This window comes from Watersipora subatra, chromosome 4 (assembly GCF_963576615.1).
Source record: "Watersipora subatra chromosome 4, tzWatSuba1.1, whole genome shotgun sequence".
Lineage (NCBI taxonomy): Eukaryota > Metazoa > Bryozoa > Gymnolaemata > Cheilostomatida > Watersiporidae > Watersipora > Watersipora subatra.
Genome location: NC_088711.1, coordinates 40,833,260 through 40,977,438, shown reverse-complemented (window position 1 = coordinate 40,977,438; position 144,179 = coordinate 40,833,260). Strand labels below are relative to the sequence as shown.

At 36.2% G+C, this 144,179-nt stretch overlaps 9 protein-coding genes across 12 annotated transcripts in view; 6 read left to right on the top strand and 3 right to left on the bottom strand.

Moving 5' to 3' along the window:
* Positions 1 to 2,914, bottom strand: part of LOC137393151 (small ribosomal subunit protein uS12) — a 4,625-nt gene extending 1,711 nt beyond the window's left edge. The window contains exons 1-3 of the mRNA XM_068079578.1: positions 2,872 to 2,914; positions 2,476 to 2,635; positions 1,507 to 1,627 (exon numbers count right to left, since the gene is read on the bottom strand). Coding sequence (XP_067935679.1) covers positions 1,507 to 1,627; positions 2,476 to 2,635; positions 2,872 to 2,875 — 285 coding nt within the window. The 5' untranslated portion in view covers positions 2,876 to 2,914. The remainder of the gene's footprint in view (positions 1 to 1,506; positions 1,628 to 2,475; positions 2,636 to 2,871) is intronic.
* A 42-nt stretch (positions 2,915 to 2,956) lies between these two features.
* Positions 2,957 to 19,182, top strand: LOC137392978 (V-type proton ATPase subunit S1-like). The gene is made up of 9 exons (XM_068079355.1): positions 2,957 to 3,140; positions 10,747 to 10,864; positions 11,330 to 11,398; positions 12,328 to 12,550; positions 13,594 to 13,676; positions 14,909 to 15,117; positions 16,048 to 16,083; positions 16,453 to 16,633; positions 18,808 to 19,182. The coding sequence occupies exons 1-9, from the start codon at positions 3,043 to 3,045 to the stop codon at positions 19,018 to 19,020; spliced, it is 1,230 nt and encodes a 409-aa protein (XP_067935456.1). The 5' UTR covers positions 2,957 to 3,042; the 3' UTR covers positions 19,021 to 19,182.
* Positions 19,183 to 36,658: 17,476 nt separating this feature from the next.
* LOC137393372 (transcription initiation factor TFIID subunit 4-like) lies at positions 36,659 to 58,409 on the top strand. Of its 2 annotated transcripts, none has more exons than XM_068079898.1 (14): positions 36,659 to 36,734; positions 37,731 to 38,204; positions 42,648 to 42,755; positions 43,380 to 43,500; positions 43,880 to 44,043; positions 44,729 to 44,818; positions 46,386 to 46,511; positions 48,847 to 49,037; positions 51,408 to 51,574; positions 53,314 to 53,444; positions 54,955 to 55,137; positions 55,765 to 55,863; positions 55,981 to 56,055; positions 57,670 to 58,409. In XM_068079898.1, the coding sequence occupies exons 2-14, from the start codon at positions 37,791 to 37,793 to the stop codon at positions 57,781 to 57,783; spliced, it is 1,983 nt and encodes a 660-aa protein (XP_067935999.1). In that variant the 5' UTR covers positions 36,659 to 36,734; positions 37,731 to 37,790; the 3' UTR covers positions 57,784 to 58,409. The 2 variants fall into 2 exon arrangements, with proteins under 2 accessions (XP_067935999.1, XP_067935998.1); XM_068079897.1 differs by having other exon boundaries at positions 43,206 to 43,500.
* A 488-nt stretch (positions 58,410 to 58,897) lies between these two features.
* LOC137394251 (nuclear protein MDM1-like) lies at positions 58,898 to 74,818 on the top strand. Its single transcript, XM_068080972.1, has 15 exons — positions 58,898 to 58,958; positions 60,475 to 60,586; positions 62,697 to 62,866; positions 63,255 to 63,333; positions 63,784 to 64,028; positions 65,560 to 65,697; positions 66,495 to 66,731; positions 67,378 to 67,589; positions 67,726 to 67,849; positions 68,041 to 68,150; positions 68,241 to 68,501; positions 69,079 to 69,289; positions 69,667 to 69,853; positions 70,439 to 70,507; positions 73,912 to 74,818. Exons 2-15 carry the CDS (start codon positions 60,487 to 60,489, stop codon positions 74,088 to 74,090), a joined length of 2,322 nt encoding a protein of 773 aa, XP_067937073.1. The 5' UTR covers positions 58,898 to 58,958; positions 60,475 to 60,486; the 3' UTR covers positions 74,091 to 74,818.
* A 102-nt stretch (positions 74,819 to 74,920) lies between these two features.
* On the bottom strand, positions 74,921 to 76,045 carry LOC137393380 (peptidyl-prolyl cis-trans isomerase NIMA-interacting 4-like). The gene is made up of 3 exons (XM_068079912.1): positions 75,986 to 76,045; positions 75,789 to 75,902; positions 74,921 to 75,149 (listed from the first exon to the last, which is right to left on the bottom strand). The coding sequence occupies exons 1-3, from the start codon at positions 76,032 to 76,034 to the stop codon at positions 74,935 to 74,937; spliced, it is 378 nt and encodes a 125-aa protein (XP_067936013.1). The 5' UTR covers positions 76,035 to 76,045; the 3' UTR covers positions 74,921 to 74,934.
* A 1,886-nt stretch (positions 76,046 to 77,931) lies between these two features.
* On the top strand, positions 77,932 to 90,745 carry LOC137393466 (suppressor of SWI4 1 homolog). The gene is made up of 11 exons (XM_068080037.1): positions 77,932 to 78,069; positions 79,331 to 79,504; positions 79,826 to 80,008; positions 80,134 to 80,274; positions 80,865 to 80,941; positions 82,617 to 82,724; positions 83,475 to 83,588; positions 84,677 to 84,820; positions 88,354 to 88,460; positions 89,355 to 89,462; positions 90,147 to 90,745. The coding sequence occupies exons 1-11, from the start codon at positions 78,055 to 78,057 to the stop codon at positions 90,410 to 90,412; spliced, it is 1,437 nt and encodes a 478-aa protein (XP_067936138.1). The 5' UTR covers positions 77,932 to 78,054; the 3' UTR covers positions 90,413 to 90,745.
* Positions 90,746 to 91,458: 713 nt separating this feature from the next.
* LOC137394249 (axoneme-associated protein mst101(2)-like) lies at positions 91,459 to 98,145 on the bottom strand. The gene is made up of 5 exons (XM_068080971.1): positions 98,037 to 98,145; positions 96,787 to 96,918; positions 95,029 to 96,160; positions 93,819 to 94,224; positions 91,459 to 91,665 (listed from the first exon to the last, which is right to left on the bottom strand). Exons 1-5 carry the CDS (start codon positions 98,143 to 98,145, stop codon positions 91,459 to 91,461), a joined length of 1,986 nt encoding a protein of 661 aa, XP_067937072.1.
* A 1,377-nt stretch (positions 98,146 to 99,522) lies between these two features.
* On the top strand, positions 99,523 to 101,374 carry LOC137394743 (testis-expressed protein 52-like). Its single transcript, XM_068081504.1, has 2 exons — positions 99,523 to 100,072; positions 101,052 to 101,374. The coding sequence occupies exons 1-2, from the start codon at positions 99,523 to 99,525 to the stop codon at positions 101,372 to 101,374; spliced, it is 873 nt and encodes a 290-aa protein (XP_067937605.1).
* A 739-nt stretch (positions 101,375 to 102,113) lies between these two features.
* On the top strand, positions 102,114 to 122,452 carry LOC137393388 (bromodomain-containing protein 7-like). 3 transcript variants are annotated; one of them, XM_068079922.1, is made up of 8 exons: positions 102,114 to 102,187; positions 107,107 to 107,346; positions 108,196 to 108,398; positions 109,376 to 109,522; positions 112,293 to 112,541; positions 114,787 to 114,970; positions 119,647 to 119,930; positions 121,592 to 122,452. In XM_068079922.1, exons 2-8 carry the CDS (start codon positions 107,121 to 107,123, stop codon positions 122,192 to 122,194), a joined length of 1,896 nt encoding a protein of 631 aa, XP_067936023.1. In that variant the 5' UTR covers positions 102,114 to 102,187; positions 107,107 to 107,120; the 3' UTR covers positions 122,195 to 122,452. The 3 variants fall into 3 exon arrangements, with proteins under 3 accessions (XP_067936023.1, XP_067936025.1, XP_067936024.1); XM_068079924.1 differs by having other exon boundaries at positions 107,107 to 107,350; positions 108,209 to 108,398; XM_068079923.1 differs by lacking the exon at positions 102,114 to 102,187 and adding an exon at positions 105,030 to 105,062.
* The last annotated feature ends 21,727 nt before the right edge of the window (positions 122,453 to 144,179 follow it).

The window sequence follows — 144,179 nt, the reverse complement described above, 5'->3', positions numbered from 1 at the left end:
TGAAACATGTTTATGACAGTTTATTTTAGTTATATTGGCATGCATGTAAACTAGCTATGTTTTGGTTTCAAAGATGATATTCGTGAGGAAAAGTTCGAAATTAGAGCTTCATTATTTTCATGATCATGACTAACTGTATATGTTTAAGCCATAACTGTCACAAACAACTTTTATCGTATTTACTAGGTAAATCAGACACACTAATTCCGATTTTGTACTCAAAATAAAGATTAGTCCACTAATCTTCCAAGTCATTTAGGCTTTTTTAAAGCGTTTCAATATTCGTTTTGAAAACAACACAGTCGGCGTTACAAGCTCCGCCCATAAATATGTGACGAAACCTATCTTTTTCAGGAACGGAAGTTAGGAATGTTTAGTCCGATTTAGAATAATAGAGATGGGTGTCTTAAAACCAATTATTATCTAAATCCAGCCTGTAAAATAATTTCAGTTTTTTATGAAAGGTATATAAACTATTTAAAATTGCTCGTAGCTTGTTACATGACGTTTAAATGGGCTGAACGTGGAGAAAAATGAGCTCAAAAAGCGCGGTTTATCACAAGCTAGCGTTGTTATCGCGCTTTTTTAAATATGCAATGTTAAATAGCTCATCTACCTTGCAGAAAAGACTGATATTATTTGTAAGACTGAATTTAGATATTAATGGATTTTAAAACACCCATCTCTATTACTCTAAATCGGTCTAAACATCCCTACGTAACTGCTGTTCCTAAAAAGCTAGGTTGCATCACGTATTTATGAGCGGAGCTTGTTATGCCGATTGTGCTGTTTTCGAGACCGATATTAAAACGCTGTAAAACAGCCGTCATTACCCTGAAAGTTAGTGGACTAATCTTTATTTTGATTACAAAATTAGAATCAGCGTGTCTGATTTACCTAGTAAATACGATAAAAGTTGTTCATGACAGTTATGGTTTAAATAATATTCATAACTGTTTTGCATGTAATAAATAAGTAATTTTAGTCAAACTTTGTATATTTTGGAATTTTTATAGTGCGAGTCTAACTTTGTTTCAGCAAATAACAATCTTTTTAAAATCAGTAATTTTCTGAAACTACCTTCTTTGAGACACAGATCTGCATGAAAGGAATACGAGTTGTCTAAATGAATGTAATATCATTTGAAAGAGGAGACTTGGCTGGTTCTTGTGAAACTTGAATGAGTAAATTATCTCAAGTCTGTCTCTTGTAGTAATTTGAATTATTGGCAACTTTCTGAAAAACGAGTGGTATTTGGGGCAAATCGCCTAGAAATTAATAGGGTGCGAAAGCTAATAAAATCGCTAATAATTTTTTAGCCAACTAAAAGCGATTTCGGTGTGCTTGCACAACTCTGACAATTCGGTGTTTTGGCCAATAATTCTGTGTTTGTGATTCATTTCGTGATTTCGGTCAGAACCAACGAAAAAAATCTGCACGTGTGGCCATACCTTAGGATACTACTGTAACAGGCTACAATTGAATGAATAAGTAATCTGTACTAACCTCAACATAGTTAAGACAACCATCATTAGGTACAAAAGCTGTTATCTTTTTTCCATTTTTGATCAACTGTACTCTCACACACTTTCTGATGGCAGAGTTAGGCTGCTTGGCTTCAACACCACTGCAAATATAAAATAAGAGAAAACATAAAATTTATTACACATCCAAAAAATGGAGTATGGCACTTGAAAAAAGAGAAACACACAATTTAGTAGTTGGGCCTATCAAGCGAATGTCGACACCACACTAACGATTTACTTCCAGTACACATCCATCAATTAATTGGAAGATGATCTAACTTAGCAATGAATCTCTTATGTTGTCAAAAAAGGCAAATGATGTATTAACCAAAGGGCTGAAAAAAAATTGTTACTGACCTAACTTCAATGTCCATATTACGATATGTTAAAAACATCTGGAATACATTAATAAATCTACACAATTACTGTAAATATTAGGACCAAATACAATGATGAAGAACTGTACCAATTTTAAATGACTTCCAAAAACATGAAATTGCTGTGAGCGGCAATGAGAATTGCTAAAAAAAGGAAGGAAATGACTAAGAGTAATAGGCGCCACTCCTCTGAAAACTTGAGTATTTGAAATACTTGGCGATTCTATAAGAAACTTCGCAACAATTTGGAAAAATCTATCCTTGCAAACGTGACACATTGTTTAGTAAACTTTAGGACACGACTTTGTTGTTCCCATCGACATTGTTTTTTTCAGTTCTTCCAGTAAACGCACTAGAATTAGCATCAACAGGTTAAACAACGAACAAATGTGGTTACACTGGCGGACAAAAAGGGTGCAAGTTTCATGACCATTTAAAGATACTATCAATACGAGTATGATGCAAAGAAAAAATACGAGTATGATGCAAAGAAAAAGTATTACGCACATTTAACTAGAGTGGGCCCAGAAATCTACACCTAAATTAAAGTGAGCACCACTAAAAATACTTACACTTTTTCTAGAACAATACCCTTAGCGTGAGAAGCTCCACCAAAAGGATTTGCTTTCCATCTTGTTCCGAGATGAGCTTTCTTATAATCCTTATCGTGCCATTTCTGGTCACGCCTGTGGTTTCTCTGTTTACGAGCTGTTCGAATTCCGCGGGGCTTTCCTGAAGAAGAATATTAAATATAAATAGCATGAAAACTGTCATAAGGCAGAATGTGAAGTTATAATATGTAAGATTTGTAGCTAACAGTGGGTTAATGGAAGAGCAAATTTGAATCAAAAAGCTATATGAACAGCCAAAATAAATACTTCTTTTAAAATCTTAGTTGCAAATAGGCTTATAAAACGAATACATGGATTGATATATAAAAAATGGAATCGAGCAACGAACATGCTTACCCATGATGGCGGCTTCCAGGCAAAAAGGGATGTCACGTGACAGGATACGGATACAGTAAACTAGATCACATGACATTTCGCTCGGTGTTAGAAGCTGCATCGATATTTTGGAAGGAAGACGTAGAAAAGTTTTATTTTCAGCTTGCAGAAACGCTTTACCATCGTTTCAAAATGAGTCTTAGATTGGTTTTTTGTGTAGTTGCAGCTCTATTTCCATGCCTTGCCATAGCAAATGTTGGCCCGCCTGTTTACATGTTTCGAGACGAAAGGTAAGAATTTATAAATTGATCTATCTATCTATCTCTGTAAAATATTTCAAGTGGCCGCTAGGCCTGTAGAAATAAAATGGTGCATTAGGCATAAAAATAAGATCACAAATAAGCATAGACTTATTTATCTAAGTCTGAAGGATAAAAGTATAAGATCGCTTGGTCTAGTTATAAGAGAATCAGATGTTAAAATTTCATCGCACGGTTAAAAAAAGAGTGTTTCATTGCACTTGTATTGATTGTGTGTCTGATATTGGAGCCTCGAGTAAAATAGGATGAGTTCTTAATTACAAATCTATTAAAATCGACCATTAGGTCTTGGCTTAAAATTTTTTGCAGTGTGCTTTCGTCCTTGATGCGTCTTCTCTCTGCAAGTGTTTGCCATCCCATTTTCACCATTTCTGATGATATACTATCAAATTTTCTTAAATTGTTGGCCCACCTAAAAGCTTTTCGGTTAATGGATTCTAAATCTTGTATACTATAATCAAAATGTGGACTCCAGATTTCCGAAGCGTACTCTAGCAGTGGACGACACACACTATAGTATGCTGTCCTTTTGACATTAGGAGATGTTTTCTTAAGGGTCCGCATAAGCATAAAAAGAGTGCCGTTAGCCTTACGTATGATGCGATTTATGTGTTCATTAAAATTGAGGGTGCTAGAAACAAGTATACCCAAGTATAAAAAGGATTGCGAGGATATAAGAGATGTACCGCAATAGTTGTATATATGTGAAAATCTAACTGGTTCCACAGATGTAGATGTGCATTTATTAGCATTAAATCTCAACTGCCACGACTCAGCCCATGCAGCCACTCTGCACAGTTGGTCCTGTAGCAGAAGGCTGTCGGACGCACATTCTATTGGTCTAAAAAGTATGGCATCATCCGCAAATAAACGTATGGATGTCTTTGGACAGTTCAGAGACTCTGGAAGGTCATTGATATATAAAAGAAAAAGCAAGGGTCCAAGCACCGACCCCTGGGGCACACCTGATGTTACCTGGGTAGGTGGAGATGTTTTACCGTTAACTATGACACAGAATGTGCGGTCCAGGAGCCAGTGCTGTATCCAAGTCACTACATTTGCATTTAGGCCATAACTTCTAAGTTTGTGGATCAATTTGTCATGCGAAACTGTATCAAACGCTTTACTAAAATCCAAAACAAGTACATCCACTTGAGTGTTAAGATTATTAAAATTTGCCAAGTCTGATATGGTGTGTATAAGTTGAGATTCACAGCTGTGCTTTTTTCTAAAACCATGCTGTGTTTCACTTAGGATGTTATTCTGATCGAGATAATCTCTTATGTTATGAGCAATAATATGTTCTATAACCTTAGATGATACGCTAGTGAGTGATATTGGCCTATAGTTAAGTGGGGCCTTCTTGTCACCTTTCTTGAATACAGGGACTACATTGGCATGTTTCCAATCAAGTGGCACACACCCTGTGTTGAGGGAGTGTTTAAAAATCAGCGTTAAAATGGGAGCAATGTCAACAGCCAAAAACTTGAGCAAGGCAGGACTAAGGTTGTCTGGGCCCATACCCTTACGATGGTTAAGATTATTAAGAAGGGCCAAAACTCCCTCTTCACTGACAGCAATGTCCATTTGGGGTACATGTTCTGCACTAGATTGAGTGAATGATACTTGTGGGACGTGTCCATCGTCTACAGTAAATACGGACTTAAAATTGTTAGCAAAACTTATGGCCATATCGTTGTCATTCACACAGTTATGTAATTGCATAATGTTTGAACAGTTTCCCCCTTTTGAAGATTTAGATATAAGCTGGAAAAGAGGTTTGGAATCGCCATTCTTAAGGCTTTCAGTAATATGGGACTCTAAAAATTTATTATAATCTCTTTTAATAAGGCGTTTAGATAGATTACCAATGGACTTTAGTTGTTCTAAATTGTGGCTAGTAGGGTAAGCTTTATAGGTATGAAAAAACCTTCTCTTTTTTCGGCAAACTGTTTTGGCTTCCCTTGACAACCAGAATTTTTTACCTTTGGGTTTACGTACTGGGATGCATGAGTTAGCTATGTTTAAAATAGTGTACTTGAATGTGTTCCATAAAAAATCTGTCGTATTTGAAGCTTCAATAAACTGGAGATGTTTGTAAAGGTGGGCTGTCTGTTCGCTTATGTCAGACATCCGAGCCTTACCAAAGTCAAAAAGAGTTTTAGTAGTGCGAGAAACTGGGGGATCAACCTGTGGAAAAAAACTAAAAAGTTCAAAGCACAGTGCTGTGTGATCCGACATTCCAACATCAGCGTTTTTAAAAATAGGGCAGGGATCAAAATTTGTAAAAATAAGATCAAGTGTGTTGCCTTTAGAGTGGGTAGGGAAGTTTACATGCTGCGAAAAGTTATTTTTCAAAATAAAAGACAAAAAGCTCTTAGCAAGTCCACGACCCCCTGGAGAGACGGCCGGCGTGTCAAGGGTCCACTGGATTTCAGGAAAGTTAAAATCTCCAAGTAAGACAAAATTGCTGACCAGGCTGTCCTCAAAAAAATCAAAAAGTGCACTCATCTTAGCTGAGCTCGGAGGACGGTAGTAAGTTACTACACAAACACGAAACCCGTGAACAGACAAATTGATCACAAGCATCTCCTCATTAGGATCCACAAAAGAATCAAATATCTGAACCCCTTTCAATGATTTAATAGCGACTAAGATGCCTCCGCCTTTAGTGGGGCGGTCTCTGCGGAAAATTTCGTAGTTTGGCAGTTTTAGTTCATTGCTCGAAACCTGAGGGTCTAAATGGGTTTCGGTGAGAACTATAAAAATAGGATCATACTCATGTACAATGGTTTCCAGATACTGGACTTTGTTCCTAATACTGTTGCTGTTCCATAAAATCAGAGTCATGATTGTAAATCTCTGACGGCTTCCCTACTTGTCAATTTTTTGAGTATTTGGTTAAAAAAGGGGCAGTCACTATGGCTCGTTGCATCGTGACCCCTCGAGCCACAGTTACAGCACTTGGGGGGTTTACTACAATCTTTGTGGTCAGCACCTGCTGTGATATTCTCACTGCAATGTCTGCAGATTTTGCTAGCAGTGCAGTTTGATGCTACATGGCTATACCCCCAGCACTGATAGCACTGAAGGGGCCTAGGCCTTGGTGGCTTTGCTTTTTCCACATTTAGTTTTAAGCACAGTTGCTGGATGTATATGCCTTTATCAATGGCTTCAATTAGGTCATTTGGTACTTTAAAAATTAGTTTCACAGTACCAGTAGTTGTTTTATCTTTGGTCAGAAATCTGATCACCTTTTCACAGGAAGGGTACTCTTGCCTAACATATCCCAACAACTCGTCTTCGCTAATGTTTTTAGGGACCCCAAAACAAATTCCATCTGATCTTGGGGATGGCCTTTGGGGCCTTCTAACTTTGCAGTTTTCAGTGGTGGGATTCCACTTTTCCAGTAATTGGTCTACTGAAGAAGATTTTTCAAATTGTATCATGAGCTTTGGGTCGTTTTTGTCATGTTCGAATTTTTTCAAAAACATAATTATTGGCTTATTTAGTATGCTGCTGATGCTGTGTCTGATGGCTATATGATTGAGAGCCAGAGATTTGTTTTCAAAGCTATGAACTACTACACATTTATTGGGATCAAAATCCACCCGATTATTGTGGGGTTTGATTGACGGTGGTGGGTTGCCTGATAAGGTTGTTTCAGAATGAATAGGTGATTTCAATAAAGAGCTGAATGTTTTCAATTGATCAGTTTCAACCTGGGGGCCGTAGGCCTTTTGTTCAGGTATGTCCCTGTTGGTGTGTTGGCTGGACTTTTTCAACCTGTCTATGTTTTCGTTTGCTACCATTATTTGTGATCTAAGCTCGGTCAGTGAGGTGGTAAGCTTGTTCTCGAGTGTTTCTGTTATTTGTGACCTGAATTCTGATAATGATTTACTAATATTGTCCTCAAGAGTTTTCAGCCCACCCATATTCATTGTTAGAGGTGCTTGTTGGTGGGAGTCAGTAACCAACTTCTCTAGTCTAGATTCAATTGTTTTAACATTGGGGTGGTCACATTTGTGGCAGTACCAATGCACTCCGGGGATTGCCAAGAATTTAATTGCCTCTTTTTTAAACTTGCTGCATGGATAGTGAAACCATGTTGTACAAATTTCACATTCAATTCCTTCATCCAATACTAACTTCTCGCATTTCCCACATGTGTGAGCATTAACTTTATTACTGCTAGAGCCAGATCTAGATCTATCTCCCTTTTGGCTGCTAGTACTAGAATTTCTTCCTAAACTTTTTGGAGTTGACATTACAAAAGAATGTACTGGCCAGCACCAACTCAATTAACCAAAAAAGAAAAAAAAAAATCAGCAATACACCAGGCATCAACACACAAACAATGCAAGCACTCCAACCGAACGAACTAGCCACAGCAGCGCCTGAGGCGGCCGAGCTGCTTAAATACCTGCTGTTGTGTTATGTTAGTGTATAGAAATTAGAAATGTACAAATATAAAAGAAAGAAAGAAGAAAGGTATATAGAAAATTGGACTCTTTTGTGGATTTATCATCAAGATTTGAAGAGAGGAATTTTTTGCGCCTAGCTCATTCAAAACCGGAAACCGGAACCGCTACGTTTTCAACATTACCTATCAGAGCGAGCGTACAGACTTTACATTTATGAGAGTTTGATTACAGTACCAAAGTTGTGATTTTGGTTAGCTGTTTCGCTTATTCTGAAATGTCTTTGATGAGGTCGTGTGGCCTTTCTATTCTGACCGAACAATGATCAAATCGACTGTTCCAAGCAGCTATGCTAGATCCATGTCTGCTGTGGTAGTGTTACAAGGGGGTCTGAGGTTGAAAACGGCACTTTGATACTAGCAGCTCATCATAACGTATGTCTGGATGCTAACAGCCGTGTTTTCTACTTGATAAGTTGTCATCTCAGTTTGGTACAGTCGCATATGTTATATTAAAGCTAGTGATGAAGTTAGTTACAAGGGTTCGGTTGTTTCGCTTTTATAGGCAGATTTTGGATAATATTTGTTTTATTGTAAGCTTATTTTGTGCCATACTTGTTCGAGTTTTTCAGTATTTTGACACCACTTTTTTTGATTGATAAATTATCAAGAGCTACAAATAGATCTCATCTCTACAAATAGTCTCCATAAATTCATATACATTATTTTGGAGTTAACTTCAGTAAGCTTTCGTATCATTACATGTGTATACAATAATGACAAAATCTATTGATTATTTAAAGTCAAAGAGTGCATACGATAAAACCTTTATTTGAAGCCATGACGCTCTATTTTTTAACCTTTCCTTTAGAGTTTAGAGTGATGCTTTATTAGAGGTGCTGTTTAAATAAAGGCTATTGTTGTATTTTTCCAACACGGCAAAATACTGAAGATAAATTTGACCCTTTCACAGGCGAATTGAATGTTGCCTATATTTTAAGTTGAATGTTGCACAGCCTTTGGGCGGTGCAACATTCAATTTATAAATTGAACATAAAATAAATATAACATTGAAATTTATAAAATTTCAAAAACCAAAAGTAACATTTTAAAACAAAAATATTAGTATTGTTTGCACGGCCAGTTGCGTTCGGATTGTTGCTTTCGTTTGGAACCATTTCATATTCTTCTGGCTGCTCAATACCTTCCACAGTGTCTTTTGACCTCAGCTTTTTTTCTGCACAACTGAGCTAGTTGATGTTAGCGTCCAAACATTCTTTTAGCTGAGTAAAAATTTAACGATATGCCATTTTGAATAAACACTTCTAGCGCAAATAAAGAGAAACCACGTGGAATCAAATTAACCTCAACATTTCTACCTCATAATGCATAGAAGCACAGATTCCATTGTAAATGTGAAAACTTTTTTCACACACATCGAAGTATTACGACTGCTTTAAAAAATGGAACTACTATTAGCCTGATACAGTTGCTGATTATTTCTATAGTGTTGCATTCGAAGTTTTAATGAAAAAAACGTAAAGACTTGGAGTTGGAAAACGGACTTCAATACGAACAACAACGATGAATAAGTTGTTATTGATGTGATCGTGTCATGATTCCTGCAGTTTTTGGACACTACTAATCACCAGTATGTTTCGTAAAGACCAAGAAAGTCAAATAGTGGCGGTCAAATAGAAGTGGCGTTCAAATAGAAGTGGTGTTCAAATAGAAGTGGTGTTCAAATAGAAGTGGCGTTCAAATAGAAGTGGCGTTCAAATAGAAGTGGCGTTCAAATAGAAGTGGCGTTCAAATAGAAGTGGCGTTCAAATAGAAGTGGCGTTCAAATAGAAGTGGCGTTCAAATAGAAGTGGCGTTCAAATAGAAGTGGCGTTCAAATAGAAGTGGCGTTCAAATAGAAGTGGCGTTCAAATAGAAGTGGCGTTCAAATAGAAGTGGCGTTCAAATAGAAGTGGCGTTCAAATAGAAGTGGTGTTCAAATAGAAGTGGCGTTCAAATAGAAGTGGCGTTCAAATAGAAGTGGCGTTCAAATAGAAGTGGCGTTCAAATAGAAGTGGCGTTCAAATAGAAGTGGCGTTCAATTAAAGGGTGGCGCTCAAATAAAGGTGACGTTCAAATACAACTTTTACGATATATTATTTTGGGACCATCCAGTGCACGAGGAAAAAATTTTCAGTGTGAAAAGAACATCCTATGATTCTTATAGGTATCTATGATCCGTGAAATACTGATGTGTGTTGGGGTGTTTCGGTGAAACTCTAGCATTAAGCTTCTTAAAACTTCAGCTTTATTTTCACATTTCCAGAATCGCTAGTTTCCATGCTTTGAATGGATTTGGGTTGGCCTTTGCCCATGAATTCACCCCTACCGTTTCAACGATTTGAGTTTGTACTTAATTGATTTTTCCAAGACTGGCGATGTACTCCTCATAACAGAACTTGTTAAAGTAGACTCGCTTTTGGATCGCAGTCGATTTTCACTTCACTCTTCGTATACTTGTTGCACTAACTCAGCCAGGATATCTGATCAGAATTTTTGTTTATTATTAATAACATTGGTCTCCCTCTTTATTACAAAGCAGCCACAGACTATACTACTTGCTATACAATATTTACTTCAAAGGTCGCATGAACAGCAATCGTTTTTAGTAAAAAAAATGTGACACAAGAATTCCGCATTTGCATCAGCGAATACTCCGCTGCATAGTGTTCTCATTTTTCTTTTTAATTTTTTTAAGGAACCTCTTTGTTGCCGTGTGCACACGAATCAAATACTAGTCTCGCAGCAACTATCATAAATGGAACTAAATAGATCACGCTATCCCTGACAGTGAATCACAATCGTCAAAGTGGTGCACATTGCATAGGCTGTTGGTGATGCTCGGCGAACTATCAGGAAGGTTTGACAGCTGCACACTTTCCCGATGCATCTGCGTTGCTCCGTCGATGCCATCGGTTTATGGTGCACATTGTCGGCCATGAATATTGGAAGGACAACTCCGACATACGGCGATATGGTGTGAACCAGCCTTAAAAATGCAACATTAGCAGAACATATGAGGATATTTTAAATGTTGCTTAAAGTTTAATAAACGACGATGCTGTTTTCTTACTCACACTCCAACTCATGTTTCAGGGTTGAATTGTCTATTGCTAAACCATTGGCTGGACAAACTATTCAAAATAGCGAGTTTTCTTCTCAGTTATCGACGATAAAGTCTTCTGATCTGATGATAACCTTCCTGCAAGACGAGGTAAGAACAGTCTTCATCACAGTAATGATTTCTGCATTTATGTTACAGGTTTCAAAGTCCTGCGTGAACCATTCCAATAATATTTGTATTTATCCTTCCATACATATGACAAACATTGTTTTTCATTTCTTGTCACCTACATACTGCATCCACCATTGTATGTGTTAGTTTAAGAACTTTCCGTTACTACACACTTCAGTTCACTATCTCGACTCTTCCGCAATACTATTACATTATCAACTTGTGAAACACTTTTTCTCAAACTCACTCAATATTTTCTGATTTCTGTCTTTTTATAATTTTTTTGGTCATGTAATGAAAAATGTGAAAAACGTCATTTTGTTTACAATTATTTATGCCAATAAAAAGTTATACATGCATCACATGACCTACTGAGTCTCGATTATAGAACTAACACTTTTGGATGTTGGCATTCTTAACCTTGAATGCGTTCTCTGTTTTCAGCTGAGCAATGAAGACTTTCTACGATTAGACAACAGAATGCGAAAAGGGCAATTGTTTAAGAATGTACAGGTAAATATCATGATATGACTGTCTTAGTAGTCATAATTATAGATTACATCATAGCGAGCATATGTATCAGATGACTCTTGCATGTTGTACAAGCAAGTAAAGGTGTCTATGTAAGTAAGCATAGATGTATCACCTTGTTCATAAATATATGTCTAAGGGAGCATAGATGTATCACCTTATTCATGAGTATATGTCTAAGGGAGCATAGATGTATAACCTTATTCAAGAATATATGTCTAATGGAGCATAGATGTATAACCTTATTCAAGAATATATGTGCTAGTCACTAATTTCCTGTGACTGCTACTTGCCAGCCCAAGCTATAGCCTATGGAACAGTGCATAATGCTAAGTTAGTTGGGAATCTCTACAACTTTGTTCACTGTTTAGTATCAACCGTGAGACTTGATAGAAGTATAAAGACTTGCTTTGAAGTTATTAACCAATGATACATATAGAACATAGATACTGCTGAATAACATTTCAGTTTCAGTAAATGTTTATAATTCATGAATGTCAAAAATACAGAAATTTGCATGTTAAATGTAATTTGGCTCGTCTTAAATGTTCTCTTGACCCATATTTAGGTGAAACAATCTGTTAACAAAGCGTATTTAAACAGGTTCTATGTAGAGTAATACATTTTTAGGGTATTTGAAGCATCCATTTTCTTTTGTTTGGCTGAGGGGTACATGCATATTTGGTCTGAGTTTAAAAAACAACAATGGTTTTGACCAGTCATTTAGGAACATCTAGAAAGAAATGCATATCGTTTACAACTAACTCTTTGTATCTTCCCCATCCCTAGAATGCTCCTAACTGCTTCATTAAGTCCCATGACCTCTTTAATGTATGAGATGCAAGGATAAGCTACCTGCTCAACTGGATGATCAACTAGGCGCTCAACTAGATGTTAATGAATGCTTGTAGAGGTACTCAGACCTCAAGACCTCCATTTACTGGCCGGCAGTGAAGGCCCCCGCACAGAGTTTAGGAAAGATGTCTAGCGGTTATGTTGAGAAGGTAGAGGTGAGCGATGGCAGGAAAGCGGCTGAGTACTTTGACAAGACGGGTCTCTCTAGCGGCACATTTATAGTCATCTCCCTCTTACCTACATCGGGTGAAAATAGCTCGGCTGCCATCAAAGCCAATGGTGAGATGTGTCTTTAGCTTGTCTAAATAGTCTGAAGATTGGTCTGTCTGAAGAGTAGTCTCTGTTTGGCTATGATAGTCCCTGAGTTACGGTTAGCCATTACAATTTCACACCAGTTTGTCATGCACCACAGCCAGGCTATGTGCAAAAGGGTTTTTGGAAAGATGTTCGTTAACACCAGCAGGTCATTTTCATTTAAAATCATGAATCAAGGATCAGGTTTCCTGTTAATAAAGAAATACTATTTTATTAATAATTTTACATCATTGCGATAGAAAACAAACCGATGTTGAACCTTTATGAGAGAGAATCGCTCTATGAGAGAGAATCGCTCTACGTAACAGTAATCCTTCAGTACATCGCGGTTTAGCTTTCAGGGCTTCAGGACTTGGTGGGGTGAAAATAATCATTAAAAAGTAATAAAAATTAAAAATAATTACCAATCAAAAACTAAAATACTTAAATAACTTCCTATCATACTTTGGCCTGAGATCGCGTCGCGATTGTCACCGCTGTTTGCTGTCTATCTTGCTACGCTATTGAAAGTGTACTTACACTCTTTATCCTGTCCCTTACTTACACTCTTATCCTGTCCCTTAACTACCAACCTTCAAAATTGTCCAATATACCTAAAAACAGAGGATGATGCTTACGATTAATGAAATAGTCACTTTAGTATATTTAAGAGTTAATTAGTTTCTATTTCACATAGTTTCAAGTGAAACTATCAGGACGGGGGGGGGGGGTCTCCCGATTAACCTTGAAAAGAGAGAGTTTACGGTATAAAAACTACTTGTTGCAAATTTAATATTTGCTGCACCATATGAAATTTCCCATGTGTACAGCTTGGGTAAATTCCTATGGTTTATTGGATGTGCTCAAATAGTGTGCTGGCTGCGCCGCTTTCGCTAAAGCAAATGATCCGTTGTTCTTAGATACAGGCCTGCTAACCATCTTACTCTTATGAGTCTTGTACAAAAATGGTATTGCTTATTAATGCGAATATATAGGGTCATTGTTTAATCTCCGTATTGCATTTTTAGATGAAATCATTGGGGAGGTGATGAACATTGTGGAAAAATCAGGCCTGACCTATACTGCCTTCTTCACTGCCATCAACCATAGGGTGAGTTGAATTGATATCTCTACCCTATCTGTTCACGGCTGAGACTCTCCATTCTCATTATTTACAAGTATTTATATTATCATAAAAGACCTACTTAATTTTACTATAATAATAATCTTTACTATAATAATAATCTTTACTATAACAAAAGTCGTGCCTGTCTGAAGCCAGGGGTGGAGGTTGGAAAAAAGATTGCAATGTTCAGGATTTGAACCCGTGACAATAAGCTTCACCGCCTGGTGCCCTACCACCAGTTTTAAAATAGTTGTGCAAATACTTCTATGTGCTTTATCAACACACCTGACATCTCACAGCACGCTAGAGTCATTGTTTAATCTCCGCTATGGTACTAGTATTCCAAGTTTACTGCAGGTTTACCACAGTAATTATAAAGTTACAGCCACATGTGATGATTTTATTGTTGGTTCTGACCAAAATCACGAAATGAACGAAAAACACAGAAATATTCGGCCGAAATTCACAGAATTCTCAGAGCTGTGCATGCACACCGAAATTGGCGACAAAACACTTTGAATTGGCTATACAAATTATTAGCGAGCATGATTCTAGCAGCTTTCGCAATTTATATAGTTCAAGACACATAACGACACACAATAAAAGTACCAGCGCAATAAAACATAGTACATATTATGCAACTGCTTAAATTGCGCTATTGTTGATTCTTTATCGTTTGGACAGCATGTCTACAAATCATTTCTTCATAATAATAACTTATTTTTAGCAGCAAAAGTGTCGTGGTAAAAAGAGTTGCCATCTTTAGCGCAATCATTTCAGTTGCATCATGTTTACTATGGGAAATTGCGTTAGTGTTTTTCTTGTGTGTTGCATTATGTGCCTGGGACTATATAAATGGCAAAAGCTGCTAGAATGGTGCTCGCTAATAATTTGTTTAGCCAATTAAAAGCGTTTCGTTGACGATTTCGGTGTGCATGCACAGCTCTGACAATTCTGTTAATTTCGGCCGAATAATTCTGTGTTTTTCGTTCATTTCGGGATTTTTGTCAGATCCAACGATACAATCGTTATGTGTGGCCGTACCTTAACAGTATGTTAGCTCAATTATAGGTGAGCTAATTGTCTGTTAATGTAGTGGTTCTTTTTGTACCCAAACTTATCATTTGCATCATGCTGCCACTGATGTCAGTACTATACTGCCTCCTTCATTTCTGACCTGTCAATAATTAACGCGTTTCTGGCGACTTTTTTTGTAGAGATTACATGAGACAGCCGTGGTTCAGGGAGTCGGCAGACATCTTTTGGCTGAGACGACGACTCCGTCTCCACCAGCAGACGTCGGTGTGTTCTTTTACTCTAATGAAGACTGTATGGTCTACATATCTCAAATGAAATTGGACAAAGTCGTAGTGGAGAAAGCGCCAGTCATTAGCTGTACCGTGGAAAAGGACCCTGGCACCTTAGAGTGAGTTGCACTTGCCGATAATCTCTTTCCGCGTGAATGGCTTAACTTGCTTGGCAGGAGAACTGCCTGCTTCAATTTGATTGCAATTTGAAAGCGTATGACACATACGGACATGTTTGAGCAAACTAAATCTTGCCATGTGTATTGACCAATGGCGACCAGTGTGAACTAGTTTGAGTAATCTGATTGGCCAATAGAACCTGCCAAACTTGTTAATAAACAACAATATATGTCACTTTTCGGTTTTAGTATGTCTCGCTTTGTCTTTTTTTCGTCTGTTGTTCAGTATTATACACAATCGCTGAAGTTTCTTACGCAACATCTCGTATGCACTTGAGCAAACCAGGCAAACAGTTTGTAATATATCATAGTTGTTAACCAATCAAAGTATAGCGGTGTCTTGCACCATATTGGGTATGACGCCATATTAGGTATAATGCGGCGTTAATGACATTGCTTTGCTGGGGAACTAATACATTACCTGAACCGCATCATATCATTGGCTGGCAGTTACGTTTGCTACTGTTGATTATATGATTGCAGTGCCACACGTTGTGGCACTGCAATCATATAATGACTGTTTGCCGTTATTTCCGAGGTTAGTTACAAAATAGGGTTTGTGTTTGTTTTATTTAGTATTCTTGTTGGATTTTATTTTGTGTGCAGTCTATGTTTGCTGCGCGTGGATAACTCGAGAGTAGTGGGCAATTTCGCAAGTGCATACCTTGGAGAGAAAATTGAGTGCATGCACACGCGGGTGATAGTAAATCAAGATTTGTATGTAATTTTAAGCAAATATATCTGCCAGTTAGGGGTAGTATGCGGTCAATAAAGAATATTATAATAATCTGTTCTTTTTTTGCCATACTCCTGCTTTGCACATCGTGTCATGGTCAAAATATTATCACTTGAATATTTTGTGTATTTTAGGACGGTCACAATTACAGCTGATAACATCAATATCGTGTGAGTATTGTTTGGACTGTCTTGTTTGCAACCTTTGCGCCACCTTACAGGTGATATGTAAAAGTGCAGTGTGCGGAAGTCTTTTGCTTTTAGATAGGTAGAATATGGAAATACGTTTGCTATGAAGAATTGACCTTTTAAAGGTTCTACAAACTTTTGGAAGTGAACTATCGACTAGGAACAAGCACTTCATTCAGTGAACGTAGACTTATTTTCTAGATTGTCCTGTCATGAAAATAGTTTTGAGCTCAATGAATAATTGTTCCGCGTCGCATAAAATAAAGCTGTTGTTTGGAACAAAAGAACACAACTGCTCATCAAGGTATTTCTCAGCGCTATCTTATGTTGACTATTGCCAGTGTCTTGTAGAATGACATTCGTAGAGGATGGACTAGGAGGATGGATGATGAATGGAACGACTGTGAATGATGCGTCTACTTCAGTTCCGAGAATCAGTGCTCCTCTCCAGTTCTCTTACCATTGCAGTACGGAACTAACCTGGGCGAAGATCAGTAACTCCAGCGCTACCTTAACCATCCAAACTCTACAGGTAATACTCAGGGAGTTGTCTGTAGCTGCACTGGCAAAATTTGGGTTTTAATATGTACATTGAAATGTGTGTGCTGGGACAAGTTTGTTATAGATGTTTGGTCCACGATGCCTTGCTGTGCTGGGGCAAGTTTGTTATAGATGATTGGCCCACGATGCCTTGCTGTGCTGGGGCAAGTTTTCTATAAAAGTTTGCCTCACCCTGTCTTGTTGTGCTAGGGCAATTTCGTTATAGAAGATTGGCCCATGGTGCCTTGCTGGGGCAATTTCGTTATAGAAGATTGACCCATGGTGCCTTGTTGTGCTGGGGCAAGTTTGTGATAGAAGTTTGGCCCATGGTGCCTTGCGGTGCTGGGGCAAGTTTGTTATAGAAATTTGGCCCACCATGTCTTGTTGTGCTGTGGCAATTTCGTTATAGAAGATTGGCCCATGGTGCCTTGCTGTGCTGGGGCAAGTTTGTGATAGAAGTTTGGCTTACCGTGTCTTGTCGCACTGGGGCAAATTTGTTATAGAAGATTGGGCCACCATGTTTTCTTATGCTGGGGCAAGCTTGCTTTAGAAGATTGGCCTACGCTCCAGTCATGCCCTGATGTGTATGCACAAATTTATTTGATAAATGCAGCTGTCTTGCTTTGTTTGATATGGATCAAGTTTGTTGTAGAAAATTGGCCGACCATACATTGCTGTGGTAGGGCCAAGTTATAAAGTTATAGTCTTGGCCCCATAACTCCAAAATTGGTTTTCCTTGTTAAACATAGGCTAGGTAATACTTATACATGATGCTATTTTTATGGTACATATTTTTAATGCACATGGAAATGAAGCTATGGGATGGAAAAGTACAGTTTTTATAAACATACTTGCCATGCGCATTTTCATTATCATAAATAATTACGATTAGGAGTTGCTTTCTCTCATCACTGCTAGCTAGTCAGTTAAACTTGAAGAAAAAGACAACTTCTATTTCATTGAAAATTTAGAATTTTCTTTCTTTATGAAGGATGCCTAAATCAATACAGTATTTGGTTATATATATTATTTCACTCAAATATTTTTTATACAAATAGCATGTCATTTATATAAGACGGCTACCTACAGTCATCTGACAATCTAGTAGAGATACAAATAGCTGACTCTCCTCAACTATGCTCAAGGCCTTTTGTTGCAATCCGTTTGGGAAGTTGATACAGATGCGTCTCGAATAGCTTAGCAGCGACACAGCATCTCGTTAAAAAGTTTCTGTATTAGAATTATCTCCACTCTGTAGCACAAATGGTGATGTCGAGTTATTTAATAACTAATCAGAATGGTGAAAGCTCCCTATCATTGGGCCAACCAAAGTGTTATACGCTATCCAGTGATCTCTCACTTTGCACGGTAATGGTGACCAACATCTCCCTCGATAAGTGAAAATACTAAAATAGAAACTAATTTTTAAAGTACGAAACAAATTTTTACTGCAGAAAACTTAAACTCCTAACTTTATCAACAAATTGTATTTATTTCATATATAATAAGTAAATTGAAGTTATCTTGATTGACTTTCAGTTTGTATTTCAACTTCTGTTGTGATATTTTAAGCCAGAGAATATACTTATGTAGTACCGGTGTAGTACGGACTTCATCTGGTCTGAATATTTGTACTTGTGATTAACAGAGTTCCTTGTGAGAAAGTCGCGTGTTCATTAATATATTTTATAGATTGTTATTTTTTTAATGTTTGTTAAATAATTTTTTTTAATTTTTAATGAACATTTTTAACTGCACAAGGTGAGCCGGGTGATAGCGAAAGATTACTGTATCATTGGATTTACATAGACTAGATATACTCGACCAAGTGGTGGGTTGACCTTTGAAGTCACCTATTGCTTTTCATGTTTTGCATATAGAATCAGGAGGGTGTCTTGTGTGGAATGAATATATAGCTCTCTGAGTTGTAACTGCTCTGTTGTCTGATACACTTCGAGTAATTCAGGATTTGTTCAAAACTTTTCCATTTTATTGGCAACTTTGTTTCATCTTGCGGTAAAAATGGTCTTGATGATTTTCATACGTAACCGACTGAGTCTGTCTTGCCTTTCCCTAGTATTTGATATCTGTAATGTATGTTACATAATTGAGATCATTATTTTACGGTACAAGCTAGTTTAAGCATGCTAAAATCGTTTTTTGCAGATCCAAGTGTTCGACTTCAAGGTTGCAGCCAAATTTGGACTTCCTTATGACTGTGTCGGATTTTTCACAATTCCCATCTGGACAGGGTTAATCGCAAGCTTCCTGTTGATAGCTGTTACAACTTATGGCTTGTACATGCTGTCTAGTATTCAGACCTTTGACAGATATGATGACCCTAAGAGCAAACCGCTGACGGTTACTATTTCAGAGTGAGAACTTGTAGGCTTCGAAAGTTGACTTATTTGAAGATATGATTCACCCATGAACTGCAAGGAATCGTAATAAATGTCACGTTATTTTATTCATTTTTTAAGTTGCTGTAGAATTCTTGTAATGAACATAATTCACCATATACAGTAAATGCTCAATATTGTATCAACCAGTCTCTAACCAAATAGTGTACGTTCATCTATTTTGAGCCTTGAGAGATTACAGCCAAAAGCTATAACATTGTTCAATATGTTTTAATATTTAACCCGAAACAGTTGATATATGGATCAATATATGGATACATAATCAGCAATGACAATTGATAATATCAGTATATGAATAAATAGTTAGCAATGACCATAGATATAATGAACCATAGATACGCGAATAATGAAAATAAGTGAGGCCAATAAATAGCATGACGCAACGTCATGGTGATGTGTAGAGTGAATCAGCTGATCTATGAATTCCTATTGACAGCACTAAAAACTGCACAATTCTGCCATAGATTGTGCATCTGAGACTGCACATTTTATTGAAAATATATAAAACTGACTTTGGTTGAGAAAGGTAAGAATCTTACACACATGGTATTGGACAACACCAATGGCATAAAAGCTTCTATATCATCAATGATACCAAACCCCCCACATAGGGGGGGGGGGGTTGGTATCATTGATGTTATGTTTCTGCACAGAAGCAATCAAATAGAGTATTAAATTAGAGAAATGTGGTTTATTGCACTCTCCAGAGACAACTGATTTGATAACAGAAAACCCAAGTATTTATATGTTTGGTCATAGGAAAGCTTTGTAAAAAGCTACAAGCATTATTAATAGCTATAATGAGACAGTACTATATAATATTAGCTTGTATAAAGCTTTAGCTAATAAGCATAATGTTTGTTTGCAAAGTACCAATAATACTTGGCACTTGCATGACACCTCCTCACTAAGCTAAAGGTTCTTTCTGGTTCTCTTAGACCTTCGGGGTTTGTCTCTGCTATACTCATCTCCATCAGGTAGACGAGGGTTGCGTGGTCTTCTTCTAGACGGAGGTTGCTCTGTTACAGTTGTAGGGGCTGGTAGTTGCAGTTTTGTCTCCTCTGTTATATCAGGTTTATCTCCAGGGTCTTGATCTTCTTCTGTTGAGTATCTTGGTCTGAGTTGTTCAACATGTCTTCTCCAAGTAGGTCCCTTTGGTACCACTTTGACATTGAGACTACGAGTTCCATATATCTTAGTAACAATGGCTGGAACCCATCTAGGTTGTCTGTTGCGTCTAGGTCCATGATACAAGGCATAGCATGGTGCTCCAAGATTGTAGCTGTGTATCTTGCTAACTGTCTTTTCTGCAGATCGGTTGACTTCTCTGGATTGATGAAACTGTGCTATGTGTGCGGGTGATGGCAATAGGGTGTCAATCTTGCATCTCATCTGTCTTCCATTCAGCAGCTGACTGGGAGAGTATCCTGTAGGAAGTGGTGTCCTTCTATAGTGCATCAGGAACTGTTGTAGTGCAGATTTAGGTGGGAGTGACGATTTCTTCATGGCTTGTTTGAAGGATTGTACTAGTCTTTCAGCTGCGCCATTTGTAGCTGGATGGTAGGGTGCTCCAGTGAGGTGAACAATGCTTCTCTCTTGACACCACTGCTGAAACTCTCCTGAGGTGAAGCTGGTAGCATTGTCAGTGACTATGGCGTGAGGGTATCCAAAGTGTGCGAATATCTCCTCTAAGATGTCTGTGGTAGCTCTGGTAGAAGTAGATGAAGTCCTGTGTATGCATGGATACTTTGAGTAGGCATCTATCATCACTAGCCATTGGCTGCCCATGAAGTTTACTGCATGATCTACGTGAAGACGACTCCATGGCTTCTCAGGTAGCATCCAGGGATGTATAGGATACTTCTGTGGAAGCTTCTGGTGTTCCGCACAGGCAGTGCACTGTCGGCTTGTCTCCTCTATATCAGAGTCAATGCGAGGCCAATAGACAGCAGTTCGAGCTAGCTTCTTCATTCTTTCCATTCCAAAGTGTCCAAGGTGAAGGATCTTTAATACTTCCTGTTGTAACTTGACAGGAATGACTACTCTGTTGCCATATAGAAGACAACCTTCAGTGATAGAAAGTGAATCAGAGATCTTGTGGAAGAGTGACAGCTGAGTCTCCTTCATCTCTTTGTTACCAGGCCATCCTTCTGCTGTGTAGCGCATTACTGTGGCTAGTGTTGGGTCTTTCTTTGTCTCCTTTGCTAGAACATTGTAGTCTGTAGCGTTGAGCTGTTGTCCAATAGTGTGAATAGTGCATACAGTATCAACATCATCCTCATCTTCTCTTGCATCAAACTCTTTATCAGGTCCAACTGGCAGTCTTGAGAGGACATCTGCATTTTGATGATGCTGGGTAGATCTGTATTCTATGGTGTAGTCATACTGATTTAGTACCAGTGCCCATCTTGCTAGTCTGTTGGCTGCTAGAGCTGGAACTCCTTTGGTAGGTCCTAGAAGTGTGAGAAGAGGTCTGTGGTCAGTTACCAAGATAAACCGTCGACCATACAGGTACTGGTGATACTTCTTTAGAGCAAATATGATTGAGAGAGCTTCTTTTTGTATTTGTCCATATTTCCTCTGTGTGCTGGTCAGTGTTTTTGAAACATTGGCTATTGGTCTCTCACTTCCATCAGGATAACGATGAAATAGTACAGCTCCCAGTCCAGTTTCTGAAGCATCACATGAGATTCCAATGTCAAGATCTGCATTGAAGTGTGCTAAGACACTATCAGTTGATAGCATATCTTTCAGTTTGTTGAAGCTCTTTTCTTGTTCAGTGCCCCACTTCCAGGTCTCTCCTTTGCGTGTCAGTTTATGCAATGGTCCTGTGAGTTGTGACAGATTGGGTATGAACTTGCTGTAGAATTGTGTAGCTCCTAAGAAAGATCTTAGCTGAGTTAAGTCTGTTGGGACTGGCATCTGTTGTACTGCGTCTGCCTTCTTTCCTTTAGTGATTCCCTTTTAAGTGAGTTTGTGTCCCAGATACTCTACTGTCGGTTGAGCAAAACAGCACTTGTCTTTTCTACATCTGAGCCCTCTTTCTTCTAATCTTTGAAGAAGTCGACGTAAGTTTTGTAGATGGCTCTCTGCATTGGCTCCACTCACTAGTATATCATCTAGGTATACTGCTACTCCTGGGAGGTCTTGTGTCAGTTGCTCCATGATTTCTTGAAAATACCCTGGTGCTGAGCTTATGCCAAAGGGCAACCTCTTCTGTAGTAGTACTCCTCGGTGTGTTGATAGTGCTAGTCGTCGTTGACTTTCTGGTGCCAACAATATTTGATTGTAGGCATCTGCTAAATCAATCTTTGTGTAGCAATAGCCTCCACCTAGTTTTCTGATTAGATCTTCTGGTAGTGGGATAGGTTTCCTATGTGTTTCTAGCTGATTATTGATAGTTTTGGAGTAGTCTCCACATACTCTGATCTTCCCTGCAGCTTGACCTGTTGTAGATTTGCGTACAGGTACAACTGGTGTTCCATACTGGTTGAATTGAGTTGGTTCCCATATGCCTTTAGCTACACCTGCTTCGTATGCTTGGTTGAGCTCTTCTGTCAAGGCAATAGGAACTGGTCTGGGTCGGCAGAAGACTGGCTTTGTTGAAGGTTCGAAGTTTATCTCTAGTTCAAAGTTCTTGAGACATCCTAGCTCGTCTTTGAATATTTCTGGAAATTCTTTGCACATCTCCTTACACTTGATTTGTAACCTCCCATCTGGCTGGTTCTCTGTGATTGTTGATACAAGGTTCTGTTGTAGCTTGTCATCAATAGAGATGCCTAGTTGCTGTATAGCAGTTCTTCCTAGTAGGTTGAGATCTTGTACAGCACTAATCACAAATGGTAGTCTGACTTCTTTCTGTGCATCCAATTGGGCAGTTAGCTCACATCTGCCAAGCGTCTCTATGAGATGTCCTGAGGCTGATTTGTAGTTAACTGTAGTAGGTTTTAGGTTTGGCTTTCCTAGCTTCTCCCATATTGATTTACAGATGAAGTTGTCACAAGCTCCAGTGTCCAGTTCAAGTGTGAAGTTGTCTCCCTCCAGTTTGATGTTTTCAGCAAGTTTCACCATCTTGGTTGATGTGCATTCTATTATCTTTACTGGTTTTCCTGCTGCAGATGATTTCTTTTTCTTGCATGCTCTTTCTATGTGACCTTGTTTAGAACAAAAGTTGCAGGTGGCTGCTTTGAATCTGCAGTCATCCGCTGTATGGTTAGTTCGGTCACATCTGTAGCATAGCTTTCCTTCCTTCTGCTTGTCAGGTGTAGAGTTGTTTTTCTGGAGTGGTTTGTATCTTGATTTCTGTTGAGCAACCTTGTTGACTTTAGACGAGTTTCCATAAACTGTCTCTTTGGCAACTTTAGCTGCTTCTTCTGTTTCCTGTGCTACCTGTATAGCTTTGTTGAAGTTGAGTTCATTGTCCTTGACCTTGAAGAGAGATTTGAGAACTGCTTCATTGTTTACAGAGCATATAAATCTTGTTCTGAGAGCCTCATCTAATGGATCTGTAATGTCTATGAAGGCACATGTAGTTGCATCTTGACGAATTCTGGCAGCTAACTCTTGAATAGTTTCTCCAGGTTTCCTCTGCATGTCACTCCAATACTTGTAACGCTCTTTAACAATGAAGCGCTTAGGGTCATACTGGTCTTTGAGAAATTCCAGTATTTCATCCATGTTGAGGTCGTTGATCTGCTTGGGTGTTGAAAGCTGAGCTGCCATATTACTAAGCTGCTTGTAGAGTGTAGGCTGTTGGTTGGTGAGAAAAGTGCCAGCAATCTTGTCTTGCTGAATAGAATTTGCTGCAATGAAGGTGTTGAATCTGTCTATGTAATCTGTTAGTAGCTCTGCTGTTGGGTCAAAACCTGGGAAGGCTGGAACAGCGGTTGCAGCTGTTTCTTGTTTCCGTTGTAGGTTTTGTAGTAGTAGCTCCATCAGTTTCTTATTCTCCTCCATTCTTTCATCTTGCTGACGTCTGTATCCCATCCTTGTTGCCAATTAGCTTCTGTTATGTTTCTGCCCAGAAGCAATCAAATGAGTATTAAATTAGAGAAATGTGGTTTATTGCACTCTCCAGAGACAACTGATTTGATAACAGAAAACCCAAGTATTTATATGTTTGGTCATAGAAAAGCTTTGTAAAAAGCTACAAGCATTATTAATAGCTATAATGAGACAGTACTATATAATATTAGCTTGTATAAAGCTTTAGCTAATAAGCATAATGTTTGTTTGCAAAGTACCAATAATACTTGGCACTTGCATGACAATTGATAATACAAAGAGGGACCCAACAGAAATTAAGCTCATCACAAACTAATGAATCAAGTGAGATTTAGAAGCAGTTACGCTGGACCACTGTGTTAAACACCCGTTACACATCACTGAAAACATTTAGACGAGATAGTTTTTGTCTAAGGTTGGTTAAACTAAATTCCTACTTTGAAGTGGCAGTAGTATCACCAGGTGTAGCATCTTCAGGGTAAGATGTTATGGTGCTGGCTGCTGTCTCAGATTTTCTTCCACATTTCGGTAGGCTTTCTGTTCGTATGGTTGCGGTCTGTCTTTTCACAGCTTTTGGCTAAAGGTAGGTTGGATAAGCTGTAAATATTGTAGGTATTGCATCAGATTTTAGCATTGGTTTTTTTCCAATACCTGGTGGAACCTTGTAGCAGTCTTTCTCAAAATGTCCACTGCATAATACAGAGCTTGATGTTGGAGTCCAATCCTGTCTTCGCACCGGGTTTACCCAAGCAAGGGTTTCAGCTCATTTCTCGTTTAGAAATCAGTGAAACATCAGATCTGGGAACTTTTCAGGATTTTTTGAAAATCCATAAGCACAGCACCAGCTGCGGCTTGACATTTTCTTAGCCTAAACACTAACAATACATACATGTACTAGAATGAATACCATTAAATTACTTGGACTGAGACAAAAAAGGCATTTGATCAATCATGTCAGGCTAGATTACAACCCTATCAGCTGAGAGACAAGTTTGATAATATGTGTTGTGGGAATCAGTCTAGACATTCTTTCTTTTGATAGTCCCAAGCATTTTACTTTCAAATCAGAATAATCATAGATGTTCGTTGTTATGAGACCATGATAAGACAAGTAAGTTCAATTGAGTTAGTAGTTAGTTTGTTTCCAGTAGTGTCTTACCAGTAAACCAATGATATAGTACATGCGCAAAGATTAGGTTTACCAAGTATTTGAAATTTTTATTGTGGGTTCACATACCTGGGGTGTTGTAGTCTCCTCTGATGACATTTCACCAAAAATTTGGTCTTATTGTAACATTTATGACTTGAAAACGAGTTGAACAAGCATGCTTTCACTACTAAACTCATTGCTCAGCTGAAGGCTCTGTTGCAATGATGCACATCACTGCGATGTAACGTTGTGAGAACAACAGCCAATTATAGGCCTCACTTTTGCTCCATTGTAATGATAGCTATTCCCCAATCTAGGGTTTATTATATCGTTGGCAATGACAGTTGATAACATCAGTATATAAATAAATAGTTAGCAATGACAGTTGATAACAACAGTATTATATGGATAAATAGTTAGCTATGACAGTTGATAACATCAGTATATGGATAAATAGTTAGCAATGACAGTTGATAACATCAGTATATGAATAAATAGTTAGCAATGACAGTTGATAACATCAGTATATGAATAAATAGTTAGCAATGACAGTTGATAACATCAGTATATGAATAAATAGTTAGCAATGACAGTTGATAACATCAGTATATGGATAAATAGTTAGTAATGACAGTTGATAACATCAGTATATGGATAAATAGTTAGCAATGACAGTTGATAATATCAGTATATGAATAAATAGTTAGCAATGACAGTTGATAACATCAGTATATGAATAAATAGTTAGCAATGACAGTTGATAACATCAGTATATGGATAAATAGTTAGCAATGACAGCTGATAACATCAATACATGGATAAGCCATTTAACCATGACAGCTGCATGTAACACCGTATGGCTGTTGTTTCCCACTGGCCTGGTAACACCAGCATACAAACTGCAGCGCAACCATCACAGTTGCTAAATGAATCAAAGAAGAGTCTAGCAGTGAGAATTGGAGCAACAACCAATGAACAGATAGATGGTTCAACCTTCAGTTTGTAGATTCATGTTTAGTTTAACACATAGTTGTTACTCTTTAAATTACGTAGTATTGGTAACTAAGATTATTGACAACTAAATCTGTCAATTTTGATACCTGATGTCAGTAATATTACTAATATCAGAATATTAGTTTGCATGCTTTTCCTATGAATACCAATATCATATGCACCTATATTCTGTTTAAGTTTTCAACCTGTTTAAAACATTCAAGTTATTACCTGATACCAACAACTGCCACTTTGCTAATTGTTTCTCAGTCTCAGTGTGTAAGGTAATTCCAGCAATTTATATTATTTAGCCACAGAGATACAGTGAGCTTAATAACCTGCAATGGCTTCTCCGTAAGTCATTGCAAAACAAAATGAACAGATTACCACTTTTAGCTTTATATTTGTATTTTTACAGTTCTGTACACTTTACACTTTATGAATAATACTAAAAACATGAGATTACAAATTAAAAAAATATACTCTCTATACATAGCTGTAGAGGTTGAGAATGTGATTTTCTGATAACTACCACATCCATTAACTGCTGCCGAATGTCAGCCATAGATACACATAAATAAATAAAGCCTGCTGTTCAACAGCTCCTGATTCTAGTCCAACATTCTTTCCTTCACAATCCAACAATCACAATTTCTTTGTACTTGAATGCAACCCTCAGAGCTGGTAGACCTTTCTACAAGAAATAAGAGAATATGTTTATAAACTTCCCTACAGTTACCTCAAAAGAACAAATGTGAGAATTTCTCACACTCCAAATCTTCTGTTGCCCTTTGGTTTATCGAATCTCACAATCTCATAATTTTCACTTATTGTACACGAAAGCTTTGAATGGTCATATGAGCTTGATATGCAAATTTGAACGTGAGGTCGCCTTATTAATGAGAGAGCTTTGTTTCTGAACAAATTTCAGTAAAACAAGCCATCAGTTTCAAGCCTGTGAGCAAGATGCCTCATCAACGAGTTGAGATTTTCAAAAGATTTCGTAGAAAAGCCAACGCAAGACAAATTCAAATCAGGACTAGAGTTTTTATACATTGTATGTTCAAAGCCCAAATGTCTGTTTTTACCCTCACGGGTAATGCTGCCGATTGCACTCTGTATGATAAGGATTACATCATCTCCCTCATAAGCACAACCTCTGCTAAAGTGGGAATTGTTTTTTTACTAAGCTATTGGTTGCTTCAAATTTTTTAGCTGTGTATATTGTTATCTTATTAACAGGTAACCATGTAATTCCAAATCATCTTTAAAGATGTTTTCGTGGCAGAGGTGAATTCTGTCAGTAAATATAAATGTGAGCAACTTCTGCTATTACTGGCCATTGCAGCAATTTATTAATCCCGCTGCAGCTACATATGGATCAGTAGGTACGCAGTTCAAAACCAGCACAATGTTGTAAACAAAACTGTAGTGTTTTTCTTTAGCTGATAGCACTGCCTTCACTGACTGGCATTAAAGGTAGTCCATCATGTATTGCTTCAAAACCTGGATGCATCAATTACTGTGCAATGATGCATAATTGCACTCAAATTTTATGGCAAGACAAACAAGCTTCTGCCATCAGCCATAAAAGCAACTACAATCACTGAGTAAAACTCAGGAAAAAATGGTTTTAGATCAGGAATCCCCAAAATTCCTCCAGAGATACTTTTACAATTCAAGTGATTGCAACTCCAAATTTGGCTAATTTTTTAAAACTTAGGCAAAATGTCTTTAGTACCACTAATGTCCATTGGTCATGTCCAAGCAACATTATTGATGTCCATTGTAATAAATGTAGACCAATGGTCATCATAATAGACATTACTGATGTCTATTAGTGGTTTTCAAAAATATATGCTAAAAGTAGGACTTTATTTGAACGAATCTTGTTTTGCATAAGGACACACTTGTGTTAGTTGTTGCAGAGTTGAAAGCTGAAAAAATCTTGTTTTTATTGCCTCAGGAGAAACAAAACGCCTGGCCTACAGATAAACTTTGTTTGAAACAAAAACTATTTTCACTTTTTAAAACAATTTGGTATGTCATGATTAGAATACAAATACTGGTAAAGATTGTTTGGCCAAATTATAAGAAACTTATACTTCACATATTTACAAATTTCATCATTTTTTCTGTTTCTGAAAAATACCTGGAAGTATGGCATAATAAAAAAATAAAACCACATTTAAGTTTGGAGTTGGTAATTCTGCTAAAGTGAATTCTGGCTCAAACCAAAGTCTTTGACATTTAATATAAATAGTATGGCTCTAGACCAACTAAGACCAAATGGCAAATTTAGACACAAATGCAAATCTTTGTAGTTTTTTTTGTGGATCTTTCAAGCTGGCTGTCAAAAAATATTTTTGAAGTTTTTTTATAATTTAACTAAAAAAAATTTTTTGTAAATTTTTCTCAGAATTTTTGTAAATTCATTTGTTTTTAGCAATGGATTTTGTGAAAAACAATCATAAAACACGACTCACAAGTACTCCGCTTCATGAATTTTCAGAGTCTCTGTAAATAGCAGGAACATTTTTCTCACTGATATCAAACATTTATTACAGCACAATCATTCAGTGATTTTTAGTCACATTATGTATTTAAACAAAGTTTTTTCATAATCTTATTTGATGCTTTGTCTTAAGATTAACACAAATAATTGCATGTTTATATATGGTAAAAAGAAAAATGCACATCTTTAGCTAGTTATAGATCTTTGATTTGTCAGATTTGGCTGTAGCGGAACATGACCAAAATCATTTGGTCATCCATGCTCTAGACAGTGTCAGAGAGCAGCATCTGATTGGTCAAAGCTTACCGTAAGTATGGCAGGTACCAGAGGGTTAGTTCTCTCTATTAGATGCTGATGGATATAATCTATAAACCGTCCCACTGACAATCTTTCTGCCTAAAAACAACCAAATATACTTAGCGTAACATAGCTAAGGGCCTGTAAGTAGAGTTATAGCGTTCTTGACAACAGTAGGAAATGATGACACAACACCATAAACACACCACCTTTGCAGTATCTCCAATGATGCAATAACAATTTGTATTTTAGTTAAAGACTAATGTAATTTTTATAGGTTGTGCAAACAAGGTGCGAGTAGTTTTAAGCTAAATGAATGATTAGTCGAATCGTACTCGACTAGTCGAATCGTACTCGACTAGTCGAATCGTACTCGACTAGTCGAATCGTACTCGACTAGTCGAATCGTACTCGACTAGTCGAATCGTACTCGACTAGTCGAATCGTACTCGACTAGTCGAATCGTACTCGACTAGTCGAATCGTACTCGACTAGTCGAATCGTACTCGACTAGTCGAATCGTACTCGACTCTAGATGCAACTCGACGTAATATCTAACTCGACGTAATATCTAACTCGACGTAATATCTAACTCGACGTAATATCTAACTCGACGGAATATCTAACTCGACGGAATATCTAACTCGACGGAATATCTAACTCGACGGAATATCTAACTCGACGGAATATCTAACTCGACGGAATATCTAACTCGACAGAATATCTAACTCGACAGAATATCTAACTCGACAGAATATCTAACTCGACAGAATATCTAACTCGACAGAATATCTAACTCGACAGAATATCTAACTCGACAGAATATCTAACTCGACAGAATATCTAACTCGACAGAATATCTAACTCGACAGAATATCTAACTCGACAGAATATCTAACTCGACAGAATATCTAACTTGCCAAAAGGTGATGAATGTTGAGTCGGGTGTAGACAGCGACTTGGGCACATTGATGCATTCTAGCGACTTTAATAATATCCTCCAACAGTACCTTGCATGCACACACTATGGTTTTGCCATCCATGTTATCAGAAGTGTCATTGTTCATTCTTGGAACAGCTGACATGTTGTTACTAAAATCTACAAAATGGTTTCAAGCGAATGGTTGCCGGGTCCTCAAAACTTAACTGTTAAGGGATATGTATACTCTTAACTGTCAAGGGATATGTATACTCTTAACTGGTAAAGCAATCAAGTAGAAAGGAGCATTCTGGCGTTTCCCATATATAGTCGTAGCAATACTATTGATATCGAAGAGATCCAATTTAGCTCTTTGACAACACTTTAGAAGGAAACAAGAGCTATATAGATTGCTTCGGTCATGTGTTCAACGTTACCCATTTTTAAAGGTCGTGTAGCCTAATTTCCGTGATTATTCATGTATTGAAAATTGGTGTTAGCTCACCATTTTTATATTTTGATACTTGGTTTGTTATACAGTTTAGATATGAGGCACAGCGTAAAGGCTGGCATATAACAGAAGCAAGTACAGAAAAGCTATTAATTATTTCAGTGCCAGTTGTTCAAATCCAACTCTTCTTAAAGTATGTGAAAGCTGAAAGTGAGTCTTTTAACAAGTATTTGTCTAAAACTGTTAAACTTTATACTTACTTATAATTGCAACCAAGAATTCAAAAGGCTTTGTATAAAACATCGAAATTTCTTATGACAATATTGAAATAAATAATTTCAGAGTACTCATATATATTACATAGAGCAATGTATGAGAGACTGTTTCCCGTCACGGCTACCAAATGCGCTAATAATTTACACTTTAGTTACTATGACCTGTCAACCTGTGTCGCCGCATCCCTTGGTGTCGCCAAGTGTCACTAAATATCCCCTCATCCAACTCAAGCCTTACTGTTTTGCTCACTGATATCTCGCCTTTATAACTACTATGAACGAAGTGTTAACAAATTATAGCAAATATTAATACTTTGAAGCCTGGGCCTGGGATAATTTGGGGAAATAATCTTCCCATGTTTTCTGCTTCGTAGTTTCACTTTGTTTTTTGGTACTTTCAATTTATGTAAGATGACAAAACTTTGTTCAATTTTTGAAGTTTTCAGTATAATTTCAATTTCAGGTTTCATTTCTTTTCAGTATAATTTAAAAATTTCAAAATGATTGGACAATTATATCTTGAAATATTGCCCAAATATGAATGGCATTTTTAGCTGACCTAGAAAGTGAAAATAGCTGCTGACAGAACATTAGTTTCCAAAAACACACTGAGACCAGTAGTAATGGAGGCTCATAAATATACAAAACAAAAAAGGTTCTCATCAACAACAAAAGCTTTACACTAAAACTATTTGTTTTTCTATTCATAAGAAATATGTAAACTCTATTAGAAATATGTAAACTCTATTAGAAATATGTAAACTCTATTAGAGATATGTAAACTCTATTAGAAATATGTAAACTCTATTAGAAATATGTAAACTCTATTAGAAACATGTAAACTCTATTAGAAATATGTAAACTCTATTAGAAATATGTAAACTCTATTAGAAATATGTAAACTCTATTAGAAATATGTAAACTCTATCAGAAATATGTAAACTCTATCAGAAATATGTAAACTCTATTAGACTAGGTGTATATTTAACATTGTTTTTTCAGTTATTTCTAAAACACCATACCCTTGAGAAAGTCTTAAACAACAATTTATTAAATTTGATTTTAGTTTTTTTCATTCGAGTTCTACAAGTTTGAAGCTTCAACGTGATATTTAGTTTATGAGTGACTTCGAAGTGACTTCACAATCAATAGAAATTTGTTAATACGGTCTAGGATCAGGGAACCTGCTTGTGTACACAAAAACAGGTTTCAAGGTGTTACGACTGATACTAATTATAAGTTTGTTATTTTTTAATAAGTATACCATTTTAAATCTATTTATAGTAATTTAGGATCAGGGAACTTGCTTGTATAAACAAGATTAGTCTTTAAAGTCCGGGTTTTGGGCCACTGAATGATATCGAGTTCAGTACAATTCATTTTAAATGTTTGTTTGGTTCATCAATATTTTGATACATTTTAAACTTCATTGATATTGCTCATAATATATTGCACAAATTTAATAGTTCTTTGGAACTTTGATTTAGATACATTAATTTCAATAAAATTTACTAAAGATATCATAAAAAATTTCAATAAATAGGCCTACTTTAATGCTATTAGAATTAATTGAAATTTTAATGGCTGCTGGAAAATAAAGCTAGTTAATGGTGAAGCCTTTATTTAAATCAATTGGTTTCCAATTCAAAATTTCAGTTAATTAAATTTCAATTTATTTAGAGTTTGCATTTTTCTAATGCTAGTCCTACTCCAAAATATGAAAATAAATTTTTTTGCTGTACTAAGAGCATAATCTGCTTCAATTTTTTTACTATGCAGGCAGCAGGGATTGATTTTAACCATAGCGGCAGCGCGCTAATTTTGAAAAAAATTTTTTATGGCTGCATGTATATATTTTTATTTTGCTCACCCCACCAAAGTCTACTGCTCTTCCCCTCACTACTTGGAACATTTTTGGAAACAAAACCTTAACTGGATGTTCACAGAGCAGACACTCCACAGCAATAACCATGACAGTTAGAGAAAGGCAATGGTAACACCTAACAGTTTGCTAACTGTCAATTATTGTTCCAATATGAAGGCAGAAAAACAATTGCTTACCTTATTTGGAAATAAGGCCGAAATTTGAACAAGTTCATATTCCTAGGGAGACAAATCAAAATATTTTCTCATTATTTCATCATGTTTAAACTTTGGATCGGAAGCCTCATTTGCTTGCAGAAAAAAACCATGTACTTCCAATTGAGAATCATCTAATCGTTTTAAAGGTTCGATTAAAAACATTGTTATTTGAAAAGAGTTTGATAACCTAAAAAAATCATAAGTCTTCTATATTTTCTCACATCAACATTGGTCCTACTAAAACTACTAGTAATTAATGTTACTTACAGTAAATAAATAGCAACGAATGTTCTCTACACAATGCATTCAATAAAGATCATACAAAAGTTGAATTTACTTACTTTTAGACTAAAAAATTCTTGAAGACTAAGATGAGAAGTCGGTTTGAGCACGACCTAGTAGCTTCTGGTAGCTCACTGAATACGTCGAAGGTGTCAGGAGCAATAAGGCTGACATGACAAAGATAGCCTCAAATTTCACTAATCCTTTTTAATCCAAAAGCTATTAGCGATTATCAAAGCTGAGAATGTATGCCAAGCCAACCTACTGAAAGAAAACAGAAAAATTTGTTACCTCAACCTATTTCCACCATAAACAGCTGTTGACATATTTCTATCGCATGCAGCTGTTGCAAGCAATTTGAACAAGCTTTTCTAGAACATTCTGGTGAATTATGTGAATTATGTAAACATTGCAAAAACATATATTCCACAGTTGACAAAATTTTTCCTAACGTGGTAGTACCTCGCATGTATATTTAGTAACAACAAATACTTCCTAAGTTGAACGGCTTTTAAAGAGACAAAGAGCTCAAGTCAACCCTGGCCGTAAAAGCAAACGATGTATTTCACCATAATAATAGCAATGCTGAGGAGTGAGAGGATTATATTACTTATTTTGTATTGCAGTAAATTGAACTATTTGACAATTGCGTGAAAGCATAACACCACATTGAGTCACATTCTAGAGCCTTAATGCTATTTGAGTGAGTAAATTAGTTTTTGTTTAATGTTAGAGGCAACATTGAAAGATGCAGATGAGAATATAATTTTTCTCGTCATTTTCTCTCAAAATCCTTTTGTTAAAAGGAAAGACAGTTGTGGCGCAGAGCTAGTAAATGGCAGGGTTGTAACCATTACAAAAAATCATAACTACGCATTGATAAGTACCCACTGATGCCCAGATGTAAAATGCATAACAATTGCAGTATATTTTTGCTTGAAAATCTATGTAGTTGCATTAGCAGTACAGTAGTAAACATACCTCAGCCATGCAATATGCAATATAATTGCATTGCCCACTTTCACTACTGCCCAATATGCAGCATGCATGCACTACAACTATTTTCTAGTGCACAGTAAGCAGAATTGCTGTAGTGGTGGCATTACCTACTGCACAGTGCTGTATGTAGCGGAAGTGTTGCCATTGCATAGTGCTAAATGCAGTAGAAACCTTTGCATTACACTGTACATTGTTCTACTATTGTTGTATGGCCTAATTTTAAAAACATTTCTATTTGTGAAATGAAATTATTGCCAATAAAGTTCTATATATACATGTATATACACATATATACATACATACATGCATAGGACATTTTCACAAAAACTCACCACAACAAACTCAAGTATGGAGTTGACATCAACCCAACTACAACACAATTGTAAGATGTGAATGCTGCTCAAACTCGAGTATGAGTGGACAAACCAGTTTATGATAATGAGCATGTTGGAAATGATGGATCATGCATGTTGGAAATGATGGATGATGAGAGTCTATTCAGGTTTTAATATATAATGTTAATGGTAATACAATACTAAGACCCAAACTTTATTAGAATGGTGATGACGTGTGACTCCCTTTTCTGAAATGACAAGGGCATAGTAACCTGAGGACACATTATATTAATTGATAATTTAGCGTGTGCAATCGCGAAAAAGATATACAGTATATGGTAAGGGTGATAGGTGTGATAAGAATGTTTTAGCCTTGTGGTTACGCTTGCTGGTTGATAGACTTGCTATTTGAATTTTGGGAGTTCAAAACCAGCATGAAGATGATTTTTGTTCCTAAAATTTTATCGCTATAACCGAACAGATGAATGACAGACAGACGACAGACAAACAGACAGACGACAGACAGACATTGAGATTAATAGAGATGGAAGTTAGAGCACAAGTTGATGAGCTTATTAAAGATAGCATCTAACAATTTAGTACAATGCAGTACGGACACCTGGAGAGTTAGCAGTGTCAGCTGATCCGCAGTATCAACTTCATATTAATGCAGTTTTAAGTTTTTAAGAATACTTATTCGCATCATGCCTGATTTTGCTCGGCTTTAGGTAATGCAACTCCGAATTAAATGTGCAGTAGATCGTTTTGGACAATTTGCCGTAGGAATGCAGTTGCAGTAGCAGCAAAGTCTATTGCGCATTTGAAAATTGTTATTCACTGCAAACTTTCCGCTTACAGCATTGATGTTCTAATGCGTTGGTAAATGGTAGGATGACTCCCTAAAGATCCGGTAGAAAAGAGGACGGTATAGCTTGTCGACTTTATCTGGAACTGGTACATCTTTATGCAAATGGGAACATGAAATGAGGTGTGATATGGGAATTTTAACCGCTTTGAAGGGTAACAACTACTTCATGCGTGTCGTTACTGGTAAGTAAAAATCAGTGCTGGAGTTGCCTCCCTTGGCCAACAAGGGACTGAGGCTGAGCTGTTAAGACGCTGATTACATTAGTACTAAATACCCCTTATACAAAAAACTGTTGTTGAAAATTTATTTTTCAAATTGAAAATGAAAAAATTATAGAAGTTTTTAATGTGCTGTTTTGTAATATGCTGGATAAACACAAAATAGCATTTGCAAAATGTGAAATTTGGCTGACATTTGAACAATTGTAATAGTGGTATAATATTGCTTGTATTGATGGAGACGCATAGCATTTTTACGGACTAACGCAGACACGCACACAATGATTAAGTGGGACCTAATAATATAGAGGATAGCTACCATTTAGAGGTTTATATATTTATTTTCATAATGCGGATTAGACTATTTTAGATAAAATTCTTCGGAAGCCTTCGACATCAGAAAATGAAACAGAAATAATGGGTACTCTGGAACATTAAACTTTTTAATTGGTTGGGTAAATAGTTGGCTGCACAACTACAATAATATGACTTAGAATTTGTCATTGATCGCATTGTAATTGTTATAAATTGTTTCTATGAGATTCATTTCAATCTTTAAATTCATAAAACCTCTGTATGTGTTTACTTAAGAGTGCAAAATATATTGCTGGTTACCAAACCATACAAACTATATGATAAATACAATAGGGGGTAGCGAAATACTAAATTGTTCAAAACAACCACAATTCTACGTGTAATTACTCGAGTTTCAGTCAGTGCTAACTACAGTTCATATTTCAAGAGAGACAAATCAGAATATTTTTTCATTGTTTCATTAAATTCAAAGTTCAGTTCAGATCGGAAACCTCCTTTACATGTACATTCTATTACAGTACATGTACATTCTATTACAGTACATGTACTTGCAATGCCTGCAGCGAAACGACCACATACTTCCAATCGAGACTTATTTTAACATCTCATTTGTACGATCCGAAATATTGAAATCAATTAACTTGAACAAATTAAAAAAATACAAAGTGTTTTATTGATTATTTAAAAACCATATAGAGTGCATTAAATTGTAACTTTAAGTTTAATGCGCAGCCTGACGGCTTTTTTGAAATGTAGCTTGCGCGTTATAAATAGTTTTTATCCGGGCCCCGACCGACAATGTCACTAAGTTCTCGTGAACGATAAGGCATTTCGCCACTGCGCATGATCCAAACGGATCTAAAAATCAAAATGGCAGCGGCAGTAGCGCAATTTCCCCGCCTCTATAAGATTTTCATGGTTATTACCTAAAATAATGCAATATAGCTCTATTATCAGCCTTTTTGGTTAAGTATGTGCAGCTAATATACTACTATACATATCGAATGTTAATATTATGTCATTTTTACAACTACCATTTGCCTTACTTGCAGACAAATTACCCAAGTAACCTCATCTGTCATTAAAGAACCAAAGAAATTTGGTTACTTAAATATTGCAAGATGGTTTTTCTTATCAAAATTGGAATAACATTACTTACTAGTATTAATCGGACAAAGCTAATAATTCTCTTAAAAAGCACATTTAGCATTTGTTAGTTACTTAATCATCAACCCGCCACTTTTGAAAGTGCATTCAGCGTTTCAACCCACATACACACATATTTTAGTTGAAATATTAAGGCTTTATTGTGAATTTGATAGATTTCCTTGTCGTCGTATGTAATTAAATTCCACTGCTAAGCTTGGTTGGCAACAACGCTTTTGTTTTCATATTACTCTCTTGAAACACTGCTTAATTTTTATGTCGCTCAGATGTTTCGACCAGTCACTCACGAATGATGAGCAGTTACAATATTTGTGTTTAGAGATATATTGAATGGTAAGCATGTGTCGTTGCCTGCCAACTTTATAAATTTGTCATATGTCAGCATGTGTTACAGGTCTATACAATACTGGAACTGTAACACGTGTTACTTGAGCCTTCCCCAAATCAAGTTTTGCCAATAGCTTATTGGAAAAAATTTAAACAGATAATTTAGACAAAATATTCTGCAAGAATTTATAATTGGTTTGACAGTCATATTTTAAAACAAGAAAGTACAAATAAGTACACTTATTTGTGAAGTTGTGTTTGAGATCACACTTGAAATAGCCGGCGTTAGATTCATGGCCTAATATGGTTAATCTTGTTGGAGGTTCATTCTGTAAAGCAGTTACTCTCAGTACTATCATGTGACACATGGTTTTATATTTACGATGAGTCGATGAAAGGCTCCACTTCATTATAAAGTTGCTGACACAATGTTGGTAAAACTATTTTAGTGAATGTTATGTTTTGATTTTAGTTGGAGTTATTTACAATGCGAAATAACTGAAGATATACATGTATCTATATTGATAACGGAATGTCCACAACACCAGTACAGATAGTGAGAAATGGTGACAAAGTCAATGCCATTGATTCCAATGGACCAAGTACAACGTCGAATGGCGTGGTAATGACCGTAAATGTTTCGTCATCGGCTACTGTTAATGGAAATGGACAGCTCGGAGCAAGTGGAGCCATGTTCAACTTGGCTAAAATCGCTTCATCAGAACAAAAACAGCAACCGATAAACATAAACACAACTACAGCTCCTACCACAGCTGTTCTAGGATCTTCTTCGCATAGCGTTGTCTGTACAGGAACTACAGTGAACCCAGTTATTACCCAACAGGTTATAAATGTGAATGCTCAGCCACGTGCTACTTTGGCTCAGCCAAATGTGGCTACAACTCGTCCCACTATGTCTCAACCTCTCATTATACCTCGCGGCACAGTAAGTAATCATATTAAAAGTCCACTTCCACTCATTTGTTGTAACTTAGTGTGACCAATGGATAAAATCAGCTTACATTTGGTATGTGTTACTTGTCATTCTTTGTAGCTGTCCTTAGGGGAAGAGTCAGTTGTGCTAGTCCAAATATAGGTACTTGGAAGCAAATGGCAGGTTTGACTGGCAAACATGAGCTTTTGAATGTAAATAATTTTCTTTCAAACAAAATGGGATTTTCGCAGATTTAACCTCTTTGCACCCTCTATGTGCTGAGAGTTCACTTGGTATCACCTCTTTGATGTCTAATGTTTGCCTACATCAAACTTGTTAAACAGTTTATCAGAATACTGACTTTATCAGATGTTATAATATTGCTTTTGTTTTATATAGTTTTAAGCATCCTAACAAATATGTATGAAAAATTAATCAACTTTTTGAGTTTCTGTACTTGAGAAACATTCAAATAATTGTAATTACTAATATGTGAATTGTGGTCTCTGAAGCTCTTAAGAATGGCGGCAATAGAAGAACTCCCTTGTAAAATGATAATTCTAAATAATCCATTTTACAAGCAATTCTAAACAATGTTGTCCGTTATTGGAAAAAGGTAGCTTCAATAAGAGGAATAAAAATCTGTTTTTGTTTCCGTTTTGTCCTAATAAATTATAATAATTGGATGATATCTCTGAGCGACTTGCTAAGAAGCTAGCACTTGAAGGTGTTTAAACAAACTTGTTGTGACCTTGAAGTTTGCTGTTCACCTCTGATTGTAATAACCTACAAAAAATATCACAAGTCTCAGTTTAAAGTTTTAGTTTACTATTTTAATTTTGTATAAATTAGACAACAATAAGACTTGTTTGGAAGCATTTGATGACAGGGTGGCATATCCTAACCAAATTATTTATATTTTGTTTTTATGTATTTGTCAATTGACTGTTTATATTTTAGTAGTAGATTTCTATTATTCTCAAATACTGCTTTGATTTAATGACACTCATATGCCCCTTAGTATTATTGACTATTATGTCATTGTCGTTTGTGACACCAGAGGGTTCAACTTTCACCTGCCATTGGTTCATAAGTAGCTGGTAATACTTATAAATTTAGTAGAATGTGCGTAGAATGTACCACAACATTTATAGGTTGATTGACAGTTTAAAATTACACTTATCTGTAACAATATAATTATAATATTTTGTTTTTCATCAGATATCAACTTTATTTACATTAGTCAACGCCATTTAAAGCAAATTAGACAATGAGACAAAAGAAATGGTCAAGTAAATTATGTGCATTGAAAGAAATAGCTCTTTTTATATAATAATGTTCTATAATGTAAATTAGCAAGGTGTTGGTGTCTGGTATAAGGCGCAGTGTTTTTTGAGGAAGTAAGAATGTAAGGGATGGTCAGGTAGATTGGGGATACGATTTGAGTATTTTAAATAGTTTTAATTTGGCAAGTATTTTAAATCAATGTTTTTGATGTTTGTAGAATGAAAAACCAGTTTCGGGGACGAAAACATTTTAGAAGTAATTTCTTGGCTTTGACACAAGGAGGTTATTTTTTTTAAAACCAATGAATTTTTTTTCAATTACTAATGCCAATGCGGCAGACACGACAAATTATTGTGTTGACCATTCCTTTATCCACTTCTTACAATGTATATAACAGGAATTTTTTTTTAATATACTAAACTTGTAATAAAAAATTTTAATACAAGTATAATTGTTACTAGGAATTCCTGCCGGGTACTATTATTGACTAAATTAATCTTCTTCACATGAGGGCAAGCTTGAAGTATATAGCACAAATACTAAGAAACGTCTATATTGTGTTCATATATTCTGCGTAAATTCCCGAGTGATTATTACAGAAATACACTGATCGGCTTGTGCATCTCTTCTTGCAAATTGCCCGAACACTAAATTCTTCCTTTGAACAAACTGACAATTTAAAACATAAAAAATAAGTTATTTTTTAAAACTTACCAGTGCAGGATATGCTTTCACGTATAAGGATTTTGGACACAAATTTTTTTAGATAATTTATTTCGACGACTGAATGCTTTGAATCTAATAATATAGCTTTGTAGTTATTTCTATTCAGTATTTTGAAAATGTTAGAAATCTTTCTTTTTGTTTATTTGACTTGAAAATGTTGATTAAACCCTGTATTAGGTCACTATTGCACAAAAATATTGTTGAAAACCTAATTTGTAATATAATGTGCTAAAGAAAAAGCATTAATTTGGCGAGGTGTCAATTAACCTTCAGTATGTCATGTGATGTCACTTTAGGTTTCATTTTTTCGCTACAGCAAGCTGCGTAGAACGACAAAGCAAAGCGTTTTTGTATGGCTAAGAGCTGTGTAGCGTGACTTTCATACAAAAGGTTTCTGATTAGTGTGTAGTTAACAAACTAGCCCATCGTATCTGTACTTAACCCAAAAGAAACGATTATCTGCCAATAGAAAATATGTTTACAACCCATCCTGAGTGTCGTTTTGCTTTGCAAAACTATTTTTTATCGCAATTTATTTTTTCGCTATGACCAGTCGTTAGTCGTGTCAGAGGCATTACAGCTATTGAGGTTTCACTTATTGTAGATAAATCGATGGTCTTTGGGTGATTTTAATTTAACAGCAGTACTACTGAAAGTGATTATTTTATTTTTAGCAGTAATAATAATGCGATAAGCTGTAACAATATGGATAATTCATCCGACTCAGACATGCTCACAGTTGTATTCAAAATAGCCGAAAGTGTGTCGGAGCTCATTTTGCAACGCATTTGTGGCATTTATTATGGCACCATCTGATGTAAAATTTTATGCTGATTAATTTGGTATCAAGACATTTTTGTGGACTAGATGGTTCTAGAGATATGACAACTTACATACGCGTTTTTTTTTCTTCCAAATATTAGGCTTTACTAAATATGTAATTATGTCCTGTTAAAAACATTAATTTGCTAGCGAAAGAGTTGATGTGATATTGCAAAACAAAACCTACTATGCGTTGGGCATTATGATAAAAGGAGTAATCCTGCCTTTTATAAAGGGCAAGATAAATCCTGTCTTTTATAAAGCAGTGATCCTGCTTTATAAAAGGCTTGCTATATAAAGTATCTAAACTAGTGTATGATATGGGTCATCATTTATTCTAATCAAACAGTATTCATGTTGCATTATGCAGTATTGCATTATGCAGTGTTGCATTATGCAGTGTTGCATGTATGCAGTGTTGCATTATGCAGTGTTGCATTGGGCAGTGTTGCATTATGCTGTGTTGCATTATGCAGTGTTGCATTGGGCAGTGTTGCATTATGCAGTGTTGCATTATGCAGTGTTGCATTGGGCAGTGTTGCATTATGCTGTGTTGCATTATGCTGTGTTGCATTATGCTGTGTTGCATTATGCTGTGTTGCATTATGCAGTGTTGCATTATGCAGTGCTGCAATGACATTTTACACACCAAAATGAAACTGGTAAATTGCCAAGTTGTAACTTGTTTCTGCGCACTCTCAAAATTTACCTCGTGAAAAGCTGAACGTACAGCGGAAAATGATTTGGTTTATTTAAGGTTTGATGTACATATTTGCAAAGAGTAGATGGTAAATCATACCAAAACTACACAAAAACATGTATATTTCAGTTGCTAGTTTGGCTAATGTAGGATGTTTTCAATGACTGCTTTGTATTTTTACCAATGCTCCTAGATTTGTGGAATTATCTGCTCTTCATATATACTTCATTCACATAATTCATGTTTCTCCTCTATTCTTGGTTAAGCTTAAAAGGTGCGTTTGGTGACAATTATATCATTTTTACCCAGTTATGCGGTGTGATATAATTAAGGTGCTTTTAGATTTCCTATTCTTAGGGCAGCGTGATAGGATGCATGTGACACATTCAGATTGCAATGGTGTACCCTCACAATTGTAGTAAAAATAATGTAGTTTCTGCCGAGATTATGATACACAATGGTATACAATAATCTAGCCGGGCTGGCATAGGATAAGCGCACGCATTGTGATGTGTCACCAAAAACCATGGCGTTAGAGCTTTTTAAATTGTTTGTCATTTATACGCTGTGATAACTACACGCTTGTTTTATAACAAGCACGTGTTGTATATGCTAAAATGTGTTATTCGATTGGTTGGCAGGTCTTTGATAGACTCATTGACATGTCAGTCACATAACTGACAATAACATACAGAAGATAACTTCAGGTTTATGGATAGGTGTAGTAGTAGACGATTCCTTATTGTGTATCTCATTGCACCATAGGTACTTTTTCAATGTTTTGCCACATGTCTAGAGTAAGGGTCAGGGATCTAAAAGAGCCTTTGAGCTATTGCACTGTGAGCTTCTGAGTATCAGGTAGTAGAGTTTGTTTCTGTTGCTTACAGTGTCCAAATGATGTAATGCTTTTGGTATTGCAGAACACTATTTCTCTACCTCCGGGAGTCCAGTTACCACCCGGAACAATTCTCATGCAGAATGATAAGGGACAGATAGTATTTATGTCTAGAGCTCCTGCCCCGCAGAATGTAAGCATTGCTGCCGTAGTGCTAAAGCGACTGCTTAGGTCATCGGGTGACTCTATTGGACTCTACCGCTGACTACTTTTGTTATTACGCTGCTAATATTACACATAGTCCTCCATGACCCTCTCTTTGAACATGGGTCACGCTCTCCCTCCCATATTTCTTACACCTATGTCGGTGTTATTTGATAACCTGGAATATCATATTATATCAAATGCTGGCATCTTTTATCTTTCTTGCTAGATAACCGCATGGGTTTGGTCTTAGTCTGCTTTCTGCACTAACTTAGAGGTCAATGAGCACTCCCCTACTCTGCCTATCGGCATTTTTGTTGTGCTTTAGATTTGTTGCTTATACCACTTGGGAAGGGAGCACATATCCTGTGTAGACTTACTGCCTACGCTAACCACCATATGCCACTAATACTAATACTCTCCCTCCTTGCTTGCTTAGTTTCATCAGCCACCAACTGCTGCTGCTCCTACTATGCATCAGAATGTGCTCCGGCACTCTTCCTCGCCGGCTCAACCGTATGGCTTGGAGGGACAACGTGCCCCATTTCTCAGAACTCTAACACCTCAGGCTGTCTCGGCCGACATGCCACCTCATACGTCTTATATCTCTCAGCAGCCGGCTAATTCAGGAGGGACAATTCCAATTCAACCGAGTCCTGCACCAGGTCAAGTGATAATGAGGCCGGCTGTACCCGGATCGCTGCAACAAATACGATCGCAAGGGCCAGCAAATCGTACGTATCTATTATGCGTATCTGGAGCTGTTTATGACTGTCCATGTTGGTTGTTGGCACAATTTTAGAAGAACTTTTGGCTGTTGGTTGCCATCATTTCCTTGAGACATTTTTGAACGAATTATTGTTGTAGTGCTCAGGTCGACCACACAGCTAGATTGCCCAAAAAGTAGTATTCAAAGTTGAAAAAAGACAAGCTCCTGTTATTTCTATATTTGCTATATCGCAGAGTAAATGGCTATGTCATCTTCATCATGTTCTATATATCACCATAGTATTTGTGGTGCGAAGTTGAGGTAACATAGAATTTGCTGATAGCCGGGTTTATTGCCTCTTCTTTCTTATTGAATGGCTCCAACTGTATAACATTAATTTTTAGTTATCAATCGTCAAATAATGCCTCAGCCAGCACTTAGTCAAGCTGAGCGGAGTAAAGAAGAAATAAAAAAGTGCAAAAACTTTTTGGAGACCCTTATTCGTCTATCTAGTCAACAGCCCCGTCACACTTTAGACAATGTGAAGAAACTCATTCAAGGATTATTGGTAGGTGCATCAAAATTCTGGCTCTTATTGAACTCCCCACCTCGTATCTATGTGTCATCAAAACATCTACACAAAATCTCAACCAACCTCCTGCCAACCTCATTTCCTCAAGAGTTTTGTGTAAAATAAGAAAAGTTTATAAACAGCTCGTGGGTTTTATTCTTTTAAAAAGATAAAAGTATAAAAAATATTAATACACTTCATGAGCTACAACATACGGTCAGCGATTTGTGAACTACGAACACATCAGCATTCATTGGTTGAATAGTAAAGATAATTAGAGAGACCACATCTAGCAACTGAACTGCATTGTCTGGTTTTCTCGACGTATCTCTAGAGTTCGAGTTCCAAATCTTTGTTTGGCAATTGCAACAACGTCTCAGATCTTTCGTTCAAACTAAGGTCTGTTTGAGATCTGAGATTTTCAAAAGTTGAGCTTGCACTGTACATCGTATTCTTATAATAATCATTGTTTATTTATGTAGCAGTCTCCATATACAAAGTAAATGACGGAAGAGATCAACTTTGTATGTCAAGGCTTGATTTTATGGCCATTACAAACATGTCGTCCTTTGTATTATACTGACATAGTTCAGTAAGGGTAAGCTTCACTTTACCCAACATTGAAGAAGTCAGGTTTTGCTTGTATACAGGTAAGATAAAGCTCTGTTGCTCTCCTTTCTAGGATGGAAATGTTCAACCAGATGTATTTACAACCAAACTCCAGAAAGAGTTAAATTCACAGAAACAACCTGGCCTGGCAGCTTTTCTCAAGGTAAGAAAAGTTGTTGTTTTTAACTCATGCCTTGCCAAATTAAACATGTTTTAACAAAAACCAAACCTAAAATGTTTTCATTCCCATAGCGTTTCCTTCATTGTGGATATTGTCATATTTACTATTTATATGTTGTGAAATTGATTTTTATAGATTCACTTAGCTTTTCACTAACGTATATCCCCGCATATAAGCCGATTCTAAAACGTTAAAAACTTTTACTAAACTTAGGGATCTGGCTTATACTCGTGTACCTCTGATTAAAAGCAAACAAAGTGACATTATGCTAACTTAATTTTAGCAACTCCAACTTAAACCTTTATTAACTCAACTTTATTAATAAAAGTGAAACGTAATAATAACAGTTACCACGATATTAACTCTTTCGCTACCAAATAACTTTCTATGGAGACAAATATTCGGTAAATTAAATATTTGACATTTGTGCATATAAGTTGTCATAACATTTCACCAAATCAATTAGCATAAAATTTAAATCATTTGATGCCATAAAAAGGCTACAAATGTGTTGCAGAATCAGTTAGGACACGTTTTTGTCCTTTTGATACTATCATGGTGGACAAGTTGAGCATGTTCCTATTAAAGCGTGTTACCGCTGTTACTATAGGTTACGAAATTATTATTACTGTTATAATAAATAGGCCTATGGCTTGTTATGGCTTATACACAAGTTAGGCGTATATGTGAGGATATACGGCAGCTAAGTTTTAGTGTCACATTGCTAATTTGTTTTTAGCGTAACTTGTTCTAAAGATGTATAAGGTACATAATTAACCATTTTTAAAAGTTTATTTGAATTTTGCTCGCTTATTCTACAATATAAAGCATGTATAATTAGATTTAAGCGTATATGCTTCTTTGTTTCATTCCAGAGAAAAACTTTGTTCAAGTAGGAAAAACTGCTGATCAATGTTAATCAATAGCCAAGTTTGAGAGCTTTTCGTTAGCCCAGAAGATGGCATGAAAATGTCTCACATAAATCTGCTTTTTGTTCATAATGTAATCTATAACTGATAATTTATGGATTTGTGTTGTGTGAAGTCTTCATGATACGCCCCTTAGTTTTATTATCGCGGTAAGATTTCTTTTGTTTGTTATTGTTTTGTGCTGACAGTTGAAATACACAGTAGATGAGTAGAATGTTGATGTGATGATTTTATATCAACGCTAGTAACTGCTACGTTTAGCATTTCATTTATGTTCTCTAATTTGGGAGATATTAGGGGGTTTTATGTAACCTGAAAATTTGACACTTCAAAATACACCTCCGCAAAGAGTGTTTAGTTCAAGAAAAAGTTAATTATTACCTTAAACTGTATTAGAGATGATTTCCGACTTGGCTGCTTCTTCACCGGTGGACATTTTGGTAGATTTTACTTATTCCATTTCTGATTGGCACTCTGTAAGCTGATCTAAGCTTACACTTTGTGTCCTGTGCGGAATGACCCGCAAAGATGTCAGAGTATTAGAAGAATTTGCCTGCCATTGTGGTGCGTTGTGCAGCTATTGTTGGCCTCTCTGTTCTCTATTGTGGTTACTTTTTCAGAAGAGTCTTCCAGAACTACGCAAAGCTATAAAACGTAACGAATTGACGATAGAGGGTTTAGGACCAACGGTGCCCGCTTCGAACTCTTCCTCTACTTCTATAACACCAACTCAGAATATCATACGGGTAAGATTCTCGTCTGCATTAGCTTGTCGTTACCAGTTCTGTTAATAGAATTGTAAGGGTAACATTAATTTCCTTGCACTTACTAAGGTTTTACTTGAGGATCATGAATATTTGAGTATTATGTTAGAAATCGTTCGTACTCGGACACATGGGCATATAGTTTGGCTTGCCATGTCTTCCGTTGTGGTATAGTCCTGTTTTGTTTTCAAATTTGTTTGGGATAAGGGATAAAATAAATATGCTCACTAGTTCACTGATTTTTGCATTGTCAAGGCTGCGGTGATAGAGTGAGTGGTTGAAGTACGTAAAGTCGCTCACTTTAACTTACACTATAAATGTATTTTAAATTAACATAATTTATATATTTTTGCAAAGTTTTACGTTTTATTTTTAATCTCAACCAGCTATTTTACTTTTACGTACAAAACTAATTTTTAAGCTACTCCGAATGTCGTATGCTAAAATTTTATTCGTATATTGAGACAAATTATACATTTATGTCAAAAATTTGTGTATGGTTGTCAGAACTCGGAGTTTGATTGTACAGTGATACACATATTTTTCAATATACCTAATATCTATCAGTTAGAAATATTTAGCATTTTCCTATAATGTGATACACTTAGAGCGAACGATAGCTTCGATTGATGACAGCCTTGGCAAAAGACATTCAGTGATAGAAATACCGGTCCATCACATGTTCATGAATGTGTTCATTAACAGGTTATTGAGAGCAACGTCATTCGTTAGCTCTCTACACTATCTCAAAAGTTTCAAAAGCCAACTTTTATAATAACACTTTGTGTTACACTCTTAGTTACCCAAACATACCACTCCAACATTGAACATGTTTTTATGGACCTAATGAAAACATTATTTGTTGATTTTAATGAGCATTTAGTCATTTAATGTCATTTAGTGATTACAAGCATTCTGAATAACGTGGTCTTTAGGTTATCATGTGTACTTAGCATTTAAAACCTCATTTGTCTCCAGCACTTATGAGTTGCCTTGTTTTAACATGAGGTAACTGAAAATACACCTCTGATGATCATTTGGTATAAAAACTGTTATTGTGTCATAGTTACACATTTAGTGGCAATTTCTTTACTTAGACTATCCGTAGTCTGTACACATTTGGCTAATTTTACAATGGGTGAGCAAAAGTTGATCGTGACATTGACTGCATAGTTTACAGAAACTTTGTCACTATTAGATACCAGCTTTTAGTTTGCTTTTTATGCACGTAACCTGCTACCTACTAGTACTGGCATGTCTTGTGGCCTAAATATGTTGGAACAGGTGTATTAACAGAATGTCTTTATAGTAAACTCTACCTCTCGGGTACTCTAGGTGTTGATATCTCAAGATGACAAAAAACACTGCTGTTTCACCTTACTAACCAGAAAACCAAATATGAGGATGAAATTTTTGTCAAAATACCTGCTACAGACTGGCTAGGTTAAAATAAGTTATGCAGATTTGGTTGGAATTATTTTACATCGCTATTAAATATAACACTTGTTTTATTATTTGCCTTACTAGTCCCTTGCTAGGACCCTGTCTGTCGCATGGCTTTTAAGAATTTTATATCAGCAAAGGAATCAGTCAACGTGTGTTTGTTAGTTTCATAAATATGTTCTCTAAATACATTTATCCTTGTGTGTAAGGAGGAAGTCAAATACCACTTGAAGACTGTTCCTCTTGTGTATTTGAGGTTTGTTCTTCACATCATATAACATGTTAGTAGCAAATCAGGCAACAACACAAAGCTTCAGACAACCAGCAACGACGAGCTTTGTTCAGAACAAGCTTTACAGCTTGTCTAAATATATCATTTTTACTCGTGACTTTTTGTGAGTTGTCTTTACGCGGCTTGTTTAAAATTTTAGTGCAAATGGGGTTACTGCAAAAGCGTATAAAAGCAAGCATTCAGAATTGCGAGCTTTTATTAGGCCTGTTGTGGCCTCTGCCAGTTGACGTTTAGTTACGGTATCGTGAGGTGGCTATTCACGCTGTATTTTTATACACTTATTTTCAAAAATATTTGGTATGAGTTTTTCATAGTTATTACGTTGAAAACATAAAAATGAAAAATGTTGCAATATTTTTATATTTATTACAAAAAAAATGGAAACCAAACGACCATTTATGCGCTTTCATTTGTCGCTGAAGACGAAATGTGTAAGCCCAGCATATGCTTTGATTATATCGTGGATGTGGATTATTGTATCAAAGACTTGCAACAATCATGTTGACTACAGTGACTCCATAATACAGGTGTTTGCTGTTGAGTCTTGAAGCTATCGAATCAGGTTGTTACTTTTTTTTGTAGCCAACTACGAAGCCGGTGACGAGTCAAATGCCAAAGACACAAGCTCAATTTATTCCTGGTGGGGTGGGTGCGCAACAGGTCATACGTCCCACCCTCAATGCCAGCCCAATGCGTCAACCATTAGTTCATTCCCGCCTACCAACAGCCATGCCATCAAATGCGCCTAAAGGGAAGCAGCGATTAGATCTCAAGTAAGGGATCTCTTCATGCATCTGCTGTTTTTTAAAGTTCAGTTCACTAATTGACAGATACACCTACTGATGCAACATTAATTGCATTTAATATGTTTACATTCAAATACAAGTATGCTGAGCATGTGAAAACAAGCTGGCTGCACAAACAGTCAAAAGATAAGACAACTTTGCAAAAAGTTGGTAAAAGTATCTGAAATTTCCAATGTTATTTTCAATGATGGGTTGAAGCTTGATTCTTGATATCTAAGCTTGATTTCTTACATTAGATCTTTTTAATCAGTGATAGGTTAGTGTACAGAGATAGTGATAGCATCGAAATCAACAGCTTTCAATGCTTCATGTTTTTCTCTAGCTAAAGTGTTGGAGGTTCTGACAATACTGCACTAATAAATTTAAACATCACAGCCATAGCAGTCAACAGAAGTATTACTATTGGCTGTAAACAGGTCTAAACTGCTTTAGCGTTAATACAATTAGACATATCTAACGCACAAATTTAAAAAGGCAGTTCTTTTTCTACTGTTAATTAATATATAATTCAACCCTTTTGGTGCTTCATACCTCTCCTTGCAAGGCCTTGTGCATTGCCACAAATTGCAAAGTTGTATTTTTTGATTAAACAAGCCCTCTGACACATTCTGCAGGGTCCAACAATTGGCATTGTTTGTCCTGATGAAAAGAGAATAAAATTGAATAAATAAAATTTCAAAAAGCTTTGAACCCTTGGAACCCTGATGGCTGGCATTCCGGTGTTGCATAGAGTGTGTCAAAAACTTGTACGACTGATATACCTACATTCACGCGGCTCTGTTTACAAATGCTGTTTTTAAATGGCTGCTCAAACCAATCAAATTAATTCTTAACTCTTTCGCTACCGTAAGCTGATATATCGGCTTTCGCAGTAATATAAGTACAGACCGTTAACCGATGTATCGGCTTATCAATAGGGTTTTACTTTTCTTTTCATTACAAAGCCCACACATTAGCTCGACCAATCAAATTTTGATCCAAATGAAACAACCTTGTTACCAATCACGTGCAACCAATAGTAAATCTTTTGGCTCAGCAATTCCATTTCTAATTATCATCAAACGGAAAACCAGATCGTTATCTTCATGGGAATAAGAAACACCGCATTCGTTCAATGCAAAGAGAGCGTCAGAGGTTTTGCGACAGTGCGATTCACTAAAAAGTTTAATACTTAAGTTGTAGAGAATTTTGTTCTGAATAAGATGCATTTTACAGTAAAACGATATCTATTTTGATTCTTGAGATATTTCTTAAACACTAGTGGTATATCGATTTTTCGACAATTCGTTTGAATTAATTCTGTCAGAATAATCATTTGGTCAGAATTTAATGCGAAGTGAAAGAGTAAAGGGCGTTAGACTGGAAAATTTACTTCAAATATTTACCTATTTTAAATATCTGTATCAACTTCCCTCGTGATTATAACAATTTCAGTTGGATGATACCATAAACAAATTTGATATGACTCGACTCATTTGTTGGTATGCGATGAATGATTGTGATGTAGATGAAGAATTATATAATACTAATTTTATTTTGGCTGATGATTTCAAGTCAGAAAATGATGATGGATGTGTGCTCGATGGATATGATGATACTGCAAACATTTTCAGATATTGTTAAAATCGTATTAATTTTTAAGGTTCCAGAACGAAAAACTGAAACTGAAAAACCTTTTTGGTTTGGTAACATTTGCTGTTTTTTGGACTTGTTTACCAGTGTTTCACCAAATATCATTTAGACATGAGATTTAGATATATTTAATAGAAGTTTCAAAATGTCCTACTTTTTTGCAAAATACCCAGGGATACTGGACAGACTTAAGACGCCAGATAAGATAAGATGGCCCGGGTTCAAAGGGTTAATATACAAATGTATACAAGTTAATATATGTGTGTAACGTAAAGTTCTGGCAGTCTCCTGCGCTGGTCACTTAGTAACTAATTAGTATGTTATATTTTTATTAAAATTTGTACTTTTTATTCGAAGTTTTTTTTCATCCATATTTTTTGTTCAGGGTAAAAATAGAACTAGTGAAATAAAAAATGGGAAAATATATCAACAAAATTGTACCATATCATTCTGTGACACTAAACACACAGTCAAATGTAGAACAGAAAGGGGCGGCAGACTCTAAACTGTTTTAAATTTACAACATTGTGTAGGGACTTTTGCAAAAATGCAATTGTTTGTGTAGCATTGCATTAATACCGTCAAATTGGATACTGTGATGTACCATAGATACTGTTACGTGAGTACCAATAGATAAGTACCGCTGCATTGAAACCATTGTATGCATTCCATCGTATGGTTACTATTGCTTGGATCTCATCTTAGGGATGACGATGACATCAATGATGTCGCAACTATGGGAGGAGTTAATCTTTCTGAAGAAACAAAAAATATATTGGCGGCTGTGCCTGATAGCTCTGGACAGCTAAGGTCATGCAGAGATGATGTTTTTCTCTCTCACACACCGTTGGCACAAAAAATACGTCAGCTTGGTGAGATCTCTTTTAAACCTTGAGCAATATTTTGACTATCAATTGACTATGTATAATATTGTAACATTCCTAGTGTTGAATTGTTTTTGTTGTTGGTGGTGCAAGCAGTTTGACAAGTTTCAGTAGAATTTAAATTTAAATAAAATCTAAATAAACCTTTTTGCCTTACAAAATTTTCTATTCTGGTGCAGAAGCTTTTCACACAAATCTCTTCCTAGGCTGACTTGAAAATGCCTGCCGAGTTCAATTTGAAGTTGATTGTAGCCATGTGTTTACTATATGAGAATTTTCATTGTGCATGCATGCCACTAGATTATACCAGAACATCAAGTTTTGTTTACAAAATAATGACCAATGTAATAGACCCAAATATAATTTGCAAGAGACAATAGTAGTTTGCAATAGTCATTTGCAGAAATATACCTAGCGTCTCGGTGGATTAAATTTTCAATTTAACTGATGCAACTACATAGCAAGGGACTTTTCTGCTGTCTTCTATATAAAAATCGTTCACTTCATGCTATGAATATCAATGCAGTGGATGCACCATATCTGAATCTCACTGGGAATTGGCCAGATTATAATTCTACTCTGCGCAAATTTGAGTAAATTTTAAGACTTCGTTCTTTTATCTCAAATGGCTCAAAAACTGTCTTAAATATTTTTCATAATGTTGCAAAAGTTGCTACTCTCAGAAAGTACCACAAAGCTGAATAAATGGGCTTCTGTCAAAATATCATTTTTGTGTGAAGTATACTGTTCTAATCTTGAATTGAACGAATGCGCTAGTGCAGACGTACACCCTCGTGCACACACAGATTCATACTTCTATATGGTAAATCTATTTTCTAAAATTTCTTGCTCGTATAAACAAACAAAATTAAAATGAATTGAATGCTTCAAAAATTATTTTCTGTCAAATTTCAAATGACAACAAACAAAATGTCCAAAATGGTTGTTTAATCAAAGGTTGTTTTGTCGCACTTAACTAAACATATGTTCCAGTAATGAGATAAATGAAAAAGTTACTTCAGGAACATGATTCACAGGGTGACAGTCATATTATGTTGAACAGTGCATCGCTAGTTTTTACATTTTGCAACCTGTTTATGATGGAAGTAAAATCATATGTTATAAACATTAGATGAAATGCAACATTCCATACTGTTTTTATTTGTTGTTTTATCCGACTCATGCTGAGTAGTTGAATGAAATAATTATTGTTTGTTGCACGTATTACAGTATTTCTTTATAGATTCACAACTTAAAACGTTATACTAAGATTTAAGTAAGCTAATCTGCTTATTAAAAGTCAGTATTATCTACCAAATAAAACCATACGCTAGTATTAATAAAGGACAGCAAAGGTTTTATGAAAAGCATTTGACGTGAAGTCGCAACTCCTAATTGCTATTTGCACCAGATTCCTATAATCCCTATTCGTGGTTATTAGGAACATAATGAATAAGAAATTTAAAAATTTGCACTAAATGTTAACAAATGTCTCAAATACGTTATAAAGAAATGTTCAACATGTCTGTCTTTCCAAACGTTTTGAAGTACGAGAATCTGATGAATAGATATGAGGATTGATAAAGAGATCTGAATAGATTGTATGACACGCATAGGGAAGCATATACCATTGATCTTTTTGTGCTGAGCCATATGGGCATCAAGCTCTTTCTTGTCTTGTTATGCACATCCTTGTGTTTTGAGTAACATGGCCACATTTTTGACAGCGCTTCAACGAGGAATACGAGACGTGAACAGTGATGTGATAAGTCTCGTGTCTCACGCGTGTGAGGAGCGGCTGCGGCATCTCACTGAAAAGGTATCATTAGCGGCGGAGCACAGACTTGATATATACAGGGTAAGATAATAGCTGTTACTTCTCATCCACAGGGTGCTGCGATTCTGCGACCCTGTTCCACATGTTTTTAACGATGCTTTATGGAATCTACTTGTATTTGTACAATAATAGTCTGCAGCTGCCATGAATTCTAAAACAGCTAGTCTACTTGAAACTGTTTCAAATTTCATTCAAAGAGCTTCCAATGCGATGTGCATCTCTTTACCCTTTATTAAATGTTAAAACTTGGCTATAAAGCAGACTTTGGACTATGTTTTGAAAATAGATTAAAAAATTACTCAGCATACTTTGTTGTAATCTGTTTATTATCCTTGCTAACTTTTCATCATATAAATAGTCATAAGTTGTGCGGATCCTCTGAAACTCGGATAGTCCTTACTTTGTTAACACATCTTCAGTGCTTTGTGATAGATTTTTAGGATGTTATTGTGGATGTTGCAGACGGGAAGTTTCTTGTTGGCAACCTTTTGAAAGATTCTTTGACATTGTTGCGTTTCATGCTTTCTATGAAGACGGGTTGTACAGTAGTCTCTCGCTACGTTGTGGCTTACCTTATATGGCTTCAGTACTTTGCGGTTAAAAGATGTTAGTTAAAACAATAAAAAGAAAGAGAAAATTAATTGAAGGACAATAAAAGAATTAAAATATGTAAAATGTACATACATGAAATACACTTACAAAAAGTGACTTCCTTTTCACAATGAACCCAGTTAATATTCAGAACATATCAAGTCCGAACTCAACCCCCCCGTATTATGTAGGTGTGTTCTCTGGCTTAAAATACTGGGACTGAAGTTAAAATATATACTGCGAATCAATCAAAATAATTACAATTTGCTTATATGTTTTGGTGTTAAAATTTGACTCGTACATACACTTTGAAAATTAGTTTCTATTTCACGTATTTTCACTTATCATGGGAAACGCCGGTCCCCATGAATCATAAAAGTGAGGGATTTACTGTACATGTATTTATTTATTATTCCTTAGTATAAGATGCAAAATGAATTTATTGTTTTTACTAGCAATAATATATACAATATATACATGGGCAACATCATTTATCCTCAGCTAACGCTGCAAGCTGGTTAATAGCTGTAGTATGGCAAAGGTCAATTTTCTCTAGAGGTCTAAAACTATCATGGAGTATCCCATGATGGTTGCGGAAAAGAACGCTTTGCGTGTATTAACATTTGACAAAGTTCAAACGGTAGCCTGCTGTTATAACCAACCATAGCAGGAAATTGCTGTGAACCATTGATTAACCCAGTGACTATGGCCAAAATAAGCCATTCAGTTTTCTGTTAAATGGTCAAATTTTCTCTAAAGTCCGATACACACTGTATGACAGTGTATCGGCAGTGATTTCACACTACATCGGTGATCGTCTCTGATAACATAATAATCGCTGCGAGAACAACCTCGACATACTGCGATACAATGTTTGCCAGCCTTGACATGTCAAAAATTTGATGTATCATGATTGTATGTTAATGCATTTTTGTGGCAGATGGACAAACGTTTTGATGCGACACACGATGTTAGATCCCAATTAAAGTTTCTCGAAGAATTGGACAAGTTGGAGCGGAAAAAGCACGATGATTCAGAGCGAGAGGTGCTCTTAAAAGCGGCAAAAAGCAGATCCAAGACTGAGGATCCTGAACAAGCCAAATTAAAGCTGAAAGCTAGAGAGGTATGTCCCTCTTTGATAGACTTATAAAGTGTATTCGCTTGCATTGCAGCAATCAATTTTTTTAATTATACTAGCATATCATAACCTTTATAGTACATGGCTTGTGGTCAAAAGACGCATATGAATCGCAATCTCAAATATTTGCTTCAAGTTGCTAGTATCAGTTTGGAGTTATTGGGGCAGTAAAGCAGAAATATCTCTTGTTTAAATGCCTTAGAAATAACATTCTGTATGAATTTGTACATTCAGAATAAATGCTCAGGCTTAACTAGTCATGTTTTGTGTTCTCGAGACACTATAAATAAGACATGTATCTTTACTATGCAGTGCATACAAAACAGTTGTTGAGAATTATTTTGATAGCTAATAACATGTTAATAACACGAGTACCATAGCTACTGAAAGCTTTAAAAATATGTTGTACGTATAGTCATAAAACGATAGATACAAATTTGGTATCTGGCTACTGGACTATCCTCCACGAAAAATAGTCTTGTAAAATTGCAGTCTAGGTTCAAAGTAGAACCACAAGCATCGTGTGCAGGTTATGATTGGTTGCTATCTGGATAGAATTAGTTATGGGGGTTATTTAACAATAATTTAAGCTTAGAACTTCTGCTGCTGTAGATGAAAGAACAAGAGCTTGAGGAGATGCGGCAGCAAGAGGCTAACAAAACAGCACTCGCTGCCATTGGACCAAGGAAAAAACGCCGCTTTGATGAGCTGGTATGTGTGTGATAAGGTCATTTGTTAAGGGTGTAAGTTGTTATTGAAATGAGTGTTTTATAGTTCACATCTGATTGACAAGGGAACGATTTGTGATGATGGTATCTGTGGTTGTAGATATCTGGAGCAGCAGCAGGAGGCAGCGGCAGCTCAAATTCTTTTTCTTCTCCAAATGCTGCCACTAGTAATCAAGTAAGTCACACTTTTGTTCTACTAGCATAGTCTAGTTGTCATTCAACTTGAGCGTATAGGTTGAGGGCTACGGTGCGGTTTCATTCAATTTCAGGATATAAGCCTTTAGCTAACAACCTACCAAAATAGGAATTTGAATAATATCTGCTGTTCATCAGTAGAACTGGCAGTTAGTGTGTTATCTAACCTGAGCTTACTTTCAACTCTGGCCAGTTTTTGACCAGCTGTTGTAGTCATCTTCAGATTGCAAACCATCCACTTCGTCACCAGACTGGAGATCACTATGAATGGAATCAAATTTAACCCACCAGCCACTTTCGTCACTCATTACTGTTCAAGTCCAAAGTAAAATGTGGAAATATAAATAATATGGCTGTTGAAAAAATGTTTTTGTTGTATTATCATATTTAATTTTGTAAACAAATACAGCAATAACGTGCGCATATTGGGTGTCTGTGAAAGACTGACCAGATCTCGCTTTGAGATTGCCTGGATATTGACTTTCAAGTCTTGACTGATCTGCGACATGAACAGATTTGGTAGAAAGCTGGTTTAACATTGTACTTATAAACAACAGTATTTAATCAGTAATTGGTCAGTACTCAGTAATTGTTGGTACAGTCACGCCTCAACCTACGATCTTAATGCGTTCTGGAACTGAGCTTGTATGTCAATGTGCTCGAATCTCAATGCAATATTTGCTCTATAAAATAATTACATCCAAATTAATATGTTACCATACAATGAGAAACCACCTAAAATAGAATATTACAATGGAAAAACTTGTTTTTACTTGTAAATAAGCGCCTACGCTCACAAAGCGAAACAATTACCTATTTAATGGTTATGATTTACAATAAAATGCAACATTACTATGTACAGTACTGCATGGAGCTCCTACCTTCGAGACAGACGTGGCTAATAGCGGTGTGAGAGACTTGTCAACAATGCGTTCGGTACACTAGATTTGTGACGCAATGTAATGCAACATAAACATTTCATTTTAACCTCTGTTTCTGTCATTTTCATTTTTTATTATCTGTTGTCAGTTTGGTCCTTTTTTACCTCGCTGTCACTATAACTTTTAGCCAAGCTTTTTAAAACTTTTCAAACTGATACGAGGATAAAGATCGGGCGATGCCGTTCTCGAAAGCGGCTTCTCGCATACTTGGCCATTTAGTGACCATTGAGAACCGGCTTGTATCTCAAAAGCTTCTTGTATCTCAAAGCAGTAACTTGCTCAACATGTTGCTTGTATCTTGATTTCGCATATGTTGGAGTACTCGTATGTCGAGGTATGACTGTACATGGGTAGTAATTTATTAGCACTAAACCTGTAAGTGATCATCACCGAGTCAGCAATAGAATAGTGTGCAGTCTGTAGCTATAAATGGATAAAGAAAAAATGCTTGCATATCAGCTTTGACTTGCGCAATAAAGATGTTTATCTCGTAACAAAAATAGTAAATCCATCGAACAATGATTACTAAAACACTTACTTTTATGAGTAAGCTGACTTCAATTGGCTGCTAGCATGTATTTGATACTCTTTTGCCAAGCAGGCTACCTGTATAAATACAGTCATTTATGTCATTTATTCTATCTGATTTGCAGGGTTACAACAGACCAAGATTAAAGAGAGTCGTCCTTAGAGATTTAACTTTTGTACTAGAGGAAGATAAAGAATCATATAAATCAGAAACATTATTTAAAACTTTCTTACGGTGATATCAAACTAGACTCTAGCGTTAATTAATATATTATTTTTTACCATCTGGTTGCTGCTGTATTGAAATGTTTAGCAACCCTATTTTTATACTCGGCCCTATTTAATTGCTAGCACTACTTTACTAGGGAATTTTGAACATTTATATCTAATGATCTCTAGTTGTATATGCTATACAATTCCAACACCTCGGTAGGCACGGGTTAGAGATCATTTTCAGATTTTGTTTCATGCACCATAGAAAGTTTGGCTATGCATTCTCGTAGTGAAATCATAGGATCTGTAACGTTAGTCTGCTCGAGTCTTGGGATATTTTCAGTGTCTGGTAATGTTCACAGACATTTGTTGGCAAAATGTGAGCAGGTGCCGCACTTAACCCTGCTGTGACTATTGAGATTTATCCAATCATGATCATTATTGTCAATTAAACAAATTTTATTCTTCCATCAGCGCTGATTCATTTATAATTGCTTTGTTGTTAGCTCACTAGATTGTGGTTGCATGATGATTATAAAATGTTCAAAGTGTATATACATGTATATCATGGAATGTATATAGTATTTTCTTTTTTCTGTACAGTTCCAGGTGTCTATTATGGAATTGAATAAATCTGATAGATGATGATGCATACTTGGCTTTTGTTTTATGTTGTAAATTTTGCTTACGAAATTGTAATGACAATAGCACATAAGCAATCTTAAGGTTGATCTAAATGTCAGAATGAAGAGTGTGACAAGAATTAAAAACAGTTGAACTGCCAAAATAATACTTTCTAAACTTTTGGATACAATCAATCAACTAGTATTTTTTATTGCTTGGTAAACCTTTTATTAAGCCACGGAGTTGTCTGCTTAGCTCCGATAAAGTTCATCTTGACGCAAGATACTTTGGCGTTTGCGTGAAATACATTACAGCATTACTATGCACTGTGTTTCTGTAGCTGGTCTCTCATACACACTAAGCTTCTTAGTTTAAACTAGGAGTTTTCTGTACCATTTATACGTCGCATAACCCAGTTTCTAAAGTTGAATATCAATTATCATTGGTGGTGAGGTACTCGGTCTATTATAGCGTCCCGTTGTCATGCCAATTCTCAGCTTTGACATTCAAAATTCAAATGGACTGGAAACGCTAGAGATGGTGAACGCCGCCGCATAGATTTGAACGTCATTATAAGGTTTGACCACGCTAAATGCTCACAATTTGGTTGTTTTGTTGCTGATACATTTTAGTGACAATTTATTTTAAAACAGCAAACTTTTTTTAGAGTTGAGTGTTGCAATGAGAGTAATTGTTTTGTGTTAGGAATTGAAATCGATGTTCGTCTTCAGAGTTTGACCTTTTGGAACAAATGCGCTTTTAGGGATTCGATCGTAATTTTCTCTCTGCGCTTTGACAACCCGTCATAACCTTTTAAAAGGTCGTAGCGGTAATTGTTGCTGATGAATCTACTATTTGACTCTCTGACAAGTTTAGGAATAGTTAATGTAAAAATGCTGTTAACGCATTCAGTATTGTGCAATTCGATGTAACTATATGTATTCGTATAATTATTAAACTAGTTATGTACATGGTAGCTATTGTTGCAAACTTTTCAAGAGGAATGTTTAAAACAAATTATTAGAGAGGCCCAATAATATTATCTTTATGACAGGATTGACATGGAAAAATTAAATCTTAGTTATTTTCGGGAAAACAATCACAATTTTAATTTGCTTTTTATTTCTTTCTAATTTTGCAAAAAAAATTAGTGTTAGTGTTTTTGACAAACAATCCTGTTTTGATGTGTTTGTAACAAATCTACGAACACTCCTCTATCATGAATTAGCTGCTAATCTATTTTAATAGATAACATTATGATATCAGACTCTTGATTGCAATCATTGAAAAGTATTGTTCACTTTTAGTTTTGCACGTTAAAAAATAAGAAACCGGTAAAGTACTGCAAAAACATAATCAATAAGATTGATCATACCGAAAAAGTTGAATATTTCATAGTGCTTTTTATGTCTCTGGCTTTCATTCATACTTTGTGTGTAACGGATAGGCCTACTGGCTCTACTAACTTACATCAATGATATACAGCCCCACATAGATTGGAAAATTTTACAAACTGATAATATATCCAGGAGGTGTGAGCTTTGCCTTTGGGAAAAGTTTTTTATAGTTTACAAACCACATTTATCATCTCTTAAGAAAAGAAGCGAAATGCTTTCTAAGTGGCATGTCACTTAACAACATTTTCCTAGCTTTAACATCATAATTTTACAAGCTATATCTGTAACTCTTAATAATCCGTTTTAAATTTGTACAAGCTGCATCTGTAATTTTAAATAATCCTCTCTAATCATGTTAACCATCTGATTATGCCTACATTAAATAGAGCATATTTTAATGGGCAATTTTTATCTGATGAGTGTAGTCGTTTTAACTGTACGAAACTAAATAGTAATAAAATGTTGCCAACTTTTTAGTTCTACGGTTGAATACATTTTATATATATTTTTTTTTTATATTTATTATTATATTATGTAAATCTATTATATAAATATATACATCTATATATTTATATAATAGATTTCAATTAGCTGCAAACTGCCTCATATTTAGCATTTTTAAAAGTAACTCCATAACTTTGCCTTCTCAATTTTCCCTACAACACAAATTTAGACTAAATAATAAAATATATTTAGGATTTGCAAAAGATGAAGACTGAGTATGGTGCAATGTTTGATCCTGCTGCTCGACAGCAAGCTCCTCAGCCCATAGCAGGCCTCACATCTGCTGTGCACGGACAGGTTACAGGTAGGCTATACTTTTGGCATTGTTTTGATCAAAAGGTTAATTTGAAGATCTATTGCAAGCAGTTTAGGTTAAATTCTTAGACTAATGCTGTCACTCACTAGACATAAAGATATAGTATTTCTATGCTTTGTACTACAAACATCTCAACAATATTAAACACATAACCATGCAGGTTTCTCGTTTATTTCCAAACGAAAACACGAATCTTTGACAATGTTTTTGACAGCGAAACTACAGTCTTTGCATATAGTAAGAACATTTAATAAATATGTACAACGTTTCTGGTTATGTTATAAATGTTACTGATTTAAAAACGTTTTTGCAACTTAGTACTTGAATGTCCATCTGAAGTTTGAAATCTGTTGTCATTAAAGACACCTGTCGTGTGATGTCAAATTAGAATGAGATCAACGTAAAGCTGATGCCAGTCCAACGTTGATGTCATATGCAGTTCAGTCTCTGCTCATATGTATTTTGGCTTTGTTCTAGGGTTGGCACAAAAAATCTAAAAATCTAAAATTCGTTGATTTAAATCATTGGATTTTGATTAAATGATGTAAATTATTAAATTTAGAAAAACTTCAGGATTCTGTTTCTTTCATAATTTTGCAAAAGTCCGTGTTGACAAAACATATTGTTTTGATCTATGTGTAACAAATCTGTAAACACTCCGCTCTCATAAATTAGATAGTGTGATGGAGATAACTGACTGCATGTGTAGTACAATGCTACAGAAAGACATTTGAAGTTAGGACCTACGAGTTTATTTAGTAAATCTCAAACTAGGATTAGTTGTTGATGGCAACTGCAACTGGTACAATTTCTTTCACTACATCAGTGACTTTTTATGTCTTTGGATCTCATTCATACTTTGTGTAAAACTGCTAGTAGCTCTTCTCAACCAACTCACATGTAGTTTGTACATTATAATTTTATATGGCTGTTGAATTCAAGAAATACAAAAATTTGTCAAATTAACCCAAGTTAGTCACTAATATTACAGAGTGGTTCACCAGTAGTCTTGTGTGTAATGCAATACACAGACAATTTACATGAGCAAAAATGATCGAAAAAAGCAAATTTATTAAAAAAATCATATACAGTAGATCAAAAAAATTGATTCAAATCAAATGAACAAATTTTTTTAATTTTTTGAAAAATTGTGATTTGTTTGAACCCAATTGTGTTCTATATGGAGAAACTCTTTTAATCTCGTGCCAGTGGGGACTAAGAACAATTTTCTGATGATCTGTAAAAAGTTTGCAGTGGGTGCATCACCCAACTTGTTATTTCCATCTTGTCAAAAATATGCCAAAGTCGATGTATTTCCATAGCAAAGTAGTACAATGCTAGTTATTTATAATTAACAGCGGTGTATGACACAAAGATTTTTGAAAAAAAAAAAAAAATTTTTAGGAATGACCAGCAAAAACTAAAGGTAATAGAAGAGAAAATGCTGGCTGGAGAGGCTGTTTAAAATATGAGAAGTGAACCATTCTGAAAATAACTAGTTTAATTAAACAAGTTCGTGAACTTGAAAGACCCAAGTTGTGGGTTAAAAAATATGTAGACCCTTTGAAACCATTTCAAAGGGTCTACATATTTTTCTGGTCTCTCATTATTATATGTCACTTATTCAAGAAAATGTCATTAGACGTAACATTGTGGTTTTCATTTTGAATTCCTGATGCTTATTAGTGAAGCAAAAAATAATATCTTTAATAAAAATTAATAATAGACTCACACAGAGGATATATTTCATACATCAAACTAAAGAAACCCACAAAAAATTCTAAAAAATCTAAAATCAAAGTAGAATCAGTCTCATGTGAAATTAGAGATTATTCTAGGGTTGTTGTAGCAAGACTGTATCTGCTGACGAGACCTGCCAGTGCTGTCAAAGCTCTACTTCTATTGAAAATGAATCAATTTTCATGTATTTAGACTTGCAACTGTATGTTCAGGACTGTATGATATCATAGTAACTGATGTCGAATCTGAGATGCTTTGAACAACCTTTTTAAAGAACACCAGAGAGTTTGGAGTTAAGTGTTTAAGAAAATATACAATGTATTGTAATATATTCTATTAGAAAGTGCTCTCACTGCAGGTCAGGTGATGGAGCCACGAATCCTCAGGAAAAAGCGAACTGCTGCTCTTCCTACCGCTTCCCCCAATGCAAAAGAATTTGTATTGTTAGGTCAGCAGGGCAAGTTCTCTGCAAATGTTGCCTATAAGCTGCCTGTTTCAAGACCTAGTAAACAGACAACTATTGAGAAGGTAGGATTTATCTTTAAATGACTGCAAGTTTGATGGGGTTACATCATTCAAACAGTATTAGAGTGTCTTGTGGTACATCGTTAAATAAAACGAAGTACCTACAGCTTCGATAGTAGACTAGTCTGTGGGCACATGAACATGGCTGTTTGCTCCATTTTAATAAGATTGGAAGGGTGAAGGTCAACATAACTGGTTGACCTTCACCCTTACATGCCTATTCATCACATTATAGGGTATGAAGTTAGCCATTATGCAGGGGATGCAAACAGCGTCACATCTTCATCATAGTCTTGTTAGGTATCTGTTTGTTATTAAAACTTTTACACTTACCGTATATTATATATATTTTATGAAGGATATAAGTATAGGTAATAACATTCTTTTTTAGGAGAATATTATCATTGACGAACCTGTCAAGCTTCTACCCGCTGCTCCAGAAGTCAGATTTACCCCAGCCAAATCATCCCGTAAGATATATAGTTGATAAAAACAAAGTTTGTATGAACTCCACTATATATAAGTGCACTCTTGCTGATGACTGCTAATTTAAATTGATATAAAATATCAGTACGCAATCAGTCGCAATAAGATTGTTTTTCTATAAAGTTTGTATAGCATTCTATCAATGCAATGCATACATTCTGAAGGAGCACATTCTACTGCACACAGTGGTTCATAAACCCATACTTTTTAGAATTTGCAAAAAAATTCACAAGTTTTGTGCCTAGCCCTTTAATGATATCATTAAGAGCGTATGAGTGGACAACTCTTAATTTTGTTTTGATTTATCGTGTAGTCTTTTTAAATATTGTTGTAGGAAAATATTGATTGTATAATAGCATTGCAGAATAATCACCACATATAAATAGTTTTACTATGCGCTGCCTTTTGATGTTCACTTGCTGTTCTGTCTCTAGCGAAGAAGACAAGGAAAAGTACTTCACCCAAGAAGTGCAGTCAAAAGAAAATCAAAAAAGCTCCTAAACCTAGTTCCAAGCTCTCGGCTCCGGATGAGAGCGAGAAAGAGGTTAATGTCATAAAGCCTGTTGAGAATGAAAACGTCAACAATAATAATAAAGATAATCAAAGAGGTAACGATGAGAAGTGTCGAAGGGAAGATAAGTCTGTACAGAAGGGGAAACCTCAAACGTACATTGACAAGGTCAGTCAGCATTATCTGTAGTTTTAACAAAACAAAATTTAACTACCAGGCTCTATGTGGACCAAGGAGTATAATGTAAAAATAGGGTAAACAAAACTTGTTTGTTTATTTTATTTTTCAACTGTAAATTTTATAATATCCTAATACTACTGAATGCCGAGTGTTGTATGAGTAATAAAAAAGTTTTTGCACAAAAAATTTATTTTGAATCAACATATACATTCATTCAAGATTAGAAACAGCTTATAAACAGTTTATAAACAGTGGCAGGTAATGTAGTAGCCATTGGCTAAGTTTCTTTACCCGATGAATTTGGGTAACTTAAGCTAGTAACTTAAGCTAGTCTGCATCTTTACTATAATAAGAGCCGTGCTTATAATTTTACTTATAATCATTATATTATCATGATCTTCAAGCGTGTTAATAGTAACCAATAGTTTATAGTAATATATAACCAATAGTAATATATTTTCACAAGTGCTTCAAGTGTGCATATTTTAACTGGTGTAATAAGTATGTGCACAAATCTTTTCATAGTATGGCAAGTGGGCCGTGTGGTGTAGCAGATAGACAGGCCTGTCTACAGATTTGGGGATTCGAGTTCAATTCCAGTACGAAGCGGTTTTTTGCTCCTAAAATTTTATCGCCATAACTGGACATACGAACAACAGACACCCTCGCATTGCCCAAGATTTCTCTCATTCTCAATCTTATAGCCTATTGCTTGCGTGTAGATTTTCAATACGATTTGCTACACTACTTTCACCACAACAATCCATGAATGTGTTCATCGAGGTCAATTGTCCTAAATACATGCGAAGACGGATTTTTGGGTGTCTGATCAGATGATTGTTTAAGAAGCTGGCTTTCAGAAACCAGACTGAGTTTTAAAACCAAATATTTTAGCGACCTGATAGAATGCACAGAGCATGTGTTTGATGATGTTTGGATGAAATCAGGCAACATATGTGGAAACACGCAGCGTTTATGCCGATTACCAGACACATGAAAAAATAAAATTTATTAGTCGGAATGAGTACAGGTATAGTTTGTGTTGTATTGAATGAGAACCTTAAACAATAATAATTTGCTCTATTTTTGGCAGCATCAAGCAATTGACACTGATAATTGTTCATACAAGATAAAGCGTATCGATGTGCTCTTCTAAGTTAAGCAATATGAACAGAGGTTAACGACAAGAAAACTTGTTTAAAAGCAGTGTACCGGTTTGACCAACCTAATAATAACAATAGCAATAATGATGATAACAGTTATAATTAATACACCATAATATATCAACATATAATATAATATATAATGTAATTATTATAAAAGGCTTTTGGATAGACACGAATTTATTTTGAGCATTGTTTCCTATATTAATAAATAGCTAAATCAGCAGGTGACTGCAGATCTTACGAGCGTGTATTAATAGTCCCTCTCAATAATATTTTCTACTCTATAGAATGTAGTGTAGGCTATATAATCAATGTCTCCTGATACGAAGCACAATTATCTATCTGGTTTATAGAATCTGGAACACGTCATGAGGTACCGGGCTGGTCTGGCGCCTCAACGAGAGTCTGCTAGTGTTAAGAGGTCTGAATACCAGAAGATGTTTAAATGGAGGCGCTGTGAGAGACCCACACCAGTTTTAGCTGCCAAACAGGTTGGCCACTCACAATAGTAATATGATGTTTTATATCTCTATGTCAAGCATGAAATATGCTCGTACGCTGACATATGTTAGTGTTAAGCTGGTTCTACTTATCTTGACAGCGCTTTTCCGAGTGTGATATTGAGTATAGGTGTGACGATTTTCTTGTTTAGCATCATCGAAACTTTATGAAGTATAGTATTGCGCTTGAAAATGAATCTGCACAGAATTTTAGTAGATTTTATTAGAAAGTATTGATATTTTTTTATCGTTTGCGGTCATTTATGATGTCTGAGGCTGTCTGACTAGCAAGATGTTTCAAGAAGAAAATCAACAAAACCTGATCGCGGTTAAAATGCTCTGATCAAGCAAAAGTGAGATTATGATGTCTGTAGTTGCAAAGAGACCGACAGAATAGAGAATCGTAATGCTGCAACTTGAGCTCAATAGCTCATATCAACTACCGCAGCGATAGTAACTAATGACATCATTTCTCACATATTTTCCTTTGAGCCCTTCAACTGTGATTGAGTTTTTGTCAATTTTTATCTTGCAACATCCTGTTAGTCAGATCACCATAAACAAAAAATAGTCATCAAGTTTAGAAAAAACACCGACACTTTCTGATAAAATCTACTAAAATTTTGTGTAAGTTCATTTTTAAAACTCTTTTTAGTGAACTCTCACGCTTAATCTTTGCGGTAATTCTGAAAGCACAATCATTAGGTTTACCCTATGTAACGCTCGTTGCATGCTTGAAGTTTATAGTTCATTCTCCTTTCTCTATAAAATACCGTTACTGACCACAGGTGATATACAACAGCAACACTGAGATGCAGCCCACTGTTCATCACACCCGCGCTTCCACATCCACTGAGTATAGAAGCCAGTACAAGTGCTGGCTATCCCCGTCTAAAGGGTCTGTCAGAGCTTCTGATAGTCAACTCAACAGCAATAATAACAACAACAATAACAACAATAACAACAATAACAATGAGATGTTGGAAGGTTCTGATGAACTGGCAGTAGTTGAGGTTGCAAAAGAGGTGAGGGGTTTTTCTTGTTAGTGAAAAATACAGTTTTTATTTCGCTTCGAGTCCTCCTTAGATGGCAGTAATGGAATATGGAATGGTTAGTTTGTGGAACCATAGCACTGCTTGAGGTTGCAAGAATTTATTTGTATGTAATTTTAGGTTATATTCATCATCTCTCTCACGTTGGGTTCATTTTTCAGTCATTTTGTATGTTTTTAACAATGAACCTAATGTTGAGCGATTTTAATATTTCTGGAAGAATGTTGTAGTTTTTACATCTTCTTGACACTGACTGACAATGTATGCATCTTGACACTGAGTGACAATGTATGCATCTTGATATTGAGTGACAATGTATGCATTTTGACATTGAGTGACAGCGTATGCCTCTTGACATTGAGTGACAATGTATGCATCTTGACATAGAGTGACCATGTATTCATCTTGACATAGAGTGACAATGTATTCATCTTGACACTGAGTGACAGCAAATGCAGCGCTTCTAATAAGGCAAGCAGTAAATGTGCTTGCTTCTCTCATAGTTTGTTGTGATAAAAGTGACTTAAGAGTTGAATTAGTTGTTTTACTATTAAATCTGTTTGCGTTTTCTAATCTTTCTCAAACTATTTATTAATTTTTTATTTTTTATTAGCGTCAGCCTGACTTTAAAGCACCATTTAAGCCATGTCCAACCAAGCCGGCCGATCAGCCAACACCAGATGTCAGCAAACAACGCCCGGCAGGTCTTCCATCGAAAACTGTACATGAGCCACTACCTGAGTCGGCTAAAAAAAGTTGCGCTTGGCCAGTCAGCAGGCAGATCGCGGAGTCACCTGATAGTCCAGTCAAAGCTACTCAACTTCAACGCAGGTAGAATGTTTCTGTTGCCTACTAATTATCAATTGTTACCTTTTCATACAAAAAGTTAGAGGTTAGCTTGGATAGAGTAACATAGTTGTGAGAAAAACGAATGCCCTGAGTTGAAATGTTGGCTGACTCTTTACAGTGAGTGGGCATCAGAATATCTGGCAAAGTTCCAGCCATTCACGCATTTATCCTATGACCGGGGCATATCTCAAAATGCCAAATATTCATCTAAGAAAAAAGATGTAAGTAATGATTCTCTTTTTGTTAACTTTGCTTCTATGAATCTATATGTTTTTTAAAACAGTTTTTTAAAAATTACTGCTAAGTAACGTTCTCTTAAGTTTAGAACTATCATTTCAACATTTTAATGATTTAACGTTTTAAAAATCATAAAGTTTACAAATATATTTTCTTTGTCAAAATTTTGAGAAAATATTCACTTTTTTATTAATAGGAAGATGAACCTGGAAAGGTGGTAGGCAATGATAAGGCAAATGGATTGATAGCAGAGAACAACTGGTTTGCTGAGGTGAGAGAGTTGAGAGAAAAGGCTGAGGAATATCGGTAAGTTATGTAAAAATTTGACCTATATTAAGACTAAAACTTTTTATTATCAGTGATTCTAGATTTATACGTGTTTATGTCCATTAACAGGAAGCGTGCACGGGGAATGCATTTCAGCCGAGAACACGTGGGCCAGTTATTGGCAACTCAAGCTAAGCTTTGGGATACCTCATCCATAGCGAGCAGCCTGTCAGAGTTAGTGCTAGATAAACAGTCCACGGAAACTGAAAAGTCCACTTTATTGTCATCGGCCAGCCAGCATCGCCCTCCAGAATCTGTCACTGAGCAAGCAGGCACCCACAGGCTAGCGTGGTCATGTGATGGTTCCAGATCAACCAGTGAATCTGACACGTAAGCTGTTAGAAGCCAACAACTACCTGCTGACACCTGCCACTTGTGTAAACATTCTGACTTTCATTTGCTTGAACTTTTTGATACTTGTCATCTACCTGAATGTTCAGCCACAGTACCCTCTTTTGAATTCTGACATGTGTCACTTCTTAATTGCTTCTGACACATTACACTCAAGTCATAGGCATCTACTACCCAATGAATTTGGAGTGAATGATTTTAGCAGCCCTAAATTCAGTTGCTTGTTTATTTGCGTGAACGAAATTATTAATAAGTCTGCTAATTCCATCATTGGCATGATTTTTAATGATTATTTGATGCTAACAAGTTCATATTACAGAGTCTGCGATAACTGCCCTCATTCGAATCAGTTATTTCTATCTTTCTTTTTGTCACCGATTTTCACTCACTCTTCCTTCTTTTCTACCAGTTCTCTTACATTCCGTTTAATCGTGCGCAAAATTTGTGTTACTTTTGATGATCTAGTTCATGCTATTCTATAACAGCCACCTTGTTTGATTACCAAATTTGGACGTCCTTTTTGACTTTGTTGCATGATTTTGAGTGACGCTTGCAGGGTGCGTAGCATCAGGTCTGGGCATTCTGAAACTAATACGCTGGAGCCCTCCGTTGCAAAGAATTGCGAATCTGAGCAAGTTGAGCAAAAGCAAAGCAACTCTACAGAACATGAAGATATGCGGTCTTCATCATATGTACCTGCTGTCCAAACCACCAAGCCAACTCCTCTCTCAGATAGATGCGACTGCGTCTCCGCAAAATCTCATCTAGTAGGTTTATTTTTTGTCTGCTTCACTGATACGTGCATCTGTACTGCTGGTGAAGTTTAATTGTTGTTCTAATTGAGCTGGAAAAGAGGCAACTGCAGACTACTGGCCACAACGTGTATACACTAATCATATGGGGGGTTAAGAACCAGTCAAAATAACCCTGGTTCTAGCAGAAAATATTTAATTATTGTATGAAGGTACTTTCACTAACCCACCTCAATGAGCAGTTAAAATTTTGTAGCTAATCAAACCATTTATAATGGTGAACAAATAAAAAATTTTTTAAACGGTAACACCCAACCAGTGATTTTGTATATGACTTTTGTGATCTTTTATAATAAAACTTTCTTTTACCATCGTTACAAACTTTATTATAGGATGAGGCGGCAGTGGAAGAGTCAGCGAAAAAAGGCTCAATAGTGACCTCGTCCTATTCGATCTCTCCAGTGGCTGGAAAACCAACAGATGACACGCACGACCTTCTGGATGACACTGCTGACAATGACGATGTGCTGCTCTCCAAATACTTAAGTAGCCCAAGCAAGAAGAGGAGCTCACCAGCAGGTAACGAGATTGCTACCTGTGTACCTTTTATTAGAATTGTTATAAATACTTCATCAGAGATGGATATGATAATCAATTCAATAAGTCAGTAAATAGAAATATTGATGTAGCGCACCGTATACTTAGCTCAGTAGGTTTGAATTTTCAAAGCATTGGGTGCAATGACAATGCCGCCATCAATATAATGAAGACCATTTTTAAGATGAATATAGGCGATCTGAAATGAAGTTCTTCAGAAGCCTCTGAGAACTGATTTGCCCAAAAACATTAAATTGTTTAGATTGTTGAATAGCCAGCTAAATAGCTATAGCAGATAGACTGCATTCCTGCACCTAGTATGCTATTGATTAATAAAAATTGTTCCATGAGGAAATTATTACTCATAAAGTAAAGTTGTCTCCCCAAAAACCATTTTTGCTGAATGCGTAGACTGCTGCTGTTATCTCTTTTAACTGATAAATGCTACTGTTAAAGTTTACATGGTGTAGGATGACAATTTGGCAGCAATTTGGTTCTACAATAGTTTATTATGCTTCTCTATATACCCTTCTCTATATATTGATCAATTCATTGCACTTGTTATAGGAATGAAACCATTGATGGAAGGCGCAGCGGAGACTTACAATATCCCGATGAGACAACTCCACTCTTCAGGTGAGAATTTCAGTGCATGTAAAGATGTGCACATTTTTTAGCCATTGAAGCTGATGTAAGAAACGACTTGTATTGATTGACTTGTTATAAGAGGACGACTCCGAGTCTATTTTCATGTTATCTTCTATATAAATCTTAATGTTTGTCTGTCGGGTAGCGATAAAGTTTTACCATCGAAAAGTCACCTTCGTATTGGAACTTGTGACAGTCTAATCGCGCGTCTTTAACCATGCGTAACCACAAGGTTAAACCGTTCTTATCCTACTTATTGCTCATACCATATACTGTATACCCTAACAAACATGCGTAACCACAAGGTTAAACCGTTCTTATCCCACTTATTGCTCATACCATATACTGTATACCCTAACAAACATGCGTAACCACGAGGTTAAACCGTTCTTATCCCACTTATCGCTCATACCATATACTGTATACCCTAACAAACAAGCGTAACCACGAGGTTAAACCGTTCTTATCCCACTTATCGCTCATACCATATACTGTACACCCTAACAAACATGCGAAACCACAAGGTTAAACCGTTCTTATCCCACTTATCACTCATACCATATACTGTATACCCTAACAAACATGCGAAACCACAAGGTTAAACCGTTCTTATCCCACTTATCGCTCATACCATATACTGTATACCCTAACAAACATGCGTAACCACGAGGTTAAACCGTTCTTATCCCACTTATCGCTCATACCATATACTGTATACCCTAACAAACATGCGTAACCACGAGGTTAAACCGTTCTTATCCCACTTATCGCTCATACCATATACTGTACACCCTAACAAACATGCGTAACCACAAGGTTAAACCGTTCTTATCCCACTTATCGCTCATACCATATACTGTACACCCTAACAAACATGCGAAACCACAAGGTTAAACCGTTCTTATCCCACTTATCGCTCATACCATATACTGTATACCCTAACAAACATGCGTAACCACGAGGTTAAACCGTTCTTATCCCACTTATCGCTCATACCATATACTGTATACCTTAACAAACATGCGTAACCACGAGGTTAAACCGTTATTATCCCACTTATCGCTCATACCATATACTGTACACCCTAACAAACATGCGTAACCACAAGGTTAAACCGTTCTTATCCCACTTATCGCTCATACCATATACTGTACACCCTAACAAACATGCGAAACCACAAGGTTAAACCGTTCTTATCCCACTTATTGCTCATACCATATACTGTATACCCTAACAAACATGTGTAACCACAAGGTTAAACCGTTCTTATCCCACTTATCGCTCATACCATATACTGTATACCCTAACAAACATGCGTAACCACGAGGTTAAACCGTTCTTATCCCACTTATCGCTCATACCATATACTGTATACCCTAACAAACATGCGTAACCACAAGGTTAAACCGTTCTTATCCCACTTATTGCTCATACCATATACTGTATACCCTAACAAACATGCGTAACCATAAGGTTAAACCGTTCTTATCCCACTTATTGCTCATACCATATACTGTATACCCTAACAAACATGCGTAATCACAAGGTTAAACCGTTTTTATCCCACTTATTGCTCATACCATATACTGTATACCCTAACAAACATGCGTAACCACAAGGTTAAACCGTTCTTATCCCAGTTATTGCTCATACCATATACTGTATACCCTAACAAACATGCGTAATCACAAGGTTAAACCGTTTGTATCCCACTTATTGCTCATACCATATACTGTATACCCTAACAAACATGCGTAATCACAAGGTTAAACCGTTTGTATCCCACTTATTGCTCATACCATATACTGTACACCCTAACAAACATGCGTAACCACAAGGTTAAACCGTTCTTATCCCACTTATTGCTCATACCATATACTGTATACCCTAACAAACATGCGTAACCACAAGGTTAAACCGTTCTTATCCCACTTATTGCTCATACCATATACTGTATACCCTAACAAACATGCGTAACCACAAGGTTAAACCGTTCTTATCCCACTTATTGCTCATACCATATACTGTATACCCTTTGGACAGGCTATATTATTACTTAATACAGTGTGCCCTTGGGTTGCAATGCCCATGTTCTAAGATTTTTTTCGCCTTGAAAAGTGAAAAACAAGGGTTTTTTGTACTCGTTACAAAAGGACGAAATTTTTTTTTGACTTCTCTCCCACAATATATTAACAAAATTTCTCTTCAAATTAAAATTTGCCTGTCGGTGTACTGATTACGGCGTAATAACAAAAATGCCGATATGCTATTCACTAAAATCACTCCCACAACGCTTGAAAGAGATACGATGCTCACTTACTCTCTATCTTAACTCAGCGTTATTCGTTATAAGTTATCGTGAAACCGAAAACAGATGGGTGATAAAGTTTTAGGTTATGACAAAGTTGAAGTTTAGTAAAATACATATTAAAGTTACTTTAGTTACTTTACTTTAGTTATTTTAGTTCCCAATTTTTAATATCTACAGTATGTATGTATTTAAATTTTGATGATTTTTACCAGGGAGTGTTTGCATTAGATAATTGCTACGGATTTCTATACCACTCTATATGAAATTTTCGCCTTACGATGTCAACACTGAAATGAATTAAAATCATATAATTGTGTACCGAATAGTTTTTCATTGTAATCATAACAAAGCCGATTTTATTTTACCATCACTCGCTAATTATTCCACATTTACATTTAAAAACCTTTACAGTTGTTTTATTTTTTCTCTCAGTTTATTTCAATTGCACAAAAAACTTTTTTCATGGTATGAAATTTAAATTATAGTTGTTTGAAAAAATTTGAAAACTTTTACAGTTGTTTTATTATTCTTTTAATTTATTGGAACTGCCCAACATTTTTTTCATGATATAAAGTTTGAAAGTTAAAATGGTAACTGTTGTATATTAAATAAAAATAAATTTTCTGTGCAAAGACTTTTTTATTACCCGGGCAATGCTGGGCATTCATCAAGTCTTTGTATAAATATAAGTGACAGAATAGGCGTAGATAAAAAATATCCGATGTTCTGCAGTCAAAGGCTGTACATATAAAGGACTGTACTACTTGTCAGGGCTGCTTGTGGTTGTTCACAAGTTTGACAGCTAGATGGTTTTAGTCTTAGTCCAAAAACTGCTTTATACCCTTTGTTATGGCAAGCAAAAGCCTTAATTTTCCATGTTCAGCAATTTAGTCTTTGTTGACAGAAATGCTTTACTATATGCGATAGTATGACTGAGAGGACAAAATTGCCTTGTGAAAACCTGTAGACTACAGGCAATCTTTTGGCTGAATGCTGTTGGCTTACATATGCTGACGGATTAATCTTGTTCTAGTTTTGATTGGTATCTGACATACAGATGATTTGATGTGAATATTCATAGGTGGAATAAAGAAGACAAATGGTAGAGGTGATAAGGATTTGTCCCATGGAAGCGTTCTGTCCTCTTCAATGCAAAGTTTAGCCAGTTCATCTAGTGTATTGGCTCACGAACTTTTGGACAAAGCTGAAAAACGGCGAACAGAGTTTTGGGCAACTCGACGTAAGCCTTCCCGCAGATAACTGTACACTATCGAGTTACACATTTTTACTTGATTTTTTGTATACTGATTATCATCCAGCTTAAGGCCAAGGTCTGTATGTTTATTATCTATCATCAAAAAGCAGCATTTTGAGAATCAGTTACTATCTGCTTATTTTCCAGTTGTCACTTTGAATGAAGATGGGCAAGTTTGTAAATGAATTGCTGACAGAATTTTGTTCGCTTAGATGTGTGTAACTGTAAAATATCTTCCAAAAACTGTTTCAGCTATATCAATATTACTCTTTGAATATTTTGTACCTAGGCGCTAGCTCAACGTCAATAGCTATTCCTGTTTTATTTTTATTGAGCGCTTCCTGTTTCCATTTTGCTTTGGCTGTTGTCAGTTTCCTTCTTCCACTAGAAATCAAACCAGCACTTTGCCTACGTATGGCAGATTTTTAGACTATGCTCTTTTTATCACTTCGCTTTATTGAAATTTTGTCTGGATATTTTCGAAGACTTGGTGAGAAATGTTGTGTAATGTTCTGTGATCGTTTATATTTTTTATCTAGATTTAATTATGAGAATTATTTCAGCTAAAAGTTTAGGGTGCGATGCTCATTTCAAAGAATTAGCTAGATAATAGTCTGGTCTGTTGGGTGTATAGATGAATGAATAAAATACTGATGTTGTTCCAATCACACCTGATGGAATACGCTACAATAAGACACTAACAAAGATGTTTAAATGTGAACCAACACGCCTATGTTAACAAATGTTAACCTATGTTAACAAATGGGTCTAAAGGTTTGATTGATACTTCTGTAGATGAAATGGAATAAGGATGTATGAAATCAGGCATAGTATGAGTTCAGACATATTTTATTTTTTTCCTTCGACCATGATGATATGATACCCAAACTTGGTCTTAATAGGAGGGTCAGTATAATTAGGGTTGTTGGTTGTGCTGTTAGGCAGAGCAAATGCTGCATCTTGGAAAGGCCCAACCATAGAGCCACGCGTCATCCACCCGAGGTCACCACCTTGTCTCGCTTTATCTTCGCTGTGCAGTCTCGCGACCTCATCAAACTTTTGACCTACAAGCAGAGTTATCAGGGTAACTTGAAATGAACCCTGGTGGGGCTTTCACGGTCTCCACAAACATCGAATAACTAATCAGAACATCGCAAAAAACCTGTCAACTTAAATTATCTATATATATAAATCTCAAAGTTTGTCATCTGTGATCGTCTGTCGTTCGGTCTGTTCAGCTATTGGAATTAGTATCTAACGATGACAAACCCGTATTGCAGAGGATTAAATCTCGAAACCTCCTATTCGCCAGGCAATAAACTAACCGATTAAGCTACCCGAGATGCAATGGATACATTGGGCGATATGAATCGCTATCTGGGTTAAAATATGCATGACACAGAGCATAGCACTCTGCGTTATGCAACGTCACTAAAGCTTGCTCTCACTGCTCCTATTAGTAAGTTTAGCAATACTAGTTTACTCAAATTAGCTATTGGCAATGTGCCAGGCTAATGGCAAGTAGCTGGCAACTATATTACCTGCCACTATTTATAGACTGTTTTTTAATAAGTCCGTGTAACGCCGGGCATTCGACTAGTTCTATATAAAAAACCAGATCGTGTTAACAAAGATTTTAGACTTTTATGTATGCCAAATTGGTGAAAATAATGCCAGATTTAAATACAGTATGTCAATCTCACCTGCTTTTAACTTTTCCATAGCTTCCATTACTTTTCCATGTTTCTCACACAAGATATGTCTAACTTTTACAGCAGTACCACCCTTGGCTTCTTTTTTCCCTCCTCCATCGCTATCTAAAATATGACTGGGTCATGTAATATTCAACTGTCAGACTTCACCCGCACTTCAACCCAGTTCCAATAATCTTACATCTTACCTCCTTTTCCAGCGCCTTTGCCTCCACCTTTTCCTTTCTTTGGTGGCATTTAGTCTCAGCTTTTGTATAAAAAAGATGAGTTCATTATAAAGAAATTTTCAAACTCTTCTGGTAAAGTGACCAGTAAGAATACAGAGTAGGCTATGCCCTATCATTGCTAAAAGGGTGAGAAAATTAATAATCTCCGATACAAAAGCTCTTATATTTTACACAAATCGTGGGAGTGTAGTATGATGTTGAAACTATAAGGATATTCCTACAATAGTAAACTTTTTATCCAGCTAAATTGGCAAGCCGTAAAAAGGATAAAAAGTCACTAGTAGCAATGCTTGTATTATTGTGTGGCTATAAGTTGTGCTAAAATTGTAACTATGCTTTCCTTCAAATTAACTGATGTTTAACCAAGTGGCGCTATCACATAGCCGCCTGACTTCGATTCCTGGATTGTTACCTCAGTAAGGATTAATGTGCCCTAACACTATAAAACACAATTGTTTTGTTACAAAACAAAAAAAGGATATTAAGCTGAGGCTAATTTATTTATATGGAAGTATCTGGAGATAGTCTGCTTAATGCTAATACAAAGATTTCTTGGAGAGTCAGTAACCACGGATTTTTGAATGTCTTGAAAACCAACCCGTAACATAGTGACTAGTGACTTAATAGAATAGTAATAGTAGAATCCTCTGGAATTTTTCTATTGAACGGAATTCTACCTTTGGAATAAAATATGGATTTAGTAAAATCTTTGAAACAAATGCGCTAATTAAAATCAAATATAAAAAAAATGTTTGAGATTCATCACAAACATCTTTTTTATATTTTATAAGGGGTCAAGTTGTAGAAGATAAAGAAAGGTCTTTTACGTTATCATCTCATTCTAATTGGCTCGAGCCATACGAATGCTAATGAGTATACTGACTATAAAGTTCTCTTTAACATAACTAATAAAATGGTGATGAAAGTAAATGTCTCAATGCTACAAAAATTCTCCCAGCCTATCAAAATAATGAAACGTTTCACAAATGTTTAACAAGAAAAGCAAATTAGTCAAACACTGTCAACTAGAAATGCAACGATGCCCAAGAATGAACAGAATGGTATAGGGCAGCAAAATAAGATTTGTTTTTAAAAAATATAAAAACTCTCAAAGTTTTACAACAGTTCAAGCCTCAAAAGTAAACAAACTTTTAAAAGAGTACAGTTTCAATAGTGTATACTACAATTAGTTACTTAGTTAAACTACAGAAACCTCTGGAGTGTATGCAAAGGGTGCGAGAAGAATAAAACATCAGCTTCGAATGTTCAGAATAACTACGTTAATAAACAATGACAAGCGACTAACGACCAAAAAAATAAATATGAAAAGAAAAACACCATCAATGCAAAAGAAAAACTGATCTTTTTTATTGGTACAAAGCTTTTGCTCCTTCTGTCTCTTGGGGTGGGCTTTTAGCAAAAGTTATTTAATGTGAATATTTCAAAGCTAAAACATAATAAAACTAAAATCTAACTAGTAAATAATAACAATAAGTTTGCTAGGGTAAAAAGCGAGTTCAATGTGCTAAAATATATTGAAACATGACAGTTGATCTTTTTGAGAAAAGTCAAAGACATAGTAATTGGGTCTTTAAAAATTTACAATTGCTCACACCGTAAGCTAAACCATAATCTCATATGTTAAGCTATCGTCATTGCAAGATCAACATTTAAAATGATGCTAAGCTTATCTGAAGTAATTGAGGTTCAGTAACGAGAAAATTTTAAAACTAATTATCGAAATGGCTTCGCCAAAATAAACCGAAAGCTTAGAAAAACAAAACGTGTAATATGTTTCAGAAAAGCAATACGTTCTCCCTAAGCTTGTATATTTTCGTACAACAGCTCTAGCTTGTAGCAATTCCACCAAAATGCTGTCTACACACGTGAAAAGTGAATTGGATATGTTGAATTACCGATTGAGCGAGAAATAGAATTTTCCCAAATAGTATTTTCTTAGCGTTTCTCTAATTGTTTTTAAATATTGACCTGCAACCAAGTATTATTAATATCATCGATTTTGATAAAAGATGAGAAGAAAAAAGGTAACTACCATGAAGGCCTGTTTGAGTTGAACTAACAAGCTTCTGTCTAAATTTAACCATCCGTTTTTTTACCTCAAACTCTTATCTCAGACGAGGTAGAACTTCCTAGCGATTTAATTTAAATCTAAAGGGAAGCCTCTATTTATTGGGTTTGTTTTGAGTCAAGGTATAATTTGGAAAGCAGCACACTGCTGCTTAGGATTATTGAGTTTTGGTTGTGTGCCCTCTTATGTCTCGAATTGTTCGAGGCAAAAAGCTATTGTGGTAGATATTTTTGTTTGTTGTTACAGAGTTAAGTTTTCCCCTGGAGGCTTTTCTTGTTGTTATTGTCATATTTTCTCTATCTTGGTAAAGAACAACTTTCCTGATCAACAGTTTTTCTTAGGTTAGATAACATTTCAAGTAGTTATAGTGACTGCCTTGTTTTTTTGGTACAAACTAGAACACGTTCAAGAAGCGTGCCTCGTAAATTTCAGTTATTAGCCCTCATTTGTCAGTTGTGTCATTAGCATGTACATTATGGCTAGAGTTAATAGCAATGTGTTGAAAATATTAGTATGTTGCCTGCGCAGTTATGGAGAAAATTTTTGGATCTTATTACTCTGACCGAGCGTCGAAGTAAACTATTATGGAAGATAAATTTTTGGCTGATATCGTTGGTGACCCTCTCCTGGTTGTTGCTCTGGTGGAAACCATGTTTGTCGATCGAATTTGCGTTAGTTCATCAAATAAACTCGGTAGTGCACTATGGTTTTTTTCTGCCAGGATATGGTACATGGGTGTGTGTCTTGTTTTCCTACGCTTATCAAAAAGTCTCAATTTTGAGCTTTTTACAGGCAGCAGTGACATTTGCTCTAATATCTCAATGTTTTGGACTATCTTGTTAATGCATGCATCACATAATGAAGCTGCCTATTCAACATGTGATCATCAAAGACTGGCTAAAGGCTAAAAGTTGCACTTTTTCTGGCGCGTCATAGAGTGCACGCTTGATCATACCTAGCTGTCTTATTGTTCTTAACAATAAGATACTAGCCTCTTAGAAATCCAGTCAATGTGAAAGTGTTATTCCTCTTGTTTGTTGCAAGCCGTTCAATGTTTATGATACATTTGATAGACCATATCTGTGAAAATGGTGTGCGTGGAATATTTTATGTTCCATTTTGCAAAATAAAAAGCAAATTGCTTGTAAATTAATAGACATTAAGTTTAAGATTATATCAGTACTTCTCTTCATCATCTATAAATTTTCTGTTGACAGGGAAGAGCTGCTAAAAAAGCAAAGCAAATACAAGACCAGAGGGGTGAAGATGACGAAGTGAAAAATGCTCCACACTCTTTCATCATACCTCGTGGGAAAGTGGGAAAAAGTGTAGGAAATCTCATTAGAGATATGAGAAAAGTCATGTCGCCTTATACAGCTGGCAATTTGAAGGTTGTACATATTAACTTTTAACTTCTTTTATTTTGTTTTAGGATAGATTGTTTGTTAGTCCTTTTTATTTTTGTGGAAGTTCTCATTTTCAACTAAGACTGTTGTAATAATCAACTGAACGTTAAGTTTATAATTACAACAAAATCTCACCTTATTGTCAGTTTGAATGAAGTTGAAAATATCATAGTTTGAAAATAATAGGTAATAAATACTCTTTGTTTAATTAATCTTTCATTATGATTTATTTTCTTTATTCTTGTCATTGCAGAATCACTGTTAAAAAGCACTCAAATACACTTGTACTAGTTTTACATTGTTTAGGTTCTCCGGCGCAATGTGATGAAAGACTTTGTTTCTATGGCCGGACCATTTGGTGTTACTCACATGTTGATGTTTACTAAATCAGATGTTTCTGTCAATCTGCGGATCTGTCGTTTGCCGAGAGGCCCGACCTTGACATTCAAGATTGCTTCTTACACGACGATTTCTGACCTCGCTCATCATGTAAGTCTTTGAAAGATCAAGACTTGAAATAAACGAACACGGGAGAGTGGCTCTTGAAATTATAAATTGATTTATAGATTATTTGTTTTATAACTGATGAGTGTACTCGCTTCTCATGTTCACAGATACGGAGACACGATGTGAATGATAGTCATTTCAAGGAACACGCTCTGCTTGTCATGAACAACTTTAGCAAGGATAGCAAGCACCTCAAGCTTACTGCCAGCATGTTTCAAAACATGTTCCCTTCCATCAACATTAACAAGGTTTCCTTCTCTTAATCAGTTTTCTTTTTAAGGTGCACTTATATCTCGAAATCATTCTCTGCATGACAAGAGCGAGAAATTGGACTAAACTTTTTTGATCATAAGCCCAAATATTGATATAGCAAGAAGTTAAAGCGATTGACAATTTCTTGGTATTGTAGTTTTCTCGGTGCAGTGAATAGCCAACGAAATTATGGGGGAGGTCCATAGGTTAGAAATGGGATTATTGGGAGCTGAAATGAAAACAATTAACATTGGTGCTAGCAAGTAGAGCAAGACAAAGCAACGCTTCTTCATCAACGGTCATCATAGTTTTGAAAATTCAGTTTTTTATTGGAGTCACTACAATTTTTGTGAAATGGTAGATTAGCTCATGAAAATTAGGCCTTAGAGTTTTCAGTCGCACATCTCAGTGGCGATATCTAGGTCGAGTTATGAATGCACCTTTAGTTTCATAAGAGCTCGATGTAGAACATAAGCAATGGTATTTTTACAATTTTTCTGCTGTTTAAAACCTAACAAGTTTTTCTAGGTAAATGAGTTGAAGCCTGGTTGTATATGCAGTAATGGTTGTGGTTGTGCTGCGGCAGGTAAAACTGAGGAATATTCGACGGGTTGTGCTGGTCAACTACGATGAGGAAAAGGAACTGGTGGACTTCAGGCACTAGTAAGTGACTCGCTCTCTATCGCTTGCTATTGCAAGTGGTATTGTAGTGGCCGCTGAGGTCCATAACCGCTTTACATATCCAAAGGTTCTACACGGGCCACTTCAGTAGGTTGAAGAGAAGACCTATATTCACCCTGCCATCCTTTCTATCATCTGACAGTTTTGTAGAGATAAAAGATAAGACCACCAGCAGTGGTGACATTTCTTGATTTATTTCATAAGTTTGTATGATAAAAATCTCTCATTCTGTTTAAATCAAATGTTTTTGCCCATTTTCTAATTCATTTAAAAATGTAACACATCTTTAGACTTAGTCATGATACAAAATCATTCAGGGCAATCCCGGTAGGAAGGTTTCAGAACATCTCTAATGTCAATATTTAACCCTACGCAACCCGTCTCTGAAAGTATCACATGAAATAAATCATATTGCTGTGTTTTTGAAAGTTTTGCTACAAATGATTGATGTTATACTGTAGAAGCTACTACAGTAGACGCTTCTACAGTATAAACAATCTATTCCGGAAACGTTTACGTTATACGGATTTTAGGTTATACGAACAGTAAAATACATGTAAATTGTCTGATCTGTTACAAGATCTTCCCACACTCATCTCTTTGGACCTTCAAAAAGAAAAAAAGACTAAACTTATTTTTTAATTTAATAACTGTACAGTAACTGCAGTATTATTGGTTTGTATCGACAGCTTTTCTCTTTTTTCTTATCACTTTTACTCGGTTCGCTGTTTATGATTGCGATAATTTTACGAGTTTTGGAGCACATCTTCGATGTCAATTTACCCTGAGTTTTTATTTTAGGCAGCAAGGTCTATTTTGCAATGAAAAAACAATAAAAGTTTTTTATGTGTTCAAAATAAAGTAAAACAAAATGTATAATTTTACTACGATAAGAGCCGTGTCTGTCTGTCCATCTATGCGTGAAGAAGGTTCAAGGTTATGATAAAAGCTTTCGACTCCAACTTGTGACATATGTTCAGATAGATACTTTAACACTGAATAGGTGATTGCACAGCTACTTATTCTCTGTGCTTTATCGGCACTCCTGACGATCTCTCACTGCCGACTACATAAAGACTGCTAGTGTACTAGTATGTATAATAGGTATAGTAATATTATGATTAATAATAGTTAATAATAATTATTATAATAATATAATATATAATAGAGATACCCCCTATACGTCACTTTCTCTCCCAAGTATGGCAAGAGCGAAAGTGATAGTTTTAAGGCTAATTATGGTTAATTCAAATCGAATTTGAGAACTGGTACTAACTTAACACGTTACGTTATATGGAGTTTGTATACATGGTATGAAGCACAAGCTTTACATAAATTTGTTACATTATGGTGAGTTTAAGTTATAGGAGTGTCTACTGTATTCTTCTTGAAACTGTAGTAGAAGCTCATTAAATGAGGTCCGTGAAGTTGGAGACGAGTACATGTTTTTTGTTGTTAAAATGTAGGATTCTAGGACTAGACCTTATTGTTAGTCTTCAATCGTGAGGTAGTGTGAAGCTTTTATTTAAAGGTTCAGTGACAGGTTTGTTTAATTGTTTCCATTGAGTTTTACTCTATACTTCAACTTTGTATAGAGTTATTCTGTGTTTATATTATCTAGACATACCAATAAATTCTCCATCTCCTTTCATTGCAGCCATCTGCGTGTTGTTCCACTCGGGGTCAGCAAGTCTGTTAAAAAGCTGCAGAAGAAGAATGTGCCAAAGCTTTCACAGTACAATGACATCAGCCAGTTTTTGTTGAAGTAAGTATGGGAATTGTCCTTCCTTGGTTGTTGCTGTTTGCTCTATTTATTCAGTTGCCTTTGGTTTTGAATTCACAAGGTGTATGTGCCAGTAAACTAACTTACAAAAAGTTTTCGTATTTATTTTAATTAAACATGATATGTTTGTGTGAACTATAAATCTGAACCAAATAGTCAGCTTTTCTCCTTAGCTTAGCTAGAGATTAAAGGTGCCAAGATTTTCAAATATTTATTTGCTATATAGGGCTTCCCTACGACAGACCAGTGTAGCGATTTATAGCTATGGTTGAACATGCTGTTGTCTGTAAAACAGAATATGGTAAGAAACAAGTTTTAAATTTTAGCTTAAAATCATGGGCTAGAATTATTCTGCTTTTTAAAAATTTCAAATTCTTCTGTCAAACTTTAATAGACCTTTGAAAGCAATAAAATTATTTTTTCATTACTGGAGTGTGTTTTCACTTTAAATTAAAACTGTATCTGTGTTTCCTGCAGGATGATAGTCTGCATTTATTTGGGGTTCGGGTGAGTCATAAAGCTACTTTTTATGACTCCAGTGATGAAGTCTTCAATAGCGAAAACCTTTGCTGGAAAAAAACTATTTGTATGCCTATGTAGTTCTTGATGCATGTTCAAAGACAATTTGTAGCATATAATCCATCTTTAATGGAAGAGAATTATGGGGCTGGCTAATGGGGGTAATCAATTCAGATTTTAATTTTAACAATTTTGTGATCAACTATCTCACAGTCCTGAGGGCCTCTCGGAGTCAGAAGCAGAGTTAGATGGAGAGCATAACTCATTGGAGCTACCTCAAAAAATGAGTGGCACAGGAAACACACAAAATGAGCAGAGTGCCATCAGGTAGGCAATGAACAGTTTTGGATTGTTTCAGTTAGAAAGACTAACTTACCTATTTAACTGCTGGTATAAGACAGCTAGTTAGCTGGGACCAAGTTAGTAACTGGATGGCACTATTGGAGTGAACTAGCTGGTATCACGATAGTCACTTGTTGGTACTAATTGAAGTAACTAGCTAGTACCATGATAATAATGGGCTGGTACTAAAATAGTCAACCAGCTGGTGCTAGGGAAGGTAACTTGCTTGTGTTGAATAATTGAAGAGAACATTAGCCATTTCTAAATCGGACATCTGGCAATGTAATTGCTTTTTGCTAATGTTAATCTATCAATTTAATAACAAAGATTTATATGTGAATTTTAATGGATTTATGGTATGGAGATATGTAAAACATGAATATCAGTATTAGTAAATAATTATGAAAAATCTTTTCTAAAAATTTTTGTGAAACACACAGCATGCATGTGATCAACACATATTACTTGAATCCAGCTAGCAAATAAAGCTATGTAATCATTTTTCATCGGCTGGTGAAATTTCTGTGACTTTAATTCCAAAGAATTCTCGAAATATTATAATTTATAGCTGCGAATGTAAAGTAGGCAGACAGTCTACTAAACTTAGCTGAGGGGTCATCTTGACTTTAAAAGTAATTTTGGCAAAGTCCTGTGGCCAAGACCTTGCTCACCACCAACATCTGTACATCTAGTTCATCACTACATCAGTACTGCTTCATCACTACATCAGTACTGGTTTATCACTACATCAGTACTGCTTCATCACTACATCAGTACTGCTTCATCACTACATCAGTACTGGTTTATCACTACATCAGTACTGCTTCATCACTACATCAGTACTGGTTTATCACTACATCAGTACTGGTTTATCACTACATCAGTACTGCTTCATCACTACATCAGTACTGCTTCATCACTACATCAGTACTGCTTCATCACTACATCAGTACTGCTTCATCACTACAACCTTCAGTCATCATCAGTATTCCCTAGTGCCAAAGACTTGCTGCTGTTTAACATGTGGAAAAGAGTTCTTTTCTGCAGATGTCTCTACAATGGTATTGTTACAGGCTGAAAGAGATTGGTCCGCGTATGTCCCTGGCTCTCACCAAGGTGACTGAAGGTTTCTGTGATGGTAATGTTCTCTACCACAAGTTTGACACCCTTACTGATGAGCAGAAGGAAGAGATCTTGAAAAACAAGGAGGAAAGGAAGTAGGTTAACTAAACATTGGAATTATCCTGTTTTAGAGTTTAATGCCACGACCAAACGAGCGGAGCGAACGTTTGAGAGTTTTTATGATAAATGCATGTGCACACAACTTACGAAAATTATTCATCAACAACGTCGCAAACCCTTGTTTCGAAATCTCATCAACAAATTTAACCATCATTTTGTAGAGTCATTAAAGTATAATAATGATACAAAACACATATAAGCCTATTTAAATATGTTACCAAGTCTTTGTAAATTGTCCACAGTATCTTAAAACTTACCCATCTGATCAGATTATACACAAATAGACAGATTAATTTGGCCGAAAATCATTATTAAAACTGGCCAAGCCTTACTTTTATCAAAATTAAGACCGGCAAACAAAACGCCGAGCGGCAGAGAATAGAACCATTAAGTCGTGCGCATTTTTCGAAAAAATAAGTGCACATTTGACCAGTCTATAGCATTGTCGAATTGCCAAAGGTTTCTGTGGTTAACGTTGAAGTACAGAAATCGTTTCTTTTTTGCTGATTTCAAAGTAACTGACATTTTGGAAACTTTTGAGTACTTTGGTATTCTAACTGATGTCCAAAGCAGTGAAAGTAAAGGAAATGACGATGATATTTTTTTTCTAACGATTATGATGAGATTATTACAATATTTAATTATAAGTTTGGATGACTATTGAAGTGTAATAGTCACACTAACAACATCAATGATGGGCAATATGTTACTGTTATTATTTTTTCTAAATAGTTTTGTTAAATAGATTTTCTAAAAATCTATATAAATATCACAACTTCTTGATATTGTTAGCTATGACGTTCTGAAATGTAAACAAAATTGTGCATTGGTTTTTTATTATTACTGTATTACTATATTAATAATATTGGTTATTCTCATAATATCAGTGCATTTTACTTCTAATATTGGCCAATATTGCATTTCTCCTATTGCAGGGGGAGAGATATAAACATATAACCTTTTCCTTTCATTATTGCTGTTTGTCATGACCAAACACTTTTTTAACTAGATTTTCTAAAAATCTATATAAATATCACAACTTTTTGATATTGTTAGCTATGACGTTTTGAAATGTAATCAAAATTGTGCATTGGTTTTCTATTATTACTGTATTACTATATTAATAATATTGGTTATTCTAATAATATCAGTGCATTTTACTTCTACTATCGGCCAATATTGCATTTCTCCTATTGCAGGGGGATAAATATAAACATATAATCTTTTCCTTTCATTATTGCTGTTTGTTGTACATAATAACACCCACACCCAGTACATTACAGCTACCATTGCAGTTATTCTATTGCACTGCAGTGCCATTTGACTGCTAATATTGCAATTCTCAATCATCAGCACCCTTTCTTTTTTCCAATATTACTTTGGTCGTGGGCTGTATGACAGGGGAATTTCTAGTTATATTATTTTCTATTATTATTACATTTATTTTACTGCCTACCACTTTATACATTTGCAACGGCTATGCTTAGTATTAAAAGTTGGGGAGGAGGTATTAAACTGAAGCATAAGGAGCATTCAAGTGATCAGGGTGACCCTTGACCTTTTTCAATGCAGCATCACTATTAAGTACATTATCTTCCAATTCATCACTCTTTAGTGGCATCACTCAATTATGACATCGCTCACTTGTTCTGCCACTCACATGTCTGACTGTAATTGCACTGTAATAAAATGATCTTTCCTCATCAGTCAGTTTAATGTGTATAAAATATCTGGTTGTCTAATGATTCTTATTATATGATGTGTTGGTAGAACTGTACTGGTTAGAACAAAAAAAAAACGAAAATAGTTTTACTTGCATTTTCCCCAATTTATAATGTACTCACTGATTTTTTATTCAGAAAACAATGATTTTTTGTTATGTTAGCATAAGTATTGAAACCTCTGAGAGAATGGGTGAAATCTGTTTGCTGTACGCACGTAGATATTGAGTGAACAATTACACACTTTATTTCCATTCTCATCATGCTCTCAGGAGAATGAATATTGACCAATGAGTTATACTGGTCATCCAAGTGTTTCATAAGTTTTGAATTTTGCGCATCAAACCAGTAACTAAAGTACAATGTGTTAATATGGATATGGCTCTAGTATTACATGGGTCATCGACTAGCATTTGTATTGAAAGCCCTTCAAGTTTCCAAAAAAATCAGCAGATGGTAAGATATATGTTCTGGTCTTTTATTAATCATCATATTAGTAGAATATACATGTAAATTGACAGAACAGTTATAACTATAATAAATTTCAAATAATATTTGAAATTTCATAAATTTCAAAGCTTGATAAAAATAAGAAAGTTAGTTTCTACTTACAAAATTTACTGGTCCTTTTAGTGTTCGATTTAATCAAGAAAATTGACTAACAGCTACTTACTAAGGCTTGATTATTTTAAAACTGAACAATGTGCGTACGTTCCGCTTTTCTTTCCGTTTTAGCATAGTTATGCTTCGATACGGACTTCCTATTCTTGAGTCGCTGCCATAGATATAGTAAACACATATATCCATATATTCATAGATATAGGTATAATAGTAGGGTTTACTATATTTATGGTCGCTGCACACAATGAAGTCTTTATCCAATGAGAATGCTCGCTAGCCTCCAACTCAATTATGCTGCTAGGTGATCAGAACTCCGTCAATTGTAGATATTACTCGTGATAGATGTAGTGACGATCATGTGTAGTGACGCTTTGTAATAGATTACAGTGAACAAACTAAACAAAGCCCTCGTTTGGCCTAATAAAAATTCCTCCCAACACAGTATTGTCTGCTGACTATCATATTTTTCTGTAGTCAGCGAAGCAGCGCAATATTAATTAGATGAGTGTTTAAATTTTACCTTCTCATCTCGTGCCCAAGTTGTTGATGAGTAGAAAAGGATTTATTTTACTATAAAGCTGCCTGTAGTGATACAGTTCTCACATTTTGGTTACCTATGCATTTGCCTTTACTAAATTATTGTCGCTATTATTAATGTGGAGTGTTGGAAAATGGTAATTTTCTTCAATTGTATTTTGCCTAGGGATACTTGATCATATCAAGCAATATATTATATTATTCAATTTACTAAAATCACAGTTAATGGATTTTTTTATACACCGACAGCGTTATGAAAGTTTAATTGCCAGCTGTCTTGCTTGGACATTGTAATTAGTATTGGTTGTCAATGTTTTAGAATTACATATAAACTATTGTGAAATTATGTATAAACTACTACGAATTTATATATGAACTATTTTGAAATTATATATAATTTATCATGAAATTATATATAAACTATTATGAAATTTTATATAAACTTATGAAATTATATATAAACCATTATGAAATTTTCTATAAACTATTATGCAATTATATATAAACTATTATGAAATTATATATAAACTATTATGAAATTTGTCACCATCTCCGCATCAGCTGAGTATAGTAAAGCTTTTTTACCTTCCTCGTAGCCTTTGTTCCTAGCGTAACATTTGGTATTTCAGAAAGCTAAAAGCCAAGAGAACTGCTGAGCAAAATGAGCGCGTCAAGTTGAAAAAGGCAAATAAGATGGCTCATAAGGAGAGGTCAATGAAAGGTCAAGCTGGAAATGGTATACATTTCTATGAATTTTCTATGAGCATTTCAATAGAACATTTAGCATTTGTTCTTTGCTGGATTGAAGTGTTGCAGTGTAGGCTTGGCTGTTATTCCCAGTCAAGGCTAGACCATATGTGATTTGTGATTTATTTTCATCAACAAAATTAGTTAAGCAAAAAAGCTGGAAGAGTGATGAAGCCCATAATAGGCAATAGCATAGTTAGTCGTGGCGCTGGGCTTGTAAATGAATGGTATATGTGTATATACTTGCATTTTCTCAAATCAATGCATTTTGGACAGACTTTTACGTAAACACTGACTATTGTCTGTGTGTTTACAGACAATTATACCATTCATTTGCAAGCACTCTATGATTTCACTAGCAAGTACTCTATGAATTCACTAGCAAGTACTCTATGGATTCACTAGCAGGTACTCTATGGATTCACTAGCAAGTACTCTATGGATTCATTAGCAAGTAATCTATGGATTCACTAGCAAGTACTCTATGAATTCACTATCAAGTGCTCTATGGATTCACTAGCAAGTCCTCTATGGATTCACTAGCTAGTACTTTATGGATTCATTTGCAAGCACTCTATGATTTCACTAGCAAGTACTCTATGAATTCACTAGCAAGTACTCTATGGATTCACTAGCAAGTACTCTATGGATTCACTAGCAAGTACTCTATGGATTCATTAGCAAGTAATCTATGGATTCACTAGCAAGTACTCTATGGATTCACTAGCAAGTACTCTATGAATTCACTAGCAAGTACTCTATGGATTCGCTAGGAAGTACTCTATGGATTCATTAGCAAGTCCTCTATGAATTCACTAGCAAGTACTCTATAAATTCACTAGCAAGTGTTTTATAGAATCAGTTATGCTGACTGTCTGTTTAGAAGCTGATGATGATGGTTATGTTGCTGCAACCAATGATGATGAGAGCAGTGATGACATGAATGATGCCGAGTATTATGAACAGGAAGTTGGAAGTAAACCAGAGAAAGGTGGGTGCTCATTGGTCAGCTTTTACTTTACACTAGAAGAAGCTCGAGTTTGAGCAATAGTCGCATGAGACAGCAAAGGATGAGAGAGAGACAACATCTATCCGCTGTACTCTCTTGCTTCTCCAAAACATGCTTTAGTATGGTTAGCGGATAGGAAACATGTTTTAGGGACAAATAGGGATAAATCTGTGCAATTTGAGGATACATTTTTGTTCTCTCATTAAAGCTACATTAGTAACTTTCATTTATCACTCACCAACATTTGTAATTTATTAATGATCAACTAGGCGAGGTGTTATATGCATAGATGGCAGCTTTAAGTGAAATAAAACAACCAGATTTAAATCATTGTTCATCAAAAAATTATAACAATTACACCTTTTGATGATCTTGAAGGCAGAGCTAGGTCTCTAGCGAGTAATAGAGATTAGCCCTGATTGAAATAGAGTTTTTATGCGCTCTCAACAGCAAAGAAATGCCATATTCCTTGTTTGTTATTAGGACAATTGTCTGCAAATTACTACTGTGCGATATACTATTTAACATTGTACCTGCGATTCGACACTTTTCATAAGCCCTGTCAGTCTTTTCCTAATGAGAATGTTTCGTTACCAGCAACTTTTGCTTCTAAGTTGAGGAACAGTTGGCAAGTCTGTATGTTGAATCTGTTTGTCTTGGCCTTAGGTCTCTTCTCAAAACAGTCTGGCAAGAGGAAAGCCCCCTTTAGTAAGAATAAATCTGGTAGTCCTGCTGCTAAACGAAAGTTTCCTGGTAAGATGCAAGAAAAGCCATCTCAAGGTTCAAAGGCCAAATTCAAATCAAAGACGTTGGCAAAACCTTCAAAGTTTTCTAAGAATTCAGCAAAACCTTTTACCGGTGGAGCCAGGGGAACAGGAAAGCCTCACACAGGCAGCAGCCGTGCCACTCACAAACAGAGAAAGCGCAAGTGATCAGTTTATGATGCTAGCTGTAGTCAGCATCCCTCAAACTACTTTTATATCATTGTCTATAATAGTGGCAGTTTGTTGACTATAAATTCATCTATAAAATATCCTCTCATGTTTTAATTTAACTAGTGACACCAACGATCATTCTTCAAGTTCCTTTTATAGCAGCTCATGTCTGTAGGTTGTCATCTAGTTGAAACTCCATTCGTCTGGAGTTTTATGCTGTTGCTGCAGACACTCAAGGTGGCGTTTTACTATTGATTATGTCTTTGCCACGGGTCAAGGTCTTACATCTATGACTATATTTCAACTTAATAAACGGTCATTAATCTTCTACTTTTGAACATTAAGCTCAAGTTGTAAGCTTCTAGCAAATGAATAATCAAGTTGGATTGGTCGTCTGGCTATGATAAGAGAGACTGTTACCAAGTAACATAGTGTATTGACTGGCTGGAAGGCATAGAATAAATGCAGAGATATAATTGAAAACGTTTGTGTGAAAGAGTTGACAAAGGTAGCTAAGTAACATTTCAATAAATTATAATGTGAAGGCTGTTTCTATAAACGCTGATAAGACATTCAAAGGTAGTATAAATTATAATCAATAATTAATATCTTATACGACAGCAGTCTGTAAAACTGTTAATGTCGTGGAAAAATTATTCGTAACGGAATGAGCAAATCTGTCTGCGACACACAATTTTGCATTCTTGGCAAAGTATGTGAAATGTGGGTGGTGCAAAGTATACCAATATTATTGAGACACGGCTTTCCACAGACTCCAGAAGAGGGTAGAAAATGATTTATGAAAATATCACAGTATAACAGGGTGAAGATGCTCGTTTTATCAAAAATAAAACATTACGCTATTCCTCAAATAGTAGCTTAATCTTGCAAAAGTTTGATGCCCAGTCTGCATGATAATCTGGATTCTTGTAAGAAAAATAAATCAAAACGAAATGTTCAAAAATTGGTTTTACTTACAAAAATGTATAAAACTGTAAAAGCTGTGGTGGCAATCTCTAAGGCAGTGGGAGAAGGTATAATCCTCACTCTATGCTTGTCATAGAGAATATCGTCCGTCCATTCTCAATTATCGGGACACCTTCCTCAAGGTCACGAGAGCTTTTAGGCTTGAAGTCGTCTGTCTTTTCAGGTGGCTTCGGGCTAGCCGATTTCTTGGGCGGTGGCACTTTCAATCCATCGTCACTTTTAGACTTGTTCGCCTCTGGGGACCTCTCTGGGGAGTCAGCGCCCTGAATATTGATGCAAATTGTGAGTCTCTCAACAAGAGGTGGTCTGCTAACATATCAACAATATCATGCCTGCTCAATAGAACTTAGTTGGCACCGTGGAGAAACAAAGCTGGCAAAGTAGTTGAAAGTTCCACATCTGTAGATTGACTGAGTTACCTGTCGGGTTTTAACCGTTATAGCAGCCATTGCGTTATGGTCTAGAATGCCAGACCTTGACATAACAGGTTTGGGTTCAATTCCCAAAAAGAGCCACTAGTAGTGACAGTAACGACATCCAACCTTAATTTGCCCCATGCAACTTGACAGTCTCCAGCTATTGAGAGACCCTTGCTACTGGACTCAGACAGATCTAGCCAGGATCACAGAGCCAGATCGCTCTTAAACGACTGCACAGCCTCTGCTTGCAGTAAGCTAGCAGACGCCATACTCAATCTTAGAAGAATTGCTCACACATGACCATTATTCTTGTCCCTATATATCTTGGCAGCTGTAGGCATCAAGCCTACAGCTGCCAAGATACCTGCTATTTTTACCTGCTATTTTGAGTATATGACTCAAAATAAGCAGGTAAAAATGTGTGTGGTGTGGTCATATCAGTATACATCGTTGTCTTCAACTGTTAAAAATGAAATGGTAGGAATTTAGCCTACATAGTCATTCAAAAACATAATTTTACTGCTGTTTGGTTTCCATATTTGAAATAAGAAAAAACTGAAAATTACTTCAATATATAATCTATGATAATCTATCAATAATTTATGGATATTGATTAAATTCACATTGAGTAACAATGTTGTAAATGAGAATTTTAGTTTTCCAACAAAGGGTCCAGTTTATTTTGCACGGATGTTTTATTACAAGCGGTCAAAACTAGACAATTTTATTTAGAGAAAAAAAACATTTTTAATCAACCAACGTGAAACATTTTGGTTTATAGCCTTGGTCAGGCGCTTGCACAAAAACTGCATTCTTATAGCGTAACAGTAAAACTAGTGAAGGTCTACTCAGTTGAAGTCGTTTCTACAGGAAAGGAAAATACTCGATTGATCTGAGTCTACAGATACCACCAGAGCTCATCTGTATGCGAGTCAGTGAGGTATCACAGCTGTTATACCACCAGAGCTCATATGTATGTGAGTCAGTGAGGTATCACAGCTGTTATACCACCAGAGCTCATATGTATGTGAGTCAGTGAGGTATCACAGCTGTTATACCACCAGAGCTCATCTCTATGTGAGTCAGTGTGGTATCACAGCTGTTATACCACCAGAGCTCATCTGTATGTGAGTCAGTGAGGTATCACAACTGTTATACCACCAGAGCTCATCTCTATGTGAGTCAGTGAGGTATCACTGTTGTTATCAACGACTTTTATTTACTGAATCTCTATGAGGCAATACTATATCAAACATTTGGACAGGTGATGGTGTGTTGACCAATGTGATGCATCTCCCTACACAAGTATAGTAGATGCTCCAATAATGTAAACCTCCTTTAATTTAAATTCCACATAATGTAAATAATTTACATTAAGTTTTGGCAGGTGGAAATAACATAAAGGTGCAAATTCTTAGATTTCCATTTGCATAACGAGGGTCCTACAGTTAGCTTAAAAAATCATTTTCTTCCTAATCACCCTTGAGAGAAAACTGTGTATCAGGTATCTATGGTATATATACTAGTACCCTGGTAGTCTAGAGTGCTCTGGGAGATTGTCAGATATGTCGATAAACGAAGTGTAAATAAAAACAAAAACTTGTCAGTACAAACCAATAAAATGACAGTTACTGCATAGTCATCAAATCAAAAAGTCAAGTCTAGTTTTTATTCCTATTTGAAGGGCTGATGGAGTGAGTTTGAAACAATCGTGGAATGGATTAGGCAATTTATATGTATTTTACACTTTCTATTACAGAAAATCTCTATAACAAACATTCTTGTAATGAATTATTTACGTTGCATGAGCCTCTACTGCACTGGTCAACATTTCATTTGAAAGGTGAGAAAAAATGCATGTTTTGCATGTTTATTTGAAATGCCAAGTGAAAACACTATAAAATGACACTAGTTAGTAAGTGTGACTAAAGTTTTGTAAGACAAGTGTAGAGTGCGGCGGCTTGCACGTGAAGGAACGCTACATTGGCTGTACCTACCTGGGGCTCAGGTCTGCTAGTATCATTGCCTTGCTCATTTACCAAATTCCAAATGAACCGCGAAAAGTCAGGTCCATTGACACCTCCTTGCTCAAGTTTAGACTTTGGCCTTCTTAACTTGGGTGGTTTAAAAGGATCGCTATAGGGATTGGTTTTTGTTTCAGGAATTGTCTCCTCTACCTTTGGCTTTCTGGATTTTGGTCCAGTAGACTCTCTATTTGCTCGAGGGAACACCGGGGTGGACCTAGGAGCCGAATCTGGTCTAGTTGGGGAATGTGAAACTTTTTCTTCTTCTGTGGCATCGGTTTTTCTCTGGGCAGAGGCGTTGTTTGCTGTTTTAGTCTTCGGAGGTTTTTCAGTTTCTTTGTGAGCTTTTTCTGCTTGGGTAGCCTCTGAGCCTTTGTACCTGCGTTAAGATCATCACGCCTTTCATGGACAGTGGCTAGCCATTGCTCAACTATGATGTACATTTGTTCGGCCCTGCAACATGCATCGCTTCCTTGTTGCCTTTAGCTTGGTGCTGTGTTAGACTGTTAGTAGCCAAGCATCACGCACTCATCTGAGCATATGCGGATTATAATTTTAATTTAAAATTAAAAAAAAAAAATCTGATCGTAGCATTTAGACTTTTCTTTCGTAGCGAGTTTGGCAATGTAAACAAATTAAAATGAGAGTACATGCCCTGCATGGTTATAAAATCTCATAGATATTTGTTCTAATCACACCCAAAGTATCATTTTACCAAAAATTATCAAGTTATTATGCATAAGGCTTGTTGCAGCAAACAAATGCAGTTCTTGTTTAGTCAAAATCAACAAAAAAGGCTGATGAGACAAAAAAAACTAGATAATCAGAGACAGCTTGTGCAATAAATAGGCCACGATCGAAAGTTGTGGACAGGTGTTGCCGACTAGGTAAAGAGATGAAATCGTGCGAGAGTTTTTTAGTAAAATGTCGACAGCTTTCTTCAAAAACTAATATTCATTTACTACCGGGCAAGTATATATGCTACTATAGTTTTGTCTCGTCAAAAGGAGGAAATAAAAGAATCTGGCAGACAGCAGCTGCTAAACCCTTTCTGGCATCAGATCATGCTCTTACAAGCCTACGTCAGCTATGACAAAATGACTTGGAAGCTCAAAGTATTTTTACCATTTTCTACCACTTACTTACACTTTACTTGTCCATTTGCAGACATAGAAGCACTTACCGAATATTTTCACTTCTTCGTTTGGCGGCTTCGGAAATAATCTTTGCTGTTTCTTGACTTAAATCTTTTTCTAACTTGGCTCGCTGTTCTCTCACAGTCTTCATCACATCTTTTTTCTCCTTTTCCTTGGCCCTCAACCACTCATCATACGACTGTCTGTGTTTTAGCTTCTTTTCCTTCTCCAGTGTCTTCAGACGCTCCTGCAAGTCTGGGCTGTTCTTAATCACCTCATCTAAAGCTACCTTCGGTTTCACCACTCTTCGTCTTGTCGGTGGAGCTGACATCGGCCTCTGTTTTGTTGGTGCAGTTGGTTTCATGGATGTCGATTGTTTTTGGTCTTGGTTTTCTAGATTAGGTCTTTTGCTAGTCTTGAGGTCACTGGTGCTGTTCGACAGTTTTTGTGACTCGAGCTTTAGCTTAGCGATATTTTGTCTTCGTAGCAGTCGAGCTTGTTTTCTTTTCGCTGCCTGCCATTCTCTTAGTTTTTTTGAAGATTCCACTTTACGCTCTTCTCGCTGTTGTTTTTCTTGTTCTTCTCTCAGCTGCCTTTCCTTTTCTTTTAGCTTCTGTTCTCTTTTCATTTCTCGAACTTCTCGCTCTTTTGCTTTTAACCATCGTTTAATGTCTATGTTTGCCGTTCGCTTGAGGTTGTTGTCGCTGTGCTTCCGACCATTCAAGTCCTCGTACGTGCCATATTTAACATTCTCTCGAGATGCTCGCAAATCTAGAAATTCCATGGATTCACGCCTCTTTGCACTACTGCCAGGTTTCGAGCTTGACTGTTTATGACTATCTAATTTATTTTTTATATGACTGTTTCGTTCGTAGTTGGACTCATTAGTTGTGATGTGCCGCGCAGAAGGAACCTCTACAATATCGTCTGCTTCACTGTCGTCACTTGCATAGGAAGATCCTGAAGAAGAGCTTGCTCGGGTGTTGGAAGACTCTTTTGTGCAGCGGTGTGAATTTGTTCTTGAAGTTGTTTTGTTGCTAGATGGTAACTTAGATACTTGTGATACTGAAACATCACTATTGCGGCTTTTTTGGGATGCAGAGTCATGAAAGGAAACTCTCTTGCTGCAAAGTTGTTCTCTGGAGTAGGGGAGGTAGGAGTTGTCACTTTGTTCGCTTTCTGTAAAATATGATGTTATATTTGCTTTAAAGACTTCAGCGAAGGGGCCATTGCTAAAATGCTTGCTGGAAGCCAAAGAGCTGTATATTTTAATAATATATATAAATATATATTATATAATAATATATATTTATATAAAGAATAAATATCCTTATATAGCAATAATTAAATTTTTTTTAATTATTACTTAAAAGCCTCTTAAAATTACTTCAATTTTCATGACTTTTTCAAACAAATTTTTACACATTTATCACAAAATAAAATATAGAATAACACGTTCTGTTTTATTATTGTCACTTTTGTTCTTTTGCTAATGTCTTGTGACTTTATTCATCACTTATTTTATAGTAACTGTTTTAATTTAAATTTAGCATGAAATAGCTAAGCCACACATATCATGCTAAATTATAACAAAATCGAATTTTGCAAAGATTTATGTGTAATAGTTTTTGAAAATGTCTGCTTAACCATTTTTATTTTGCAGAAATGTGTGTAATTACAATCATCTCGACATGCTATTAAATATACATCTATAGAACACTTGAAGTTTGAAACATTTAGGTACAATAGAGCAAATACCGCGCATAGACATAAACATTAGATTATATGAAACACCAAAATAATACCTCTAGAACATCTCAGACTAGATGCAGAACTTGATGTAGACCTAGGTGACTTGGGTCTGAGGGCTTCTGGAAGACTTCTTGAGATGATTATTCTCTTAGTTCGTGCTCCACCATTAAGCTTCTTATAATCAGCTGAAAACAGTGAAATCTTACATTTGTCTTGCATTCTTTTAACAACAAGGTCCTGTCACACCCTTGGCAAAACTGTTAGTTTTACAGCTCAACAATTTCCAATAAAACTTTGCTAATAGTTTATAAAATATAATAAATATATTAATAATAATTTTATTAATAATAATATAATTATTATTAATATAATATTAATAATAATATTGTTAATATATTTAACAATTTGATCAAAACTCACTTTGCAACTGTTGATGATATATGTATACCTAAATTTGGTGTATTTTGAACCACTTCATAGATCAATGAATGTGTCATCGTAGAGCAATCAAAAAAGCTCTGTAGGTACAGGCAGACCATAACTCTTTAAAAAAAGGAACAACATGCAGTAAAACTTACTTCTTCATTATCATAATGTTTGCTGACAGATGAGTCAGCAAATAAAAAAGATATGAAAACCTTTTGTCATTCAAATATAGGAAAAAAATCACAAATGAGTGAAATGACAGCCCGTCATTGACTTTAAAGAAGAGAGAGATAATCACTTGCTCAGCCATAAAATCATCACTTGGAGAAAATGCTTGATAATCTTGGTAATATTGTGTAGTTAGAAATGTTGGAAAACAGGCTAGACATGGGAAACAGTCAAGCATTGCAGAGGAAGTCATATTGTGGAAATGCGTGATAACAAAGAGTAGAGCTGGTAGTGCTGGAAAGTGATCACAATGTGTCAAGGATAAAAAGAAAAATTTATTGAATACCGTAGTAATCTGGCAGAACTCTGCCTCGTCCATCGACAGCTGCAAATAAAATATGGCAAACGATTATTTGTCACTGTTCTGTACTCAGAAAGAAAAACTATTTGTCACGCATAGTTGAATTTTTTAAAAATTGTGTATAATGAAATAAGTGAACCGAATAACTGCAATTTCTAGCCAAAATACTTAGGTTTTTGTTTGAATAGGTAAAAAATCTTGATGATTTCATATATTCTTTTTACATTCAAGAACCTAAAATGCTGATAATATTTTTAGGTTTTTTATGGGTAAAGATATCAAATATCAATTTTCAGCAATGAATATTACATGCTAAATTTTGACAAAAGCTTGCATAACTTGTTTTACCTATCATGTTTGCAGTTTGATCTCTGTGTTGTCGATTCAGCTCCTCTTCATTTATGGTCTCTGAATCATCGAGAAGGATCCTCAGCTTGTCAATGTGCTCCTTCAGCATGTCATCATGATTTCGCAATCCTAACTTCCTGTATTGCTTCGGTATAACTTTAGGAGTGCTGCCAAAGCTGCTAGCACTAACCGGTCGCAACCTTGGTGTGGAGTCACTAACCAAAATATCTGAGCAATATGATGGACTTGGCTTATCGATAAAGTTTGGGGTTTTCTTATGCAAATTTGCATCATGTCTAACTTTAGAGTGTTTTTTTCTAGAAAAATCGCTAATGTGGTTTTGGGTTCTTCTACCAACTTTTTTTTCTTGCTCATGATAATGGTCAGATGAATTCTTTCGACAGCGCTGAACCTGTACGACAGGCTGTGTGGAAATAAACTCATCAGTTTCACTGTGTGATGTTCTTGGCGTTTCTAGCAAGTCCCAACTGTCTTGAACACTCACAAAATCTTCTGTCAATGCTATAGTTTGCTCACTCATGATCTGCAACAAACCATGATAAATGTTATGGTAGGTTTTTCACTTTCAAATTACAATTTGTTTTTATATAATGTAAAAGTTGGAACTAAATGTAATGGTACTGAGGCAACATTATACTATTTGACAACAATCTTTGGCTTTTTAAAAAACTAGATTATACTGTGAGATTGCAAACAGAATGCGTGCAGAACTCTTTGTGTAAACCAAATTTCTAGCATTTTTCATCAAATAAGTCGTGTGACACTCATTGCTGTCAAAGGTAAGCATAAACACATCCAAACTGATCAAACTTTACAATCACACATTTTTATTTAATATCTGATGCTTTGCCGAAACAAAAACCACGTTAACGCTAAAGTATGTCGGTTTATCACATTTAAAAAAAAATTCACAAATGCCGATATTAGACGGATGTACAGAAAACAACTGTTTACCCTCGAATATAGACTCAAACCTAAACTGATATTGAAAGCACATCATTATTTGTTACAATAGTACCTTGAACGTGTTAAATTATAAGACGTTGAGCTTGACGTGATCTATGCGGAGAAGAAAAATAAAATGTTACTCTAAATCACTGAAAGACTGTATACATACTGCCTATGGCAACGAAGTTCGGTCAAGGATGTTCAAATACTTTGTAGTTTTGCGATTTATTGAGTCGAATAGGTTCGACATATAATCTACTTGGCCTTGACATCATTGTCGCTTGGTTACTATCAAGGGACTTGCAGTCGAGAACGTGTTTAGGGAAAGAGGTCTCTTACAAATTAACATCTTGATCGATATACAATCATGATAACATAAATACTAATTATTTAACTAATTGGAAAGGCTGTTCACAGTCTTCTGATATTATAGGCGTTTTTAAACAATACTTTATTACCAAATTGCTGTTTACAGTAAGCTATTGATTGAGATTTTCATCTCGTCGCCTTTTAAATAATGGAGGTTTTGGAGAAAAGAACGCTCCAAGAAAGAAACAACCTATTGGCTGACATTAAACCTTCGCGAACAGGTTTTACTCCTCGGCGGATTGAAAAACTCACTAAGCAATCTCCACCTAAAACAATGATCAATATTGACTGCAATCACTTCCTTAGAACTAGCAGAGAAGATTCAGCGACTGGCTATCGTAGTAAAGAATACCAGCTGTGGCTTGAAGCAGGCAAACACAAGCCTCCTTATCCAGAGTTGCAAGATGAGAATTATAATGCCAACGTTTGGAGAAATTTTAAAGGAAACTTCAGTTTTCATTTAAGTAGCAAAGGACGTTCTGTCGGAGAATCCGCAGCAGCAGCTTATCCAATCACCATTCCTAAACCATCAAAGGTTGGTGACTACACCTTTGGTCGTTTTATCAAAGAAACACCTTCGCTTATCAAAGATGACAAACTACGAGCTATTACCATCAACAGAACCACAATAGACAGCAAAACGATGGAGCAGCTTAAGATACGAAGCTATGCACGATATCCACCTATCGACCAAGAAGGTATGCTTGCCAATGGTTATGTAAATTTTAGATGTTGAGATAAAAAGTCCTAGCATAAATATTTTGAGCCATAATATTGCTGTTTATTTTATTAGCTCAGGTGAACAACCATCAGTGAGTGCGGAATATGAATCTGAGGACTTACACTCTCTAATAATAATAATCTGCATCTCTAATTTTTTATACGTATGGTTAAAGACACAAAGAGCTTTGTGCATTAGCATATAAACAGTTGCAGGGTAAATAGGTAACACTTTTGCTATCAATTAACGCAACAATACCAATTTTTGTCATCTTATGACCTTTTGCTTTTCAAACTATCTTTATCAAAGTCTCAGAGTTTGGTATTTTGTTAAACCAGTTGAAGGAAACAAATTTTTAATTTTCAGGCATTATTCTGTCAGTTATTGATTTGAGACAGTACCGAGATCACCTGCACAAGAATTGATGACACAGTAATCTAAACTGTTTTTGTGAACACATATGTTTTTAGCGCAGAGAAGTTAAAGTTTTAGAGTCATATGATAGGCATTAAACTCATGAGCTTTAAATAATTTTAATTTATTGTATATTATTTGTTTAAACAAAATAAAGAGCTATTTTACATGCTCATTCATTTAGTGACATAGCTATACTGAGTAACAAGACGAGGAAAAGAAATTAGAGAGTTTGGTTTCTTGACCGCAGAGACCATAAGAACTACATGAGAGAAGGTTCTAATTTCACACCTTTTTTTAAAAATTTCAACTAGCAAATCTGTCTGATGTGAAACTCGTTGGCATTATATCATAAGTGGAATTTTACGTCACTCCATTCTTCAATAGAAAAGCTGTAGCTTTCTTGTCGCATATAGCTAATTGTTTTTGGAAACCAAATGGTTTGTATGCGTTCCTAATCATTGCTTTAAAAATTTGCATTTATTGTAATTTCAAGTATTGTTTAAGAGCTCAAATTAAAAAATTGTCATACTCGCTTACAGGAAACATTCGTCCACCAGAGCATTATAAGAGACATCCGCACTACTTTAAACCAATTGAAAATCTTCCAACAACAGAATACCTTGTCGAACAAAAAAAGAATGCTGCCCCCACACCGTACGGCTACCATGAATCTCCTATAAAGTATACACCCAAGAAATCCCCGGCCTGGAGACTCAACCTCAAGTCTTCCAATAGTAACTACCAGAAGGCACTGAAGGAGATAAGAAAACACAGTGCATCAGGCTCACGAGATCCATCAGCTAGCAACAGAGTCAAAACCTGCACCCCTGCAACATCTACTGCTCCTAGTGAAGTCTTGTAACAGAATCAGTTTGTGAAAAAGCCACTGATATTGGTAGTGTGATCTTTTGTTTGTCTCACCATGACAGTGTCTTCCTTTTATTTTCAATGGTGAGCTGAGGTTTCTATCACACTAATACTATTTTGATTGATGGGTTATGGGAAAATCACTACTACATCTATGTTGAAATTCGCTGTGCTAAAATATTATATTTTTAAAAAATATAGATGAAATAAGATAATATATTTTTATATTGTAAATATTTATATTTGCTTATTTGTTTACTTGCATTATTTAGGTTTTAAAATACATGTTTCTGCTGTTTAAAGTTTTAAAACGGTAAAATTAGCTAAAAAGCTTTGTGATGTTTAGCAGTTGCGCTACAAAACTTACAAATCAGGAAACATTTGTGAAACCCTCAAAGGAATGCAAAAATGCGCTGCAACTTAAAAGAACAATGTTTTTGCATATCATTTAAGTAAAAAAACACTTGTGTAGTCTCTTTACTGCTACATAAGAACTGGTCTTCTTTCAAAAACAGTTACGTAAAAATTAGAAAAAATCTGTGTTACAATACATTAACAAAACAAAATACTTTTGTTCATACCGAAGTTGTTGCCCCTTTCCAGCAATCACAGGTATGTTTAACAGAAATGATAACTCCCGCTTTTTGTGTAAATGGATTCGGTGTGACAGATAGTGCGTTACCTAAGCGTCGAATGAGACTTAGATTTACCTTTGTACTTCAGCGCTAGCCATGGTATAGATTACGGGCTTTGATCAAAATTGGTTTCAATTTGTTCATCTTTGTTCGTACATCCTAGGAGGTGAAAGGTTTGATGACTATTATATTGGTGTTTTAGTCGTTCATTAAAATGAAAACCCATTTAGACCCTCAGGTTTCGAGCAATGAACTAAAACTACCAAACTACGAAATTTTCCGCAGAGACCGCCCCACTAAAGGCGGAGGCATCTTAGTCGCTATTAAATCATTGAAAGGGGTTCAGATATTTGATTCTTTTGTGGATCCTAATGAGGAGATGCTTGTGATCAATTTGTCTGTTCACGGGTTTCGTGTTTGTGTAGTAACTTACTACCGTCCTCCGAGCTCAGCTAAGATGAGTGCACTTTTTGATTTTTTTGAGGACAGCCTGGTCAGCAATTTTGTCTTACTTGGAGATTTTAACTTTCCTGAAATCCAGTGGACCCTTGACACGCCGGCCGTCTCTCCAGGGGGTCGTGGACTTGCTAAGAGCTTTTTGTCTTTTATTTTGAAAAATAACTTTTCGCAGCATGTAAACTTCCCTACCCACTCTAAAGGCAACACACTTGATCTTATTTTTACAAATTTTGATCCCTGCCCTATTTTTAAAAACGCTGATGTTGGAATGTCGGATCACACAGCACTGTGCTTTGAATTTTTTAGTTTTTTTCCACAGGTTGATCCCCCAGTTTCTCGCACTACTAAAACTCTTTTTGACTTTGGTAAGGCTCGGATGTCTGACATAAGCGAACAGACAGCCCACCTTTACAAACATCTCCAGTTTATTGAAGCTTCAAATACGACAGATTTTTTATGGAACACATTCAAGTACACTATTTTAAACATAGCTAACTCATGCATCCCAGTACGTAAACCCAAAGGTAAAAAATTCTGGTTGTCAAGGGAAGCCAAAACAGTTTGCCGAAAAAAGAGAAGGTTTTTTCATACCTATAAAGCTTACCCTACTAGCCACAATTTAGAACAACTAAAGTCCATTGGTAATCTATCTAAACGCCTTATTAAAAGAGATTATAATAAATTTTTAGAGTCCCATATTACTGAAAGCCTTAAGAATGGCGATTCCAAACCTCTTTTCCAGCTTATATCTAAATCCTCAAAAGGGGGAAACTGTTCAAACATTATGCAATTACATAACTGTGTGAATGACAACGATATGGCCATAAGTTTTGCTATCAATTTTAAGTCCGTATTTACTGTAGACGATGGACACGTCCCACAAGTATCATTCACTCAATCTAGTGCAGAACATGTACCCCAAATGGACATTGCTGTCAGTGAAGAGGGAGTTTTGGCCCTTCTTAATAATCTTAACCATCGTAAGGGTATGGGCCCAGACAACCTTAGTCCTGCCTTGCTCAAGTTTTTGGCTGTTGACATTGCTCCCATTTTAACGCTGATTTTTAAACACTCCCTCAACACAGGGTGTGTGCCACTTGATTGGAAACATGCCAATGTAGTCCCTGTATTCAAGAAAGGTGACAAGAAGGCCCCACTTAACTATAGGCCAATATCACTCACTAGCGTATCATCTAAGGTTATAGAACATATTATTGCTCATAACATAAGAGATTATCTCGATCAGAATAACATCCTAAGTGAAACACAGCATGGTTTTAGAAAAAAGCACAGCTGTGAATCTCAACTTATACACACCATATCAGACTTGGCAAATTTTAATAATCTTAACACTCAAGTGGATGTACTTGTTTTGGATTTTAGTAAAGCGTTTGATACAGTTTCGCATGACAAATTGATCCACAAACTTAGAAGTTATGGCCTAAATGCAAATGTAGTGACTTGGATACAGCACTGGCTCCTGGACCGCACATTCTGTGTCATAGTTAACGGTAAAACATCTCCACCTACCCAGGTAACATCAGGTGTGCCCCAGGGGTCGGTGCTTGGACCCTTGCTTTTTCTTTTATATATCAATGACCTTCCAGAGTCTCTGAACTGTCCAAAGACATCCATACGTTTATTTGCGGATGATGCCATACTTTTTAGACCAATAGAATGTGCGTCCGACAGCCTTCTGCTACAGGACCAACTGTGCAGAGTGGCTGCATGGGCTGAGTCGTGGCAGTTGAGATTTAATGCTAATAAATGCACATCTACATCTGTGGAACCAGTTAGATTTTCACATATATACAACTATTGCGGTACATCTCTTGTATCCTCGCAATCCTTTTTATACTTGGGTATACTTGTTTCTAGCACCCTCAATTTTAATGAACACATAAATCGCATCATACGTAAGGCTAACGGCACTCTTTTTATGCTTATGCGGACCCTTAAGAAAACATCTCCTAATGTCAAAAGGACAGCATACTATAGTGTGTGTCGTCCACTGCTAGAGTACGCTTCGGAAATCTGGAGTCCACATTTTGATTATAGTATACAAGATTTAGAGTCCATTAACCGAAAAGCTTTTAGGTGGGCCAACAATTTAAGAAAATTTGATAGTATATCATCAGAAATGGTGAAAATGGGATGGCAAACACTTGCAGAGAGAAGACGCATCAAGGACGAAAGCACACTGCAAAAAATTTTAAGCCAAGACCTAATGGTCGATTTTAATAGATTTGTAATTAAGAACTCATCCTATTTTACTCGAGGCTCCAATATCAGACACACAATCAATACAAGTGCGATGGAACACTCTTTTTTTAACCGTGCGATGAAATTTTAACATCTGATTCTCTTATAACTAGACCAAGCGATCTTATACTTTTATCCTTCAGTCTTAGATAAATAAGTCTATGCTTATTTGTGATCTTATTTTTATGCCTAATGCACCATTTTATTTCTACAGGCCTAGCGGCCACTTGAAATATTTTACAGAGATAGATAGATAGATTGCTTCAACACCCAAAAAATTAAAAACAAACAATATAAAACAAAACAACGTGCTTTGTTTACTCAGAAGTAAGTGCGAAAATATCCAATTGAAAAACACATTTTTATGTATTCTACATTAGTTGTGCGTGTAATACCCTTACATTGCCAATAGCATTTTTAACATATATATACTACAAACGTTGAACAAAAACGAAGCAACTGTTTTATACTTATTAAAGGCGAGTAGTATAGTTAAATCTATTAATGGGAGTTGTGTATAAGAATGCGCCAGTTCGCTTTACGAGCTCGGTTTAGTAGCTGTTCGTTTACTGCTATGGAGATATCACGTCTGTTCTTTTATTTAATAGATCATCAGTAGCAACGTTTGAGCTTATACTGTTTTCTTTTTGTGGAGGTGGTTAGCAGTCGAGACTATGCCTTTTAGTAGTGAGTGTTAATCGTGGTTGGATAAAATTTTAATGTCGTATTTGGTTTTCAGTCTTTTACGCAATAGTTATGGTTTCTCAATGCTACAAAATGCGTTTTTCTTTTTAAGGAACTCTTCTTGTTCACTGCTGTTTTACTTCTGTCTATTTTCAGCATTGTTTTACCCTTCCTATCACTAAGTCATGCTATTTGTTTCATATAAATATAGTTTTTGCAAGCTATTTGTTTGTTGCTATTAATAAAATGCTAAGAGAATTGGAAAGATGCTAGCTATATATAGTGGCAAATTTGCGGAGACTCTGTTTCTCATGCTAAAGCTAGCAGAAATTTTTTTGATGTGTTCTTATAAGATTAAGTAGAATGGCTAGTGAGCTGGCACTTTGTGTCATGTTGTTGCTTCATAGCGAGACAGTAAGAGTGATCACTTAAGCACTTCTCCAACTTTAATTTGTTCTATGTAGCATATATGCCTATGTTTATGAGAGCATCTGTACTCTATTATAACAATGGTGGCATAAACTAACGGCTACCATTGGTATAGCCAGTAGAGTGAACGCGAATATTAATATCTTTAGTTCATGCTATAAATTGCGCAAATCTAAAATTCTCCGTTTTAACTCTATCAACAGAGCTCACTTGGCTGGCTGATTGAGCCATACCTTGACAGGCCCAATATGCTCAGCTAGCATAGTTAAGTAGGAGTTGCTGCTCACCAGCAAGCGCTTTTCAAGAGCAAAATATCTACCGCACTGCAGTTAGCAGGCTGTTACCAAAGCACAAACTCTCATGATAGGTTGTCTCACTACGTGCTGAGAGTAGCAGCCAGTCATTGATATTATGTTAAATTTAGCTGTTACTAGATTGATAAACAGTTTTGCAGCCACTGAGGTGGGTGAGCTGGCATTTTTTCATCCTTGCTGCACCAACGCTGTTGACAAGCCAAAGGGAGTAGTGAGATAAATCGCTTGGGCAGTCTGTGAATCTTTATGTAACACCTTGTATGTAGTGACAATTTACTAGAATATGATGCTGGGCTAAATAGGAGTCGCCTATTAATGATCTAAATATGTCACAGTAGTAAGATAACTGCTCAATAACTAACTAGACAGTCAAACCTTGATGTAAAAGTGCAGTAAATCTGTTTGTTACTTACCTTTCGCATGTTTTAACGCTCATGTAATAGAGCAAATATTTTATGTGCAATGCTCTACACTATGACATTGTATTTATACACAGCAGGTTAACAAACATGCCTATGTTCTATGTAATGTAAAAAGCCTTGTTCTACGGGTTTCAAAATTACCATTACCAGTTACCATTACTCAAGTATATGGTAACAAAACATCAATTCATTACTAAAGTTGCTCTATTTGTTAATGATAATTTGCATATAATAATTACGCGTTGTTGATAATCAACTCGTAGTAATTTAGTCTTTGGAGTAGAGATCAAGGGTTCAACATGCACATATCATGCATATTGCACATATATATTCCAGGTTAAATTAATAAATTAATTATAATTCTAATTATAATAAATTTTATTAATTAAATTGATAAAATACTCACATATGTATTTTTTCCTTTTTTTGATTATTACTAATTTTAGATTGTTTATGATTGATGCGAATAAAACAAACTTTTGTGATGGACTGCTGATTTTATGGTTTTACATATATATTTAGCTTCAGGACACAAGATGGTTAAGCGTAGTTCAAAGAGATCACGCAAGGAGCACGCTGACTCTTCCAGTACCCTTAAAATGGTTCTGAAGCTAAGTGCTCAGGAACATGCCAGCAGTCAACCAGCTAGTCCGAACGCTTCGGTTGTCAGTTCTGATGATGATGCCAGTCGACCTGCTGCCAAGAAATCTCGCAACGCCACGCATAGTCAGCATTCTCCTGCTAATCCTCCGACTCGCAAAGGTGAGTTATCTTTTTATTAGGTTTATGTCACTTTCTTGCGCTAAAATAAAATTTAGGAAGATGTGAATAAAATTTAACTTTTAGGATATCTAATTGTGCCCCTAAGGTAGTGATGATTTCCAGTTAAAGACAACAAGGATGAAATTCATTATGCACAGGAATGCCTGCAACCAACAGTATTTTGTTATACGCAAGTCGTGTTTATTCAGAATGTATTTATATGAGTGATGAAACCTTACAAATAAGGAATTGTGCTCTCAATAAAAATATTTTCCATGTGTATTAGCATCATAATAATCTTGAAGCAGGTATCATGGGCGGTGATTTTGAATAACACATGCAAATTACAGTGCTAGTCATAGAGTTGATGTTTTTTACTGTGGAGACATTGACTGCTGCATGAAAATACAATGCAGCCTTCTTATTGGCTGGTGATGGCTTGACGATGATGATTTACTAACTAACTAAAGTGTTAAAGGCGAAGGGCCAACGATCTTTTTTGTGTAGATGAAAGACAAAGGAGTTGTCTAACCTGTTAGTTTTGCCCAAAAATCATATTACACCATCTTTCTTCACAGAAGATAGCCTGTGTAAAGAACTATATATTCACAGCTTGGTGGAGTTGTGTTGTGATCTGTGTACCAGGCAGTTTATACCCTTATTGTGACTTGTGATGCAAATGTTTGTGTTATTTTAGTTATAGTATCTTAGTACAGGAAGTTCGGGCATATTTCGGTGGAGTCGAGTATTTGAAATGAATTAATGATATTGATGGTTATGGATTGGATACTTTAATAATCATAATTACCATGCTGTGTGTTCGTCATCTCTGCCTGCTTATCATTCTAGAGAGTTCTGTGAGACTGACTGCTTCAGATTTTGTCCCACCCGAGCGAAACCTCAGGGATCGGCACCGCCCCCTCTCCCCTAAACCGCACTGCAGTGCTCTTCAGGACACACTTCTATATCTGCATAGACTTATAGAGAAAAGAGACAATCAGCACTTCTTTGCATTTCCCATCAATGATCTGATCGCTCCAGACTATAGTCGTGTGAGTATTCTGCATCAGGGTTGGGTAATAAGGATTTTTTTCGCAAAAATTTAAATTTTTTTGATTTAAATAAATTTGATTTTTTGCTTATTTTTTGTTCATGTAAATTGTCCATGAATTGCATTGCACATTCATGGACAATTTACATGCATTGCACAAATGCTGCTGACCCCACTTTACTGTTGCATGCTTCAATTTGACAAATCCTTATATTTTTTGCATTCAACAGCCATATAAAATTATAATGTGCAAACTACATGTAAGTTAGTAGAGTAGAGCTACTAGCAGTTTCACACAAAGTACGAATGAGATCCAAAAGACATAAAAAGTCGCTGTGAAATATTTAAGCACATTCGTCCTTAGTATGATTGATGCGGTTCATGATGGAAATATACGTACCAGCTTGCCTGCTTTTTCAATACTTAGCTGGTTTCCCATTTTTTAATGAATGAAGCCGAAATTGGAAGTTGCTTACACTTGAGCTGATTGTAGTAAAAGAGTTTGATGTCATTTAATAAACAAAGTATTGAGGGAAAACTGTACTTGTTACAGTTTGTACTCACAATTATTCCTCCTTTGAGATTTACTAAATAAACTCATACATGTAGCTCATAACTTTAAAGGTCTTTCTGTAGCATCGTACTACACATGCAGGCAATTATCTCCATCACACTTTCTAATTCATGACAAAAACGTGTTTACAGATTTGTTACAAATAGATCAAAACAAGATTGTTCGTCAAGAAGCACTGATTTTTGTAAAATTACGAAAAATCGTGATTTTTTTTCCAAAAAACTAATGATTTCAATCATGATTCAAATCATTGAATGTTTTAAACCCGGCATTCATAAACTTCTGTAGTGTCGTATCAAGTCACGTTTTTTCATGGAAATCTTAGATATGTATGGAGTTGTCTGCTCAAGCCTAAACATCTAGAATTCCTGAGTCCAGTTAGACTTACTGACATCCTCCTGCAGGTAATAAAGCACCCAATGGACTTCAGCACAATGAAGGACAAAATAGACAGAAAGGTCTACACGAATATCATGGAATACAAGGCAGATGTTAAGCTCATATGTGTCAATGCTATGAACTACAATCATCCAGATACCATATATTACAAGGTATCCATTTGATTCTACCTCTTCAAGTATATGCCTTACCTCTTCTCTCTCTCTGCATTAACTGCTAAAATCATCCAGATACCATATATTACAAGGTATCCATTTTATTCTACCTCTTCAAGTATATGCCTTACCTCTTCTCTCTCTCTGCATTAACTGCTAAAATCATCCAGATACCATATATTACAAGGTATCTATTTGATTCTACCTCTTCAAGTATATGCCTTACCTCTTCTTCTCTCTCTGCATTAACTCTTTTGCTACCATGAGCTGCGTCTTATGGCTTGGTGTTTACATCTGACCAAGAACCGCGTGATGTGGCTTTAGTAGTTTCTGTACAAAATGTTTCTTATTAGCGAATAAGTAATAAATTAGCCAATCATATCTCTACTTAAACAAAAGGAAACAATTATTTGCATGCATTGAGCCAATAGAAAGTATGTTTACAACTCACCCTCATCGTAGTTTTGCTTTGCAAATACATCACTTTTTATCGCAATTCTTAGTAATAACCAGTCCTGTCAGAGGCATTACATCTACGAAGGTTTCACTAATTTTAGATCTGTGGACTTTGGGTGACTTTTATTGAACAATAGTAATACTAATAGCGATTATTTTATTTTTACAGTAATAATAATGCCGTAAGCTGTAATGATATTGATAACTTATCTGACTCGAACATTCTCACGGTCATAGCAACAATGCCATATCATGAAAAAGTTTTCCAGGCATCAGCTGATGTAAAATTTTACAACGATTTTGCTATTTTTTATAGACCATCTGATTCAAAAGTATATTGAATGACTAGCTGTGCTACCCGGCGTTGCCCGGGTAATAGAAAAGTCTTTGGACAAAAAATTGATTTGTATTTAACATATTACAACATTTGCCATTCTAACTATCAAACTACATATCATGAGAAAAGCGTTTTGTCTTATAAACAATGAGAAGTAGTGAGAGTTTTTGCTATTAGCCAGTTTAATAATGTGAGCGAACAGCTTCTCATGACGTTATGCTATGACCCGCATCGTATGCAAAGCATATGACGCGGGTCTCTCAATCTCATATAATGACTTATATTGGCTAGCTAGTAATTCGATTTCTGTAGTCTAGTGGGTAGGGTGTCAGACTGGTGAATGGCAGGGCCTGAGATCGATTCTTCTTCAGTACGGAAACTTTATTCCAAAGTTTTAAGATCTGTTATAGCCGGACAATCAATCCTACAAATACACAAACTTTGAAAAAATATATTTTTAGATGTAGATTGACAACATATATGCGGTCTTGTGAAAAAATAAGTTTTACCGAACATATAATTGTGTCCTGGTCAATAAATTAAGTTGGTAGCGAAAGAGTTAACGACTATGTATAAATTTCTATTTCATGGTGTCCTGTGGTGAAATGTCAATTTTTTGTAATTGGTTGTTTCATGTTTTTTTTTGTAAAGTCTCTCCAATTGACACTATTTTATGTTGTTGCGCAGAGCTAGAATACTTGCCACTTGTGTCACACGGTTTGAGGATTTCAAGTCTCTCGCTAGTTGTCTTACCTTTGTTTACTATTCAACAATGTGGAAAGAAGATCTGGGTCACAGCAATATTACTATGGAATTTTAAATTGAAATTCATAATAATTATTAAGCTTCTACTCATTGCTCTAGGTTTAGTCTGATTATTCAATCAATTTGTTGAGTCAACGCCAGAAGTCTCAAATGATGTTGGAGTTGTTTTCACTCGGTAAAGTGACGGTAATGACAATCCCGATCTACCAAATAGATAAAGAAATATAAAATTGATTGATAATAACCCTGTTATCCATCATTTTATCTTCAACTACTGTTGAGTCCTTTGCTTATGTAATTTAGCCTGACTAACCCTACAGCATCTACAGTATTGGGATTATACAAGCCATAATATACACAATCCATGATATTCAACCTGCGAACTTAACAAATGTGGCTACAATCAGAAAGACATCACAAAGCTTTTAAGCAGGTTTTTTGCCCACATCACTATTAGATTACCAACTTTTAAAACACGTTTGTTCAACTCTCTCAATAATTCCTGATTTCTTTTTTTTTTAATTTTTTTTTGACATGTACCGAAAAACATCATTTTGTCGGTGATTATCATTGCCAATGCAATATTATACATACATGCCATAAATAACTTATAACAGATTTTATTGGATTTTATAGATTAACTAGCGGAATGTCCTGCGTTGCACGGGTATTAAAAATCAGCTTATAAGCAGTGATAGCGATGCCCCACTTATAAGCTCAGCTTATAAACAATGCTACTTGCTATTAGCCTGGCACATTGCCAATGGATAACTCAAGTAAGCTAGTCATCTACTAATACATAGAATGATGTTGCCCCGTAACGGAGAGCGGTAGCGTATTTTCACTCACATAGCGACATGTATCGCCCATTGAATCCCTCAATCTCGGGTAGCGCAATGGTTTAGCATATCGTCCGGGTAATCGGAAGTTCTGAGTTCTTCAGAACTTCACGGATTCTTCATTCCAAGGTTTTAATAACTATTATAACTAGACATACCGAAGGACAAACACAAACTGAGAATTATGTATATAGATTTCATTGTGTAAATCTAACGTTTTGCCTATATTTAGGCTAAATAATTAGATGTATACATTGTTTGACAAAGCTGCAAATAACACATAAAATTTTTAAAAGGTTTAATACAAGACTACCTTGTGAATGTAAATCTTGAATTATTTTATGTTGGAGTTGTTTCCTCATTCATGCAGGCTGCCCAGAAGTTACTAGAATACGCTATGAGAACACTGAGCAAAGACCGTCTTCTCTCTTTACGGAAAAACCAGCCAATAATGTCTTCACTGACAGACGCCGAGTTGTCCCTTCATATCGATGTTGATGCCAGTGATTACATAGCCCCTGCTCGGGCTCAGAAGAAACAGAGAGATAACAACTCCTATTTGACCTTTGAACCTGTTCCGGATCATTTGCCTGCTAAGGACATAATCGCCATAGCCAAGGTTTTGGTTTCCTTCTAATAGAGAACAACTACATATACAGTGAAACATGGATAACTCGCCTTCGGATATAGCGAACACATGGTTAATTCGACTGGATTTGCTTGGTCCGTTCCCATGCAATGATAAATGGCTCTATATAACTCGAATTCAACACTGTTATAACGAACTGTTTTTTGCCCAACGGCTACCGAAACGGTTGCTATCGCTTTAGAAAATCACTTTATTCCAAGCCATAGAGGTAAACCTCAACTTTTCGTAATTCATAAGCGTCGTTATTACCTCCATCGGCAAAATATTTTTGTCAACGACTTTTCTAAAGGTTTGGTGAAATTTGATTTATACTGCTATACAATTAATAGCACGGGTTAGCCGGGTCACGGGCGCAAGGATTTTCGCCACGCACATACAAAACAAAAACAGCATGTTGTTTTTGTTTTGTATTTGCGTGGCGAAAATCCTTGAGTGCGTGACCCGGCTAGCCCTTGATGAATAGTTTTCCGATGTTGATTCCGTGTTGAATTAACGTCGGAATGTTGAATGTTTAAAACGTCTTAAAAATTGTTGTAGTCAAACGTATACGTTGTCTAAACTAAAAAACCTATTCATCGTTTGACCTAAACACAAAATACGTGTGTACATTCAATAAGTATCCATTCAAAAAGCGTGAATGATATACAATGTACCGTAAAACCTCGTAAAACTTTTAATTGAACTGCCTCGGAGTGTTGCTCTTAACGAATCCCAGGTAAAGTAAGGTAATCTTTCCATAAACTTCAAGAAAGATTGGCAAAATTGATCGTGGGTAAAACGCTCAAAAGAAAAAGATGTCTTTTCTTTGAGCATTTCAGCAACGATCAAGTTTTGCCAATGTCAATCTAAAAAACGTCCTGGCAATAACATCACCTCAAACAACAAACCAATCTCAAGTGATAGAAAAATCTCTATACTTTTTGATAAAAACGTTTTAAACTTTACATTAAAAGCATTTAATTTGAAACAAGCCATTTGTGCTTTTGATTTATATTATAATTTGTATACGTTCATGTATCTACTAATAAATAAGTAAATACATGGACTTGTGACAGTGCTCTGATAACTTGAACACTCTGATAATTCGAACACTTTTGCTCGGTCCCTTGAAGTTTGAGTTATCCGAGTTTCACTGTATGTATATGTTCTTCTAGTGAATAGCGATAATGTGAACTTATAGGATGTCGATTATGCCCCAACCATGACATGATTCATTAAATTGACTCTAACTAGGTCATTATAAAATGAACAGTACTTTGTCTTTCAACTCTAAAATATGAATGGGTAGCGAGTAGTCTATGGAGGGTGTTCAGTACTTGCATACAAAGAAAGGCGTATCTATTGGCGTTACGAAGTAATGATCCTTGTGTTTTCATACTTTGGTTCCCTTCCACATTATCAAATGGCTTAAATTCCAAAAATGATTCATTTCATTTATTTACATAGACATAGACACACCTGTTAATGTTCATAGGGAAAACTAATCGCTCTGTCAGTTGCCTAATACGGACTAACATTTACAATATATTACATTTTCTGCACACAATCTCTATCACACGTTTTTTTTATTGAACTGTTTTGCTTTTAATGATATGCAAAAAATTCTAATTAGAGGAATAATTCAATAATAGTGAAATTTTTTCATTACAAATATCAGATTTTTCTTTGGCTGATAAAGTTACAATTCCTTTTGCAACATGATTGTTGGCCTCGATATGAGTATTTTTGACAGCTGCTATCTATAATTCAGATACATAGGCTAGCAATTTTAGTAATTTCTTGCTGTTTGATAGGTCACCGCTAACGCTCTGATAATGACTCACTAAGATTAGTACATGGATGTTTAACTAACACATTTGTGCATTGGATAGTCAAGGCTTGCAGCACATTAATAATCTCTGAATTGGAATCCCATATGAATTGTTGAGAGTTGTCACCCCTGCTTAGTTACCCCATGGCAATATGCTAGTATTTATTTGCTTCTTGTGTAGGTCTATATCTGGCCAGTAGTATCTCTTTGGGTGACTTAAGACAGGGTCGCTGTGGTTGGTTGCTGACTATCGAAAATCGACCTGCTGACTTAGCTATGGCCCATCAGTTACTCTCCTTTTACTGATTTCTTGTACATTTCAAAATGTAGCAACCAATAAGATGGCCAATTAAAAAAACATCACATTTGTCAAATATTTTCATATTAATGTTTATGCTGCCTCAGGAGAGAGCGGCAGCAGCTGAGGAACATCTCGCTAAGAAACAGCGTCACTCTAAGATGGGGTTTCTGCGGATGAGTGAGGATGGAACTACGACCTTCAACATTCTCAACCCAGACAACAAGGGCAAGATTAGTGATACGGAGAGAGTCATAACCCTGGGAGAGAAAGTAGGCAAGCTGAAGGCCGGTAAGCTTTGTTTTTTGTCCCCACGTAAGAGGGGGGGGGGTTTGGGTTGCCACACTTCGTACTTTATCCAATAGTGTCGCTAGGCTAAAAGTTGAATCTTGCTAGTCAGTCTTTGTTTTGGTGGTGTTGGAACTAAGGCTATCCTTTGCATATCACCAACGATGAAGAGCCACTTGGCTGTACAAATTACATTTGCAACTGAAGGATGTCTGGTTCCAAAACTATTTGTGACTGATATTTAGACACGGGGAGAGAAGTTTGTTATTGCTAATTCATAGCTGGTTTGTGGACTTCCATCATTTTTACTTAATCTAAATTGAAGATCACAGCATTCCACACAAGTAATCCTACTCATCCTAACCAACTCTCACCCAATCCATCTTATCCTACTCATTTCCCCCTCTCTCTTGCAGTCAGTTTAGGTGACTAATACTGTCTATGGTTGTGGCTTACGTATGATAACAGATATCTAATCAGCTCGATTACAAGTAGTCATCTACCATGAGTTTGTATTGACCTGCCTCCATTTTACATTCTTCTTAGCTACATGTTTATAGTGGAGTCTATGTAGCGGAGTCACATAGCTATCCATCCCATTCTAGTCATTTTCCCCTGTTTAGGTCCCCTGCACCCAACTCATCTGATCTTGTCTTCTCACCCCACTCACCTTGTCTAGTCTATCTACTCCCTTACACCCACATCACCCTCCCACCATATCTCTGATTGAGTTTGAAAACTAGTTTTTTAGTCAAGCAAGCTTTATTGTGACCACCCAGGTAGAGAACAGAACGCAAGGTGAATGAGTATCACTCATACATGTAGATATATAAACCTAGATTGGCCAATAGGGAAAAAGCCTGTCAGACTTAAATAGAATGACGTTACGTCATTGTATGCCTAATGCTTGACTGCACTGTTGTTAACAATGGAGCTAATGAGGAGAAGGTGACGAAATCACATTTATTTTCACATAAAAACCTTCTTGGATCCATAATCCAGTGAACCAAAGCGATTCTGTGATATTATCTGATAACCACCATAGATTAAAACTATACAAGTTATGAAATGTTGCACGCAAATCATGAGCCATCAGGGCTTTATTTGCTACCCCCTCTCCTATCCCCCTTCTCTCTTTTCCTCTTCTCCTGATAAGGGGGAAGGGAAGAAGAGAGAAGGAATCAGTGGTTTTCTTAGCTAGAGCTGGAATGAGACTAAGGAATGCAGGGTCGGGCCAGACTCAGGGTCAGCAATGAGGGCCAAGATCGAGTCGGACTGGGTCAGCATGCGGGTGATTTTTATTTATTTATTTGAGGTTAAGAGATAGTTCTATTACAGCCTAATGTTGTGACATCAATAACCTAAGATAAAAGAACTCGTTATCACACCAATCATTATATTTTGTAGCATGGTTTATAGATGTAATCTACAATTTATGGCTAGACATTGGTGGATCAATGCTATTCAATGGGTGATAGATTAATGGCATGATTTGGCTAGCGTTTTTATTACAGATTTTATTTCCAACTGCTATTATAATCAAAAAGAAGAGATTAGTTAAGAAATACTTTGCAAATATAGAAATGGATAACCCAGCATATTGGAAAGCAAAAATCCACTTCCCTAAAACTTCTGGTATTAGTGAAAGAAACTAAAAATAAAATAAATTTGCTGGATTGCAGGTTCATGGACACGCTTTTAAGTTCCTCAGGATGCCCTCGTTGTAAATGCCTCAATAGTATTGAGGTGGACTTTTCTTTGTAACTTAACTTGCTTTCGCATATTGTACAAATAACTTGGTATTTCCCTTTCTTGACCGGCTTCTTCATGAACTCCCAGACCACCGGCATGTTGATTATTTCTTGCCGAAAAACGTTGTTAAACCTATAGTCCAAAGATTATTGTCGCAGACGTAAAAATATAGTATGAACTCACCTTGTTTTAGGCTACTAGGATCTTAGGATTTTAGGAGCTAGGCTACTAGCATGAAGATTACACTTAAACAATAGCATGATAATGAACCTCAGCAACCTCTCCATGGTGGCAATTAGTGCTAGCCTGGGAAAGTTTGTCACCAACCCAGCACTACTAAGCAACGCTCTCATCGCTTTCTCACTGTGGTTGCAAACCTCAATCACCACAGGCGAAGACAAAGTCAAACCATCACGATTCTTAACGGTGATTAGGGAATTCGTTGCTTAGTTGACATCATAGTTGGTAACATCCACGATGCTAGTGATACAATCATTACACTTCAGCTTTAGTGACCAAGATACATAGCCAGTTGTAAAATAATCATTCTGTCTCATTTTTGACTTAAGACATACTTGCATACTCATCATATTTAGTCATGTTTAGTTCAGCATGATATTAGTCTATTTACCTATCCAGGGTCTGGCTCTTTGGGTGGATGGGCTATTTGCCCCCCTCTCCTTTTCCTCTTCTCTCTTTTCCCCTTCCCACTTTTTCTTGGGAGAAGAGGGAAGGCGAAAGAGAGAAGGGGGATAGGAGAGGGGGTGGCAAATAAAGCCCTGATGGCTCATGATTTGTGTGCAACATTTCATAACTTTTATAGTTTTAATCTATGGTGGTTATCAGATATTATCACATAATTGCTTTGGCTTACTGGATTATGTATCCAAGAAGGTTTTTATGTGAAAATAAATGTGATTTTGTCACCTTCTCCTCATTAGCTCCATTGTAAACAACAGTGCAGCCAAGCATTAGGTACAATACAATGACGTAATGCCATGCTATTTAAGTCTGACAAGGCAACCAATGGGGATAGCTATTATTGGCCAATCTAGGTTTATATATCTACTAGCTGCATTACCCGTCAACGGGATCAGATTCTTGTACAGCAAGAGGTTTATTGAGAGTTGTCTTTCATACTGTAAAACAACGCCAACTATGCAGTTACATCTCCCTCTCTCCGTCTCTCCCCTCTCTCCCCTCTCCCTCTCTCCCCTCTCTCTCTCCCTCCCTCTTTCTCTCCCTCTCTCTCTCCCCCCCCTCTCCTCCTCGCTCTCCCTCTCTCTCTCCTTCTCTCCCTCTTTCCCCTCTCTCCCTCTCTCCGTCTCTCCCCTCTCTCCCCTCTCTCTCTCCCTCCCTCTTCCCCCTCTCTCTCCCCCCCTCTCCTCCTCGCTCTCCCTCTCTCTCCCCTTCTCTCCCTCCCTCTTCCCCCTCTCTCTCCCCCCCTCTCCTCCTCGCTCTCCCTCTCTCTCCCCTTCTCTCCCTCTCTCTCTCTCCCTCTCTTCCCCTCTCCTCCTCGCTCTCCCTCTCTCCCTTTCTCTCTCCCTCTCTCTCTCCCTTAGTTCAACGCAACACATGCGGATAGACAACATTTTTGGTTTTTCTGTCGGGCGTATGAAGAAACAGTTTTCGGCGTGTGCCTACTTTTGAGCAGGCGACGTATAGCTGGTCATGGCTGATGCAGGGTGACAGTAAGTCGATAGCAGCTGCTCTCTTTCTTTTCACAATAGCGTATCGCAACCCTCGGAGTACTCGTGAAAGTTCTGTAATAGTAAGTTACAGTAGGCCTACTCAGAGCTGGAAAAAAATTAGTAACTCGGCTGCTGAAGGAAATGAACATGACCCACTATCACGAACAGCGGCAAATCTAACGTTATTAAGTAGTGGAGTTGTGGCAATTCATAGACAATACAACATCGTATAAGAAACACTTACCTTTTTGATGTGGAAATTTAGTAGGTGAGAAATGCGTTTTTCCAGTGGCTCCAAGAAACAAACGTTTACGTGACCTTCTCGGTACACGTTGGCAGTAAATATTAATTGCATGTAAATAACTACTCATTAATTTATTTTATTTAATGAATAGTACATTTGTATAGCTGTATAGACACCTTTGTATAGGCCACAGAACTCAGGAAAGGTGCTTTTTAACACGGCAGAAAATTTGCCGTTTAAAAAGCGTGCTAACAGGGGATTTCGGTTAATGCGCTCGAGCGGTGAAAGAAAAACAACAGAATCGCCACACCTTTATATAAGCCGCTTGGCTCAAATCGTCAGAGAAAAGTAGCGGCTAATAGTCCATATTACGAAATTACGATATTACGAAATTACGATAATTAGTACTCATATTAATTCGGTTGGCTTCGTTCGACCGAATGGAAAAAGAAAGACCGCTCTATAATTTATTTACCATTACTACACATATTAATTCAGTTCGCTTCGTACAACCGAAATTCGTACGACGATAAAAGAAAAGACCGCTCTATAAGGCGGACAGACAGATAGACAGATAGATAGACAGATAGACAGACAGACAACGATTGCCGTTTATATAGTAGATGGTATCACTATAACATGTGATGAGTCACTAACATATGATTGGCTAACAAGAGTACAAGCGACACTAGCAAACAGATGTATCAAAAGGAGGTCAAAACTGAATATCAGTAATTAAGGGAGGAGGCAACTCCTAAATGCTAAAATATTAATTGTGAACTATAAAATTACAAATAAGTCTTACATATAACAACAATCTTAATCTTGTCATCATGTCCTCCTACTGTATGTTACCCGTTCCTTCACTCGTCCCACAGGTTAGATGTCCATTAACTCTATTGCCTGCCTGGTTCACTTATCTGTTTGTTTATTTGTTCTCCTGGCCAACTGTCCACTCTTTTCAAGCTCTCATCTACTCATTCTGTTACCAGGTTTGCCATACATGGACAGTTTGATGGTCGAGGATGACTTCACAGACGCAAAGCCTATCCACTACCTTAACTATGGTTCCTACGCCACCGGAGCACCTACCTACGACTCAAGCTTTTCTACTCTCAGCAAGAAGGAGTCCGACCTTGTTCTTTCCTTCTACGGCTCCCAGAATGGACTCGACTACATACAGAGCTTGAGAGCCTTTGTGGCTGACAGCAGTCCAGCACTTGTTAAGCAAATTGATGACTTGGCCAACATCTGGACAGGCAACAAACACACAGAGGTAGTTCCTTTGCTTATCTGTTAGCTGTCAACAGGGTTCAAGGTCATCCGGGTTCAAGGTTGATTTGGTTGCCATGGTTCAAGGTTGATGCTGTCAACAGGATTCAAGGTTGATGCTGTCAACAGGATTCAAGGTTGACGTTGTCAACAGGGTTCAGTGTTGATGCTGGCAACTTGTTAGTTACCCTGTTGAGCTGTTTGAAACCTAGTTACTCCCAACATTGCACTGTGTCAGTTTATATACTCCTCCTTCTGTGCTACAAAGATATTCCCCAAAGGAGTCATCATTCCTTTGCAGCCATACTTGCAGTGCGGGATCTATATAGTTAAGAAGGTTGTAGCAGAGCAAATTATATAAATTCCAGTTGATTATTGTCCGTAGCAAAAGTACTTTCATGCGCTAATAAAATATCATTATTTTAATTCCTGTTTATCCATTTTGTGCCTGTTGGTTTGCTATGACTAAAATTTCTCCCTCGATTTCATTCATATTTGGAAGTTTATTAGAGTTTTGGTTTTAGAATTAAAATTAATAACTTGTTTTTTTCACTGCAAACTGATATGAATTCAAACCTCTGATATCTCTGAATTCAATTAAGATTTTCAAAGATAACTGTTTTCATTTAGCAAAGGAGCCTTCATAAACGCTATAGGTGAATCTTACATCAAATGGACAAGCATTCATAGATTTTGCCGATTTCCATGCATCAAAGGATGCTATAAAAGAGAAAACTTTAAAGAGCTGAAATTGAAGCATTGGAACACGTAATATGTCTAGTTCAGAATAGGATGCATCTTTAACAAAACCTCGCGACAAAATTTTTTTTTCACAATGACGAATTTGTCAAGTTTTGATATCAATCAAGTGACGATAGGTTTCATACTAATGCTAGAGAGGAGGGTCGCAGCGCTCTGGCAGTTAGAGCTTTTATCACCTTTCTGCCGACCAATAGCGTGATATCTGTGCTCTTGGTCAATTGCTCGCGGGAAAATAATGATGTTCAGGATCGTGCAGAATATAGCTTACGCTATTGTTGGCTGAATTTTTAGTGGAATGAAATGGGCAGAAAAATTTGGAAAGACGGCAAAGATGAGACGATTTTTGTTGCAGATTTGCCCTAATGTTATCTAGGCAATAGACCAAATTGTATAGGCACTGGAAACATTTTCAGTGACTTGCAAAGCGCTTGTGCTGAAGGCAGACAGTGATAAATAAATATGCATATGTAAATGGAATCACAAACTTTCTTATTATATGTATAAATTTGTTATGATACATCTTAATTTGCTGTTATGATACACCTTGACTCGCTGTTATGATACACCTTGACTCGCTGTTATGATACACCTTGACTCGCTGTTATGATACACCTTGACTCACTGTCATGATACACCTTGACTCGCTGTTATGATACACCTTGACTCACTGTCATGATACACCTTGACTCACTGTCATGATACACCTTGACTCGCTGTTATGATACGTCTTGACAAGTTATGATACACCTTGACTCGCTGTTATGATACACCTTGACTCGCTGTTATAATACACCTTGACTCGCTGTTATAATACACCTTGATTCGCTGTTATGATACACATTGACTCGCTGTTATGATACACCTTGGCTTGCTGTTATGATACATCTTGACCTCTCATGACAGGCTCAGAAGCTATTAGAGCAATACCGTGAAAAAACCAACAAAGAGACAGATGGAAATGAGACATCAAAGGATGGTCCCACTTCTCTCTCTGCCTCTACCACAGATGCAGTAGAATCAGCTTCTACCACCAATCAAGCAAATGAAGCCATTGACTTTGAATCTCTAAAAACTATCGCAGACCTCGGCATCGATACATCATTCTTGGAGCATTTTAAAGTGAACGACCAGGCACAGCGGAACCTTGATAATGCTGCCGAGCATTTAACAGAACTAAATAAACTTCAGAGTGATCGACTCTCACTCGTGCCGAGCAACGACAAAGCTCAACAAATCACAGACGAAGAGGAAAAAACTGTCGACAAAGTAAGTAATCAACTTTTATCACTTACCAAACTTGCCGCGCCTGGAGATGTGATGGATGAGGGAAACTTGAGGAAGGCTATCGGAGTTGGTTTGCTCCCTGCTCCCGAGAAGACTGATGCTCAAGTTGTAGATGACCTGGTGTCAGGTAGGGATGAGTCAGCCACCGAGGATATTCTACATTCTGATGCTTTGTGTCACACCATTCCACTCGATGAGTCGCCCAGTGCTGCAGCCAAGTGATGATATAATTACAGCAGCAGCCAAGTTGGTTTCCTGTCATATTAACATATAGATAACACGCTTGTTATACCCAGAACTCTTCCTTTCTTGCTTCCGATATATAACTGGTAGTTGTTATATACCAAATAGTTTTGTCTGTAGTTTACATCGTAATTTGTAAACACTCATGAACTTACTAGCTGTTGCATCTTTCTTGCATGGTTTCTAGACCTTTAGAACATGAAGGCAGTTCAGAAAAAATAATAAACTCAATATATATGCAGCATTAAATTCTTTCTTTTCAATACTTGCAAAATCTCCAGCTAACTGTACAATGGAAATGCCATCAGTGTACATGAAATAGTGACTACTGGATGAAAAACATCAACATTGAGTATTTTGTAGCATCCCTAGACATGGTTGGTTGTGAAAGACAAAAATACACTCCATGCTCAGTGTGTCACTGTGTTTCCATGCTTCGAATGAGCTCCGAGTTGCACGCGGCTGACGAATTCACACTCTTTCCTTTTCAACAATTCAGAGTTATGCTGTAGATCTTTTGACGATTTGTGACGTATCCCTCAGAACAAAACTTGTTGAAGGACATTTGCTTTTAGGTCAAGGCCACTTGGCTATTCATGCGTAGTCAACTAGTAGTACTAGCTTAGCCAGGACACCTGATTGTAATTCATCGCTATGCTGACAATATTTTGCCGTTTCGGCGATAGTTTAGCCAAGTATTATTGATTAGGATCTATCAGCAGTGAGCATTCCTATGATGTCGGGTAGCACTCTCACAGCAAGTGCCTTCGCACAGCTTTAGTAAAGCGAAATGGGTCGAATGCGCTTCTATGATTCGGAGTAAGGCAACTCTGAACTCATTCGAAGCATGGAAATACAAGGTACATGTACGTATATAGGTAAGCTAGTTGCTAGCCTTTGTAATTAACCATTCCAATAACAGATTCTATCACTTAGCTGGTCTAGCGTGCAGTGTGTAGGCAGCATTTGCCAAGTATGTGCAGTAAAAACATGGTATTGCGATTTAGGAAATATGGTATTGCTTGAGGGTTTCAATAACATATTATGGTAACATGATATGATCATCCACCCATGTACACTTGTAATTTCTTATTAAAAGCACCAAATCAAATTAGGGTTAAACTCACTGTCACCAGGTAAATAAGATGACCATGGTAGATCTGTCATCGGAGAATAACTAAATCAATTTAGTCTCAGCAAACTATCAAATAACCTGGTTGAATAACTTCTGAAATAGGATTGATTCATACTGCAGAGTTCTGCCTGCTTATAAAAATAGAACATCTAGCAAATTCCTGAATAGACATATCCATCCCACATCAGTTGCCGACCATGAGAATTGCGTGATGAGTCATGCAGTGGTCATGCACAGAGCATAATCAAACAAAATATGCAGTAGTCATATCAAACCATGCTATATATCCCCAAACAAAACAAATTGCTAGCAACACACTAAAAAATATCAGAAACAAAAGCAAAATATAATACTTACTATAATAAGAGCCGTGCCCATCCGTCTGCTCAAAGTCACGCTAAGAGCGTTAGGAAAAGTGATGTTTGAACCTGGAACTATTACACATGACGATCTCTCACTGTGCATGTGACTGCCAGCTTATTTGCAATAATAAAACTACCCATACAGTAAGTCGTCGCCTTACGACCTATGCGATATACGTCCACCTGACTTTACGACCACAGCTATGGGAAGGTCAGGCAGCTCAATGCGAGGCGTAGCGTAAGCTGAAACTGGCTTTTTATGTGCAATAGAAGAGGGTTTATGAGCGTCAATCCATCATAAGCCGATTCAGATTGCCGCAAAGATGCTATCAAATAATATGCTACAAAACTGTTAATTAATAAGTTATATAATAATAATCTATCAAATGCTACAAATATATGTTCAAGATCAAATGACATAAGCCGACCACATTTATAATAAATTCAGAAACAAAAATTAACATTTTAAAACAAAAATTAACATTTTTGCCAAAATATTGGCATCATTTGCTCGACCAGTTACAATCTGATTATTGCTTTCATTTGAAACCATTTCATATTCTTCTGGCTGTTCAATACATTCCACGGTGTCTTCTGACCGCAACTCCTCGTGTCTCACCGTAACTCCTTGCATTTCTCGCGCAAATAAAGATAAACCGTGTATAACCAAAATCGCCTCAAAATTTTAGCCTCAAATACGTAACAGCACAGACTCTATAGTAAATGTGAAAACTTTTTTCACATACATCGAAGTATCAAGACTGTGTTAAAAAGGAACTACTATTGTAACTGTAACTGATACAGTTACTAATTATTTCTATTCTATGCATTCAAAGTTTTAAGTGACACTACATGGAATCGACTTACGTCTAAATCGTCTTACTGCTGACCTGAACCAAACGCAGCCGAAAATCAAGGACGACCTGTACTTATATACATGTACTAAACATGTACACATAAGCCCGGAGTTTGTAGCATTAACATGATTGGTTTTATAGAATAGCATTTAAGAAAAAATATCATCAGTTAGAGTGGTTATCAATTTGAAACTAAAAACCTCTTTTCTACCTAAATTACATTATTTAACCATGAGTACCATGTATTTGTTTTCAACTTCTTAAGATGCAGTAGCCCTATAGAGTCAATGTGACTACCCACTATACATATCCACAATGGTCAATACTAGTGGCTATAATACTCAATTGTTTCTGTTAAAAGGCGAAATTACCAGTTTGATCATTTGAAAACATACAGTATTTAGTTTATCGCAAGGTAGATGACAATTGTGCTCAGCTAGAAAGAGAAACTTTTTCGACAGACATCGGCTACGGAATAATGAAACAATAGAAAATGCTGTGGTGATAGTCAGCTGGCCCTGTAACCGGGCCAACTCTCAACTCGGCTCGACCTCCTCAAGCTATCAATGAACATAGAGAACAGTCCGGCATTCGGTAAAGAAGGGCGGAGCTGCCTTCGTTCATTTATGAAAAAGAATAGCGTAAACAAGAAGAGAGCAACTTTGCATATTCTCAATATATTCTTTGTTGTATAATTATATATACAGATACATACATATAATAACCGGACTATCCCTGCTCAGTTGATTTGAGATTGGTGTGGTGCACTGTGACTCCCAGACTTCCTTTACAATACTTGTAACAACTACCACTCTCTGCTATTTTCTTTCAACTAATGTATGCTAGTTATTTTATAAAAGTGTTTAAATTTTGATAAATTATCTTTCGTATAACCGCCGCAATGAGTCTTTAACACCACATTACAATAATGCTATTTATTTGCCTGTTGATCCGTAACACTTGTACTTGCAATACTAGCATGTCTCAACCTGTTCTAGTCTGATGAACACCATATCCTTCCTGTTGAAGGAATGAATCTGGTCCGACGAAAGCTAGAAATCACTTCAACATTAACATGCAGCTATGGAACAAATGGCAAAAAAATATCTGCAACTATTTAGAAAAATACTGTGCCGCTCTACATTGCCCCAATTTTTCTTGAACCCAAGCTACCAAAACGAGATGCTGTGGAGAAAGGTTCAATGGTTGTGTGTTTAAATAAATTAAATTTCATTCATAACATTGTGTTTCACTCCTTTTATACAAATAATTGAAGTTTTTGTCTATACCACAACATCTTAAATGCCTACTGACAGCTGACTTATGCTGAGTAGTACATAGTAAAACGCTGGATGCTGTGCATTTTCATATAAAAAGGCATGACTGTGTTAAGAGGCAGTTGTTACAAGGATTTCACGAAAAATTACTTTAATTAGGTATACAAAAAGGCGCGAGTGCGTTTACGATGACTGGGACTGCGATTTGACGGAATATATTACTATTTTTACTATCCACTAATTATTACTAATTATATTATTATAGATTATCTAATCTTTTTATAGAACACAGCGGTTCTGTCTGCACCTTAACAGTGACAGCCTGCAAACTGAAGACATTAATTAAGGCAGGGATACTGGAAAGCAATACAAAAAGAAATGTTTTTGCCTTTTTATGTAACTGCATGATTTGCCCAAAAATCCTGCAAACCACACTTCTAACCACAGGATGTAAATATTTGTGAATGAGTGTAGTCAAAGATCATAATTTGCAAATAAACCGCTCTTTACTATAATGAAAACTGTGTCTGTCTGTTCGAAGGCAGTGTTGATGACTACGAAAAAACTTGCTTTGTACAAGATTTGAACTCATGACAATTACTTCGCATCCTGACACTATTACAGCTGCATCAGTTATTCCCTGTGGTTTCTCAGCGAGCTTGATGATCTCTCACAGCGCACTGGATGGCCAGGGCACTTGCATATCTAATTTTTACTGCTGTGTGGTTTAACTCGTTCTTTACCTTCGCAGACCGTGACTTGATGTTGCGCAGTTGTCTTCTTAATCCCAAGTAACCTATCATAAACTTACTGCAAATTTTTTACGTGATTAGACTAGAGTGTGGTTCCAGTGTTATCTGAGATAACAGTTATTATGTGTGCTCTTGAAACAAATAGATATCAAAAGGGGAATTCCCCACTCTTTGTAGGTGGCTTGCCATGAACGCTTGCGTAAGGTGCCGTCTTGGCAAACAGACACTAGGGCGGCACAACATAGACCTATTAAATATACCATAGTTAATAGGTCTATGCGCCACAGCTTCCTCATATTGGACTTGCACAGTTGCAAAAAAGGATACGCTCTGCACAATTCCCTGGACGAGCGAGGAGTTTGACCGCTATTAAAAGTATAGCTGTAAGTAGAAATGTTAACTGTTGATTAAACAGCATCATCTCTTACAAAATTTATATTGTGTTATTTTTTTGGACTAGTCGCACAAAAAGAATGTTCTTATTCCTTACTTCCATCCTACTGATGACACATGGCAAGTATCAAAGTTATACTCTGTTATACCTCTCTTATTCCTTACTTCCATCCTACTGATAACACATGACAAGTATCAAACCTATACTCTGTTATACCTCTCTTATTCCTTACTTCCATCCTACTGATAACACATGACAAGTATCAAAGTTATACTCTGTTATACCTCTCTTATTCCTTACTTCCATCCTACTGATAACATATGACAAGTATCAAAGTTATACTTTGTTATACCTCTCTTATTCCTTACTTCCATCCTACTGATAACACATGACAAGTATCAAAGTTATACTCTGTTATACCTCTCTTATTCCTTACTTCCATCCTACTGATGACACATGACAAGTATCAAACCTATACTCTGTTATACCTCTCTTATTCCTTACTTCCATCCTACTGATGACACATGGCAAGTATCAAAGTTATACTCTGTTATACCTCTCTTATTCCTTACTTCCATCCTACTGATGACACATGACAAGTATCAAAGTTATACTCTGTTATACCTCTCTTATTCCTTACTTCCATCCTACTGATAACACATGGCAAGTATCAAAGTTATACTCTGTTATACCTCTCTTATTCCTTACTTCCATCCTACTGATGACACATGACAAGTATCAAAGTTATACTCTGTTATACCTCTCTTATTCCTTACTTCCATCCTACTGATGACCCATGGCAAGTATCAAACCTATACTCTGTTATACCTCTCTTATTCCTTACTTCCATCCTACTGATGACACATGGCAAGTATCAAAGTTATACTCTGTTATACCTCTCTTATTCCTTACTTCCATCCTACTGATGACCCATGGCAAGTATCAAAGTTATACTCTGTTATACCTCTCTTATTCCTTAATTCCATCCTACTGATGACACATGGCAAGTATCAAAGTTATACTCTGTTATACCTCTCTTATTCCTTACTTCCATCCTACTGATGACACATGACAAGTATCAAAGTTATACTCTGTTATACCTCTCTTATTCCTTACTTCCATCCTACTGATGACACATGGCAAGTATCAAAGTTATACTCTGTTATACCTCTCTTATTCCTTACTTCCATCCTACTGATGACACATGACAAGTATCAAAGCTATACTCTGTTATACCTCTCTTATTCCTTACTTCCATCCTACTGATGACACATGACAAGTATCAAAGTTATACTCTGTTATACCTCTCTTATTCCTTACTTCCATCCTACTGATGACACATGGCAAGTATCAAAGTTATACTCTGTTATACCTTTCTTATTCCTTACTTCCATCCTACTGATAACCCATGACAAGTATCAAAGCTATACTCTGTTATACCTCTCTTATTCCTTACTTCCATCCTACTGATGACACATGGCAAGTATCAAAGTTATACTCTGTTACACCTTTCTTATTCCTTACTTCCATCCTACTGATAACCCATGACAAGTATCAAAGCTATACTCTGTTATACCTCTCTTATTCCTTACTTCCATCCTACTGATGACACATGGCAAGTATCAAAGTTATACTCTGTTATACCTCTCTTATTCCTTACTTCCATCCTACTGATGACACATGACAAGTATCAAAGTTATACTCTGTTATACCTCTCTTATTCCTTACTTTCATCCTACTGATAACACATGGCAAGTATCAAACCTATACTCTGTTATACCTCTCTTATTCCTTACTTCCATCCTACTGATAACACATGACAAGTATCAAAGTTATACTCTGTTATACCTCTCTTATTCCTTACTTTCATCTTACTGATAACACATGGCAAGTATCAAAGCTATACTCTGTTATACCTCTCTTATTCCTTACTTCCATCCTACTGATGACCCATGGCAAGTATCAAAGCTATACTCTGTTATACCTCTCTTATTCCTTACTTCCATCCTACTGATAACACATGGCAAGTATCAAAGTTATACTCTGTTATACCTCTCTTATTCCTTACTTCCATCCTACTGATAACACATGACAAGTATCAAAGTTATACTCTGTTATACCTCTCTTATTCCTTACTTCCATCCTACTGATGACACATGACAAGTATCAAAGCTATACTCTGTTATACCTCTCTTATTCCTTACTTCCATCCTACTGATAACCCATGACAAGTATCAAAGTTATACTCTGTTATACCTCTCTTATTCCTTACTTCCATCCTACTGATGACACATGACAAGTATCAAAGTTATACTCTGTTATACCTCTCTTATTCCTTACTTCCGTCCTACTGATAACACATGACAAGTATCAAAGTTATACTCTGTTATACCTCTCTTATTCCTTACTTCCATCCTACTGATGACACATGACAAGTATCAAAGTTATACTCTGTTATACCTCTCTTATTCCTTACTTCCATCCTACTGATAACACATGACAAGTATCAAAGTTATACTCTGTTATACCTCTCTTATTCCTTACTTCCATCCTACTGATGACACATGACAAGTATCAAAGTTATACTCTGTTATACCTCTCTTATTCCTTACTTCCATCCTACTGATAACACATGAGAAGTATCAAAGTTATAATCTGTTAAACCTCTCTTATTCCTTACTTCCATCCTACTGATAACACATGACAAGTATCAAAGTTATACTCTGTTATACCTCTCTTATTCCTTACTTCCATCCTACTGATAACACATGACAAGTATCAAAGTTATACTCTGTTATACCTCTCTTATTCCTTACTTCCATCCTACTGATAACACATGACAAGTATCAAAGCTATACTCTGTTATACCTCTCTTATTCCTTACTTCCATCCTACTGATAACACATGACAAGTATCAAAGTTATACTCTGTTATACCTCTCTTATTCCTTACTTCCATCCTACTGATAACACATGACAAGTATCAAAGTTATACTCTGTTATACCTCTCTTATTCCTTACTTCCATCCTACTGATAACACATGGCAAGTATCAAAGTTATACTCTGTTATACCTCTCTTATTCCTTACTTCCATCCTACTGATAACACATGACAAGTATCAAAGTTATACTCTGTTATACCTCTCTTATTCCTTACTTCCATCCTACTGATGACACATGACAAGTATCAAAGTTATACTCTGTTATACCTCTCTTATTCCTTACTTCCATCCTACTGATGACACATGGCAAGTATCAAAGTTATAATCTGTTAAACCTCTGTTATTCCTTACTTCCATCCTACTGATGACACATGGCAAGTATCAAAGTTATACTCTGTTATACCTCTCTTATTCCTTACTTCCATCCTACTGATAACACATGACAAGTATCAAAGTTATACTCTGTTATACCTCTCTTATTCCTTACTTCCATCCTACTGATAACACATGGCAAGTATCAAAGTTATACTCTGTTATACCTCTCTTATTCCTTACTTCCATCCTACTGATAACACATGACAAGTATCAAAGTTATACTCTGTTATACCTCTCTTATTCCTTACTTCCATCCTACTGATAACACATGACAAGTATCAAAGTTATACTCTGTTATACCTCTCTTATTCCTTACTTCCATCCTACTGATAACACATGACAAGTATCAAAGTTATACTCTGTTATACCTCTCTTATTCCTTACTTCCATCCTACTGATAACACATGACAAGTATCAAAGTTATACTCTGTTATACCTCTCTTATTCCTTACTTCCATCCTACTGATGACACATGACAAGTATCAAAGTTATACTCTGTTATACCTCTCTTATTCCTTACTTCCATCCTACTGATAACACATGACAAGTATCAAAGTTATACTCTGTTATACCTCTCTTATTCCTTACTTCCATCCTACTGATGACACATGACAAGTATCAAAGTTATACTCTGTTATACCTCTCTTATTCCTTACTTCCATCCTACTGATAACACATGAGAAGTATCAAAGTTATAATCTGTTAAACCTCTCTTATTCCTTACTTCCATCCTACTGATAACACATGACAAGTATCAAAGTTATACTCTGTTATACCTCTCTTATTCCTTACTTCCATCCTACTGATAACACATGACAAGTATCAAAGTTATACTCTGTTATACCTCTCTTATTCCTTACTTCCATCCTACTGATAACACATGACAAGTATCAAAGCTATACTCTGTTATACCTCTCTTATTCCTTACTTCCATCCTACTGATAACACATGACAAGTATCAAAGTTATACTCTGTTATACCTCTCTTATTCCTTACTTCCATCCTACTGATAACACATGACAAGTATCAAAGTTATACTCTGTTATACCTCTCTTATTCCTTACTTCCATCCTACTGATGACACATGACAAGTATCAAAGTTATACTCTGTTATACCTCTCTTATTCCTTACTTCCATCCTACTGATGACACATGACAAGTATCAAAGTTATACTCTGTTATACCTCTCTTATTCCTTACTTCCATCCTACTGATGACACATGACAAGTATCAAAGTTATACTCTGTTATACCTCTCTTATTCCTTACTTCCATCCTACTGATAACACATGGCAAGTATCAAAGTTATACTCTGTTATACCTCTCTTATTCCTTACTTCCATCCTACTGATGACACATGGCAAGTATCAAAGTTATACTCTGTTATACCTCTCTTATTCCTTACTTCCATCCTACTGATAACACATGACAAGTATCAAAGTTATACTCTGTTATACCTCTCTTATTCCTTACTTCCATCCTACTGATAACACATGGCAAGTATCAAAGCTATACTCTGTTATACCTCTCTTATTCCTTACTTCCATCCTACTGATGACCCATGACAAGTATCAAAGTTATACTCTGTTATACCTCTCTTATTCCTTACTTCCATCCTACTGATAACACATGACAAGTATCAAACCTATACTCTGTTATACCTCTCTTATTCCTTACTTCCATCCTACTGATAACACATGGCAAGTATCAAAGCTATACTCTGTTATACCTCTCTTATTCCTTACTTCCATCCTACTGATGACCCATGACAAGTATCAAAGTTATACTCTGTTATACCTCTCTTATTCCTTACTTCCATCCTACTGATAACACATGGCAAGTATCAAAGTTATACTCTGTTATACCTCTCTTATTCCTTACTTCCATCCTACTGATAACACATGACAAGTATCAAAGCTATACTCTGTTATACCTCTCTTATTCCTTACTTCCATCCTACTGATAACACATGACAAGTATCAAAGTTATACTCTGTTATACCTCTCTTATTCCTTACTTCCATCCTACTGATAACACATGACAAGTATCAAAGCTATACTCTGTTATACCTCTCTTATTCCTTACTTCCATCCTACTGATAACACATGACAAGTATCAAAGTTATACTCTGTTATACCTCTCTTATTCCTTACTTCCATCCTACTGATAACACATGACAAGTATCAAAGCTATACTCTGTTATACCTCTCTTATTCCTTACTTCCATCCTACTGATAACACATGACAAGTATCAAAGTTATACTCTGTTATACCTCTCTTATTCCTTACTTCCATCCTACTGATGACACATGACAAGTATCAAAGTTATACTCTGTTATACCTCTCTTATTCCTTACTTCCATCCTACTGATAACACATGACAAGTATCAAAGTTATACTCTGTTATACCTCTCTTATTCCTTACTTCCATCCTACTGATGACACATGACAAGTATCAAAGTTATACTCTGTTATACCTCTCTTATTCCTTACTTCCATCCTACTGATAACACATGGCAAGTATCAAAGTTATACTCTGTTATACCTCTCTTATTCCTTACTTCCATCCTACTGATAACACATGACAAGTATCAAAGTTATACTCTGTTATACCTTTCTTATTCCTTACTTCCATCCTACTGATGACACATGACAAGTATCAAAGTTATACTCTGTTATACCTCTCTTATTCCTTACTTCCATCCTACTGATAACACATGACAAGTATCAAAGTTATACTCTGTTATACCTCTCTTATTCCTTACTTCCATCCTACTGATAACACATGACAAGTATCAAAGTTATACTCTGTTATACCTCTCTTATTCCTTACTTCCATCCTACTGATAACACATGGCAAGTATCAAAGTTATACTCTGTTATACCTCTCTTATTCCTTACTTCCATCCTACTGATAACACATGACAAGTATCAAAGTTATACTCTGTTATACCTCTCTTATTCCTTACTTCCATCCTACTGATAACACATGACAAGTATCAAAGTTATACTCTGTTATACCTCTCTTATTCCTTACTTCCATCCTACTGATGACACATGACAAGTATCAAAGTTATACTCTGTTATACCTCTCTTATTCCTTACTTCCATCCTACTGATAACACATGGCAAGTATCAAAGTTATACTCTGTTATACCTCTCTTATTCCTTACTTCCATCCTACTGATAACACATGACAAGTATCAAAGTTATACTCTGTTATACCTCTCTTATTCCTTACTTCCATCCTACTGATAACACATGACAAGTATCAAAGCTATACTCTGTTATACCTCTCTTATTCCTTACTTCCATCCTACTGATGACCCATGGCAAGTATCAAAGCTATACTCTGTTATACCTCTCTTATTCCTTACTTTCATCCTACTGATAACACATGACAAGTATCAAAGTTATACTCTGTTATACCTCTCTTATTCCTTACTTCCATCCTACTGATAACACATGGCAAGTATCAAAGTTATACTCTGTTATACCTCTCTTATTCCTTACTTCCATCCTACTGATAACACATGACAAGTATCAAAGTTATACTCTGTTATACCTCTCTTATTCCTTACTTCCATCCTACTGATAACACATGGCAAGTATCAAAGTTATACTCTGTTATACCTCTCTTATTCCTTACTTCCATCCTACTGATAACACATGACAAGTATCAAACCTATACTCTGTTATACCTCTCTTATTCCTTACTTCCATCCTACTGATAACACATGACAAGTATCAAAGCTATACTCTGTTATACCTCTCTTATTCCTTACTTCCATCCTACTGATGACCCATGGCAAGTATCAAAGCTATACTCTGTTATACCTCTCTTATTCCTTACTTTCATCCTACTGATAACACATGACAAGTATCAAAGTTATACTCTGTTATACCTCTCTTATTCCTTACTTCCATCCTACTGATAACACATGGCAAGTATCAAAGTTATACTCTGTTATACCTCTCTTATTCCTTACTTCCATCCTACTGATAACACATGACAAGTATCAAAGTTATACTCTGTTATACCTCTCTTATTCCTTACTTCCATCCTACTGATAACACATGGCAAGTATCAAAGTTATACTCTGTTATACCTCTCTTATTCCTTACTTCCATCCTACTGATAACACATGACAAGTATCAAACCTATACTCTGTTATACCTCTCTTATTCCTTACTTCCATCCTACTGATAACACATGACAAGTATCAAAGTTATACTCTGTTATACCTCTCTTATTCCTTACTTCCATCCTACTGATAACACATGGCAAGTATCAAAGTTATACTCTGTTATACCTCTCTTATTCCTTACTTCCATCCTACTGATGACACATGACAAGTATCAAAGTTATACTCTGTTATACCTCTCTTATTCCTTACTTCCATCCTACTGATGACACATGGCAAGTATCAAAGTTATACTCTGTTATACCTCTCTTATTCCTTACTTCCATCCTACTGATAACACATGACAAGTATCAAAGTTATACTCTGTTATACCTCTCTTATTCCTTCCTTCCATCCTACTGATGACACATGACAAGTATCAAAGTTATACTCTGTTATACCTCTCTTATTCCTTACTTCCATCCTACTGATGACACATGGCAAGTATCAAAGTTATACTCTGTTATACCTCTCTTATTCCTTACTTCCATCCTACTGATAACACATGACAAGTATCAAAGTTATACTCTGTTATACCTCTCTTATTCCTTACTTCCATCCTACTGATAACACATGACAAGTATCAAAGCTATACTCTGTTATACCTCTCTTATTCCTTACTTCCATCCTACTGATAACACATGACAAGTATCAAAGTTATACTCTGTTATACCTCTCTTATTCCTTACTTCCATCCTACTGATGACCCATGACAAGTATCAAAGTTATACTCTGTTATACCTCTCTTATTCTTACTTCCATCCTACTGATAACACATGGCAAGTATCAAAGTTATACTCTGTTATACCTCTCTTATTCCTTACTTCCATCCTACTGATAACACATGACAAGTATCAAAGTTATACTCTGTTATACCTCTCTTATTCCTTACTTCCATCCTACTGATAACACATGACAAGTATCAAAGTTATACTCTGTTATACCTCTCTTATTCCTTACTTCCATCCTACTGATAACACATGGCAAGTATCAAAGTTATACTCTGTTATACCTCTCTTATTCCTTACTTCCATCCTACTGATAACACATGACAAGTATCAAAGTTATACTCTGTTATACCTCTCTTATTCCTTACTTCCATCCTACTGATAACACATGACAAGTATCAAAGTTATACTCTGTTATACCTCTCTTATTCCTTACTTCCATCCTACTGATCACCCATGGCAAGTATCAAAGCTATACTCTGTTATACCTCTCTTATTCCTTACTTCCATCCTACTGATAACACATGACAAGTATCAAAGCTATACTCTGTTATACCTCTCTTATTCCTTACTTCCATCCTACTGATAACACATGACAAGTATCAAAGTTATACTCTGTTATACCTCTCTTATTCCTTACTTCCATCCTACTGATAACACATGACAAGTATCAAACCTATACTCTGTTATACCTCTCTTATTCCTTACTTCCGTCCTACTGATAACCCATGACAAGTATCAAAGTTATACTCTGTTATACCTCTCTTATTCCTTACTTCCGTCCTACTGATAACACATGGCAAGTATCAAAGTTATACTCTGTTATACCTCTCTTAATCCTTACTTCCATCCTACTGATAACACATGACAAGTATCAAAGCTATACTCTGTTATACCTCTCTTATTCCTTACTTCCATCCTACTGATGACCCATGGCAAGTATCAAAGCTATACTCTGTTATACCTCTCTTATTCCTTACTTTCATCCTACTGATAACACATGACAAGTATCAAAGTTATACTCTGTTATACCTCTCTTATTTCTTACTTCCATCCTACTGATAACACATGACAAGTATCAAAGTTATACTCTGTTATACCTCTCTTATTCCCTACTTTCATCCTACTGATGACACATGACAAGTATCAAAGCTATACTCTGTTATACCTCTCTTATTCCTTACTTTCATCCTACTGATGACACATGACAAGTATCAAAGCTATACTCTTTTATACCTCTCTTATTCCTTACTTTCATCCTACTGATGACACATGACAAGTATCAAAGTTATACTCTGTTATACCTCTCTTATTCCTTACTTCCATCCTACTGATAACACATGGCAAGTATCAAAGTTATACTTTGTTATACCTCTCTTATTCCTTACTTCCATCCTACTGATAACACATGACAAGTATCAAAGTTATACTCTGTTATACCTCTCTTATTCCTTACTTCCATCCTACTGATAACACATGACAAGTATCAAAGTTATACTCTGTTATACCTCTCTTATTCCTTACTTCCATTCTACTGATAACACATGACAAGTATCAAAGTTATACTCTGTTATACCTCTCTTATTCCTTACTTCCATCCTACTGATAACACATGGCAAGTATCAAAGTTATACTTTGTTATACCTCTCTTATTCCTTACTTCCATCCTACTGATAACACATGACAAGTATCAAAGTTATACTCTGTTATACCTCTCTTATTCCTTACTTCCATCCTACTGATGACACATGACAAGTATCAAAGCTATACTCTGTTATACCTCTCTTATTCCTTACTTCCATCCTACTGATAACACATGACAAGTATCAAACCTATACTCTGTTATACCTCTCTTATTCCTTACTTCCGTCCTACTGATAACCCATGACAAGTATCAAAGTTATACTCTGTTATACCTCTCTTATTCCTTACTTCCGTCCTACTGATAACACATGGCAAGTATCAAAGTTATACTCTGTTATACCTCTCTTATTCCTTACTTCCATTCTACTGATAACACATGACAAGTATCAAAGTTATACTCTGTTATACCTCTCTTATTCCTTACTTCCATCCTACTGATAACACATGACAAGTATCAAAGTTATACTCTGTTATACCTCTCTTATTCCTTACTTCCATCCTACTGATAACACATGACAAGTATCAAAGTTATACTCTGTTATACCTCTCTTATTCCTTACTTCCATCCTACTGATGACCCATGGCAAGTATCAAAGTTATACTCTGTTATACCTCTCTTATTCCTTACTTTCATCCTACTGATGACACATGACAAGTATCAAAGCTATACTTTGTTATACCTCTCTTATTCCTTACTTCCATCCTACTGATGACACATGACAAGTATCAAAGTTATACTCTGTTATACCTCTCTTATTCCTTACTTCCATCCTACTGATAACACATGACAAGTATCAAAGTTATACTCTGTTATACCTCTCTTATTCCTTACTTCCATCCTATTGATAACACATGACAAGTATCAAAGCTATACTCTGTTATACCTCTCTTATTCCTTACTTCCATCCTACTGATAACACATGACAAGTATCAAAGTTATACTCTGTTATACCTCTCTTATTCCTTACTTCCATCCTACTGATAACACATGACAAGTATCAAAGTTATAATCTGTTATACCTCTCTTATTCCTTACTTCCATCCTACTGATGACACATGACAAGTATCAAAGTTATACTCTGTTATACCTCTTGTATACCTTACTTCCATCCTACTGATGACCCATGACAAGTATCAAAGTTATAATCTGTTATACCTCTCTTATTCCTTACTTCCATCCTACTGATGACACATGACAAGTATCAAAGTTATACTCTGTTATACCTCTTGTATACCTTACTTCCATCCTACTGATAACACATGACAAGTATCAAAGCTATACTTTGTTGTACCTCTCTTATTCCTTACTTTCATATTGTATGACTCTCATGTAAGACACACATTGCATAGATAGCATTTTACATGAGGTATACACAGATGTCTACATCATGCATGTCTTATTGGGTTCATTTCTGTGTATATTCTGGGTATGCATTATACATTCTTTTCAGCTGATCCTATCCTTCTTCAATTGCTACTGAAATACCCTCAAAGCTCAAAAGACTGGTTCCCACTTCACGATCATGCCATCAAAACTACTTTAGCCAAAACAAATATTACACAACAATGAGCATATCTGTGCTAGAGCTTGGTAAACAGTAACTTCATCATCGTTGTTTGTAAGACTTGTAGAATGACCTGATGATAGCCAAACACTTTTGAGAATTTACTAGACGGCCCATATTTGGACGTTACACAGATATAAGTACTGCAAGTACAGGTGTTAAGCGTCAACAGACAAATAAATAGCATTATCTTCTCTTAGCTAGTTTATTTCATGTAATTTGGTTTTTATGACTCATTGCTTTGGTTATACTAAAGATAATTGATCAGACTTTAGACACTGTTATAAAATAACTAGCAGATATTAACTGGAAGAAGGTACCAGGAAGTGGTAGTGGCTAACAAGCCCCTTCCGACTTTCCATTCTTCTATACATTTTGTTTGTCGCAAAGCTTTCTCTATTCATCTGAGCATAATTGTGGTCTGCTGCAATCAGGTGTTCGAATTCGATTTGCGTCGCTTGCAATTGCGCTTAGTTTTTGCTGGTGATACAATAGCACAGTTGACGTTCCTACAAAGTGAATAATATGTTCCAAGAGCATTTATGCTATAGAGATTTTACGTTATACAAACAGTAAAATACATGAAAGTTTACTATTCTGTTCAAAGATTGTCTCAAACTCTCTCCTCTTTGCCTTCAAATAGGAAAGTTTGTGAAGAAAAAAAATAAAAACACTGTATTTGTTTAAAATGAATTAAAACAAAATAATATATTTACTATTGTAACAGTCTGTCTGTTTGTCTGTTTCTCCAGAGCCAGGGTTAAAAGCTGAGATAAAAAGATTGATTTAAACGAGACCCCAACTCATATAACTCAGATTGGTAGACTGTCACTATAACACCCGCATCAATCAACCGCCTTTAAAGGTTGACTTGCAATAAAATTCACATTACAGTTATTTGGTATCAAAAGATTCACCATGTCTTACTCTGTTGTGGTGTAGGTGCAAAATATGTGGAAATGTACAAGCTCTTAAAAGCTCAAAAACGAACAGAAAATCGCAGCCACACGAGACCGCTGTAGTTTGGATTCGTTTTCCAAAACGGCTAAAATGTGACGTAGTTGTGCGAAATGGTTTCTGTTTACACTTTCGTGCATCTTTATTCGTCGAAATATTTTCACAAATATACTTCACGCTTGCAATAAAAACCATGTCTATTGTTCTTACGCGTCTATTTCATCGGCATCGTAATGCTGCAACTTTGAGCACTGATATCTCAAAACCTACCATAAAAATATGTTTAATTTTTTAATCTTAGCTTGAACGATTGCATATCATCCTCTGATAAACATAATGAGCCTTAAGGTCCGCTGTGATGGTCGAAAAATGCTGTAGAAATTGTTCGCGCCATATGGCGGGAATTGTGAGTCACATGATCAGATAATGTTAGTTTCAGTTCAAGTTTGATCTATCGCAAATATCAGACACGCTTTCTCATATTAAACTTGTTAATTTCAATTCGCCATAATGTCTAACACGCCACATCGTGTTTGTGCAGCTGCCAAGCTGAGAAGCACCTTTTTTCTTGGCCAAGAGCAGAGAAAAGGCCAGACCTTCACCGGGCGTGGAGCAACTGGGTGAAGCTGGATGTGACAAACTTTATTTATTCGCCTGCTTACTCCTCCCTTTGTTTTCGCCATTTCAAAGACGACATGTTTTCTAACCTGTTTGCATACTCCACATGTCACCAAAGCACGTGAGTAATTTATTTTATGAACTACTTGTATTAGTAGTAGTAACTCGGGTTATTTTCTAGTATTCTCCTAATACTACTGTATTAATCTATATTTAATATTACAATATTAATGTCATTTAATTGTAATAAGATATTATTAGTATTTTATCTTTTTAATTACGTGTATTATTCTTATTATAATAACAAAACTAATTCATACTGCATATCTATCTGTAAAACGTAATATATTAATCTATAATTGATAAAATAATGTTATAAGTTTCACGATTAATTTCGCCAAATTTCTTAACCTCACTCACTTATAGATATGTTATATAAAATAGTTATTGCCATTTTCTGGTATCATCGTTAATAGCATATTAATATTATTGGATGATTATTATTAGTATTAGATGATGAAGAGTTTGTGCCAACCACTGAAAACAGGGAAGAGTTTGAGCGCTATGTTAGCCAGCGTAAAACGCTCTCCAATTACATGTAAGATAAAGCTGAACTTAACCAAACTTGACAAAATATAAAAAATATCCATAGAGTTATTACTCACATTTTTATGTTTACAATATCATGGATTCTAATAAGGTTTTGTAAAATCTGTGTCATGATTGCATGGCTATATATTTATTCTTTTTCTGATCAAGCAAATATGATATAATAACAGGAAATGATGTTGTACAAATCTTATTGCAAGTCAACTATTGTGTTGTGATTTCAGACCCGAATCCTCCTTCAAAGAGGAGAAAATAATAGTAAGTGTGACAGCACTCCAGCGACTATTTCACTGTCACGCCTGCACCCTCCCCTGCTCATTCATGATGGTGCGAGAAGGCGGATAGGTAGAGTTCAAGGTTACATGTGTCTCCTGTCACCAATCGTACACTTGGGAAACAACTGCCAGGGTGAAGAGAGCTCACGTCATCAACCCCCTGCTGGCAGCTGCATCACTCTTTTCTGGCGGATGCCTTACGCAGAACCTCCGTTTTCTGTCACTCCTGAACATCGCGATACCAAGCCACAGCGTTTACCTCTACCAACAAAGAGAATACTTACATGGTGTGAGTTAATATTTACCCATAAACTTGGAAAATGTGAGTAAAAGCTTGGCACACTAATTGAATAACGACATTTAGAAACAATTTTTTTCTTGAAATGAAAATATGTCATCCTTCAAGCGAAATATATTATAATTTAAAATTCTGATTCTTTATCATAATATAGCACAAAAAGGGGGAAGAGGATTCTACATTCTTAGACTAATGATAATGATACAAATTAATCTTGTATAATGAAGTTTTACAATATTTTAGAGTGTATTGCTGAGCAGTACACCATGCATAACGAGGGATTGATGACAGCAATCGATTGGGAGCTTGATTTGGCAGGTGACGGTAGATGCGATAGTCCGGGGCATTGCGCACTATACGGGGCCTACACTATGATGGATCAGAGCTGCGGTTTAATAGTCAGCAGCCATCTTGTCAAGGTAAAACTTTGACAGTTTTTATTTCACAGTCTGACAAAAACCCAAATTTTTTAGTAGTTATCAATACATAAACATGAAGTTGCTGATCTAGCTAAATAATTCATTCAAATAATGTGAAAGTTATTGTTGGTCGTAACTTTTTTTACTTTGCAGTCAACGGAGACCACCAGCTCTAACGCCATGGAGCTGGAAGGCTTCAAGCGATGCCAGTCCGATCTAATTTCCCACGGCCTGAGAGTGAGGTCCATTACAACGGATGTTGTTACAAAGGTTGTGTGCATACCACAAACTTGTGCTTTGGCTTATGCCGCAAATTCATCGCGTTGAGCGACGGCCTTTACCTGCCTGCTTGGTGTCTAAGATTCGGGCTCTTTTCCCACCAACGGATGATGAAGAAAAGTTTGCAGACTATGTGTTCAAGGGCTTCTGCTATGGCGATGAAGAGACTCAACGACTTTGATTGAGAATTCTAGATCAACTCTATATCATAGGGGGTACTCATTTTTATTGCATTGTCATTTTATTACTTTACTTTTATTCAGGCTTAGCCACATGGTGACTACACACCATGTGACTAACAAACTAATTTTTGTTAGTAAATTGCTGTTACATTGCTTCCATATTTAAAATCACATGATTAATGTGCATAAATCTGCCATCACTGATTTTATAAAATAAAAACAAACACATAGAGGAACGCATATTGGTTTTACCGCTTACCATCGGTTACTAGGCCCCAGCACTTCGTCGAAGTTTGCGTTCATGACTGGGGTTCCCTACCTGGGCGCCCACTCTGAGAACCTCGTCGCCGGGGAATGAGTACCACCTACTATCATTCTGGCTTCGAAGCCTCAGAGCGGTCTTTAGAGTTGAGCTGGAATTCTCAATCAAAGTCGTTGAGTCTCTTCATCGCCATAGCAGAAGCCCTTGAAGACGTAGTCTGCAAACTCTTCTTCATCATCCGTTGGTGGGAAAAGAGCCCGAATCTTAGACACCAAGCAGGCAGGTAGAGGCCGTCGCTCACCGCGATGAATTTGCGGCATAAGCCGACACACAAGATTGCGGTATGCACACAACCTTTTCCGAGCATTTGGCGATGGCTTTCCAAATGGGAATAGATTATCTACCAAAACAATTATTGAAAAACAATAATTGCTGATCATCAAAATAATCTCGATCTTTATATAATAAAATCATAAAACTAATACACTCTATACTGTAGTAAGTGTACAAGCGAAATATAACAGTTCTCCTTGTGTTCCACGAGTTCAGAATATGTGAGTTCAACCGATGCATTAAATGTGTAACACAAGAATTGTAGATAATGCTTGACACATTAGCATAGCTTTGGTGTTGTTGGCATTAAATGAAAATCTAACTCACTATGATATCGCAGGTAATTATTCCACCCCAACTCAAGGGGTCCAGGCGCCACAAGTTCGTCCACACTAGGATGCATACACAGGCATTCATGCTCCCCGCGGTCAAGGAGACGATGCGCAAACTCATCATCATGGCAGCACAAACATTCAGGAAGAGATGGCATGTCTTGACATCGCTTGCAGACACACCACTCTGTAGCCGGTGGTATTAGCTCCTAAAGAAATGAACGCATATGTCTATGCAACCATAGCTAATACATCAGGTCGATGTTATCCAGCAGTATATCAGTGCAGCACTAGATTTAAATATTAAAATTGTTAATGTTGTCATTCGAGAAAAATATGTAAGTATTTTTTCGCAATATGAAGTGATAATTATCATCATTAAAATCATATATATATAATAATATTCGTTCTATCACTCTCTAACTAAAACTATTACTACTAGCTAGCTTGGCACATAAGAGCTGGCTAGTGGCGGTGCTTACTTGCTGGGAGGTTTGATTCTGTTGAGGATCTTCTTAAGATAGAGCGTCAGGCTCGAAACGCCAGGGTCTTAACTCTTCAGAATTTGACATTTTTTATGATCGCAACTCAGACATGTACGCGTACGTTGAATTGTCGGACGGAATGGCCAAGCTGAAACTGTAAAGTAGCGAGCATCTATATTTGATACGGGGTCTTAGGTGAAACCCGAAGAGTTTGTCATAAACTATTGCTACGATAAGTTTTATATTGAGCTTTTTATTGGCCTTTCAATTCACGCGAGAACATCACGTGACAAGACAATAACCAAAATCCGTGAATACGTCATCGAAATCAAGAGATTCCAATCTACGGCGGCTTTTCGTTTTTGAGCTTTGAAGAGCTTGTAATCACATTTCCACATATTTGGCATCTGCAAAACAACAGAGTAAGACATGGCGAATCTTTTGATACCAAATAACTGTATTGTGTTTTTTGTTGCAAGTTAACCTTTAAGTATTTCTGATTAATTGTGTACATACTTATTCTCTGTACTTTATTGGCACACCTGACGATCACTCACAGTACACTAGGCTGTGAATGTACTACTAGTAAACTGTATATAGGGATACCCCTATACACCTTTTATCTCTCAAGTGTGGCGAAAGAGAAAATGACATTTTTAAGGTTAATTATGGGGCGCTCGTATTCAAATCGAATTTGAGAAC

Excerpts from the sequence above, each read along its gene's own strand:
- LOC137392978 (XM_068079355.1), top strand. The coding sequence starts at position 3,043 with ATGAGTCTTAGATTGGTTTTTTGTGTAGTTGCAGCTCTATTTCCATGC. Across the intron at positions 11,399-12,327 it reads AATTGTTTAAGAATGTACAG|AGGTACTCAGACCTCAAGAC; the intron begins GTAAATATCATG and ends GAATGCTTGTAG. Across the intron at positions 15,118-16,047 it reads AAGGACCCTGGCACCTTAGA|GACGGTCACAATTACAGCTG; the intron begins GTGAGTTGCACT and ends TGTGTATTTTAG.
- LOC137393372 (XM_068079897.1), top strand. The coding sequence starts at position 37,791 with ATGTCCACAACACCAGTACAGATAGTGAGAAATGGTGACAAAGTCAAT. Across the intron at positions 44,819-46,385 it reads GCCTGGCAGCTTTTCTCAAG|AAGAGTCTTCCAGAACTACG; the intron begins GTAAGAAAAGTT and ends TTACTTTTTCAG. Across the intron at positions 51,575-53,313 it reads ACAAAAAATACGTCAGCTTG|CGCTTCAACGAGGAATACGA; the intron begins GTGAGATCTCTT and ends CATTTTTGACAG.
- LOC137394251 (XM_068080972.1), top strand. The coding sequence starts at position 60,487 with ATGAAGACTGAGTATGGTGCAATGTTTGATCCTGCTGCTCGACAGCAA. Across the intron at positions 60,587-62,696 it reads TGTGCACGGACAGGTTACAG|GTCAGGTGATGGAGCCACGA; the intron begins GTAGGCTATACT and ends CTCTCACTGCAG. Across the intron at positions 69,854-70,438 it reads GAAGAGGAGCTCACCAGCAG|GAATGAAACCATTGATGGAA; the intron begins GTAACGAGATTG and ends CACTTGTTATAG.
- LOC137393380 (XM_068079912.1), bottom strand. The coding sequence starts at position 76,034 with ATGCCACCAAAGAAAGGAAAAGGTGGAGGCAAAGGCGCTGGAAAAGGA. Across the intron at positions 75,903-75,985 it reads CAAAGGCGCTGGAAAAGGAG|ATAGCGATGGAGGAGGGAAA; the intron begins GTAAGATGTAAG and ends GTCATATTTTAG. Across the intron at positions 75,150-75,788 it reads TATGGAAAAGTTAAAAGCAG|GTCAAAAGTTTGATGAGGTC; the intron begins GTGAGATTGACA and ends CTCTGCTTGTAG.
- LOC137393466 (XM_068080037.1), top strand. Across the intron at positions 83,589-84,676 it reads AATGAGCAGAGTGCCATCAG|GCTGAAAGAGATTGGTCCGC; the intron begins GTAGGCAATGAA and ends GTATTGTTACAG. Across the intron at positions 89,463-90,146 it reads TGGAAGTAAACCAGAGAAAG|GTCTCTTCTCAAAACAGTCT; the intron begins GTGGGTGCTCAT and ends TCTTGGCCTTAG.
- LOC137394249 (XM_068080971.1), bottom strand. The coding sequence starts at position 98,145 with ATGCTGAAGGAGCACATTGACAAGCTGAGGATCCTTCTCGATGATTCA. Across the intron at positions 96,919-98,036 it reads TCAAACTGCAAACATGATAG|CTGATTATAAGAAGCTTAAT; the intron begins GTAAAACAAGTT and ends CACTGTTTTCAG. Across the intron at positions 94,225-95,028 it reads CGAAGAAGTGAAAATATTCG|GTACAAAGGCTCAGAGGCTA; the intron begins GTAAGTGCTTCT and ends ATCTTAACGCAG.
- LOC137394743 (XM_068081504.1), top strand. The coding sequence starts at position 99,523 with ATGGAGGTTTTGGAGAAAAGAACGCTCCAAGAAAGAAACAACCTATTG. Across the intron at positions 100,073-101,051 it reads TCCACCTATCGACCAAGAAG|GAAACATTCGTCCACCAGAG; the intron begins GTATGCTTGCCA and ends ACTCGCTTACAG.
- LOC137393388 (XM_068079922.1), top strand. The coding sequence starts at position 107,121 with ATGGTTAAGCGTAGTTCAAAGAGATCACGCAAGGAGCACGCTGACTCT. Across the intron at positions 108,399-109,375 it reads TCGCTCCAGACTATAGTCGT|GTAATAAAGCACCCAATGGA; the intron begins GTGAGTATTCTG and ends ATCCTCCTGCAG. Across the intron at positions 119,931-121,591 it reads CAGGCAACAAACACACAGAG|GCTCAGAAGCTATTAGAGCA; the intron begins GTAGTTCCTTTG and ends CTCTCATGACAG.